The sequence below is a fragment of the Silurus aristotelis genome (assembly GCF_946808225.1).
Source record: "Silurus aristotelis genome assembly, chromosome: 4".
Classification (NCBI taxonomy): domain Eukaryota; kingdom Metazoa; phylum Chordata; class Actinopteri; order Siluriformes; family Siluridae; genus Silurus; species Silurus aristotelis.
Genome location: NC_139577.1, coordinates 2,114,057 through 2,258,235, shown reverse-complemented (window position 1 = coordinate 2,258,235; position 144,179 = coordinate 2,114,057). Strand labels below are relative to the sequence as shown.

The following is a 144,179-nucleotide window of genomic DNA, read 5'->3' as shown; positions in this document are numbered from 1 at the left end:
TATATAATTGTCATTTAGCTTATTACAGTATTACAGCTTTCATGAAAAAGAATCTTTGATGTATATTAGTTTTTCTATGGTTTAGGAAACAAATTGCTATAATGGAAAATCTATAAATTATTAAGCAATTTGCAAGACATGATCTTACATGGTTGCAGTGCCAACAGACTGGTAGCTTTACATCCATTAAGTCGGATGTTAACCTGCCAGTCTGGTGGCACTGCAACCATGAAAACTCCACCTCATCGCTCTTTCTCAAAATGAACAATTTGTTTTTCTTTTTGGAATTATTTACATTTTTATTGCTGAAATTGCACACAAGAATATCGGTGAAAACTAAATCCATTTAGAGCATTTAATTGCCATATTACACCAGAATACAAATACAGTTCAAAAAGTTCCTCTGCAGTGGCAGTGTAGAGTAGGTTATGGGAAACTATTTGCTTACTAAATCTCAATTATTTATTTATTAAATCTCGCACAGTATCTTGAAGTGGTTTTCTACACACTAAAGCTGTGTATTTATCGGCAGCTTTAAAAACGTGCTCTACTTCCTACTGTCCACTGTCTAGGGACTTTGAATGCATTACATATAAATAAAAATATAAAAATCAATTTTAAATTACTTTAAGAAAACGTTAACCGCACTGTACTGTGGTTTCTTTGTGTTTTAGTTTTAAATGATCGCAAACTTTTTGCCACACCTAACTTTAGTTTTAATCCAAATACAGATAGAAACTATAACTGATAAACACACACACAGTGTCAGATATGGATATTGGTGTTTGAAAGCGGGGGAAGATTTATCAGCATTTTTTAATGGGAAGCGATAGGAAGCGGGTTTTTAACTAAGAACTATTTGAGAATGGTACTATCATAAACATTTTATCAAAAAATAAATACATAAATAAACTAGATGTTGACTTGATTAAAACTAAGACCAAAACTAATTTCCAATTTCACTTTTCTAAGCATTATAATGCACAAGTTGCCAATTCTCCAGAACAATGCTAATGCATGCTTTTCAGTTCTCCAGAAACTCCTGATAATACCATTACAGTGCATTTTATAGACAATGCACAGATAAAGCAAAGCTTTTAGGTGCATCCTGGTTTAGCACCATAACACTGCTGTGGTTTTGGGTCACAAGACAGACAGAGTCATTTTAAGAATCTACAAATACAATGTGATTTACTGTCCTCCTTTAAAAAAAATGGGATATAAATATAAGTTAATAACAAAACAGCCGACACAATGCGCTGGAAATCTAGTTCTATATATGGAAGGAGAGACGTCACTGAGAGGTGACATGAAGGTGACTGAACAGTCGTAGGAATAACAAAGCCCCCTTCGAATGGCTTGCGGCTCAGATGTTCACGTTAAATATTCAGATAACAGTCGAGTTCACGTGCAAACGTTCACGAAAAAACTGCTTCGAATTGAATTTCCACATTGTTTCATATAAATGATTTCTGTCCTGCGGTGATGGCGCTGAAGGAAAACAAAGAGAGATTATAATGAGTAATTTATATTATTTTTTATTTGATCCTATTCAGCCGCTGTGATCCATCATGCTCACCACGCCTCATCACCGCGTGTGCTTTACGTAATCAATGCTAAATGCTAAGAGAGCTTGACATAAAGCAACTGGTTTATAAGTGCCACCCGAATGCTTTGTCACCGTGCTGGTTCACCCCAGCACTGAGGTACATTCACACCCAAACACACACACACACACACACACACACACACACACACACACACACACACACACACACACACACACACACCTCCCTATTGCTCGGTAACAAAATGCATCTCTTTAATACTGTATGTGTTTGCAGCAGGATACAGTCTAGAGTGCAGACTGCAGTCTTTGCACACTCTGAAACACACACACATTCAAATCCACACATTCTCTCTCTCTCTCTCTCTCTCTCTCTCTCTCTCTCTCTCTCTCAGCGTCTGCTGTGACGATCCACAGGACAGCCAGATCATTGACGTCAGAGACAGGCGTATGAAAAAACTGGTCCCTTGGGGCACGGCAAAGTTATGCTTGTGCTCGCAGCGCTGCTCGCAACTATTTCAGCGACGGTGTTGCCTGTTAGAAGTCAATTGCCTCGCATCTGCTTTTCAGATGGGAAATTCTACTGTTCTATCATAAAAATGAAACGACCAAAATCTTTGAATTTTTATGAACAATTCACGAAGCATGCGCATGTTCTCTTTTCAGGAGAAAGTCATTCTGTACAGTACTTGCACCATTTTGACTATTTTAACAGTTCTATTGCGTCTGTGTAACTGCACAACTGTTGTAAACGAGGCCGAATTTTTACAGTCAAGATAAAAAGTCTAATAAACAACAAAAATGGGGAGTTTTGAAATGTAATATATCCAGTGGGTAAATGAGTCTGACGTTCTGGTGATGCATATGAACATTAGAGTGACATTAGAGTCAATGTTAAAGCAATGTGTGTGTGTGTGTGTGTGTGTGTGTGTGTGTGTGTGTGTGTGTGTGTGTGTGTGTGTGTGTTATCAGAAGGTGCTATAATGGGAGAGGGGGGATACATGTTAGGTTCGGCTATTCTGTAAAAAAAAAAAAAACATGACAGAGGGAAATTTTTAAAAGATTAACAATTTTGCATGGACTTGTAGCACTGATGTTTCCTCCTCTCACCTTTTTATGTCAATATTTTAGACACAAGATCTATATATATATATATATATATATATATATATATATATATATATATATATATATATATATATATATATATATAAAACGGCATGCAGGTTAAACCCTGTTGATTTAACCCTGAGCGAGAGACGAGTACAGGGCAGACAAGAAATATTCGACCCATGCTGTAAAAAGAAATAGGGTGGCGAATATGAAGAGAAATAAACAAATGAATGGAAGAGAAAAGGAAAGGCCTAAAAATAAGAAAGAAAGAAAAAAAGTGCTCCTCTCAAGCAGAGGTGAACGTTGCAGTGGGAGGAAGTGCAGAAAGCACATGAATCAAAAACCCATCTAAGCCAGCAAGAGAAAAAAAAGAGATGAAAAAAAGGAGTGGTGGAGGAAGGGGAAGAGGGGAAGAGGGGGGCCTATCTGCGTCAGAGCTGCAGCCAATGCAGTGAGAGATGGGCCAGGCTGGAAAGGAGAGACGCTGTTACTGCCACTCACGTTGCCTTCCAGGACCTTGTGTCCCCCCAACGACAGGGAAATGGCACACATTGCTGCAGCTTCTACTGCTCAAACACACACACACACACACACACACACACACACACACACACGTAATTCATAAGTGCGTGCACACATTTTTATTTGTACCTGCTTAAGCAATTAATAATACCACAACTATCTTGGGCACAAGTCACTTTGTGTACTCAGTAAACAAAAAGGTTTCTGTTTAACTCCATAACGCAAACCAAAGTAAATCTAAATGAAAGGAAGGAAATAGTAAATCGAGACAAGAAGTTCAGGCTAACCATCATATGCGGAAGTCTCTATCTTGGCTACAATAGCTTTTTGTGTACTTCCCGATAAGGCATTTGCTCAGTCAAATGACCACCACCATCGTACTAACACGCACACAAGCCATATGCAAAACATTCTTTCTTTCCATTCGTCAGTATTCGGTTTGATCGCCGTTGAGGTATAATGCCGGCCTGTGCATCGTGAAATCAAAAGTAAAGTCTCACAAGGTTGTATTGAAGCTACACCCAAGAGGACCAACACATCATGTGATAGAGTTTACGAGCAATTCCAGATCATACGTTATTAAATGCGTAAAGTAAAACATGTTATCCAAGTCATATTGTGTATGCATATTGCAATGCTTTTCCCCACCAGAGCAAAATAAAATGCTTTCATCTACCGAAAAATAGTTCAAAGCATGAACATGAAGATGAACCAATAAATCACCAGTAACAGCTGTTAGTCTTCCGCTGTTTAATTCCACAACCCGAGTACAGTTTAAGCACAGTATGAAAGTATGTCCTGGATGTTTTTCAGTTATGCGCTTTTAGCTCTGCAGTGTCAAGCCATTATGTTGCTTTAACGCTGTTGTTTTTCTTGACCATGGCCTTTCTGTTGTAGGAGAGAGAGAGAGCCTACGGCGATGGTGACACCCGACACTATTTTTACACAATTCTTAGAAAGCGAAGTATGGTTTCAGGATGAAGTCGAATATGCAGGTCTGTGCAAGACAGGTAGCATTAACCTATGCATGAAACGCGTCTATTTTGGAAACAGAATGCTCAAATTTGAATAAACATTTTAAATCACATCACTGCATTTTATCCAATTAATTTAAAATCATTTTGATAATCTAATCTACTTTTTGTAAATAAACAATTTTATTTGGATCTGATAGCATTAAATGTATCCTTCACTTGATCTAGGAAACCCAAACCTGCTCTAGCATGACAATGTCCCTGTACACTGTACCACCACCACCACCACCACCTTCACGCTTTCATGAAAATATTCTTTACATGGGCTGGAGTGGAAGATCTCCCGCTATAGAGTTCTGACCCTCAACACTAACGAACATGAATGAATGTGAACACTGACTGCACCCCAGGCCTCCTCACATCACTTACATCAATACCTGACTTTACTAACACTCCTGTGTCGAAATGAGCATAATTCTCCACACTACAAAATCTAGTGGAACATCTTCCTGGAAGAGTGGAGCAAATGTGGGACTGAATAGAATGTTAAAAAATGTATGGTCAGGTGTCCACAAATGTTTGTCCATACAGTGTATGTTAATATACACTCACTTGGTGACTCGACCATTGTGGCTGCATGCTTTCTGAGATGCTTTTCTGCTCAGCATGTTGGAAATCAGTGGTTATTTGAGTTAATAAAGCCAATCATTCAGTGAAAAACCAACAGCCTGTTGTGTGGTACATTCCCTGGACCACCAGGAGGTTCTGAAATCCTCAAATCAGCCAAACTGCCCTTTACAATCATATCACAAAGTCACAGCGATCAAATTTTTCGCTGAGGTTTGAAGACCATTAGCGTTAACCTCTTCGTCTGTGTATTTCTATGCACTGTGATGATGATTGGCTGATTGGATAATTGCATGAATGGACAGGTGTTTGTTGTTTAAATTAGTCACTGGGGCACAGTTACCATGTGTTTTTGGGGCTTATGTTTAAAAAACGAGCTGAACGTAATTTACATAAAATCTTTTGGGGTTTTTTCGGCTTAACAAATAATTACCAAATTTCAGTACTACGCAGCCCAGGTGAGTCATTCAGGATATGACTTTGGTTTAGTGCCTCTGTGCATAAAAGTTCTGACCTGGTAAATCTACACCTGTAACACTCCTCCCTCTACTCCATATCCACAGTGAGCCATTCGTTCCTTCAGAGCTGTCACACCAACATCAGAGGCCTCGTCAGTGAAATTTCGATACGCTGCCCTGCCTGAGAGGTTACATTCTGTCATTTTGTGTACGGGGCTCATACACAACTACTCACTCACACTAGAAATACTGAGGACAGACATTCTGTCCTTAAGATGTGTTGAGTAGAACTATCAGTTTGAGCTTCAATTTAGAGAGGGGTTTCATTTGTTTAGTTTAATGATGACCTCTAATCTGCTGTGCAATGATCATTAGCATATTATATTTTATTCCAATATTTGAGGTTAATAACAAAAGAAAGAATGAATAAAACTCAAGTGTACCTCTTCGTTCATTCATGAAGCAGCAAGAATGATTTTTCCTGAGTATCCCCGATTCTCACACAAATCTTTATTTAGTCATTTTAACTAATAATTTCAAGGAATTCCATCCAGAGGGTTCAATTGTATAGCTATTTAAAATTCCATGCACCCGTAGAAGTTTAAAGAAAGTCTTAAATTAAAACAAAATCAACAATATTTCCTATTAAAGTTCTTAATAAACTGAATATGTTACAAAATATATTATATATTCATAAATTAGTTACAAGGCATATCACTGAGATCCGACTACACCTTTATGCACATTTCAAACAAGGTAGAAAATACTTTACAAGCTGCATTCGTACTTGTCTGCAGAATAAAGAGTGTTTTTTGAAGGGCATATGTGTTGTTTTCTTTGTACTCTGTGTCTGGCTTTATTTTTTTTTGAATGGCTGCTCCCCTGACCGTGTTCATAAACAGAGGGAAAATTATACATCAAGAAATCTACCGTACTTAAACCTTACTGTACATCCAACATCATAATGCAGTGCATTGAAGCACAGATAGTTTGTTATACTGTGGGAACACCTGTGATTCATAAAGAAGAAAAAAATCCTACCGCACAGTCCGTAGGAAAGTATGAGTTTGATGAGTGCACTGCGAGGGTGTTCACTGTCTCTCTCTCTCTCTCTTTTTCTCCTTCGCTCTTTTTATGCACACACACACACACACACACACACACACACACACACACACACACACACACACACACACACACAATGTCTCCGAATACAATAATGTTGTGTATTTAAAGCAGAAATGCTTATAATTCGTGGTTTCATGCTAACGGAACGAACCCACAATTTTGTTTTATATACATGAATGATTCTGCAATCTCACACCAAATTGAGGCTATTGTTAAAGAATACGGAGTGGCATTGTGCACGATGCAACATACACACACACACACACACACACACACACACACACACACACACACACACACACACACACACACACACACACACACAGTCCACAGAGACCAGTGACCTGGAATTTTTTCAGAGGCTGCTTTCAAATCTCAATCTCTGCCCTCATTAACTTGGAAAGATGATTATGATGATGTGTGTGACACACGTCAGCACCTCCCAGAGGGTAGAGAGTGTTAGATAGAGGGGAAAAAGAAAAAGCACACTAAGGAGAGAGTGCACGCAAAAGGGGGGAGCGAGAGAAAGAGAAAAAAACCCCAGCAGATTTTAAGCTTGCATGTGTTTCTCAATGCTGCCTGCTTACGTCTGTAAGGGACGTCTAAATGGACTCAGTGTGCGCCGTCACATCAAAGCCCTCGATATTAGTGCCAAGCACATGCTCGGGCCTTTACGCATGACACTTGGCTATGGATCCGTTCACGCACACACACACACACACACACACACACACACACACACACACACACACACACACACACACACACACACACACACAAAATCCCTGCCTTCATTTACACGTTTTTCTAAACCGTTCACCGGGCATGATTTATTAACTATCTCAAGCCTGTGTTCTGGTTTTACCCCACTTAGATTTAGTTTTTGGTTTAAAATGAATATACACAATTTTTGTTATTGTTTATATTGAAATCGTGAAGAGTTTTACTGTTTACACTTTTTCAACTGGTACGCTGAAAACCACAGTTAATTAGTTTGGTAATTCAAGCCACGTGTGCTTAACACTCGATTTTAGATGCAGAGTGATTTATGAATTGCGACTGAGTGCAATGTGCTGCAGTTAGTAATACAAATAAATATCTATAATGAGAATTATGTTGTTTTTTTTTTTAACAGCTCATATATATATATATATATATATATATATATATATATATATACACACAAAAATGTATATGCCAAGTCTGCCAAGTCACTGCACCTAAATCCTATTGAACTGAGTATATATATATATATATATATAAATGAAGGGCTGTCAATCGATTAAAATATTTAATCGCATGATTGTCATGAGCACAACTAATCACAGCTTAATCTTACATTTTTATCTGTTTTTTATCTACCTAAAATTAATACTTTTTCTAACACTCTAATCAATATGGGAATGAACAAATATGGATGCTTTATGCCAATGTATGTTCATTATTAGTGGAACCAAACTCAACATATAGCATAAAGACAAAATATTCCTGAAAGTGTTTTAAAGTAATTATGGTGTTTTAAATTAATTAAATCATCAGGACACCAAACGGAACTTTTGCTGTGTTTCCACACGGACGGTTTTAAATGTGCCTCATGCTTTTTTTTTTTTTTTTTGGTCTGGGGAATTGGGATATAAGTCTCTGATCCATTACCACAATAGATGGTGGTTATGCTCTACTTAAGAATGCGAAATACCAATAAAAAAGAAGAAAAGGAATCGTGGTAGTTTTGGGTGCTTGATTCGAGACTTGGCACATCAATAAAACAAATGTTTAGTGTTTAAAAATTATTTTTGAGTTTATTTATTAATTTAATAATTTTTTATTTATTATAAATGTGTGTATAAAAGGTTTTAATTTCTCCTTTTTTATATATATATATACCAGGTGCTTGAATCCAGTTGTTTTAAATCTGTACACAATCCTTGCTTTCTCTCTCTCTCTCTCTCTCTCTCTCTCTCTCTCTCTCTCTCTCTCTCTCTCTCTCTCTCTTTTTTTTTCTTTCTTTCTCTCTATCTCTCTCTCTCTCTCTCTCCCCCTCTCTCTCAGGCCTAAAATCTTCTCTTTATCTTTTCTCTGTGCCCTTTAGTCATTTTGTTTCTCGATCCCTGTGTGCTCACGTGTCTTCTCTTTGCTCACCAAGTGCATTTATATTTTATCTTGAAATGCCACACTGCGTAAACCATGCCAGTTGACATTAATCAGACGGCTCCTGTGCAGCAGATCTTTGGGAGGAGAAATCGGACTCCTCGCGGTCTGCCGGCAGCACGGTGTGTTCTGCCTCTCTGATATTTAGTTGCGATATTTACTGAGGTGTTGCATGTTGCTGCCCTCACCTACGTCTATGGCAACAGGCCCAGCTTCTGGTTTTCACCCGTGTGATGTCAGAGAGCTCTGTACAGTGATAAAGTCCTTGCCGGCTGACATTGCATTCTTTGTATGTGCAAAAAAACAAGTTATACAGGCGGTGTCTCTCTCCCACACTGTTCTTATCCGCAAGCTGTGGACAGCACATGCTATTCTTAATGTGCTGCTAGAGAACAAACAAAACGTCTTCCCTGTTAGTCTCTTATACAGGGAGATTTGGGTAAAAGGAAAGAACTCATCTTTCCTTTCCTTAAGTAAATAATATCTTCACAAGCTTTATATCTACACATGTTCATGTATGTGTACTAATGCATTATTAATAAAGGTACAACCAGGTGGCTCACTTTTTTTTCTTTCTTTCTTTCTTTCTTTCTTTCTTTCTTTCTTTCTTTCTTTCTTTCTTTCTTTCTTTCTTTCTTTCTTTCTTTCTTTCTTTCACTACCTCTTTTTTTCTTTCACTACCTCTTTTTTTCTTTCACTACCTCTTTTTTTCTTTCACTACCTCTTTCTTTCTTTCTTTCTTTCTTTCTTTCTTTCTTTCTTTCTTTCTTTCTTTCTTTCTTTCTTTCTTTCTTTCTTTCACTACCTCTTTTTTTCTTTTACTACCTCTTTCTTTCTTTCTTTCTTTCTTTCTTTCTTTCTTTCTTTCTTTCTTTCTTTCTTTCTTTCTTTCTTTCTTTCTTTCTTTCTTTCTTTCTTTCTTTCTTTCTTTCTTTCTTTCTTTCTTTCTTTAAACCCGCCACAAAAAGGTTTAAAAGTCATCGGGTTGATAGGAGGAATGAAGGAAGTCTTCCTATAGATCTAAATCTTTTGGGGAGAAATTATTTATTGATGAATATACAGCTATTCCTTCTTTCTTTCTCTTTTTTTTTTGCGCAGGGACACAGTGGTGTTTTGTTGGGATGTTAGAAAGGAGAACAAAAAAAAAATCAGAAAGAAAGAAAGAAAGAAGAAATAAAGAGACAGACAGAAAGCAAGAAAGAAAAAGCAAGAAAGGAAGAAAGCAAGCAAGAAACAAAAGGTAGAAAGCCCTTATGTTTAAGATAAAACCCATTTGGAGTTTAAATCCCAGTAAAAATACAAATGAGCATGAAACAGAGTCAAACAGTGACATTGCAGTCCATGTTTATTACAAATATCTGCTAAACATCTGGAATTATTTTCTGAATAACTTTACAAAAATGTTAATGTGAAAAACTAATACCTAAATAACAAAGAAATATTATAGATATTATAGAGAGCGAGGAAGGGAATGTAAAAGTGGCGCTTCTTCTCTCTGATATAAGAGTTATCTATGGTCTGAGCTTATTTACGAACAATACTCACACACACACGAGGTCATGCCAAAAGGGCACTTGAAGGATGCGTCATGAAAGATATATCTTTATATATATAAGAAAAATAAAATGTTCCCTAGAGTTAAAAGTTATTTATTTATTTATTTATTTGTTTGTTTGTTTGTTTGTTTAATTATTTAATTATTTATCTATTTTTTTGTTTTCATTCTGATTGTGAATAAAATTAAGCAGATATATGATGCATAAAAATTTCAAATAATCTATGAAACAACAGGGATCAGGATAATTGTAATAAAATCATTAAAACTTATTTAAAAAATTAAAACATTGTTTTCCTAAAAACAAACTCAAATGTTGAGCCTGTGCCTCATTTACATAAGAAGACTTTTAATTTCTCTAACGTTAACTGTTATATAAATTAAACACAGAGAAAAAAATATCACAGTCCAACAGTCAGTAGAGTAAAACACTCTTTAAAGGAGTAATTATGTCCTGGTGTTGGATGAGCAAAAGAGGAAAAAAAGCCCAAAAAATCTAGACCACACTATTCTACAATTTTTGCTCGAGGCCACAGTTTCTTTATCATGTTAGCATGTGGGTGAATGACCGTCAAAGGAAACTGTTTGTTTTTTGGCTTAGTCGTTGTTCTAGAAAACAAATTGTGCATGTAAACTTCATGCCTCACAAGTTTCATTTATTTTAGTCATATTTAATTATATAGTTTTTTTTCCTTCTAATTCTAGCAAGCCAAACAATTTAGGCAGAAGTGTGAAATGTGACCAAAGTTCATTATGGATGATAAAACCAGAGTAAGAAGAAGGAATTTCTGATATGCAGGCATGGCACAGAACAGAACCCACATCGAGCAAAGTGATGGTAAAGAAGAAGTAAAGCAACGTCATCTGCCTCCGACATTAGTCAGAGGAAACGTATCAACACCCCCTTGCACACGGTCATCAGATCGTCCTGATAGACAGCGAGTCCACATTTCTTTAAAATTACATTTCTTTAAAACAATTATACACATCATCATTTTTTTAGTCTTAGTGTCGTCGAGTTCTTATTGTTATTACCCGGTTTGACCATCCGTTATATGGAACAGATTAACACAGAATAACATAAACAAGCAGGCCTGTAAATAGTGTTAAATTGAACTAATAATTGTTGAATATAAATATGATCTAAAATAATAAATTAAATACATTAAAATGTAATTCGATTTATTAAGTAAAAAACAAACAATAAATAGAATAAATCAAAGAATCACTTATATTACTACTCCTCCAGACACAGCCTTCACACACACACACACACACACACACACACACACACACACACACACACACACACACACACACACACACACACACGGTCATATTGGCCAGGGTGATGGACTGTTCAAAAACACGCTTACAAAAACACGCTTACTTTGTGTGTGTATATATATATATATATATATATATATATATATATATATATATATATATATATATATATATATATATATATATATATATATATATATATGCTTACATCTATTAATCAACCTCAGTTCTGATCAAAACTACTAAATATAAAAAATAATCCAGACTTTTAATATTTTTATTGCTAATGTAATAAGTGACATCACAGATTTTGGAGAAAAAAAAAACAAAATGAATTCATTTTGATATAAAGTTTTTTTGTTTTATTTTTTATACCTTTTATCAGTCTTGGATGTGCAAAGATAAGTAACAAAACTGACTTTGATGCATTCTTTTTTTTTTTTGCAGGATCAGCTTTAATTTTTTTTCTCCCACACTTATTGTGTGTTTGTTTTTTTCCCTCATTACCTGTAATTAAAACGACATTTCTAATTGCACCGCCATGACATGACATAATCATGCATTTGTGAAAGTTAGTAGTGCCCTCATTTGGGAAGAGGTTAAATTTGTCATTTTTACTGTTGGCCACCAGATGGCGCCACTAGAACATGAAATAGCGCTGTGAATAGAAATCTTAGTTTCTATACAGTTTTCTATTGAGTATATCTTCATATTAAAGTATGTGTGTATGTGTGTGTGTGTGTGAGATAGAGAGAGAAAAGAGGAGGACATGACCTTAATGTGTGAGAAGATCTAAATATGCACCTGCTGCCTTTTGGTGGTGAGGAGAGCAGCAATCAACATGAAGAGAGCCTTCACTTTTGAGACGTTTTAGACAAAATTATGAAGCCTGACTCCATCAAGCTGCAGGACATATTATCTCCCTTTGACACCACGGACTCACAAGACTCTGAAGAGTCAGATTCAGATTTTGTTGCAGCAACCTCATCCTGAACTTTTGCGACTGAAGGTGAGGAGGATTCTGAGGATCCTGGATCAGATTGGTTCAGGAGAAATAATCATGTGTGGTTTCCCACCAATGCAGACACAACTTCATTTCTGCAGCCTGCCTAAGACTTCAGGGGGTTACACGTTATGTCATTTTGAGGGTCCAGAATGTGAACTCTGCATTTTAGCTGTTGTTTTGTGGAGGAGAAGTCTAATTTAATTGTCAGCATGACCAACCTCCATGGGTGGCACACTGAAAAAAACTGGACCAAGGTAGACTCCACGGATGTCAGAGCCTACATGGGCCTACTGATTTTGGCCGGGGTCTACAGGTCCAGAGGTGAGTCCACATGCTTCTTGTGGGACCATCGAAGTGGCTGTGCAGTTTCCCAAACAGGGGAGGAATGTGATCCTTCTAAGCACAAGGCACCATGAGGCAGCAGTGACGGAGGAACCTAAATCTTCTTCTTCTTTCGGCTGCTCCCATTAGGGGTCACCACAGCGGATCATCCGTACAGTCCTCTACATCTGCCTCTTTCAAACCATCTACCTGCATGTCTTCCTTCACCACATCCATAAACCTCCTCCTTGGTCTTCCTCTTTTCCTCCTTCGTAGCAGCTCCATCCTCAGCATTCTCCTACTGATCGACAGAGGGACCTAAATGCAAGCTTCAAATCATCACAATATTCATAAATCTAAAGTGGAGAAGACATTTTACATAAAATCACTGAAGGATTTTAAGGTAGTTTCTGGCTTTACCATTAGAAAAAGACAAACATTTCATACATAGGCCTATTTCATGTTCTAATGGCGCCACCTAGTGTAAACATACAGTACAGTAAACATTACAAATTTAACCTTTTCCCAACCTTTTTGTATAGTGTCATGCCGGTGCAAATAGAAGATGTCGTTATAATTAGGTAGTAAGGGACAAAAAATTTAAAAGCTGATGCTGCAAAAAAAAAGTAACAATGCATCAAAGTCAGTTTTGTTACTAATCTTTGGCATTTTCAAGACTGTGATAAAAAGTAAAAAAAAAAATAATAAAATCCAGTCAATAATCACTTTTTATATAAAGATTACGTCATTTTTTTCATGTTTTCCCCAAATATGTGACGTTACTTATTAAATGTGCAATTTAAAAGTTAAAATCATGGATTAAAAAAAACATTTAGTAGTTTTAAACAGAACTGAGGTTAATTAATAGGTTTAAGCAAAAAAAAAGTTGAAAAAAGAAATATTTATCTGGTATTTAGTTTAATTAAATTGTAATTTGCTGAAACTCGTGGAAAGTTAGAGGCAAAAACGAAAACTGAATACTGCCCTCTGGTGGAGGAAAAAGTCCAGAAAAGTTCACAATTAAAAATATTACTTTGTCGCCATCTAGTGGCTAGGAGTCCAGTGCTGTAATGGAAGCTGTTGTGAAGCCTAATAATTCATTTTAGAGTTAATTGGTAAATTTGCATCGATTAGTTCAATATAAAGCAGGAAACACCATATTTTGGCTTGTGAGAAGAAAGCATTAATAAATTCAGCAGTGATAAAAAAAAATTAAAAATAAACTAATTAAATAAAATAAAAAAAATCTATAAAGTATAAAGGGGGAGTGGTGGCTCCAGCGGTTAAGGCGCTGGGTTGCCGATCGAAAGGTCTGGGGTTCAAGCACCAGTATCGCCAAGCTGCCACTCTTGGGCCCTTGAGCAAGGCCCTTAACCCTCTATGCTCCGGGGGTCCTTTACGAGGGAAATATCAAGGTCCGTGACGTCAGAGTGACGTGGGGCCGCCTTCCCGTGGGCTCACCACCTGCAGGAGGGACCGTAAGGGACGGTGCTGTGAGGATTGGGCAGCAGTCGAAGGCAGGGGCCTGCTTAGACTGCTGCCCCTGCGACCCGAATTAGGGATTAGCGAGAGAAAATGAATGTATGAATGATATAAATAAAAGCATAAAGCATGAAATATAATGATCTATATCTCAAGGGTCCAAAACTGGCAGCTTGGTGGTGCTTAAACCCCTGAGCTTCTGATCAGGATCCCCGAGACATAACCACTGATCTACAACTACAAAAGCTCAGAATCAACTTTTGATTAAATCAACTACAATATTCTTCTTATACTCTTCTTTACATATTATACATCTGATTGCTATATGTAAAGCTCGGTGTTCCACAAGTCTTGGTTTTAGGCCCATTAATACTGTCCCCTATAAATGGTTCCTTTTATACAATTGGGTGTTTAACACTGGACAAGGATTAACATTCTGATAATGAATCTAAGAAGATTAAAAAGCTTAGTGTATGGCCCAGGTGTGAATGACATCATCACAATGTTTTTTTATTTTAGAAATAAAGAAACATTAACTGATCGGACTTCAGGTGAATAGATTTAAACCGAATAAAATTAATAAAGTGACCTGTAGTGAACTGAATTTGCACCACCCATGCTTTTTATAACCATTATCTCCTTAAACAATCAAACAACGACTTTTTTTTTTTTTTTTTTACGATTAATACAATTGAAGATAACCTTTGTCTTTTAAAAGTTTTATAACTGTATGCCAAAATTTGTGGGTCTTGTAAACAGAATAATAAGTGAGAAGATAAACATGGGGGGATCTGGTGGTTCAAGTCAACATAATTAATCCGCTGTTATTAAGGTTTATGACATCATACAAATGTATCGAACAATAGCGGTATAGAATGCAGGATTAGCCATAGCCCTGTAACACTATACTCCTGCTATACTGGTTTTCGTTTAATCCAAAAAGGGTAGCCTTTTGAACACTGTCTCTCGAAATTAAGCACCATAATAACGCAAAGTCTTGTTAAATAGATGCTGCCATTTATTTAGTTCATTTAAACTGCTTTTGCACCAAATAAATATGCAGGCAGAATTCAATATTAGAGCTGAAGAGTTAATAGCCGTTTACTTGCCCAATCACAACGGCCAACTCATGATCTGTCCTGGCAAAGCATGCAGAGCTGGTAGCATTTGTGGCATTATTATTGAATGGCGTAGACTTCATCTGCCTGTAAAATAAATATTCACGAATTTCAGCATTTTCCAGCTTTCTCCTCGTTTGTAAACAAGCACTAGTGCAGTATGTTCAGTTATCTGACTAGCAATCGTTTACATTTATGGCATTTGGCAGACACTCTTATCCAGAGCGACTTACAATTAAACAGTTGAAAGTTAAGGGCCTTTCTCAAGGGCCCGCAGTGGTAGCTGGGTGGTGCTGGGATTTTAACTCATGACCTTCTGATACTTTAGTGGAGAGAGTGGAGAGTAGTAAGTTTGCTCTCTTATTTAAATCCACTGCCAAACTGATACTAATTACAAGAAAAATAAGGTTTTTCTATACGCTTTATTCAATTTGATATTTCATATGTTCATCCAATCAGCCAATCAGGTGGCAGGAGCACAATGCATACAATCTTGCAGATAAAAGTCAAGTGCGTTAGTTAACTTTCATTTCAAACATCAAATTTGGAGACTGGGAAATCCCTCTAACTTTAATCATAGCACGTTTGAGGGTTTTTCCATCCACAGCAGAATGGTGCAAAAAAACAAACATGAAATCTAAAAACACAAAATTAAACAGCTTCTAGATAAAAGGAATCCATGAAGAGTGGTTTAAACAGACAAGAAGTTTACAGTGTGGTGGAACCACATTCGCCTCCAGTTTAATGTGATTATTGATTTTGTTCATTGTGCTGCTGCAATATGATTCGTTGATTGGGTAACTGCATAAGTGAGCAGTGGTACAGGCGAACCTACGGTCCAAACATCTCTTATTCTACTCCCCTACTTCCATATCAGTGTATTTTAGCGACCACAGGTAAATAGTGTATTCAGCAAACATGGAAGGTTAATATATTTATGATTGCAAATCTTACTTCCATTAATATGGATAGTATTTGGAAGTAGTGTATTTGTATAGTAATATGGTAGCAGTGTCCTCGAGGGAGACATTTTGCGAGCATTTAAACATGTAAATAATAATTTCTTCCCAAACCAGTTGTTTAAGGTTTCACTAATACGTCTGCTGTTCTTATAGTCCATTGCTAACCATCGCAGCCAAAGGAACAAATGTTTGGAACAATAGTGCTACCAGCAAGTGAAAATAAATGCAATTTGCTTTATATAAGACATTTATGATCTGAAATCTGTAACCATCAATATCATGCAATCGTCTTTTTTAGTAAATGAGACACGTGATTTTTAGTTGCCGTGTTTACCATTTCATTTTCTTGCTTTTGATTGTAAAGTTATTTGTGCTAATGTAGAGTCAGCGATTAGACATGGCTGAAGCTTTTTAGCACTCGTGGGAAACAAGGCTGATCTGGTCTGCAACCTGGGGAGATTTACCCTCATGGACAGGTTGAGTCTTCGCCTCAGTTAGACATACAAAAAGGCTTTTGTGGCTCCTGATATGAATCTCAATGGATCTCGTTCTATGCTTCTATTTCGTCCCCTGGCCACAGAAAACATGAAGGATAAGGGTTCGAACAAAAAAAAGGAAAAGAAATGCAAGACTGCACCATTGAGCCAGTGGCCAGAATGGACATTTTTTTAAACTGCTGCTTTGTGTAAATGGTTTCACCTGGCACAAGCGATTTTGATAATAGAAAGGACAATGGACAGCCCAGTCTCAACAGTGGACATTCGTGAACTTTTGCAAAGCTGCATTTTAGTGGATTTAAAATGTACTCATTATTTTAGAGGAGGCATTTTGTACATACTGTAAGGACAGAATTTAATACAAATGCCCAGATTCAAGTGCCCATTTTGTCTTCCGTGCCAGCCAAAGGAGACACACAATATGGCTTGGCCTCTTAAAAGCATTCATGAGACGTCAGACAATATGTAGAAACAGCCAGACTTCTATTTAAAGGCCTGATAATACCAGTCTTGGCTTTGATTGTGCCAGACTTTGAAATCTGCAGTATATCCACATGTGATTAAAAAGGTCAGTGGACAGAGGGTCTGACATACCATTATTTAAAACATCTTCAGGGAGGACGTTCTACCTGGCTAGGCTTCTTGTCTCACTACATGTTAATATTTGTTTGAATTAACATCGCAGGTTGATATTTTTTTTTTCTCACCCTGTTACACTGCTACGTTGTTCATTGTAACCTGTTAAATATTTTTCACAACAAAAAAATTACTATCTTACATGGAACTGTGTGAGACAACCAGGCTGACCATTACTGCTACAAGATACATTCTACTATTGATGAAAATATGAGCAGCCATGGCCATAATATTAATGTTTATAGGCATGGCTGTGGCTTAGCTTTTTAAATCGAGCCATTTTAGAAGCGTGACAAACACTGCACTGCCTCCCGAGTGTCATTTATCCGATATCCATTCAGCCTCTCCCAGGAACACTGGGTGCAAAGTGGAATACACCTGGGATGGTTTGCCAGGGTACCACAGGGCACTATTTATACAGGAATTTACAAACAGAGGCAATTTTAGCTGGTCATTCCATCTTCCAGTAGTGGAGGAAACCAGAGAACCTGAAGGTAACCTACAAAAAAACCCAAAGCAATGCGTGCAATACTCTGCCCAGATCTCGAACATCACATGATGCGTTATTATGAAGATTTTCAGATGAATAGAGCATTGTATGGTGTTCTCCATGGAGTTATATAAAACCCTATTTCTGCTCAACCACATGTAGGAGCATGTAGGAGTCGTGCAAAGCTATGCTCAGAGTCTAGGCCTGCTCATGGTTCAATGATTACACCATCATTTCTTTTTTTCTTTCTTTTCAAGACGAAGTGCATGGATCAAAACATTCAAGAGGACACTGAGCTCATGTCCCTGTCCATAAGCAATCTTTCTCTCAAATATGCACGTGCAATTTTGTTTGCATTAACAGCCTCCCTTGGTAAGACATCACCCGTTCGAGTCATAGCACCACTGATGATTCGAGGTTTCATACCTTGGTCGGCGCAGCTTGAACGCGGGAAATCCTCTGCTCTCGCGAGCTCTCCTCCTCCTCCACCACCACCACCTCCTCCTCCGTCGTGGTCGGCGTCGGGAGTTTTGCGTTTCTTTGACATCGGGCTTTTTAGGTAGGACACAATGTTTTTGGAGATGTCCCCCGAGCTCGAGGGGGAGACGCGAGTGAAAGCGAGGCACTCCGGATCGCGCAGTTACGCACATACGTTTGGACGCGAGGCGAGAAGATGCTGGAGCGATCCCGTGCATTCAGACTCCAGTATTTTTTATTTATTCATTTTTACTGTGCAAAAGAAGGGAGAAGTTGGCACGTGCACGGGCGCTTAGAGGAACCCAAAGGGCGACTCGTGCACAAATCGAACAGCAACAACAACAAAGAAAACAGACTAGTTTTCCTTCTGCTCGTAAACAAAGGATGGAATAACTGTACACTAAGTGACACTTTTGGTCGCGTGCCCGGGATTAGACTGGAGCAGGAAGAAAGTCCACGTCCACGACCATGCACGACTGAACATCTTTCGATCTCCGATTCGTGGCGGCATGCGCATCCACGCGGATCGCTCTTTTATTCTGCTGCTCCACTCCAGCGTGTCCATAGCGCTCATGTGCATGGTCAGCTGAGAGCTGATAAGAGGTTCTCCTACGTTTTGGACTGAATGATGCTCTCAACAGCTTTCGCATGTTTGTTTTTTTTGGACCGACTTTCTCTCAGTGTCGAGAGCCAACTCATAAGTTGCCGACAGATGCAGAAACATCTGTGGCGTCAGGGAGAAGCTTTTGGAGATCCTTTGGGTGGCCGGTTTGGATGAACACCCGAGCCTAAGGTCTGTGCCTGTGCCGGAGACGACCGAGCACCTTGGGGACGTCGCACCTTTGGCTCGTCCTCATCGACTCCATCCGCCGATCCAGTTGCCAGGGAAACGCGGACGGAGCGCTCGAGCATGGTTTCCGCAAACTGGCGCCTGAAGAGCTTCAACTTTTGAGGCGCGCGGCTCTGCGCTCCCTGCTATGGAGAACTCTTGGGGACTTGTGGTGCTTAGAGTAGGGCTTTTTTTTTAAAGGGAGGGGGTGAGGGGGACTGTTTTTTTTTCTGTAAATAAAACACTGCAAGGGGGGGGGGTGCGTGCGCACGGGTATGCGTGTGTATGTGGAGAGGAGCAAGGGGGTGGTTGTTGCTTTTCTGTTCCTGAGCCAATGACGTCAGCAGCCTCCCCCACAATCATTCAATGGTTACCTCACGTAGGTCTTTACGCAAAAGCCGTTACATCTGCGTATGCGCACTGGGACGCGCCTCTGACTGGAGCGCGCATGGAAGACGAAAAAGAAGTAAAGAGGAAGAAGAAAAAGAAGGGGAAATAAAATATTTATAAAAAGGAGAAATGAAATACGTCTAATAGATGTTTTGTGGTCGAATATGTTGCATGGGTGTGGTTTTTTTTGCAAATTAGAATAGGAGCTAAAATGCAAACGCTGTTGGGTCTCTACAGCTTGGCTTTCGGTTATAAAGTTGTGAAGGCGCGCGGCACCTGTTGAACGAGATGAGATTAAGACTCAAAAAAAGGCAGGAATGAACGAGGCGCACGAGGAGCACTGCACATATTCACATTCACACACTTACCGGCATGCAGTACGGGGGAAAAGTATATTTTTTTCACATATCATCAGTAATAATCAGATTTATAATCAAATCTAGACTGTGAAGGGGGAAAAAAACACGAGTTAGTGTTGCTTGGAAATCCTGCTTTAAGCATTATCTTTAAACTCCCACCCAAGCGAGTTTTTTTATTGCCCTTCTGCATTTATCATCATCGCATGAAGCCTGTGTGCAAAAGCTTTCGAATTCCACACTAATGCCATTAACAAAACGCTTCAGTCCTACAGGCTCTGCTCTCCCCCTTTCACTGCAGCTGCTGACGTCAAGGCTGCTTGCGTCAATGCGCTCTCTCTCTTTCACAGGAGACCCCGCCCAACAAACACACACATACACACACACACACACACACAAACCTAATTAGATTAGCACAAAATAAAATCTCGAAATGCACCATTTTCCCTCTCCAGCTCATTTGATAGCTCTTCTCACGTTGCATGTAAAGTAATGCTTAGAGTCTTCAGCAGCTTAAATCCTGCAAATCCGTTTCAGGAAACCGTCACGTGCCTTTTTTTTTTTTTTTTTTTGGCAAACGCACCGATTTGTTGAGTGAACGCATTAGGAGAAGAAACACACCACCAGGCCCGTGTTTCTGCATATACACACACACACGCGCGCACGCGCGAGCGCACGCAGAAAGTGAATCAGCCTTAAGTCGCTGCGTCTCGCGCCTGTGATGACGCGCGCGCGCCGCCTCAAGCGCGTCACACGTGCGAACGCGCTGGGAAGCTAAAAAAATTTTTTTTAACCGAGTCGACCCCTATTTGCAAAGCTACCGAAAGGAAGTTGCAGAGAATGACCTTCGGTGGCCTCGTGACCTTCAAACGGCGGGTGGAATGAAAATATTTGTATATATATAAACGCGTGCATGCATTAAAAACGCAAATTTGTTTTGGTGCCACTTAACACACTTCGATTTATGTGCATGGTCTGATATGTAGGAGAACCGCACTGCTTGTGCATTCATGACGTTCATGTAGAGAAAAACAAGATCTTCACACCTGTATGCTTGTGCTGCTTCATATCTTTACATGTACAGTAATGGTGCAAAGATGATTGTCAACCTGGTCTGCTAAGGAGATACTTTGTTTATAGTAAATACGACTTCTTAAAAAACCCCAATTGGTCTTCCTTACACAGAGTTAGACTCCACGCGCTTGTTTTCTCGGAAGATCCCGTGATGGCATCATTGAATAAAAACCGGAGCTGTTTCAACTGTTCCCGTCGTGCCAAGGTGCATCTCAAATACAAAAAAAAAAAAAGAACCAACCAATGATGTTCTGCTCTGGCTACAACAACTAGGAAATTCAGAAACATTTGGCATGTGTTTTTTCTTGAGAAATAATTTAGAAGTTTTAACGTGCCATCTTTGAATGTCTGTCAAAGATGTTTTACAGAAGGTTCTTGCAGGTTCCAAATGCATTGAGGCTAAAAAACCAAAGCGACTTCAAAACAGCTTTCCAATGCCTCATTGGTGTTCAGGAAGCCAAAAGAAAAAAACACCCTAATGTTTGCAAACTTTTAAATTTCTTTCAATACTGTACATTTGCACACCAAGATCAACTATCCCAGGTTTACCGCGTTTCACGTGACATGATTTGTTATCTCATAGGCATTGCGATAGGAATCTACCGATAATAGTGGAAAGATTATAAACCCCCCCCAACCAAGATAATAATCCACCTAATGCCACTCTTGGGCCCTTGAGCAAGGCCCTTAACCCTCTGCACTCCATGGTGACTGTGTCATGGCCGACCTTGCGCGCTGACCCCATTAAAAAAGTATTTTACTGTAATGTAACGTATATGTGACGAGTAAAACGCAACTCTTTTAGCTCTTAGTCAGTTTGCTTTTATGTCACCTTTAATACTTTTTGCTGGTATGCAGTGCCACCTGGTGGCGCTTTATGAACTGCAAGCGGGGATAAATGCTTGAAGAAAACTCGTATGCTTTAGTATGATTTAAAGGATAAGTACCAGGCTGTAAAGTAAATTATTTTAATGAATTCTTAACATTTTAAGTCTGTATATACAGACTAGATCGAGCTTTTGACATGCAAATAAGGAAATTAATGAACATACAGTACAGACCAAAAGTTTGGACACACCTTCTCATTCAAAGAGCTTTCTTTATTTTCATGACTATGAAAATTGTAGATTCACACTGAAGGCATCAAAACTATGAATGAACACATGTGGAATTATATATGGAATTATATACATAACAAAAAAGTGTGAAACAACTGAAAAATGTCATATTCTAGGTTCTTCAAAGTAGCCACCTTTTGCTTTGATTACTGCTTTGCACACTCTTGGCATTCTCTTGATGAGCTTCAAGAGGTAGTCACCTGAAATGGTCTTCCAACAGTCTTGAAGGAGTTCCCCGAGAGATGCTTGGCACTTGTTGGCCCTTTTGCCTTCACTCTGCGGTCCAGCTCACCCCTAAACCATCTCGATTGGGTTCAGGTCCGGTGACTGTGGAGGCCAGGTCATCTGGTGCAGCACCCCATCACTCTCCTTCTTGGTCAAATAGCCCTTGATGCCTACAGTGTGACTCTACAATTTTCATAGTCATAAAAATAAAGAAAATTTTTTGAATGAGAAGGTGTGTCCAAACTTTTGGTCTGTACTGTGTATATATAAGAAATACGAAATGACAATAAGCACAATTAGGGCTGCATTTAAAACATTTCACTGGTTAATAAAATTGAACTTCTGCCTAAAACATCCCGTTTGCCTGTAGTTTGTCTACTACACTGCATATCTACAACTTCTTCACATTAAGATTCCTTTTACATTGACATTTGTTTATTTAACATGTCTTTTTACTTGGTAGAAAGCAGAGGTCAACCAAGATACGAAAATCACTTGATACACATTTTTATTTTATTAGATTTTTGGAATCATCAAGGTGAAGGAAATTAAAAGAACACCAGAGGTATGACTGATGCCCTTCTCATAAAGGTGTCAATTAAAATTCAGAGCTACAGTTTCATAATTCAGGGTTGGAGAACTTGGTGTTAGCTGGCAAAATCTGACTGCTGTGAGCACCTTTGGATAGATGCAATTCCTCACTTAAGTGAGTGGAATTTGCTCATAAGAGAAGAGTAAACAGAGCTGAATAGCACCAGGCAGAAGAGGCCATGAAATCGCAGAGAACAGGCAAGTGTTGTGATTTCAAACAGTCTCAGAGGTTTTTCTGAACACTTGTGTAAAGCAGAATTGCTATTAGCAATGTGATTATGGCTATGTTGAATATTATTAATATAGGATAAAAACGGGATATGGTACATGTAATTATTGTGTTTATTTTCTTGCGAGTTTAATTCTTGTCTGCCATTATTTTTTATGAAATTTATACTCTTGTTGTGATTGATAATCATAAGGTTTCCTAATCAGGTGATCCGTTAGTAGTGTAAATATGACCATAGATATACAATCTGTTCTACTCTAATAAAAGCTCAGCTAAAAGGTTTATGATAATCATTTCTGGATTTGCACAGTACCCCAGTTCTTTCCTTTTTCTGGATGTAACTGTACTTTGTTGCTATACCTACAGTATACTTAAGTATTACAAATTAATCATGTACCAGCGTTCAAGAGGGTCCCCGTTTGATCTGTAGTGATCTAATACCAGACAATTGTTAGATAACTCACAACAAATGGATAAATCACCAAATTGCAGCATGTGAGCATTGTGAGGATGAGCAAACCCGTTTAACACATCAGTTTCCGTATTTGGGAGTGAAAGAAGACTTTTCTAAAACGATGCATGTTGACTGCTTTGAAAGACATCAAAGTATGCTGAGGTAGGCTTTACTGATTAGAAAACACAAACCGTCTACTGTATTTTATAATAAGTTTGTCTGTTTTCTTTGCTAATATCATCTGAGACTAGCACTGATCTCAAAAGCTAAAATATCTGTGATAAAACAGTATCGTTCTGTTGTGCATCATTTTGGGGAAGGTGGAAGCTTAGTGGTCAAGGCATTAGGACTTCAGATCTGAAGATCGTGAGCTGCTCAGTTGTATGAATAAGATGAAAATGTAAGTCGCTCTCGATGAGGGCATTTGCCAAATGACATAAATGTATATTGCTCCAGTATTTTCCATGTGTGTGAAGTTTATGATTAGTTCCTTTTCTATTTTTAGTCTGAAAGGGCAATGATGATATCGATATAAATATGTGTGAAGAGTTTTTGCAACCAGTTCATCAATCAGTTAATAATTTTATTTATCATTTACGATTCAGTAGCTCTGTCGAGGTTGTGCAGCTCAAACCGAGTTGCACAAATGAAAAACATTATAAGAATGACTTATGACGAAAACAAAATCTTGAGGTGAAAATAAATCCATTTACACTTTGTACAACTGATTGTCTGTACAGAACACGTTCGCCAAACTATAAATAATCCCACTTGTAATATTTTAAAACGGTGTACACAATATTTAAACAACAACAAAATAAATCTAAAGGCACTGACGAAAGCAGCTGTAATATTTACACTCCGGACAAGGCCTGTCATCGCTCTGACTTTCCCGCTGCATAAAGAACTCAATTCAATGCAGTTGAACATAAGAATCCAGGCTTCCTATCATTGTGCTGTTGCATAGATTGAGTGCTAGTTCAGAAACCCGACGTCTTTACTGGGAAATCAGTGCTCTGATGTCTATAAGGACGGAGGTGTGATGGAGGTCCAGGCCGCAGCTAGCCGTACATGTGTCGCGCTATCGTACGGAGACGAGTTGTGCACCTCAGCCGCAGGAGTGCCATCATAGAGAGGAGATCCGGGATTGGGCACTGCGCCCGGGTGAGACATGCTGGCGTAATGACTGGCAGAGCCACGGAGATACTGTGAGCCCAAACTGCTCGCCATTCCGCCAGTCTGAGACACCGGAGTCAGAGGAGCATTTCCGACAGTCCACAAACTGGTGTACTGACTGCAAGAATGCACAATGTTAGATATACACAGTGTTACATAGAACAGCATGCAGAATTAAAAAAATAAATATGAGTATCGCAGAAATGTATAAGACACTAAAATAGAGCTATTCAACATTGTGTTTATCAGAAAGTTTTACTTGCAACATGAAGACATATATGAAGCTTAAGGAGCAAAGAGTAACTGCCTGGTCAGGGTTGCAGTGGTTTTAAATTATGCTAATAATTTGGTTATATTTTGGTTATATTATTAACATAATAAGTTGATTGAGTCGTGAGCATGTTATTGTTTTAGTTATTCCAGGAATACTATGATACAAATTTGGATAGTGTCAGTGTGTTGCACTATGGAAAATTATAAAAAGTATATATTGTTTGCTTAAGAAACGAGGACGTTAGGTATATTGTAGCACACTGATACCTATACATATCTACAACTACAGAAATAAAGGTTGCACAATGTGTCTGAGACTAGAAAAGACCTACCAAAGATGTCTGTTAGATATCCTGTTAATGTCGAATTTTTGCTTTCATAGGCTTTAATATTTAGCAAACATTGTAAAATTGTAATAATTACAGTATATTGAAATAATTTCGCCTGTTCTCTTTGCTAATCTCATTCACGACAAGCCCTGATCTCAATGCCCAACATATATGTGATAAAAAAAAATTGTATGATCCTGTTGTGTTGTTGTGCATCATGTTGTCCCAGTAGTTTTCATGTGTGTCACTAATACAAGTTTATGATTGGTTTCCTTCTCATTGTGGTAAGTATGCATGCAGTATGACTCTTGGGGGAAAAAAACATCTACACTGCAACAACAACTATACTGCAAAATATATTGCAAAGATGTCTCAAATATCTTGTTACAGTTTCTGATCTTCAGAGGCAAACAGGCATGAGCTATAACGAGAGCCATAATCAGTGCATCTCCGCACTATGAAAAAGCGCTGACCTGGAGTTGGAGTTTGGAGGAGAGTGTTGGTTCATAGGCACCATGCTGGAGTGAGAGGACATCTGTTGACTGGACCAGTTCTCATGGGTGGGCAGCATGGACAAGCAAGCTGATGGGTTTTCTGAGTAACCAGCTACAAAACATAATAAAATATAACAAAATTTATATATATATGTACGCTTTATCTTGGGTATAAACTTAGATATCACATACAGAGCGATAAATATCAATTGTAAAAATGTAATGCACTCCTAGGAGTATATTTATGTGGCTGAGGCCAACGAACCAAACATTTCACGACTGAGGGATTCATGTTTACGACGATGAGGTCTGTTGTGCACAAAGGCTTCAGGAATGCAGAACATTCTGCAGTCAGTGGCATTTGTTTGAGTTTCTCATTAATGGCATGGAGTCATAGGTCATGTGTGCCAGTGAGAGGAAAGTAAAAGCGTGTGTTTGTGTGTGTGTGTGTGTGTGTGTGTGTGTGTGTGTGTGTGGTCATGTGTGCCAGTGAGAGGAAAGTAAAAGCGTGTGTGTGTGTGTGTGTGTGTGTGTGTGTGTGTGTGTGTGTGTGTGTGTGTGTGTGTGTGTGTGTGGTCATGTGTGCCAGTGAGAGGAAAGTAAAAGCGTGTGTGTGTGTGTGTGTGTGTGTGTTTGTTCTTACTGGGGGAGGTTGTTCGGTGAGGGTAGGGGCTGGGATAAGGTGAGGAGCGATGACTTCTCAACGTAGAATAACGTTCACAACCGTGAGAGGACGCAACAGGTAGAGCACCACCAAACTGAGGGTGAGGGTTGGCAGAAGGACAGAGGGATCCGCTGCCTGGCAGAAACCAGCCGCTCACTACACACACAGAGGAGCGAATTAGTTTAGATAGTTTTATAGAAACAAAATCACAGGGTGGCAAAATAGCTAAATCTGGTAAACATGACATTGGACCACATACAGTGTCATTTGTGTAAATAATACACAATGAAATAAACAATGCAGTTCACACTTACGTTGCGTATATCCAGACTGCTGGTTCTCGCTGGCTTCATCCAGTATGTCCTTATGATCACTTCTACAAAGCCGAAAGCAAAACCAAAGAGAAAAGTTTGAATTCTCTTCGTTCCCAACATGCATCCTAATTGATTTCATATGAGCCGAATATCAGGGTGCATTCATCTACCTTTCTTTGGCATCTAGGAACGCTTTGGCGAAGGGATTGTATTTGATTTTGAGTGCAGTGATCTGAAAAAAGATATTCGTTTCATTAGCAATTGTACACAACCAAGACAATATGGTACAGAACCTTATAAGCGACTCACCTCCTCGTTCTGGTAGGCAGTGACTGCTATGAACTGGGTTTCAGGAAAGGAATGGCTGGTGATCATTCTGTGCGGCCCTCCGACACGTACTATGTGGATGCGTGGCTCGTATTTGTGTAAAGAGTTCAGCATGATCTGAAGAGTGAAGCGACATTTCATGTATGTAAAGAAAATCATGATTTCGTGTTAAGCGGTAGTATGCAAAATTTGTCGTTTTTATAGAAAGGGGGACGTACATTTATTGCTAATTTGTTAATTTTATTAAACCTTTTTTAAATCCATGAAAAGATTATTACATATTGAAAAATCTAATTGCAATCGCAAACTTATATAAACAGAATATTATATTATATGACAATAAATAACCAGTGTATGATCATGCAAATTTTTATATCATTATGCATTGATGGTCCTTGTGTTTAATTGATAATTCAACAAGAAATAGGACCTGATGAAGGTAGTTTTGATGCTGTGTAAGCTGTTTTTGGATGAGTGCAAGCATTTAATGGGGTGTATAAACATGTGCAGGACTAACCTGTCCTCCACCGTTGAGTTTGTTGGTGAGCTTCACTCTGCTGAATGATACCGGAGCTTTCATCCAGTGCGCTCCAAAGTTTGGGGAGTCGGGGTGCATGTACACGCAGCTGGAGGTGCGCGGCTCCGGGCGGCCCCCCGCCACCCACTCCCCATTCACGTACTTCCAGCGGTGCGAGTCTGCCGCCGAGAAGTCCAGCAAGATCGAGTACATGGCGCTCGGGTCCAAACCGGACACGCTCACTTTCAGAACCGGGAACATGCGCCTGTACAAATCCACAACAAAACCCACAGCTGCATTATACACTAATCAGCATCTAATGGTGCTGCATCTACAGACATTATACCTTTTTATTCTCAAATAAATAAATCAGAAAATATATTAGAACAATAAAAAATGTAGATTTAGTTTTCTAGCTCAGTATAATAATATATAAAGCAAGAACGACCTGAACAGTCAGAAAACTTTTGGCAACAACAGGCAAAGTATATATAAATAACATAATAATATCAAAATGTGAGATTCATCTATTATAATTTAATCTGATGTAAACATTTGTGTCATAATTTACTAACTTGAAAAAAAATGTTTCACTCATTTTTCCCAATACGAGACTCTTTTCTTATTATTATTGCTATTATTATTATTATTATTATTATTATTATTATTATTATTATTATTATTATTATTATTATTATTATTATCATCATCTTATCTCATTATATCATATTACTTGACACTTTACCACTGTTATATTAATAATTCGAGTCATATGTAAATAATTTTTTAACATTTTTGGAAAACAAACAAACAAAAATGTTCACATTTAACTCCATACCTGCCGTTCTTGGTTACAATCATCTCATTGGTGAGCTCCCGAAACTTCTGCCACAACTCGATCTCATCCAGACTCACTTTCAGCTCCCTTTCGGTCGGGTCTCCTTTCTCACTGCCGGCCTGCAGTTCGTTTTCCACAGCGCTCAGCAGATGGTCCACCCGATACTGGATGGCTTTTCCAGAGCACTCACTACTGCCATTTGAAGCCATGTTTACTTCCAAGAAAAAAAAAAGTCAAGGAACTGTCCGATCCTGAGTGTCAGATCCTCAGCCCCATGCACAGAGTTGGTTCCTGTAGGTTACTGCTGGACTAAAGGAGTTTCTGCTCCTCATAAATACCCAGAGCTTTCCACGGGAAGTTGTGAACGCATCTGATTGGCTAACCTCATCCTTTGATATGCAGCGACGAGTCTCTGATTGGTTAAAAAACGGAAGCATCCGTGGGGATGCGTGTGAATTTGATGGTGGTGGTGGTGGAGATGGAGATGGTGGTGGGGGGGTTGTATAGTATACTTGTATGGTGTCGGGACTTTAGTGAGTGAATTTAGTAATGCAAGAAATAAAGAAAGCAAGAACTAAAACAAAACAGAAGCACTTTATCTATAATAAGTTATACATAAATTAATAATTGCATAATACATTTATATGATTTACATGTATGCATGCACGTACAATTAACAACAATTTGTGAAATGTATAACAAGGATATTACAATGAAATTTAAAATCTTTATTTAAAAACATCATGAAACCTAAATGCAACATTGTCATAAAATAATTTAATAATTATTCATTACTAAGGAAAATAGAGAAAATACATTTCCACTGTTACCCATCCAAAAAATAGATATGACGCTCTGAAATTGGAAAACTACTGCCAAAATTGATTCTTATACTTGATTAAAATATAATAACTTCATATCCCAAAGGCTGAAAATATTTCACTAGGTGTAGTTGCTCCACATTTGCTTGCCAAAAGTTTTACCCTGAAATATAACAAATGCATATCGTATCAGTGAGGTATTCAACATCTGGAAAAAAGTAACAAACCAAGCAAAACATCTATATTTGATTACCAGTATAATGGTACGGGAACGAATATCCTCCATGGTCAGGGGAACCCTTTCACTTCTGACGTCTCTCCGCTCTTCAAACTGTTCAGACCTGCACAAATCTGTCATATTAAAATCACAATGGCAAAAAAAGACAATTCTGTGCATTTACAAGAACAATATTCTTAACCTGGTCATCTGGTCAGCTTGTGGATTCATTTCCTGCTTAAAACATTCAGAGGTTTCAGGTTCTGTGTGATCTTTCAGTGTCTGGGCTGGAAGTGGAGAATCACCAACAAGTCCCAGTTCTTCAGTCAAGACTAGTTTTGGGCATACGTGCTCCAACTGTATAATATGAAACGATGAATGTAAATATATCAGTAGTTCCACACAATGTTAACTAAAAAAATACATGTATGGTGCGAACTAACCATATCTTGGATGGTGGATTCTTCATCGTATTTCGGCATCAGTCCATTTTTAATGAGTAAACTGTTCATGCGATCAAAGAACAGGACAGCTTTACTTGTTTTTGGTTTTTTTGCTATGTGCGTTTTCTTTGTACACTGCTGTGGCTTGTAGTAATTTTGTGAAAGACTGACCTGTGAGACTGTGCCATGTTGTAAAGAGAAAGCCTGTGCATGAGACGTAACTTGCATTGAGTTACACTTGCAGCTTTTGATTTGAGAAGTGGCTTAAGAAATGAGAAAATACATAGCTATTATTATTCGATGTATATTTTATACTCTTTGTTCTTAACATCCTTTTAAGATCTTTCTAAAAAAAGTTAACCCGTACAACTACATTGGATTTGGAAAAAGACTACCAAGGGAACAAGGTTGGTCTTGAGTGCTTCCAAGAAACTGGGCTGCAAAGTGGAAAACTTGGGTACCTGTAACTCTTGCAAGAACACCTGTTGAGATAAAATAAAAAATTAGTTGTAAATGCTGATTTTTTTTTCACTTCATCACCTCTGCACTGCATGGAAATGCACCATAGTGAAGTGAGAGTGACACGGTAGCAGGGTATAGCATTAGCGCAGGGGTTGGAGGTGATGAGGAACACGTCATATCTCACAGTTTGGGTGTCAGCCTCAGCACCTGACTTTCTCACCCCACACAGGACACTTGCATACAGCAAAGGGTGAGAAGTTGGGGGGCTGGGGGGCATAGGAAGAGAGCTGTTGATGGAAGTGACTACTCACACACCTCTTAATCCATATACACACAAGAACTATGGTCGTTCTATATTCAGTGACGCAGCTGTGTTGTATAACATGCAGTTTGACTGGATTGAAAAGAAGAATAATAATCACACACTGTTGACTTCTAGGAATTTGTTTTTTCAGGAAGAGATTATGCTTGGAATACTGCTGGTATGCCCAACAGAATATCTTCGAGTATGTGTTTTCTATTTGCTTTTCCTCAATTGTGTTTGTCTGGAACAGGGGAACTACAACTAGGGGTAACCTAAGGTTGGGAACCTCTGCACTCTAGTGAAGATGGCAAAGGTGGGCAAGCAGGTCTGAGTAATACCCGCTTACCCTTGCCCCCCAGCTCTGTCTCCCCATTGTTTGCCTTCCCTTCTTCTGTCCTCCAGCCAAGCCTTACACTGTTTGCCCACATTCACTTTGACAGAGAGGTGTGAGAAAAATGAACCCTGAACGTCTGTCTGAGGAAGCCTCCTCCTTTTTTTTTTTTAGCCTGCCTTTACTCCACTCCTGTCCTCTATCCTGTTTCTCACCCTTCCCTTTTCGCTCTGCCTCTCAGTGTATGTGCGTGTGCTGTTGCTCTGATCTCAGTGGATCTGAGAAACGAAAGACAATTTCAAGACACTAATAAGAAATTTATACACATCAAGAAATCAGAATGTACCAGAAAACTTTTGAGTGTAACTCCTGCAAATGAACATGGATGTAGAAAAGTATTGGGGTCAGAAAACTCTCAGGGATCAATGATGATGCATAGCTAAGGTCAAACTTTTTATTTATTTATTTATTTTTTGATCTACAGTGGTGGAAATCATGATTATTAAACCTAGAATTATGAGTATATGGTTGAGTGAAAGGGGATTATTCTGCTCTTTATTAACTCACAAGTAAGTGAGGCAATAAAGAGTGACCTCTTTGATCTGATCTATACAGTTGGAACAGATCTAAAGCTCTCTGGCTACATTAAATAGAAGAAAAGAGAGAAGAAGAACTCAAAGGGGATTTGAAAATTGACTTACTGAGAACCTCTCCAAAGGCTTGAGAACTTCTGCTTGAAAACTATGAGATATCTACACTTTTGCTCAGTTTTATCACCTACTTATAATCAGTTTAAATAACATTTCTTTTGCGTTCTATAGTTCTCATTGATCAAATTCCATTTCATTTTCATAGGATCAACATTTTCTTGTTATCAGACCTGACTACTTTCACAAAGTGAATGATCCCTGCTGTAAAAAGAATAAAAAAGATCAGGGGACACTGAATTCTCTGTATGACTACCTAAATGCTAATTAACACGTGTAGTCATGTGGTAGGTAAAAAAATAATGGGAGACTTTAAGGAGTATGTATGTGTATGTGTATGTGTATGTGTATGTGTATGTGTATGTGTATGTGTATGTGTATGTGTATGTGGGAGATCGGAGTGAAGTTTGACCACGGCAGGTGTGTTTGTCTGCCTGCGCCCCCACTCGGCATGATTACATCTCCCGTGGTTTGACACATACACTGGGAATCCTTAGCTCAGATTCATCCTGTTCCTGGACTTGTTTGCCCTGGTGAAGTGCAGCGCTGACCTGTTCTCCTCCTCCACTCTCTATGAATACTTCATGCTGGAAGACACAGAGCAAACAAAACTTTTTTTCTGATATATCCTTATGTGTGAGCTATTTGTTCTACAATATCTATAATATTTAAATTATTTTGTCATAAACATACTATTTTGTAATTAGTATTAGAAATACTAATTACTACTTTCTTATAAGTAGTAATTAGTATTTCTGTTGTTTAATTCCTCATTGAATTACCAAACTGGAGCTGTGTGTGTGTGTGTGTGTGTGTGTGTGTGTGTGTGTGTGTGTGTGTGTGTCCGTGTGTGTGTCCGTGTGTGTGTGTGTGGGCGCTGGAAGGAGCGTTGAGTTGCTAATATATTCCTAATGATGTGCTACTTCTCAAGAGTAGCCTCTGCACAGCCCGACTCACGCCCGATAACACTGCACACCCGGGTGAGGACACACTTTGTCTACTGGGTGCAAACTACCCTTCAGAGCACACTGGACCAGGGCACAGTTTACTCACATCAACATGTAGCAACTAGCGGCCCTGTATCAAGCCCATTCACAGAGATACAGATATACTGAGATTCCTAGAATGTCCAATGCCTATAGTGTCCTAAACTGAATGGATGTCATTGAACAGGTTAATGCCAGTGCAATTGAGTTTGTATGACTCCGAACACAGAATCCGAATGATTAAAACTGCGTCTTATTATTTTTCCAGTCATCCCAGCAACAGACTGAGCAATGCTATGAGCCGCCATATTTGCCCAATGATCCTGAAAATAAATCTGTGTGAAATTCAACATGCTGAGGAGACCTGATGACTCAGTGCCTTTCATGGAAACTAAGCACAGCATAAATAAATACAAATAAACAGAGACAAATTCGGGACATTCGTTCATAGATATAACTTATGGTTCCTTGTAGATCCCAGTCTGCGTTCAGGTTGAATGGGCCGAGGAGCATTTTATTTTGCAGTGCGATGCGGAATGTTATAGAGACGAGGCCGAAGCAAAGGGCAAGTGGTTGGCTATGTTTGTCCAAGCTGTGGTGAGAATTCACACAGACAGTCAAGTTGTCATGTCTGTCTCATGAGGCTGAAGAGTTGAAGCATTTAAAACTGTCAAAAAATAATAATATACAGTAACGGCTTCTCACAAACATCACTGGTCACCATTTTGGCAAATTGTTTTAACTGCTTAGCGGCCGTAGGGATGAGTGTGCGCTTCGCGTCTACATGCCGCTGTAGACGACACGCCACAAATCAGCCCAGACCAGTCAGCACACAGGAGAGATCTGCTCATACTTTGGGAGTATATCAAAGAGAAAAATTCCACATTTTTGTCTAGGGTTGATGCAACATGCCTTGTGACTGGCAGAGAAATAAAAAGATTTGCACAATGTGATATGAAGACTGGATTCTATTAATATATCAAAATGTAAAGTGTTTTAATTGATTCAACTACAAAACTTCCCAACTCTGAGTTTTGCATAAAATTCTCCAGACCAGAAAGCAGACACAGGCTTTCTGAATATTATTTCATGTTATGTGTCTAATTCCTATTATAAACCCATTTTCCAGTGCAAGAAATACTATCATTTTACTAACAGTTTGTATTCTTAACGCCTCAATAACGTTCAAAGGCCTAAGATCCATGTCAAACACCTCTCTAAACAAATCCTACAAAAGCCCTGAGCTCTGGCCTGATGTGACATCTTTGGCCAAATTGGTCCATCTCCTTTGTATGTGAAATGAATTAGACATTCACCCCTGGGTGATGTTTGCCTGTGCTGTGGTGAACACAGAGATACCTCTCAGCAAAAGGGGGGGCATCTGTTTGTTCATCTCACTGCTGTGTGACTGGTTGACCATCACTTCCCATAATGTCCAGGCTAAACAAGCTTTCATCAGCATGTGTGTTTGTGTATAGTACGTCCAAACAGACATAAGCTAGATCAGGCGTATCCTAAAATTCGGAAGGAAATCTAGCATTTTAATCAAGCAGTCGACCAATTACAGACATATTACTGTGACATAACATCAGTTGTAATCAGTGGTGTAAAGTAATTGAGTAATTGTACTTCGTTACTGTACTCAAGCAAACTTTTGTCTACTTTCTAGTTTTACTAAGTTTCAAAAATTTAACAGCTTTTACTCTCGACTCAACTACATTTATGATTCAATAAATGTACGCCACTATATTTTAATCGACAATGACCATTACCAGTTACATTTTGCACAACAGCTGCCATGGATTATTTATTCTGCAAATTTTACTTGTCTATTGAATACTAATCGTTCTTGTACTTTGTGACATGATGCTTTAATTTAATTTGTTAATTGAAGATCCCGTTTTTGAAAGATTGATTTAATACTTTGTCCTTTTTTTGACCGACTTGTTGGTTTTATTCTGGCATGTTGAAAAGGCTGTTGTGTTGCTGGTTAATGCATGTGTATGTACGTGTATGATTTGATTTGTATTTTAGGAAATGAAACCTCACAAATTGACTGCTTTTGGCTTTTCAATAACATTTGTCTAGGTGTTAAGGACTAGTGCACCTTTGAGGCTCCATGAGTCAAATACACAAAAACAGCACAAATAAGACACTTTTATTTAAGTCCTATTGGAATTGGTGACTTTTAATTTGTAATGGAGTAAGTTTTGACAGTACAGTATCTATACTCTTACTCAAGTATGATTTTCAGGTGCTCTTTACATCACTGGCTGTAGTACAAAAAGACTGACTGCTTTTAATGAATGAGCGAGACTGAGATTCAGAGTAAAATAAACTCACATGTTCCTCCTGATCGTCACTTCCATCACAGGAAATCTGTATCTTTGGAAGGACTTCTACTTTCTTCTTTAGCAAATCCTCTAACTTTAGTTCTGGAACAGACTTGCTGGAAAGCACTAAAAACAGGAGATATGAGTGTAGTTTCATGTATATATCTAAAATCTTTGTTTCTTTAGAGCTTTATAAAATACAGTCTAATTAAATTTAGATAAACACAGTAGAAAAGTAGATTATATTGCTAATTCATACCAGAGCAAATATAATCTTTTTTTGAGTTTCTTCTCACCCAGTTTCTGTAATTGTTGCTCTAGTTGCATGGTATTGCTCTGATTCACCCAGGACCTGAATACCTCCTGCTCCCTGCTTTCCTTAACACAATCACGCTGGGCCAGTTGCCTCTGGAGTGCCAGAATCTTTCAAAGAAGAACCATCACATGGCAATGACATTGACGGTGTAGAATATAAAGCCATCCATATAATTCATATACATAATTGTAACTGTCCATTTCATTATTTAAAACTTTATTACATGAAGTCTTGTCTCTGACAACTAGTGTTTACCAGGTAGTAACGTGTCTTAGGTAAAGACTTGAGGAACGCAGCATTATCTTTACGGGTTGAACCAACAAGCTCCTCGAAGGGCCGACCTCTTGAGCTCTATGAGAAAAAAGAAGGACAGAAGCGGGGATGTAATGATGAAGAGGGTATCAAAAGAGAAAATAAAAGAGCAGAGTGAGGTGAGAACAGCGAAGCCTTGACGAGGAGCCATGTCTTGCAGCAGGGCTGGGAATCCCAGCACCCAAAGCAAATGAGAAGTAAACACACAGCCACAGGAAGCCATTAACTGCAGCAGGGACCAATTAGGCCCCAGCAGGTGGCCTCAACTCTGCCTGCTTTGGTCCTGCCCCGTTGTGGTGTCCCAACCGGGGGGGCTCTCGGTCTGGCCCGAGGAAACAACGGGGCAGTTTCATTTGCTCAGCAGTTACTTTTTTTCACCAAAGGTTTCCTACCAGTGGGCTCATAAAGCCCTTTATAGCACTGCCTTTGTCCTCCTCTCCAGTGCAGGTCATTAGAGGAGACAATTACAGCCCACTGAAGAAGGCCTGCTTTTATAGGAGGAGATTGATAAGACAGGATCCGTCTAAGGCTGCCAACCCCCGACAGTTTACCTTAAACACCCTCCACCACCACTCTCTCTCTCACTCTCATTGTCCTCGGGCCAGACGGCCAAAATCAAAGTCAATCACAAGTCTGCACCAATAGCCCCCGGTTCCCATATTAAAATGAGAAGCTTCCTCAATCCTCTCAGCCTAAACACCATTATACCTGCACTTCAAAGATGAACGTAGGTGCAGGTTTGCATTGTTTTTTTGTCCCCTGTAGACTGTGATCTGTACTGATTTACAGTAAACATTTTACAGTAATACACAGAAGGTTCTTTATATCAGATTTACTGTAACTGTAAGTAGATTTAAAAAAAGGTCAAATCTGTGCAATATCATGGTAATCACATTTTATGCATAAAGATTTGGATTCTCAAAAATGACCAAAAAGATTAAAGCAGCAGTCTTTAAATAATGAAATGAAATTAGAAGCCTTAAACGTAACTTATTGTATTTTGAAGCCTTACTTCAAGCCTTAGGTGGTTCATTAGAACTATACATGAATCTGTACAACTCACCTGCTGTACACTTTTAGTTCTTCATGAATCATTTTGGCAGATTTGTTTTACATCCAGAACTTATAATTACCGTATATTATTAAGAAGATTTAAAGAGATTTTAATATCATCAAAAGATGCAGAATTTTCCAGCCACACGTTTGTGTGGAAAAGTGTTTACTTTGAATGGAAATTCACTGGATACCTGAGATGCCGTGTGTATTTGCGTGTATTGTTTGGGAGTGTAGGTATTGTGTGTGTGTCTATGTGTTGTGGTGGTGGTGGTGGTGGTGGTGGTGGTGGGGGGGGGGGGTGTAGATGTGTGAGAGGCTTTGATTCTAACAGTTGTGTATTAGAGGACAGACTCTGAGGAGGCGGAGGAATCAATCACGTGAGAATATCATTACCATACACAACAGTGAACTCAGGTTCCCAAAGATACATTCGATTTTAGATTGATGGATAAAATCATTGCATTAAGGCAGATATAATATATAATATCAGGCTTGATCATTTAACATGACCTACATCACCATAACTCCAATGTCTGAGTGTAATCAGTCAAAGACTAACTTTGATTCCATCTTGTTTTTTTTTAATCAAGGAAGACATCTTGACGTTATATTCAAATTATAGCAGGTAATAAACAAACAAACTAACGAAAACATATTAAGACATTCGCAAAACAGCATACAGGACAGAAGTGTAGAGAAATACTTCTATTCTTAAACACATTAAATATGCTCCTATTGAAGGATTTGTTTTGTGCTTGGAGATTCTGGTGCTTATTTGTTGGTTAGTTCTCTATTTTACAACGGAGAAACAAATTTCAGTGATCTTAAACACAAGGAATGACCAAGAGATTTCGTTTCATGTAATAATAATGCAAAATCCAATGAAGAAACCATGAAGACAGCAAACACTGGACCCAAAAGAGAAGTTTAGGCGATGAGCTCAGATGATTAGCAGGTGATGTTTAGTTTTTGTGATGCTTTGGAATTGTGTTTAAAGGCATTAAAACTGTAAAATAGAACATGATTCAATAAATGAAATAATATTTGTTCACACCAAGATATTGTGAACATTCATGTACAGTCTGGTGGAACAGTTTATTAGTTTATTAAACACGTTTACTGTTCAAGTGTTCTGACGGGGGTATCCACTGCCACCTGGTGGTGATAAACTGTAACTGCATAGTGAGAATGAATAAACCTGTTTATGTCTATTAAGACGCACCTGTCCATTGTGTTTTCCTGCGTTTTTTAAAGGAGCCGAGTTGTGCTGTTTCATCTCTAGTCGCTGTTTCTGAACCTTCTCCGTGAGCAGCTCGGCGTATCTGTTGGACAATTTGTCCTTCACGCGGTGAAGCCGGCGGTAGGCCGCGAGATGGCGCTGGAGGACACATAAAACACAGGTATCTATGTCGAGTTTTAGACTGAAGAAAATCAGATTGTGTGCGCAAAATAATGTATATTTCTTCTACCATACCCTTTTGTTTGGGTGTTTAACAAAAAAACTCTTCAGATTACAAGACTGACGTTGGTCATATTTCTTTTAAGTCTTGAAGACCAGTTACACCAAAGCGCCACTAGATGGCAGTAACACACTGCATGCGTTGTTGTAAATAAATATTAAAGTGCAATAATAAACGTAATAATAATAAAAAAAATGTCTGCCTAGTTTCTTTTGCTGGCCATAAACAATAAAAAAATCTATCTATCTATCTATCTATCTATCTATCTATCTATCTATCTATCTATCTATCTATCTATCTATCTATCTATCTATCTATCTATCTATCTATCTATCTATCTGTCTGTCTGTCTGTCTGTCTGTCTGTCTGTCTGTCTGTCTGTCTGTCTGTCTGTCTGTCTGTCTGTCTATCTATCTATCTATCTATCTATCTATCTATCTATCTATCTATCTATCTATCTATCTACACACAAACCTGACAAACACCAATTTACCCATAATTCATTATAAACCTTGTTTCTAAATCAGCTTGCATCACAAGGGCTGTGCTTTAAATGCTCCATGTCCTTAGATGTTCACAGATCTAGTTATTTTCTCAAACTCCATTAAATCCTTAAAAAGACATAATTCACCATCTGAAAATCAGTTCACAGTAATGAGTCAGTCACACTGTGCGTACCTTCCGAATATGGATATTTTAATAATATCTCAATATCACACTTAAATCGCCTGGACATTGTGTATTTGATGTATATTTTTATTTGTGTAGAAAAGAAGCCTATCAGATTATCAGAGTTACAATTATACTGCAGTTTAACCTCAGTCTTTTTGACATCCAGAAGAAAAGATCATTGACTTGAGGTATCAAATTCATGAAAACTAGAATATTTTGTGTCTTTAAAGCCTTGATTTAGAAAATGGTGTTTGCTATGTGAGATTTTATGATTACTGCTCATTTTAGATGACATAGTTGTGATGGCTATTTATAGATACTGTACCTGTTTAAGAACAGCTGCCTTTTTTTGCAGCTCGGCAGCAGACACAGGGCGCTGAACTCTTCTCTCGCTCAGCTTTTTCATCTGCGTCACAACTTTGTCCATGGAGGCTGCCTTCAGGTGAAGAAAACATGCTTGTTAAAACTGCTAAATCGGACTTCCTGCAATCCGACCATTTAAACTATTCTAATGATTTAGAAATTTGCTCTATTATTGTAATGACAGTAATGACCCATGAATCGCCTGGACATTGTGTGTTCTCGTACACGTTTAACACTCATGCAACCCTCGAAGAAAAGCACAGGATAGACAGAGACTTGTTACATGCCTGATATTTCTCTTCAGCTTCCAAAAAAATGTATCCTTCACTTCATGCTATTTGTTAAGGACAAATACAGAGGACCATTTTACTAATTGTTTGTTTAGTGTGGAGGAATTTAGTGGTTCTCATAGCAACTTTCTTTTGTTGCCTTTTTTTTTTTACTTTCCAATTCATCCCATTACACTCTTCTGAATAGCGAATCAAATTTGGCAACGCCAGTTGGCTACAGGTTCGTACCAACTGCTGGGATGCTGCACAAAGAAACTTTAATGCCATTCAGACATCCTAAGATCCTGTCTAAGGTTTCATGATACGTCTTTGCCAGAATTCGCAGTATTAGTCTGTTCAAAGACAAATTTGCAATGACAAATCTGGGTTGAATCTTATGACCCACACTATGGCTTCTAAATCCTTCTGCTTTGTTACTTAAATTAAAATATGCTCAATTTCATCAGCCATACAGCACATTGCAGTAAAGTGGCATTTTCTTGATCCAACCCTATCAATGAGTAAGAATGGAGACAAAATACATGTTCAGAAGCAGTAAATTAAACACAGAGACGTCATCAGACCATTCTCGATTCCGCTCGGAAAAAAAAAAGGCCAGAAGGTTGTTTGGCAGCCTGTTAATACCGAGCCTCCCACATTTTACAGAGTCTGTCTGTTTCGGAAGTCTAGCCTTTACAAAGGACATTACCGGGAAGAGGAATTTATCAGTTCAGTTGCCATAGCAATGCTCAGAAGAAAAAGGGTAAAGGGGGCATGCAGTTATCAGACCAGATAAAGAAGAGAAACTGTAAGGAATTGTAAAAACTGAAAACAGTGTCATGGTATCATGGATCCACCTGGACATGTCTACCATTAATCTACTCCAAGCTTTCTTTCTGAACCCATTGAACGTGAACACATCCCAGTTAACGCAACAAACTGTACACAAACAGAATATGAGCACCAGAAAAAAAGAGTTTGGAAAGAAAACATTAAAGGATTTGCACCATAAAAGCATTTAACAATGCAAAGCGTGAAAAGATGGAGGTCAGGGAGTTCGAAGGCCAGAAGAGGACGCAGTGTTGACAGAAGTAACCTTGGTGACAACCGTCACAGTTTTGTTTTTGTACTTTCTATTTTCTGGCACAAAAGGATCTGAGTTTGGAAAGCTCAGTGATGATGAACAGCAGGCTGAATGGACGGACCCTTTACTCTCTGCAGCCACCAGCGTACACAGAGAAGCACTGTGGAAGGCTGGCGTGTACAATGGGTTGCTGCAGCAGGGAAAAATGTGTGGACTCATAGTGCAGACAAAGTCAGGAACAATACATCAACTGCAAGCAGCGGGAGAAGTTTGGTAATGACATGCCTCCTCAATTATACCGTGAGATTAGATTCCATTAGATCACTCATCTACGTATGGCTCAACAGTAACTAGACTGAACAAGCATAAGGATAGAACACTACAGAACTCATCTGGAAAAGAAAAAAGAGAGAGAGGGGCTAGGGGAGAAGTCTGGTTCAAGCTGATAGGAAGTATACATTAACTCTAATAAACACTCTTTCCATGCATGGTACGCTGAAAAACATCACAGAATGCACAGAGCAAACCTTGTAATAGATACTATAAGAAGACCACATTGGGTTCGACGTCTGTCAGCCAAGAACTGGCCAATGTAGGCTATTCACAATAATAGCTAAAATGGTGAGTAAAAGGATTGCTTTTGTTTATCCAGTTTTCTGGAACCACATGATGGAATAACTGGATAAATTAGACACACAAGCAATGCTACTAAAGTAAACGGAGGGTGAATGGTATATGCTGTGCTTTTAAGCATGATTTTTTTCAGATCTAGTTCTTGAACTGAAACATCTCAACGGAACAAAACGTTGTTCTTATTCTTCTTCAGGGTCTAAGAGACACTTTGAAGTATCTAATCAAGTTAAGGTGGTAATTTAAAGTTCTAATCTATAATCATTTTTGCAGTCATTTAACTGTAATGCAAGCTCTGAAATGTTTTTTTATGCATTATGTCCATTATGTATATATATATATATATATATATATATATATATATATATATATATATATATATATATATATATATATATATATATATATATATATGTTTTAGTTTGTTTATTTGCATACTGCCAGATGCTGTTTAGGGGGACCTGATACTCATTCTGTTATCTTCCGTGACTGCTTAATCCTGATTAGGGATCTGGAACCTATCCTGGAAACACTGAGGACAAGGCAGAAATACATTCAGGACAGGAAGTCAGTCTGTCACAGAGTGTTGCACGTGCAAACACACACTTCTTGAACTGACTTGACACACAGGCAGAAAGAGGACAGTTATAGGAAGATGGACGAAATGAATGGACATATAAACCCCAGACACCAGGTCAATCAATCCTCAGTGTTTGTGGTTTGATTTCTAGAAATTTTCCATTCACTCGACTGACACAATAAACAGTGAACATACACAAGTAAGAGAGGGTAAAGTGATAACTCACACCTGGGACACTGTTCATCTCATATGCTTAAAGGTGGTGATTATAAAAGCATTCAAACTTGCTCCTGAACAACTTACAGACTGATCTTACTGACTGACTGCCTTTTTTGACCATATTCTTATATTATTTGATAGAAAACTGTACAAAAACAACAATGGATTTGTGCTACAAGACAAATGAAGAAAACTGTTTTCATTACACTCAATTACATGAAAATGACTCTGGTGTGGATTATAAAAATGTATGCTTTATAATAAGTATTTACGCAGAACTCCACATACCTTTCCCATGCCTTCAGAATACAGATAGGAATCCAGAATAGATGGAAAAGAGCTATTGTGATATATATCCTCGGTCTTCAGAGTCATCCTGTGGATGTCAGCGAATAAAAAGTGCTGTAAATGTAAAATGCTTTTATCTCAACATCACGTCATCACGTAAAAATCATTCTCCATCAAAAGAAAGTGGATGCTTCATTATATACCTTATAATACACCCAAATTTTAAACAATACACGGTAATAAAATGTAATAAATATATAGGACACTGTTTGAATGCATATGAATGGGTTGATATATAATATATAATATATAATCATACCTTTGTCTCTGTGATGGAAAAGCCTGAACTTGCTATTATGTTTTACCGTAACTTTGTGTGTGTGTGTGTTTGTGTGTGTGTGTGTGTGTGTGTGTGTGTGTGTGTGTGTGTTTGAGAACGTGTTGCTATAGAGAGCCCGATCACAAATGGAAGGCTTAGTAAGTCAAACCCACAAAAAACGTAAAGCTAATTTTGAATTCAGTGTTCGTTATTAATCCTCTATGGTTCTAGCACTGGCTTCAGCTTAAGTATCGAGTGCAGCTGTGTTTTTCGTTCTTAGAAAAAAAATGACAAAATTTCATCAACTTATTTTTGTATTGCAAAACTCAAAAAAAGTCAAAATCAATAGACAAGGTAACAGTGGGAACATTTAAATGTTATTCATGATATAAACCAGCGATGTCTGAATAACAACAAACAAATACAAAGTCTTAATATCAGAGAGATATATTAATAAATAATAATCAAATAAATGAATGATCAATACACTCATTATAGATAAGACATTGCTTATTAAGCAGCAGGAATGAGACTAATCATCAGAAGAAATGGCACTTAATTATCATCATAAATCAATGTCATACCTTGTATACATACAATGTAATATAATACTAATAATAACAATATTAATAAAGCTGTTGTGAGATCTTTTTGAAGATGCACTCAAGCTAAATAAATAGATGTCATTCTAATATATTGTGCATGTCAATTTCCCTTATAACATTAATAAAAACTAACGAAAAACATTGAAAAATCTAATTGTCTGGTGGACAGTTTGACCTTAAAATGTGTATAGAATGCTTCCTTGATTAGATAGATAGATATATAAATAGATAGATAGATAAATAGACAGACAGACAGACAGACAGACAGACAGACAGACAGACAGACAGACAGACAGACAGACAGACAGAATGATATTTGCTGATTATTCGTGCTCACTGTTTCCAGGAATTTGTAGCTAATTGAAATGATTAAAATGAACAGAAAGTTTATGAGCTTCTGCAATTCATGTCAAACAACCAGAAACATGAGCTCTGGAATTGCTGTAATAACAGGCTTGGTGATTAGAAGGGAACAAACACAATAGAAATGTTCTTTCTCGCCCAGTCTCTGAGAAAGCACATAGGATGGCATGCTATTGTTTTACGCGTGTTCATGGTAGTTAATGCTAATGAAGAATTTTTTTAAAACGAAAAAAAAAAAAAAAAAAAAAACGAGCAGCCTGGAAAATTTCCAAAGGGAACAATGAAAAAAGGTTTCGAATGAACTTAATGTCAAAGTACAACTGTTACAAATGAATAAATACTGTAATACTTATTACATTGAAATGACAAGACTGTAAAATGTAGATGTCTGGTATTCAGTGAAGACCACTGGTATATAGCAATGCATGAAGTCCAGAACTTGTATCGTGACATTATGGTTGTCATTGACCAATGCTTAACTAGAACTATAAAATTTAAAAATAAAAGTGCTGATCATTCAAATAAACAAATCAATGTAGATACAGAACTGGATATAATACACTTTATTTCATGAAAACCATAAAAACGACAAAGATCTAGTCTAGATCACAAACAGCAGAAGATTTTAAAATAAATACTGTACAAAGCTGGTTTTGCCAAACCCATTTACACACACTCACACACACACACACACACACACACACACACACACACACACACACACACACACACACACAGACGTGAATTTTGCATTGTAAAGTTAGTAACATTGCCTTTGATTTCTGGCACAAAGGAAACCGTCGCGCCAGAAGAAAGAAGCCTCTGTCTTGGGTTGCGTCCCAACCCGCAACACATCCGCACCACAGGCCTGTCCATGTGGAGGACACCTGTGGCTTTGACTATGCATAGTGAGCGCAGAGACCCAGGCTTCATTGGAGGACATTCGTTTTATCCGAGTTAAATTGAATGGCGCTACATTTAGACGCAACCTGAGTGGGGAAAAAGGGGGCCGAAGCCCCGCATGCGCGCATCGCTGTCCGTGTGAAAGAAAACTAGAAAGTCACCGGAGAGACAAAAACGCAAAGCGCCATATCAACAGGCTACAGCAAATGGGGGGATTTTGGAGGATTCATTCCTGCGTGGGGGTTTTATTTTCCCCTTCACAGTGGCTTCCATCAGCAGCTCTTGAGGTGCGGGAGCGCGGAGAGTTTGTCCACTTTGCTGAAGGCGGCTGCGCTCTCGACGCCTTTCAGCCACTCTTTGCATTTACGCATCACCGTCTCGTCCACGTCACCGTCCTCCTCCTCGTACTCGACGTCGTCGTACTTGTGCTGGTCGTTGAGCAGGGAGATCTTCACAATCGCGCTTATATCGTTCGAGCTGTCCGCTTTGGCCACAAGGCCTGTGCTCTTCGGTGCGCCCTGCGTTCTTTTGGACGCCACGGCGGCACGTCGGTGTTTGGCATCCGTCGAGCCGCAGCACTTCTGTTGCTTAGCCAGCATTTGTTTTTCGAGGTTTCGCTTCTGAATGACCAGAATGGCCTCGGGGGTGAGGCTGAGCGAGAACTGCACCTCCTGCTCGAGCTCCTCCTTGGCGTATCCGGCGCGTCTGGCCGCCGATTCCCCGGAGCTGGAGCGCGTCACGCTCTCGCACGAACCATCCAGTGGCTTGCTCGCGTTCAGCCACGAGTTTTTCAAGTCCATGACGTCCAGGTTCGGGATCGAACAGTCTGTAGGAAATTTACTGGAATGCTGTTGCTCCTGCTGATGTTGTTGTTGATGATGATGGTGGTGGTGCTGCTGTTGCGGTTTGCGTCCCAGCTGTCTCAGATTGGCGCTAGGCCACGACGTGGACAGTTTGTCCTTCTCCGGTTCCTTCTCCTCGCGAGGTTTAGGATTGAGCAAAGACTGCGGAGGGACAAGGCTCGTCACGGGTTTCTTCTTCCTGAACAGGTCTTTTCCCGGTGATGAAATCCGCGAATGAAGGTTTATGGGGGGAAAAGGCATCGTATCACCTGCGTTATGGCGTTAAGATTCGTGGAGAAATCAAAACCGTGGTGTTCAGATTATGACCAAGCAGGAGCCGTCCATGCGCTGTATCCGCTTACACGCGCCGCGTCCACCGGTTTGCGCTTTGCTGCCGGGGAAATGAGGTTTCCTCGGGCTTTTATAGATTTAGGAACAGGAGAGGTGTGGCCACAGACACGTGCCTAGAAGTGGGCGATGAGATTCCATCATTTGGTCAAGCTAGATTTTCAGCCTACCAAGCATTGAGCACCTTGTGATAATCTGGAGAAAATAGGCTGAATGTTTAAACACCATTTTTGCGATTTATGAACACAAACTCCAGACTCCAGACTGAAGGTGTGTCCATGAAGCAATTTGCCTCCATCAGTGACCTTGAGTAGACATGCTTCATCCTACACTAATGTAGGCCTATTGATTTAATGTGCTCATCTTTTATTGCTTTTCTTCCCTATGGACAGACAGTCTCCAAGTCCCCAATGCCACCATAAACTAAGTAATAATCAATATGCTTTTATACGCATAGAAATAACACTCACTGCATACCCATGAGGACTTAATATCGTCCATCCATCCGTCCACAAACCACTGTTTACACTCCCTAATCATTATCTCTAGCTGTAAAGGACTTTGTCTCGTCAATAAACAACTGCAAACGGCGTTAAAGCCTAAAACGTGTATAAAACATATCAGGACAGTCATGAAGATATGGATAGGGTTCCAATGCATGGGGCTTTTTTTTGGGTTATTTATGAATATTGAATAAAATTTGTCCATCATTTGTTTTTGTGTTTAAAATCTGTAAATTTCAATATAAATGTCCTAATACAGTGGTCTTCACCTCTATTTTTGCACCATGAATCATTTGTCATGCACATAACATGTTATTATTCATATAATAAGGCTTAATTATTAGTTACATATGTATTAAAAATGTAACTCGACTCATGATAAAATAAGTTTGCACTCATTCTCTATTATCAAAGGCAGAAGTGGTCATCTTTCAAAATGTAAAAATAGAAATAAAATTAATTTTTCCTTTTTTTTTGTGCAGCCCAGAACAAAATGATAAACGACTCGGTACCGGTCCATGCCGCCGGTTGGTTCTGAACCCCTGTGCTCAAACATATTGATGAGATTGAGAGCAAAAGAAGGTATTAGACTGCTGTGTTTAATAAAACCTACACAAATAAGCAATTGTGTATTGTGTAATTAACAACCTATGAATGCATTTTGCACAAAATTTGGATAGAAATCGAAATCTCACTAACAGTTGAATGCTGCATCGCATCTTCGTATTACGTTGTGCAGGATGTGCTGGAGGAGGAGGGTTGCTTAATACGGAGCCCGCTACACATTGTCACCTTGGCAACCACAGCTGTGCAGTTTTAGCGCTTCAGCTTGATCAAACCCGAAAACAGAAACCATAGCAAGCAGCGTTGGGTTATTGGGTCACATTCAGACAAATATAGTGGAGGGCAATCAAGTCGGATATAAAGATATGAAAAACAAGCATGAAGCTAATCTCCTGTGTGTATGGAATAACGGTGCAGAGTGAGCGGAAGCTGATGTAGTGCGCATGAGCATCTGGAATCACATATACATGAGATATCTACCTCGTTTACATTCATCTCTGATCTGTACAGTCATGGACATTTGTTAACCAATACATCATGGGACATCATCATGCTTTCATTTGCACACACACACACACCAAGATTAAAAAAACACACAGCAGGAAGGAAAGAAGATTTCTGACTAAACCCTTACAGACATTTACCAGAGGAACCAGTATGAAGTAGATGTGAATAGAAAACAAATGACAGACAAACAGGATCAATAATATTTGTGTTTATTACAAGAAGTGCAGTTTTAGACAGTAGTAATGCTTAATGGTTTTTGGTGTGAAAAATACAAATTGCTGCATTTAATGCAAAAATTTGAATTGGAATAAGTTGAATTTTGGTGCAGCAGTCGCTCATTACAACACAAATATTTGTTCATTTAGGGTTTCGTTTAAATCACAGTTTACAGACAGACAAGAAAAATCTTTCATATATGTTAATGAAAATAGTGAATAGTTAAATGTGAAATCCCCCAGGATACATTTCAAAATATAAAATATGCTGTCTTATATTAGGACAAAATGAAATGAAAATCTTTGCAATAAAATATCTTACATATTTACTATGTATAATCTGAGCACAGAATTTGGGTGTTTATAGCTGGACATGGCTTGTGGAGAGAAACAGCTTTAGCCCAAACAGGAAGTGAAGCACTTAATGACTGCGTCCCTGCAAAACAAACAAACACATGAACACCACAGCGTTAGTGTTGGAGCCCGTGTTTGAATTTTTAACTAGTGGATTGCTCAAAAACCCATTTTTAAACTAGACCTATTCTAATTGTACAATTCATCATTGCGTGATTAAGAGGATAATTAAAATCCGCTTGTCTAACTTGCTTATTCACCAGAGTCTTTGATCACAGAGCTGTTTGTGTTGGCCTAACCTTATTCCTGGTCACAAAGGGGTGGATTTGTTGCTCATTTAATTCTGTTTTGGCGCGATCAGACCGACACGCCTCCCCTGACATCAGGTATGTGGTTAAGCGATGATGTAACTCACATGGTCACCATGGCAACTGCAGAACGAGGTCATGGCGCCTCCTTATCCTCATCTTCCCCATCTCCTCGTTCAGTCTCCTTCTCTCTCTCTCTCTCTCCTCACTATTAACGTGTTGCTATGCAGACTATATCACAGTTCTACATCCGGGAAAAGGAGGTGTGAAAAGCTGTCAAGGTTAAAAGGAATTGAGGAGAGGAAAGAGGAGGGGCTCGTGGTGACTCAGTCCTCCTCATTCTATTCAAAAGGCACGTTCAAAGACCACTCCTGCAACCCCCCACGTCAGACCTGCACGCATCTCACTACAATCCGCTGGTCGGGAAACAAATTCTCAGTACAGGAATATACCATATTAGGAAACATTAAGAAATTCATTAAGAAAACCAGTTCCGTGCAGCACTGAATCACTAAGCCATGATGCAGCTCCTGTGTCTCTTAATCCAATAACAAGCCAATGAACCAAACCAGTTTTAAATGGAAGGCTTTGTGCTGTCCGTGGGTTGTAGGTTGTGCCTTTTATTAAGAAGGGACAGAACAGGAAAATTCTGAATTATTATAAATCATCAGAATGCAAACCAGCCACTCGCTTTTCCAGACACTCATTCATATTCCGCTCCCATGTCAGATGGCACTTGGTTTCACACAGCTTATAGATGTCTGGCTCGCTCACACACACACACACACACACACACACACACACACACACACACACACACACACACACACACACACACACACACACACACACACACACACACACACACAAACACACAGAGAGAGAGAGAGCTACTGATAGACGGAGTGCATTTGCCATCTAGGCCTATGCTTCTAAGAATATTTCATAGCATGGGCATCACTCTTCAAGCGCAAGTGGCTGAAAAATAAAAAGAGGACACGGACTCTGAACCTCCACACTGATAACAATGCGTTCAAAACTTCACACAGTTGAATGAGGTTAGGTAAAACCTTTCACAACTGGTTGTAGAACAACACAAGAAACTGGAGTATAAAAATATCTTGAAAGCAGATCATTTCTGAACATATTCGATCATTTAAAAAAATCCCCATGTGCGATGTTTTGTTTTGACGTGGTCAGATATGAATCTTGCCAAACAAAGGAACACAATGATCATTAACACAGATGTGAGTGGTGCATTTACAGTAGGGACGTGCAACTTTATAACTGAGGCCAATGCAATTCGCATCTCGACGCACAGCCAACAATACGATATGTCAAAAAATACATGATAAAAATCACGATACAATACCAACTTCTTCACCCTTCAAAAATCTGTGCATTAAATTTCACGCAGATGCACCGATGCGGATCAGTGAATCTTACCAACACTAATATACAGTGTTCGTTCATTCATCCTTAGTAACTCTGTGGGCAGTGGTGCGTATTGTGTGAAACAAAACCAACTCAATATGTTAAACATGTTAGCAGGATTAACAGTGTCTAATGCAATGCCATTTCCAAGGGGGAAAAAATTTGTTTTAAGTCATTGATATAGACAATGTGCACAATAGCACCGTGTTACACCACTACTACAGGGCACAGAGAGAAAAAACCCTACAGAATCCCTTATAACACAAACCTGCTTTATAAATTCTGCTAACGATAAAAAGTCAATGACTACAAAAATGACTACAATGACTACAAAAAGCCTCATTAATTCTCCTCTGCTTTTTGATTTTTTTAGTAAGGAATGAAACAAATAGCTTTATGGGGGTCAGCTAAAGAGCAGACAGAGGACACGAGGGAAAAAAAAATAAAAATCCCAGAGCCATTTGTTTGGTACAGACACCCCATCTTGCTCCAGGAGAGGATTAGTGCCATATGGTCAGGGACAACAACATGGGCGTGCTTGTTTTTCTTCCGTTAGAGACAAAAAAACTAACCACCCAGATTGAGCAGGAGAGGTTACATGGTGACATTTGGAGGAATTCTGCAGTCCTGGTTGGAATTAAGTACTGATATCTTATCTGTCAACTGTCACAACAGACCTAAACTGGAACATGCAGAGTAAGAAGAAGGCTCAAGTGCTAAGAGGTCAGAAAGCTAATCCACTTGTCTTTACACAGATGATAAAAATGAATAAGATGTTCTTTATAAGTGTAAGTTTGTACACATATACAGTATACAGTTTGCAAGCTCTGACTACTGCGCTCTCTGACCATCCAATCAAAAGACATGAAAATGCATAATGTTACTGTACGCCTGCTAGATGGCCCCGGTGTCGCCTACTCAAAATCGGATTGGTTAAATCAACGTTTACTTTATGCTTTAGGTGCTGTTGATTCTTATTCCTTTGACCTCAACACGTAATGTGGTGGCTGAAGGGCAATTCAATGTGAAACTATATAAAATATCAGGGGAAAATTTTTTTTAAATTAACATTTAAATCCCTGTAGATCATTTTAGCATCACTTTAGGGTTGTTAATTGGAAAGAAAGAAAAAAAAGCTTGCCCTTACAGCCTGTATATATATACAGTATATAAAAATATATAATATAAAGACACACACATGCACAATATAGGAGATAATTGTTTCAGCTTACCGTGCAAAAGGAATGTACGAGATGCTGTACCTAAAAAAATAAATAAAAAAAGAGCAAATCGTTAAAACTCTGGCACAAATGAACTAAAACGGAGATATTTTATAATAAGATATTTAATTACATTCCCATTTATGAGATAACAGTGTTTAATGGTTTATGATCTATTGTGGGCTTTCAAACAAACAGGGAGTCTATAGGTAATAGGCTTCATTCATATAAACCCTATACCATATATAATTCTCAAACTGTTTACAGCCACAAACACCTTTTATAATAAAATGACTTACAAGGACGCATTGGAAAATCACAGCACATATTGTATCTTAAAAGCATACAATTTAAACTATGTGACATGTAGGCAAAAAAAACCCAAATCAATATTGGAATATGATATATATCATATTAACAGCACTTAACGGGTATACTAAAGTTGCAGTTTTCTTATAGTCAACATTAGACTTTTAGACTTATTATTGATTTTATTTTTTTAACAATTGTTTTTATTGTAATTGAAGGCTCGGTTTATATTTACAACCATGATCGAAAGGAACATTTGTAAATGAAAAATGCAAAACTTTCTAACATGGAGCCATTTAAGGAGACTAGGATTGGGTTAAATATTTACAAAGTGCTGTTCTAGTGGCATCTCGTGCACTGCATGCTAGATAGTATATTAACAGATTGTGCTATCCAGGCATGTATGGAATCTCACTGGCACACATGAGCAGGCTCGAGGCTTGTACCCGACCTCCAATGCGAAAGAATACTCGGTATTAGAAAAGGCCCATCTCTGAGTGAGTGTAAGGATCGTGTTGGCGCGCGCGTGTGTGTGTGTGTGTGTGTGTGTGTGTGTGTGTGTGTGTGTGTGTGTTTGGAACGAGCAGTTGCCAGGGGGATGGCACTTGTCTGCTATGCCTGATATGACTCAGGATGAAGAAACGCATCGTCAGTGATGATGACAATTACACTGGTAATAAAGTCTGGGCCAGTGACGTGTGTAAAAGCACCACACGCATGCCGAGAGGAAGGAATGCAAATAAAGTTAGTCATTTGTCTCTACGGCAGTCTGTGGTGTTACTGTAACCAGCTGAGAAAGTCAAGGCATGCCATACAACATAGGGCACTGATTAGTTTTATCAGATACAGGTGAAGTCTTACTGCTCGTTTCATCTGGCTCCGCCCTCTAACTTATTTATATAGCCACTACATGACTTACAATATTTAAATCCTTTCTGGCTTTTGCCAACCATGTATTGTTGCTCAAAAGTGCTTTGAGTGTCTTCATCAATGAATAAATCAACATAATTTTCACCCAGGGTGCCAATAATTCTAGTGATGATTGGGTTACTCCACTCTCTATGCTTCATTTAATAAAAGCATAATAAAGTGGGTATTTTGGTGATATTACTGTTAGCCTTAATTTCTGTAAATATATGTATGTTTTGGACTTGCTCAGCCTATACTATCCCTCACCTTCAATATTTTTAGTTCCATTTGGCTGATTTCTTTTTGTCTGTATGAACAGCATGCAGTTATAGCAACCTGCTTGGCGTAATTAAAGCTGAATCATGCACACTTAGCCACAGGAGCTTGCAGATGGCAGAGGTCCAGACAGAAAAGGGAGTCAATGCCAGGCTGATTTCGTGCTGCAGGGCACACTGTGGCAGAATGGGCCTTTACTTACTGACTGGATAATCCAGTCTCAGCTGACACACACACACGCACACACACACGCACACGCACACGCACACGCACTTTTCTTAAAGCTATAATCCCAATCTACCAATCAGGGTGGAAAATGCAATTAAACCCATTTCCCAGTACTACCAATTAGAATTACTAATAAACCTCTGCACAATTTAGTAGAAAAAGGTTCATACTTTTTAATTTTTTTTTGCTAAGGAAGTGCACAAGTTCAGCATGTTACTTACCAGGTCATAGCTAAGAACTGTAAAATGCAGAAGATGATAGCCAGCCCCTTTTTCTTCCACTAAAGGAAACAAATCAAAACAATGAACGGAGTTTTCTACAGTTGCAAAGATTTAATTATTGATTAATTATACATTTTTAATCATAACTGACTTTCAGGATGAACCTTACTGAGTCAACATAGTTGTAATGGATCATGCAAAGCTGCTTACCCAAAAGACTGCACATAAGGTCAGGGCAAGGCACAGCTGGAGAAAACAAACATAAATCGGTACTGCATCAATTTCAATACAAATCAAGTTTTAATGACTTCATTCAGAATGCTGTGCATGATCTCACGTCAGTCATGTCCGAAAGCACACAGTGACCCAGTGCATGAAAAAACGTTGACTCATAATATAGCTAGGTCCTACTGTAGCTGTTAGTAATTTATGTGCTATATTAACACTATGAGCCTCAAGACGGCTTGTGTTTTAGCGATTTCCTTTTATTCAACTTAGCTCAGACGTAAAAGAGAAATTTGCATACTTTACTACTAAATTTTCAAAAGTAGGAAGAAAAACACAAAATATTTGGCTTGATGTTCATCTTACTGAACTCAAGGTGTTGAAGAGATCACCTGATATCCTGATTTCTTATTATTTGATAATGCTGAGGAAGCGTTTTTCCAAATCATAAGCTACAACCAGTTTTCGCAAGTCCTGATCCATAGTGTTGTGTATAAAGAGCTGTGTAAATTCTCCTAATACTGTATACACCTTTGGTGTCATATTAGTTCAAGCTCCTGTAATGACTTCTCAATTCTCTTCCGGGCTCAAAGTGCAGTGGTGTGAAAATTATTCTGGGTCAAAATGCTAAAGTGCTATCCAGGCAAGACACAGCTGAATTGAGGTGTGAGAAAGAAAGACAGAAAGAAAAAGAAAGAAAAAACACTTCAGAAAAGCAGTTAGACACATATGAGATGCCTTACCAGCATGACACAAGTGGCTATGAGTCTGTTCGGCTCAAACATGCGCTTCAGCTGCTTCAATGGACCCATCAGGAAACAGGTGCTGGAGGGAAAATGAGAAATAAAAAGCTGATATCACGGTAATACAGCGAACAGACATGCGACATAGGAAAACTCATTAATATTATACTCATTATAACCTTCTTTTACCTTAGAAATATTGCTAAAGAATAAAATATGTCGTTTCAGGATTCAGAAAAAAAAAATAGTTCATGCTTTTGATACATCTAGATGCATAAATAAGCATCAACTGATGCGTTTTGTAGAATAGGACCCATTAGTTTGGGTCCTAATCTATAAAAAATACATTTATTCAGGTTCTTGAGAGTGCTGAATAATACGGCAATTCCCAAAACTCCCATTGATGGTCAACTTGTTTGAGATCTGATTAAGGTGAAGGTCATAGCAAATGATTTATTTTATTTCCACCCTCAGTGTTTGTGCTTTATGAAAGGGGGCTGTGTGTCATCCTGTGAGAGACCACCTGTAACACGTATACAAATGTCTCAACAGCTGCTTCTGTTTTTTCGTCTTTAAAATCACACTAATGCATATTTGCTTTTCCAAAACAAAATCTAAATCAAGATATAAACCGTTCAGACTGAAAAAGTTTGTGCCCCAATTCTGAACATTTTCTTAGATCTTTCCTTCTTGATTCAAAATCCAGGTCAAATGAGGCTCTTCAGGATTTTATACGTAAGGCAGGAAGTTAGTGCTTAAATGTGTCAAGGGGGATGCGAACAAACTCCACTTGATTTATACATGGTTTTCTTTTAACACCCATTTATATGAGAAAATTCAACATTCACAAATGTATTACACTTTTTAATTCCAAAACGAGGTTTCAGGCTCTCGGCTCAGTTTCCAGGGTGATGGAGGTACCAGGATTTGTAATTAAATTTGAGACCAAATCTGATTACGAGGCATCACTGAGATTTCTCCTTCTCCGTTCTCTCTCTCTCCTGACGTGACCACGGACAGTACGGTTTCGGTCCCCTGAGGCCTGGGGATCTCCAAAGTGTGTTACCCGAGTGGACTAACTGGGGTATATATTAGATTAGTGAAGGTCTAATGCATGAGCAGCAGTCATGGGACATGAATCGTGCTAAGAAGCAGACGTCTACATCAGACCGGACCTACGATATCATCCGTGACCTCTGAGAAGACTTAAAGGCGCGGCTGCTTTTGCGAGGAAAGAAAAGTGCACATGTGAAACGTAAAGAGACAGCATAGAAAAAAAAAACGCTGTGCTATTAAGCTAATGAAAGGAGCAGAGTTGTCTAGTAGGTTTTAATAATTTATGATTTTTTTCTTGAATGCTTTCCGTATTTAGCTTTCAGTGCCGGTCTCACAAACATGCGTCTGCATATCAATAAATGCAGATTTTATTAGCATGTTTAAAGCTTTACTTTAAAAGATATTTAATGCTATAATGTTTGAAATTAAGGTCAGATTTTGTCACTTAAATCATTTCAAACAAACACTATATCCACCTGTTCTGTACATAGGAGAAGGAAATGATGGATACATACGGTTTTAGTCGAATTTTTCCAGAATGTGCTGACAGCAGCCAAGGCTTGAGAGTATGGAGGGAAATTCTGGGGTGTTTTCATGCATTTTACCACCAGTTAATGATTAGGCCTCTTCCTGGTTCCTGCATAACTGATTGCAATGTGCTGTCACAACAGACAGCTTTCCAGCTTGAGCCACGTATACACCTTATGGAAACACGACCCAGAAGAGACCCACCGTTTGAACTCTTAGCACTTAAAAAAGAATGCAGATGAGCTGCGGGACTAATAAAGTCAATTTGGAATCGTATCTGTTTTAAATGCTAACTAGGAGGCAGCCTCACTTTTCTTTTTATGGCGTGACATGACGCTGAAACCAAACAGAATTTCTCAGTAAGGGAAAAATGGCGATAATAGAGGGAAGATAAGGGATGGAGTTATGTGGTGTTTGTGTAAAAAAAAAAAAGACCTGATTTTGAACAGAAATAATGACCCAGATCTCAGATGCCTCAAAAAAAAAAAAAAAAAAAAAAAAAAAAAGAAGAAACAAAAAAGTGCATGCAAGCTTTGAGCCCGTGTCTTAATTTTCACACATGCGAGAGGGCACTGTCTCGCTCTGCATACACGGGCGTGGGCGATTCTTCTTGCTGATTTTCTTGTGAAAGGACACTTTAACACTGCATGAATTTGCTGTATTGCATAACACTGTGGTGTAAAGCTGGAGCGGAAGCATATTCAGGCCACGTTGAATTATGAGAGTATTTATTTTTTTTCTTGGGTTTTTTTTGGATTTGGGCAGCCTAAATCTCATACAGAATACTGAATAGTGGCAACCAAAGAAGTGCAGATGCTGGAGGGTTGAGATCACATAAAATTTCCGTGCGTTAAACGGACCACGTTTCCATGGAGAGGAGTTCGGCATACCTTCGAACATTTGTGCGAGAGCAACAAACCAACTGGATAAACAACAGACTGTCATTGAAATGACAGAGACAAGCATGTGGGATTAGTCATGTAAGGGTTCTGCATTAATGATTAAAGCAACGATCAGTAGCTGCCGAGAGGGTCGTCTGTGGGGCAAGCTTCATGTCTAACAACAAAGTGTGTGGTGAAATCTACTAGTGTTCGGTGGCACTGTAGTGTCGTGTAGTGTAAGAACTTATGCATGAGCCCTTGTGTGAGAACTTGGCACTGAAGGACATGGTCAGTCACACAACATTTGAAGGCATCTTACCTGGATAGAGCTGCAATGTTTCCTAAGGTGTAAAAGACTGCGAACAGCCCCAGTCCATTGGGCAGGAATAGGAGCGCCGTGCCCTGTTAAATCCAAAAACAAAGTACCGATGCATAAAAATCATACAGCACAAAAGTGTAAAAATGAACAAAAAATAAAAATACAGACTGATTAATTTCTGCGATATTTCTAATCACAGTAATGAACGTAAAATAAACGCAAAAAATGACATCATTGATATTGGGTAAACACTGCCACCTAGTGGGGGTATTTTTTAACTTCCAACCAGAAGCGTACTGCTTCCCTACACTATCATGTACTGACCTTTACGAGGGGTGAAATGAGAGACTTTTTCCATTTCATTGATATTAAATGATAAATTGGTTTAAATATGGTTTATGTGCAAATGCACTTGTACAGATGTCAACCAGCTGCTACAAAAACAACATAGTAAAAAAAGATAAACGATGACATTTCAATTTACTATCATAGTTTTGGTAATCGAAATCGTCTGATTCCAGCTGCCATGTTCTTATGCACACACAGCGGGTGGGTTAACATAATTCTCTAATCTGTTATCAGCACAACCACCAAAAACAAATGTGTGTCATGTTCTGGGCGGAGGAGTGGGCTACAGCGTCGAAGGTCAAAATGAGTCTTCGGTATAAAACTTTCACAGTGTTCTCAATTTATCATCACCATTACGAATGATTTGTAAAGAACAGATACCAATATTTATGGCAATTTTTCTTTAGTTACTGGTTTATTTTTATAGTTTCTTCTTATTTCTCATTAATGCCTGTTTTTAGCTCAAATTATTCTGGTTTATTGGAGCGTTCAAAATGCTCAAAACGAAATCTATTAATCACTTCGATTGTTTATCTGAAAACAAGTCTTTTTTGGTGTATTACCTACAGCAGTGTACTCCAATCGCACCATGCATAGCTCCTACACAGAATGAGTAAAGGCTGGATTTGCGGTAGCTAGGTACCTCCTGAATGGAATATCATGGAACTGGCTGTGTTCCTGGACACAGCATCGGGATAAACTATTCCGTTTCACCTCTTGCACAGCATGAATGTCATTTAAACTTTGCTGAATGTCACCTTTTCACTATGCATGGCCTTATTAAGACGCTTCACCTAATCCCTTCCTAGAAACTAGAAAACGACTCACCAGTATGGAGCAAAGGATCCCGGAGGAGAAGCATATGATGAACCATTTGATCCTCGTGCTGTAACTGAGTGTGGAGGCATCCAGGATCTGAGGGGAACAATAGCAGGATATCACATGGTTCCTTTCATGCTGACCGAGACAAAAATCAAAGACTAATAGGTCTAACACTTTTAACGCTCTGTGACACTTGAAACCCAGAGGTTCACAGGCAGCTGCTGTATATTTTAAACAGATTAGCTGGAATTTTCCTTTTCCTAGTGACCCATGTGGGTACAATCATTATTTACACACAAATACAGGTTGTGTTGTGTGAGATGAGGCACAAGACAACACAAGATACTAACAGAATTGTGCCAGAAGATAAACTACCACCTGTTTCCTCCATAATGAATACAATGAATGCAATATTATAGCTTCATTTATCCGCAATATATAACAACATAAACTGACAAGTAACAAACAAATTAATCTTGTGTTTAGATTAAACAGCATTGAAAGCTTGCGTCCTGTGGATTTAACAAGGGCACATGCGTAAAATCTAAATGTCTAGACGTCTAGGAGTTTATAGTTTTACATGAGGAAATAGTAGTTTCTCACTATTGAGGATTAAAACCTTTTTTCGACTTTTGTCTCTCAGCGGTTTGTCGTCGAAAACATGAGCACATTATGAGAACGTTTAAGGCTAACAAACATCTAACACTGTGCTAAAGAAAGGAACCTGATCAGCAGGTGGTGCAGATTTATTTGGTGGAGTTTGGAATGATCATAATGCATTTCTACAAGATTTCAATGCGTAATTACAGACGAGTAAACAAACAAAAGGTTCCCATATTCACTTAGAAGAGGAACAAATAAACTAAACTATATAATAACAATTTTTAAGGGAAATGTTTTCATTATAATTAGCCTCGAGCCGGATGTCCAGCTGGGGTATAGGCAGGGGTTTACACGTCATGTTGAAGTCGGTATTTGACGGTATGTTGTTTGACGTGAGATTCAGAAGGCGTCTAAAATAAACGTTCATGGGATTTCATGAGATTTTTCAAACCAATTAAGCCAAAGATCATGGACTTACCTTTTAACGTGTCCTCTGAATGCATTGGTGAAACAAATACATAATGAACGTGTATATTAGTAGCAGATATCAGTGCAAAGTGAAAACAGATTAAACGTGTAGAGTCTGAAAACGGAAGCGTTTCATCAGGGTTCAGAACTAACGACTTCCTAACACTCAGTGTAACAAACAAAGCACCAAACAAAAACACAGACAAACAAACAAACACACACACACAGAGAGTATCTACAAAGGTGGAAAGTACCGAATTAAATGTACTTGCGTTACTGTAACTGAGGGATGTTTTGTGTACTTTTTAAATTATGGAGTTTGATGTTTTGTTTGAAGTTTTGTACTCGACAACAATCTAAATCATATCCGTCACGGGGGTGGGGGTGGGTAATTAATGGGGCGGAAAACAAACGCGCTAAACCCATAAGAATAAAAGATGGAGGTGGACAAGTCAAATGTTAATTAAATGTTAATAAAACAAAGCCCTGGCCATATTTAAGCGACTGCTTTGACTTCAAGTGCAAGAAAGGCAACAGCTTTATTACGCATTATAAACTGTGTTTGCCCAAAGCGACTGAACTGGCAGCTTCTAAACACAACTTGCGCAAGTATTTATAGGTAAATTAACAATATTTATATCTTTAGTTTACATAAATGTTGTATTGTTGCGTGATATTGCTAATGTTGGTTAGCACCAGAATTGGAAATGGACGGAGGAGTAAAAATGATCAATGCACAACCAAGACAGTGCCACGATTTACGTGTCGTACGAAATGCATGAAGTGTTATATTTTACAGTTGATCGGATGATGTTGCATTAGATTTGAGCGCCGCTGTACAGCCAATCACACACCTTTTGTTGAAAACGCAGTGTCCAATCATTGGATTCGGGACTGCGGAAAACGCCGGAGTTGTTCAAATTTCTCCTGCTGTAAATGTCATTTATGATCATAAATAACGTTCTAAAAAGTAGAATTTGTTAGTGCGAAAGTGCAAAGACGAATTAGACTCACATTTATTTTGGTTTTTGCACTTTAATTTCTAAAGGTGCAAATTTCAATTAGCTTCTTTTTTATTTGAGACGATTTTTGACTTGTAACTTTACTTGTACTCAAGTAAACTTTCATTGCAGTAACAGGACTTTTAATTGAATAGAATATTTTAATACTCCTTCCACATCTGATTATATTTATCTATAAACAAACACAAATATACACAACACACTTTTTATCATCCATTATTTCCTAGTTAACTAGTTTTACTTTTATTTCACTCTAGTTACACAACACACGGGTGTGTGTGTGTGTGTGTGTGTGTGTGTGTGTGTGTGTACCAGTACGTTTACAGCTCGCATTGTGTATTTGTGTGTGTGTAGCTTTACATGCTAAACTGTCACAAGTTAAGAGCTGTATCCCAAACAACCACTTGTCCCCTACTTAGGCGCACTTCTTAGGGTACAACTTAATGACATTTCTACGCAACATAGTGCAGCATTATAGTCAAGGGAAATTCATTTAGAACACGGCCATGAAGCAAGTACCGGAAATACGAATATAGTATTTTCGTCTACACAATTCTACATATTTCTGCACAAACTAGTTCAATGGACATCTCAATAGAGCCAAGTGAAAGTTTGCAGTGTGCATGCTAACAATCTTAGCACATTTATGCTCTTTATAACGAAACGCAACAAATGAAAGCTGCGATGAGGAAGACATTTTCCCACAAGTGAGCACACGGTTATTGGAGTCACCTGCGAAGTCAACCCGAGCTCCTCATTATCCTCCCGTCCGTTTAAAACCCGCCGCAGCTTGTCCATGTCTCTCCCACTTTCGCTCTAAAATAAGATCCTGCCACTTCCTCAAACTCCGAAACATACACAGAAAATTCCGGGGCGGGGCGAAGGCCGTATCTCAAATAACATGCCCTATTTCAGGGTTTCTGAGTAGAGCTGGAAATACAATCTTATGCACCCTTTCTAGTGCACTACACCAATCTATTTAGCGGTTATGGGACCGTTTGGAGTTCAGCCTTTCTGTATGACTTCCGCCTGGTTTATGAGATTCATGCAATCGTGAGGATTAAGGATGAAGTACATAGTAATATTTTAGGGTTATATAAAGTACCCACTCTTTTAGGGTTATATAGAGTACCCATTTCCATAGGGTTATATAGAGTACCCACTCCTTTAGGGTTATATAGAGTACCCATTCTCATAGGGTTACATAGAGTACCCATTCATTTAGGGTTATATAGAGTACTCATTCCCTTAGGGTTATATAGAGTACCCATTCCCATAGGTTTATATAGAGTACCCACTCCTTTAGGGTTATATAGAGTACCCATTCTCATAGGGTTACATAGAGTACCCATTCATTTAGGGTTATATAGAGTACTCATTCCCTTAGGGTTATATAGAGTACCCATTCCCATAGGTTTATATAGAGTACCCACTCCTTTAGGTTTATATAGAGTACCCATTCCCATAGGTTTATATAGAGTACCCATTCCTATAGATTTATATAGAGTACCCATTCCTTTAGGGTTATATAAAGTACCCATTCCCATAGGGTTACATAGAGTACCCACTCCTTTAGGGTTAAATAGAGTACCCATTTCCATAGGGTTATATAAAGTACCCATTCCCTAAGGGTTATATTGAGTACCTGTTCCCATGGGGTCATATATAGTACCCATTCCCATAGGGTTACATAGAGTACCCACTCCTTTAGGGTTATATAGAGAACCCATTCTCATAGGTTTATATAAAGTTCCCATTCCCTAAGGGTTATATAGCGTACCCATTCCCATGGGGTTATATAGAGTACTTGTTCCTTTAGGTTTAGGATTAAATAGGTACTCTACTTAAAAGCTGAAAAGAGAATGAAAAGACGAAGCAGTCATTGTTAAAGGAAGTGGTAATGAGGGTGTTGATGATGACTATAAGATAAACCTTTGATGAATCATAGATATCCTGCAGGTAAAAGCAGCAAAGAAAAGCTTTAGTTGTTAAACTGGTAGACAGACAACCCCACGATCTTCACATCTAAAAATGCTTTTCAAACAAGCTTTGCTGTTCCTCAATACTTTTTGACTTCTCAATAAACTGATGAACAGCCACAGTTGCTTCTCTAAATTCATAATAAGGTTGCGTCTTTTTGGTATGATGTTTATACAGCTGCGAATACTAATGTGTGTGAAATGTAGTAGTGTGATAATTTAACAAAAGAATCCTAAAACTTAACGAGAAAAGGAAAAATCAGTTCACATTTAAAGCCACCATTCAATCATTTTACAACTCAGACAGCACATTTTACGATACGATTTATTTAGAAACCGCCGGCATGCAAGCCAATACAAAGGAAAATAACAATATGAATCTGATCCACATTCTCAGAAATGAGGCTACTACAATGCACTTTTCCTTGTGCCCAGGGTGGTACCATCACTAATGCAACTTTATACCTTCTTCCTTCTATAGAATTGGACCTTAAGGACCAGAGATGTACTTTTTAAAGCTTTTTATAATAAATAATTAATTATTAATGATTATTTATGTGAATATGAAACCTTGGTGATTTACCTTCATGTTCAGGGTCAAAGTAAAAATACTTCATACATGCAGTTTTAGAATGCTGGTAAAACATTATACATTTAACACACATCCCTTCCAAAGAAAAACAAAAAAACAAGAGTAAGAAATGACTTTTGTTCACACTTCATTTTCAGTGATGTTCATAGTGGTTTAAAAAAAAGATCCCTTTGTTAACTATCTATATAAATCACTGATTTTACTCTTAGGTGCTCATGTATAAGTCTAGATTTAAGCTCAAAATCATGAACACAATCTGATTTGGTTTAAATGAAGGTTTAAGGCTTATGACTGAGGTAAACAGGTACTGTATCTGCTTTCTGCTTTTTCATATTTCATTCATGCTGAAAAACAAAAAATCGGGAAAAAACTCGAGCATTTTTCACAGGTAAGATTCGACTAAATGTGCATGTGCAATTTTTTTTTAATCACATTAAATTCCATCTTGCCAGAAATCTATCTTCGAAAACAGTCTGCGTATATTCCCTTCCTTAATGTTTTAGTAAAAAAAATAAAATAAAAATGGAGGAATGTCAGATTAGTGCAACAACGTGGGGGTACTTATTTACAAGCCTCAGTGTCAAACCGAACCATGTCACCAAGTGCACTTCGAAAACAAGGAAACGAATGAAACAGAACCAGCAGGCGAAATAAAAAATTTAATAAATAAATAAAAATTTATGATAAAAAAAAAAAAAAAAAGATATCTGACTATATAAAAAATTGCTTTCTAAATACATTTATGATAAAGAAGCAGACAAAAACTCCAAAGTATTTTTAATTAAATATAAATAAATAAATAAATAAATTTTCCACAAAAAATGTGTAATGCATACAATATATATATTTTTTAAATTGCTGTAAAACAAGCAAAACATTCAAAAACCACATCATTTCGAAGCGCTTGACTAAAAGCTTAAACAATAAGACGACGCCCAGTTTCACTCCTAAAGCCGCTCACGCTGCCTGCATGGTTGGATTTAGAGATAAAGAAATGGCAATAATGCTGCCATCTTTTATTGTCTTGTCTGTTCGCTAAGTCTCCTGCACTTAATATTGCTTTTCCTGCTGTGGTTTCTGTAAAACGTGTGTAAATGTGCTGACTGCCGAACACCTGAGCTATTCAACAAAGCGTTTATTTCCTAGCGCTCACCTTCTGTATATGTAGAATGATCAATTGGATAGGATTTAAGAAATATGTGTGTAAAGAAAGTAAAAAAAAAAAAAGTGCCTTCCTTTTTTTTCAATGTATTGTTTGAGCTTCTTGAAGAACTCAAGCATTTTGCATGATGTCAGACTGGCGGTTGTGAGCTTTCCATGTGAGTACCATGAGTTGTGTTAAGTCCAGTGCATATCTAAAGAAGTATTAGAATTTTTCAATCGCATATTGGCTAAGAGATAACTTGTGGTTGTAGATTTGTTCCCGGCTAAACTATTTCTTTAAGCTCTTCAGTGTTAGTAATTAAACATGCACTACAGTCTTACTGTCCATTACGTATATTAATTTTTGTGGACTTTACTCTACAGCCAGTGCCGGATGACAGCAATCTGGCGTAACATGACAGCAGTCATGTCCAAACATTTCTGCATGGCTCACAGCACATGATGGGCTTCACAGCTTGAGCGTGCAGGTTGTGTTATTTGTGCTCTCGGTTGGTGATGTTTTCTATTTCTGTCGCTACTCTTTCAATCCCTGGCAGGATTAGAGCAGGGAAGCTCGACGAATCTTGACGCCCTCGGCGTTAATGCGAGCAGCTCTCGGAAGCGAACTTCCCTAAAGCAGTGTACGTGGGGGGGAAATTTCGACCTTCTTCAGCGCTCACACGATCCGCTCCCCTATTGTGCATTGATGACTGCCTGGTTCTTCCTCCCAGGCTTGGAATATCTTCAGGGTCTATAGGTGGTGCTGTTGGATCGGGTGCTACAAACAAGTGGATGTCACTCTCTTCATTCCTCTTCTCTGCGCCAGACAGGATGCAAGGACAGGCTCGAGCTTTGGAGCTTGTGGAGTTCGGTTTAGAGCTAAATATGTAGCCGCCATCGCTCCCTTTAAAAGACAATAAAAAAGATCAGCACTCATTTTGTTTCTGATCTACTGTCCAACTGAAGCTCTAAGAGGCCATGCATTATAATGTTATAATGTTATTATAATGTTTCTTCCATGTTTTCTCGTGATCACGACTTTTATGTCGAAACCGTGAGGAAAATTAAGTTGTGATAAGAAACCTTTTAAAAAAATAAAAATATCATAATTCATGGCCTCAATGCAGTGTTCCAAAAAAACCAGATGGTGGCAATATTGTAACTTTTGTAAATGCATTCCAAAGTGCATCCAATACACACACACACACACACACCACACACACACACACACACACACACACACACACACACACACACACACACACACACACACACACACACACACACACACACACACACGCTCGTCTACACACAGATTTCAAGAAATATATCCCAAAAAACGATTATTTTCTGTACCTTGACTAAGTGCACGTCATGTCGTGTAAGCTGACTCATCGATAACTGCTCTTGGTTTACGATCCAGGGGTGACGAAGGACCAGAGGGGCGGTGAGACGCTGGTGAGGGTCCACATGCAGCATTTTAGTCACGATGTCCTACCAAACACAGGGCCACTTATTACACACAAGGAATAAGATCCCATCTGTAGAATGCTGACAGTTTAAATGTTGTGTTCTTAAAAAAAAAAAAATTTAATAAAATAAAATAGCCCAGGTTTTTTTTTTTATTCATTTTAAAAATGATATATCTATTTACACTAGCCTGATTGGATTTAAACTGAAATGAGAAAATTTTATAAAGCAAAGCGGTACTACACTACGCTACACTAAAACTGTACTTTTAGTACTTAACCACCAATTCTGTAAGGTATTTACCAAACAGCAATAACTGTTAGCGACTGTTCTAACCTTAGCATCATCAGACACCATGTCCCAGTTGCCCCCAGAGAGGGTGTATTTGCCACTGCCAATTCGAGCCAAGATTTCCTCTGGGGTATCATCAGGTCCACTGGCAAACGGTGTGAATCTGAGAACGCAAAAAATTCACATTTGAGCACTTCGGGCAGAAAAATGACTTTTTGTTGAAGCCCAATTTCTAAGAACTATTTTTAGGTTGCCAGGTTTACTGCGTCTTTCCACCCCCACCGATGCCCTGACTGATTACTCTGAGCTTTAAAGCTCAACAAACAGACAGGAACATTAAATTGTTTCAGAATGGCCTTTCCTCTCTACAGCAGTTGCTGAATTGACCTGGGCTTATGCACTAATCCTTTCAAGCTCCTGCTCCAGAAATAAAGGTTTTTTTGTTCATGTGCACGATTTGAGCGGCGAATTGGATTCACTGGTAGTGCAAGAAAGACGGGTCAGTGCTGGACTTCGGATAAAGTGTCAGGTGTCGGGCAGACGGTGCTGAATCGCTTCAACGAGGACAAGCTGTCATCTTCTCTGAACAGATTTGAAACTAGCTGTGCTTTGCCCGTGGAAGGAGTGCAGGAGTACAGAGCGAAGTGTATACAAGTTTTCTCATCGTATTAAAACCCACCTGCTGAAATCCATGTCAGATTGTCAACTAGATAAAAAAGTTCGTTTTGAGAAAAGATTTCGGAAACCCCAACAGGTTTATCGGAGGCTTTGCTAAAACAAACAGCTCCTACAATGTCCTAACTTGGTAGAAAATATGAATTTGTGTCTTTTATTTTATTTAGTTGATGCATCTTGATATCTAACGTTTGATACGATCGCGTGAATGCAGGAGAGTATAACGATGTAGGCCTGGATTTTTGGAACGGCGGCACAAGTTCTTTATTTCTCTATTTACTACTAGGGAGGACTCTGTGTCTGATATCAGTCCAAATCATGACCCGAAAAAAAAAAAAAAAACCATTATGTAAACCATAATCCAGTGAAAATTCCATGTCGGTAGCTGTAGTTACTATAGCAACAAATGTGGATATGCAAGCACATGCAACCATAGGCTGATGAAATAAATCAGATTTGATCCAAACACAGAATAAAATCTAAATTATTGGACCCGGTTTGTTAATTAAGCTTTGTAGTCATGTTAAAGGTCTTGTGTTGTACTGTGGCTTAATTTATATACATATAACATCAATAAATACTTTCATTTCTATTGCTGGATGTAGTCTAGACATTAGTGTGTGTGTGTATTGGAGAAATCATTTACTCACCCTGCAAGCATGGTGTACAGTAAAATTCCCAGACTCCAGATGTCACACGCAGCGTCGTATCCTTGCTTCTTCAGAACCTGCCACACAGAGCGATCGTCTCTGTCATCTCACAGCATGGTGTTAGCATAACGACTTTATATGTTCATTACCATAACGTCTCGAGCCGACTGAACCGAATCAAGAGACAGCAAGAAATATTTTACAGTTTACAATCTGCCTGACAGCTTTTCGGATTTTTAGATATATTTCTGTTTTATACACAACTAAATTCTTTTCATGATTCAAACAGTGTACATGTTGTAAGCAGATACAAATACAGACACCAGATACAAATACAGACACAAGTTGGAGGCACACTTCTCGGAAGGAAGCTTGAGAGATGGATTCACAGAGCGTCTGGTGGAGACTTGAGGTGTGCATCAGACTCAGAAAGAAAGGAGGGACAAGTGGAGGAAAGGAAAGGCAATAAAAAAGCTAAATTCAAATCCATTTGGAAAGTTTATAACACCTGACTGTATTTATATCAATTCAGTATTATTTGTGTGGTGCTTTTAGACAGTTTGTTTAAAAAATAGCTTTGCAGAGAATTTATAAATTTTGTGCCTATAAGTTTTCCCTAATAAGCGAGCCAGTGATGACGGTAGCAAGGAAAAAACCCCTGAGATGGTAAGAGGAAGAAACCTTAAAAGGAACCAGACTCAAAAGAGAACCCATCCTCATCTGCACCATCCATGACCATTGTATTTATTGCCTATAATCATCTTTCCGTGTACTGTTTATTTATATTCATATTATCCATATAATATTATTAATTCATTATTTTTATTTACTCATATATATCATATAACCTTACCAACATGTACACATGTAAATATTTTACACTGCTACCACTGCACTTCTGGGTAGATGCTAACTGTATTTTGTTGCCTTGTACTGTTACATGTGTAATGACAAAACAGTTGAATTTTATCTAATAAAATATTAATAAAATACATTTTGTTGATATTAATTACAGATAAAATACATTCTCATGCATCAGAAATTAAATGTCCATCTAGTGGCAGTGTGCAGTACTGCAGTCTGCACGCAAAAGTGCTCTGTTGTTTTAAAAAAATGTTCAGTGAACCCTGATTGCTATCCTTTTGTTTAATATTTCTTCTTATGATAAATTTGTTTTATAAGAATTAATACAAGGGTTTAGCTAATTGACGGGTTAGGATGCACTTTCTAACATTTAAAGTAAGCTATTATAGCAAGTGTTCTGCTGCAAAAGAAGAATGGCTTTTTACTTGTCACATGTACATTACAGCACAGTGAAATTCTTTCTTAGTATATCTCAGTGTTCAGGGTCATACAGCAAACCTGGAGCAGAGAGCATTAAGAGCCATGCTCAAGGGCCCAAGAGTGAAAGCTTGTTGATACTTGGGCTTAAACCTCCAACCTTTCAATCAGTAATCCAGAGCCTTTGCCCCTGAGGTACCACATCCCTGGTTTTTGCATATCCCAGCTTGCTAGGAAGCTCAGGGTCTAGGGGTCTATAGGTGATTTCACTACCTCTGGAGCCACGAAGTTGGCAGTGTAGCACGGGGTCATAAGGAGGCCGTTCTCAGCCCGGAGTTGTTTGGCAAAGCCGAAGTCACAGATCCGTATCGACTCTGGGTCGCCCATCTCATCCACATACAAGATATTGCTAGGCTTTAGGTCTCGATGTACAACCTGGACAAAAAAACAGAAAGATAAATCAATAGTGTAAATATGAAACACAGCAGATCATGCTGATTTGCAGGACAACATCTATGAAACGAGGCACGTTTATTCCGATTAATACAGGCCATGCAGCTTATTATAGCAACAATTTTCTTTCACACAGGAATAATTGCACAAAATATGAAGTCTTGAGTCCTGTATGTGTGTGTGTGTGTGTGTGTGTGTGTGTGTGTGTGTGTGTGTGTGTGTGAACTAAAGTGGACGGACCCCCTGTGAGTGTAGATACTCCACAGTCTTGGTAATGGTGCAGAGCACAGCAGAAGCCTCTCGCTCTGAGAAACCTTTGTGATGCAGGATGCGGTCGAGCAGCTCGCCGCCACGCATCAGTTCCATAACCAGATAGACGAACTTGCCATCATCATAGACCTGCACGCAGCAACACACACACACACACACACACACACACACACACACACACACACACACACACATACCACACACACACACACACACACACACACACACACACACACACACACACACACACACACACACACACACACACACATATATCTTATTGCTTATTTTAATGTCCTTTTCTACTACATGAGACGCATAAATGATGCTTTTATTTTATTTTCATTCTCAACTGAACCATTTTTTTCTCTAGCTAATTTTTGCCTGAGAAACCATGGTTCATAAAACACATTTATACTGCTTGTAACTCGGACATGCTGACTCACGTCTTTCAGGGTGATGATGTTTGGGTGTTGTCCATATCGCAGCAGGATCTCGATCTCCTCCGACGGGTCCTTCTTCGCTCTGTCTATGATCTGAAATAAAAATGACTGTGTGTGTGAACAGAAAACAGTGTTTGTGTGTGTGTGTGTGTGTGTGTTTGTGTGTGTGTACAGCTTTTATTTTCGTAAGTAACACAGCAGTAAAAAGGAACTAGAGATAGAAATTAAATACACAATACACATTTTATATACACCTACAGTGTCAAATATTATGGGTAATAATATGAACCAGTTGAAGAGAAAAAATAAATACATTTGCCTTACTTTAACAGCATATTCCACACTGGTGATTCTGTGCACACAGCGTTTGCATACTGAATACGATCCCACGCCGATGTCCTCTTTTATTTCATAGCCATCGGTGAAATGGATGTTGTTGCTATGAAGTTGCTTGAATGCAAAACGGAAACACTGTGTGAACATTATACTAATTTTACATGTAAAAAAAAACTCCCTTACAAATAGAAAAAGGGAAGCGTTCTTCAAAATGTTGCATTCAATACTTTCTTTAATTAAATATAGCTTAAATTGCACTGCATTTCAAAAAATGCATTCTATAGTATAATAAAAACTCATTCCTCACAACCCTGAGCAGAATCTTTTTTTTTTTTATCTACATCCCCATGCTGTGGAAAGTACAGTATAGACAGATATTTCTTGGCCTATTATGAGCCCCAGCAGGGACACTTGCAATCATAAAACCCCTCAAAACCATTCAAAGGCTCTGCTGCCTTCACAGATAAACCCATAAAATAGTCTGGTGAGTCTGAAAAATCAATCTGTTCACGGAAAAGGTTCGGACAAATGCTCACACTCTGCAGGTTCAATGTAAGTAAGGAATGGTCTTGTTGTGTGACGTCAGTGCTGTAGTCAGTAGAGCTCACTCACGTGGATGCAAATGAATCCCTCTTCCCAAACATTTTGAACCAAAAATGCTTTGCATGTAGAGCCAAAAAAGACTCAATCATGGTGTTATCTGACCAGGACTTCTCGCCATAGATTCTTCAATTAAGCTTCCATCACTGAAACCCTCAACAATGTAGGAAAGATAATGAATAGATATTCAGTGTTGAGGATGAGGATGGGTTCCTTTCATGGTTTCTTCCTCATGTCATCTCAGTCGCCACTGGCTCACTCATTAAAAATAAACTTAGAATTATAAGAAAAAAAACGTTTAGGCACTAAAGTTATAAATTTTTTAATACAACTTTAAAATTGCTTCATCTCTATAAAGCTGCTTTGAGACAATGTCCATTGTCTCAGATTATATTCCAAATTATTTCATTTATAGAAATGTGCAGTCGAGGGATAAGAGCCTTGATTAAGGACCCACCATTGGTAGCATGGTGGTGCTGGGATTTGAACTCGCAACCTTTTGACCAGTCCATCATTTTAACCACGGAGCTAACAATACAATGCAACAATAAAATAAACATTAAAGGTTCAAAATATTTAAAGCTATACAAAAAATGCATTCTAATATATAATCATAGTGTTTTAGGTAAGAATTGTATATAGTCACATACTCTACTGTATAATACAATATTTACTCCTAAGGGGTGTCAATTATTTTGGACTGCATTAGGGCAGTTGATGTGGGTGGGCCGAAATAAAAAAAAAAATGTATAAAAAGCATTGTATCATTTGCAGATACCGCTAAAAGATTAACGGTGAAATATGAACAAGTGCAGTTCTCTTTAGACTAAATACACTGTTTTTTACCTGCACTATAGGATTAATGGAGTTTGGTCTGGTCTCTGCTTTACACTGCTCCTGTCCCAGATTGGTGGCCACAAAGCTGAATCCACGGAAAAGCTGATGTGCATTAGCACTGGGAGGGACACCAGGCGAGTCTGAACACACACACACACACACACACACACACACACACACACACACACACACACACACACACACACACACACACACAATTACAAACCGGGACACGGATTCTGCATGAACAGAAATTCACAATTGATCAGATGTGTATGGTATGAAGCGACTTTCACAAGGTCCTAACAGATCTGCAAGTTCATGCTCTCAGTGTCACGTTGGCTGAAAGCAGATGGTTACATCACGCCAAATCCTGACATGCTAGGAAACGTGTGACTGATAGTTGTGTTGAAATGGAATAGAAAGCTGAGCGCCATGGTAACTGGTATATGATAGCCATCAAAATTGTGTCCGAAAATAATGTGTAACCACTTTCATTTTTTTCTTTGGCTTTGAGCAAAAGAAAAAAAGAAGAGAAAAATGAAAACCAATGACGCATCCAATCAGGAAAGAGCGGAATCGATTTGCACCTGTTGGAGTGCGGGACGTGAATTCAGGGTCGAAATGGAAAGTGTCCTCTGGTCTGCCGACTGCTGGTTTGAATGGAGGTTTGATTTCCTTCCTGTATAATTTCTGTCGGGTAAAAAGACACAATCAGCTGTTTTGTAATTGTATTTTAAATGGATCAAAATGCTAAGCTTCAATTCCCAGACGATTGTCTACAGCCTATTATCTTACACACTCACAACCTGAGCTGAGAGATTAACATTTTGGCGGGGACCAAAATGTTGTCACAATGATTGGAATATATGACAGTTTTGCAGATATTTTTTTTTTTAATTTAAAAAAAAGATTAAATAATTATTTTGTTTGCTGAAGTTATAAGGTTAGAGATGTGTAGGCAGAGCATTAGTTAACTACATTAATAATTAAGTCAAAACCCTTGTGTGTGTGTGTGTGTGTGTGTGTGTGTGTGTGTGTGTGTGTGTGTGTGTGTATTTGAAAAAGATTTCCAGAAAGAGATCTTCAGTTCTAAATGCCCACACTTGTAAAAATCTTGCACAATCCCTTCCCTGCTTTTATTTTCTCTCTGATTTCATCTCTTTGCCAACACCCACCCACCAGCCAGATCTCTTGTATCATACAAAAGCTGCAAAATGGGAAGAACGAAAGCTAACACGTGCTTCCACTGAGACACGTGAAGCCAGCCACCCACATCATTTTTTAACCTGCTGCTCAAGCTGCATCATGGGTCAGCGTTACACTCTTTAAGGAAAGTGCTTTCTGCCCTCTTTTGCATACAAGAGCTCCAAGATGGCTGCCTGCAATTAGCTAGAGACAGTGTGATTGATATTGGAGAAAAAAAGTGCAGTGTTTGTGCAAACACCTAGTGCAAACCGTGCAGGACAAAAGATAAATACACAAAATACACAAAATAGCATTGACTATTATACAGTCTGTATATGTTATACAGTACAATGGGGAAAACTTATACACAAAAAGATTTCAGTCCTTTGTTCTGTTATGTAGTTCAATGCTGTGTGATGTTTTATGTAGCATCAGGGTTCTGGAAAAACATTGTCTCATTTCAGTGTGTACTGTGACTTGAAAGTGTATAAACAGGGGTCACAAACATGGTGCCCGCAAGGACCACATGAGTCGCCTGCAGGCCTTTTCTAAAAATAGCCCACCATACCGCCACTTACCAGTTAGCTGCTTACCAGTTAGCTGCATCTAATTTTTTTTATAAGTTATATAAGTTTATATAGTTATATAAATAAAGTTTTGCATATTGATATTGATCGGTTCCCTATTTTTTATTTAAATTATCTTTTTTATTTTACTTTATCTTATTCTGGTTTTCTTTATTACATTCAAACCAGCAGGTTGTCAAGAGAGCCGACTTACATTCCAGTCAATGTTTGTGAAGAAGTGGTGCCTTTTGATTTCTTCCACTCCATCAGGTCCAGCTCCTAAAGAGAAGTCCGAGAGGCAAAGATCAAACCATCATACCATAATTTGCCATATTATCTATAAAATGAATTAGACCTAGAATTGAGTAGACCTTTTCATTTGTTTCTTGTATGCACAATAAATATACTGAAAGTCAATACTCTGGGTTAAAGTCATCCAGCTAACCGATTACATTAAATCATTAACAGGCCAAATTATAAATTTTTGCATTCACTATCCGGTTGGCTCTTCTCAGCTCCTTTCTAGAAGAACATTTTGAATGACGCATCAGTTTTCCAGATTTTTCTTTATAACCTTGTTTCTGGTGGGTATATGTATAAGCTAAGAAGTTGCCTGTTTTAATAGTTAATACAAGACTTCGACCTGTCTAATTGTGCTCAGCATGCTACCACTACTGATTTTCATTCTGCTTCATGAATAATACAGCGTGTGATTCTCAGAGTCACATTCAATCACTGCTCACACAAACGGTCTGCACCCGAGCCTCGGCGTGAATCTCCTCAGGCTTAAATAAGGTCTATTTCTAGCACTGTAGTGGAGCACTTTGACATGAGAAACCGGGTGTTCTACAGGACTGACATATAAAACTTTAACACGTATTAACTCAAGCCTGATTAGAAGACGCAATTGCAAGCTAAAATTATCAGGGCCATCTAGAGGGCGTCCAGTAACGTCGCGATTTTCACGTACTTTGATTGGATGGTCTGAGCGCACTCTGCATCCGTAGCAAACTGCACAAAAATATATTAGTGTGAATTTAATAGCTTTTTAAAAAAACTTTTACTCTACACTTGTGCAAAGCAACCAACTCTCACGAAAATCATGTTCATTTTCAGAGCAGAAGCATGAGCTCATGTTCAGTCAGAACCCTGTACTCGTTGGGGACCATCATCCATTATAAGAGACAACATAAGGGATTCTGGCGAGTGCCAAATATTATAAAAAAACAATTCGATGACACAAGAAGGAAATCAGAATCAGCTTATGGTCTCAGCGTACTTCATGCAGAGACCCCGGTTCGGCTTTTTCCACAAACAATATGATGTAATTGCGGAGCAAACTGACACCGTGTGGAGGCTTAGCTTGTTGTCATGCACATGGCAGCTGTGCCAACTCTGCGGATGAACACTATCTAATCTGGGCTTTCCTCATGCATTGGTATGCCTAGAAGAAGACCTGGAATGCTTATAATCTAACACATTATGAAAATTAATCTGAAGCTAAAAGGTGTACCTTGTTCACATAATTCAAATAATGAGTTTGGAAATTATTTTGCAGGCAATATTAATGAGGAGGTGGTAGCTTAGTGGTTAAAGCATTTGACTGTGGATCTGAAGGTCAAATAAAAAAAAAAAAGGAATTCGGTCTAGGTAAGAGCGTCTTTCAAATGCCGTAAATGTAATGGTGTTTTGCTAGCCGTCTGGCTGTGTCATGGTCAGAATTGTTTGAGCATTTGTACACAGACTGCACATTTATGCCATGCACCAGATTTCTGTCAAATATCTTCACTAGGTAGGAAAAAACAAAAACATTATGACTAGTAAATGTGGACAAATCTTCAGGCCTAAGAACAGTCAGTGAATGAGTTACATACGAATACGAGATACAGTATATGTTCAATATGATATTCAATGAATCTTAGTTCACCAGTTTAAATAGTTAGCTTCGTTTAATGATTTTCAACCTCAGGCCTTCAGTTCCAAAAAAACGCCATTGGTTTTTGCAAAACTTGTTTAGACCCTAAAGGCATCATGCTGCTGAGAGTAATATTGAAGTTCTATCCTGGTGTACAACCAAGGTTCCCTGGTGGTCTAGTGGTTAGGATTCAGCGCTCTCGCCGCGGCCTGGGTTCAATTCCCGGTCGGGGAACCAAACCCAGCCATTAGGGCTGCACAAGCCAGTGTACTCTTAGTGCCGGTCCCAAGCCCAAGTAAAGGAGGAGGGTTGCGTTAGGAAGGGCATCCAGTGTAAAACATGTGCCAAATCAAACATGCGGATCACAAATTATCTGCTGTGTCGAACCCTAATGGGGGAAGCCGAAAGAAAGTTTTTATCCTGGTGTACATTTATGTGATTAGAGGTGTGGTGCAAAATTCATATATATTACCCAATCTGTTGGTTGGATTCCTTTTAAAAAGGGCTCGCAGCAAGCTCTGCACCTCTGGGCTTAAGAATTGAGGCATGCCAAGCTTTGCCCTAAAAAAACAAAACAAATGCCATATTAACCATACGTCTCCCCAGATAAAAAAATAAACATTTACAAGATACATTTCTAGAGCAGTCATGTTGGGTCGAGTAAAATTAAAGATGACCCAATTGAAATATAAATGTGAAATGGTTCAAGTAAATATTGTGAACCCTTCCTTGAAGCCCTGCTCCCTTCCCTTCATCTCTTTCTGTCACAGCATTCGGAGAAAACTGTGGGTTAATTACTGTGAAATGAGGTCTATCAGCTGATAAGAGTAAATCACCCTGCCATGCTCACTTAAAAACTTTTAATAGTAAATCATACCCAGCGAAAAAAAACATGCAATTCATTCACCAGTTCATCCACAAGAAATTAATTCACTAGATGTTACTAAACACTTAAGTCAAACCTTACTTGAGAATAAGTGCCATGGTCTCCTTGCGGTCTTTGCCTTGAAATGGCAGCGATCCAGTCAACATTTCAAACTGGAGGACAGAAAAAAACACCAGTTATCCTTTGGTAAAGATAACAGCATATACATACAGAGAATCGGTTCACCCAGGTAGTGCCTTCTGCCTGTATTCGAGGTTGCGTAACCAAAATTTCCCTGAGATATTAGGACACGAGCCAGCGCTCAGTCTGCTGGAGATGTTGCTAAATTTATACATTTGCTAGTCGATGCCCACTACAAAAAGAAGGCCAACGAATAGCATAAGCTGAGATGTGCAGCATACTTGATATATAAAAAAAGAAAAGTGTTATCTAATAAAAATAGGGTCTAAAGGATCATAAAAATGACTGCATTTATTTTTTATTTAAACTGAAAAGCATGAAAAGGGTATTTGTTTTCAGTTGGAGCATCAAATCATCATCTTTTCCCTCACTAAAATTGCATTTAATTTAAAACGCTGTTGTCATTGCTTCTGAGAGAAATCTTTTGCTATATTTGGAGGAGGTTCCAGGGTTGAGAACAGCACCAAATATCACGTAACTCACCTATGCATCATCAAGTTGTTTAACCTTGGGAAAATAAAAAAGACTGAAGCAGAGTCTGAACTCTGAGGTCGAGTCAACCTGAGCCATGCTTCCTGCAAAGGCTGTCACCTTTACTTCATTGCATTTGTAGAGCTGCAAATAACTACAGCTCTGATGATGTGCTAGTGTCTTAAAAATAAATCTGCTGACTCGTATGCTTGAATCTGCCCAGAGTGGCAACACTTTGTTTCTGCTAACAGGCGTCATGAAACGTCTCTGCTAAAAGTGTGTCATTAATAATTAATCGAGCATGCTGGCTTGTAAAACATATTCTGAGCATTTCACTACTGTCTTTTATCAAGCTGTCTATTAGTGTAGGAATTTGGTTGTCAGTATTAACAAGAATACAACATTTTTTGGTGGTACACAAATATCTATGGTACTTTTCACTTCACCTACAGTTCTTGAGGCAGAATAGAAGAAATAGCCCCTATGTTATTCTAACTTTTTAGTTAGTAAGTTAGTTTCGTTTTAATAAGTTGTATAGTGTGAGCAATCCTTTCACATGACAAATAGTCAGTGCCTCCGAAAGTGTCTACTTTCCTTTACTCTTCGCTATGGTTGTGTCATTCATAGGTAAGGAACGCTGTTTTCTATAGTTAATAACTTCCTATAAAACAATATGAATATTTTCTTCTGTTTACTGATGATAAAGGCTTCCGTAATTTGATAGTCTTGCATCCAACTAACTCATCCTTTAATACTTACCATCAGAACGCCAAACGACCACCAGTCAGCACTTTGTGTGTGTCCTCTTCTATTGACTACTTCTGGAGCCATATACTCGATGGTCCCACAGAACGAGTACGCTCTCTTGTCGTGATCTATTGCTTCCTTACTCAGACCAAAATCTGAAATGAAACAAGGCAGACGTCTCTCTTTAACTGATTCTGGTAGATATAAACTGCATTTGGTTGCTGTGTACCTGTACAATGCAATGACAATAAAGTTCTATCTACCAACCAACCAACCAACCAACCAACCAACCAACCAACCAACCAAGTAGTGGAAAAGAATATCTCTTACCAGTGATCTTTATATGACCCTCCTCATCGAGAAGAATGCTGTAAAAAAAAGTGTAAAAAACACATTTACTCCATTCTTCTAAAGAAAAAAATCGGTCGGATGAGCTCAGCAGAACAAGTGTTTCTTCTGAGGTGTGTGCAAGCTGATTAAAGATGTGTTTGTCCTCATGAATCGAAGTTCAATGTTCTACAGTTTGTCTCTAGCTACACGCCATTAATCATTTGCGCTGAGAAGAGCATGCGCACGCTGCCGTTCTCCAAGGAACCCTATGTTCCATATACCTCCTCATACCCTTGTCCCCTTGAGGAAAAATGAACATGAGGAGTATTATTGCTCTGTTTATCCTCTATGGAGAACCGGTTCAGAGTACATAGTGTTCAAAACTCAGCAAAATGTGAAACTTGAAAGGAAAAAAAAGTGTTGCTGTTTGCACAAGCAGAACCCTGGTGTAGATTTCAGACGTCTATGAGGAGAAAAAAAAAGCTTCTACTTTGCCTCTAAATCTGGCCCGAACACAGCTTCTGTGTTAATCACACCTGAGCACCTGGGCGGATTTCTTTTTCATCAAAGCAAAGTGGTTATATCACCTCAGCTGAACTGCAGGATTGCCAGTGGAATGATGCTAAGGTTTTTATATGAGGGGCATTTAATCCAAACGCTGCTTCTGCAGCCTATAACTGGTGTAAAAACTGTAAACCAGACAGACAGAATTACATATTAAAATAATGCCTTTGTTATTCATTTGCTTAATGCCATACTGTGATTATTAAAAAGAACCCTTATTAATTATTATAATCTCTATAACACCTAATAAGATCTGAGGATACAAAGCAAGAAATCTGAGATCCACAGTCCTACACTCTCTCCTTACAGGTATTCGGTTGTGGCTAAACGTGTTGTTGTGAAGCTCATGTCCAAAACTTGATTTTCCGCTCACAAACCATTTTAAGATGGACTTGGATATAAGATTTTGTTTGTGTCTTGCCATGATAGAGTTCTAACTTCTTGGCAGGTCTAGTCAGATTTTTATTTCATTTCATTTTAATCTCCTGGTTCTTCAAGGAGTCCATGATGTGACATATTCTAATAAGGTTCCCGAGAGCATTTAGACAACACACAGGTCCACAACATGGCAGATCCAACAGGTAACATAACAATGTGGATTAGGTTCTTTCCTGTATTCACAAGAAGGTGGTAGCTCAGTGGGTATGATGTTGGGCTTCTGATCAGAAGGTCATGAGTTCAATCGCCACTGCTGGGCCCTTAAACACGGCCCTTAACTCTCAACTGCTCAGTTGTATGAATGAGATAATTGTATGTCTCTCTGGATAAGGCCAATGTAAATTATTTTTATACCAAATCCACTTAATTTTCTTTGGCTGAAAAGTCTATTCTGAACATTGAAATCCAAATGTTTAGTGAATTTCAGGTGCTTGTGTTGAAAGATTTATGTTCAAACTCTTGATGTCACCCAAATGAGGATGGGTTCCCCTTTTGAGTCTGGTTCCTCTCAAGGTTTCTTCCTCATAACATCTAAGTGAGTTTTTCCTTGCCACAGTCGCCACGGCTGCTCATCATGGATAAATGCACACCATTCACCTTAACTGTTGATTTTTGTAAAGCTGCTTTGAGACAATGTCTGTTGTGAAAAGCGCTATAGAAATAAACTTAACTTGACTTGACTTGACTTGACTTGTAATACGAGAAAAAAATGCTTTCTTATATATCTCCAAGTAATATGTTGGCATAGAGTCGCCGTCTAATTGTAGATTTAAAAAACTTGGCGATCTTAAAAAGATGCCACCTTCCACAAATCTCCATGGAGATGATTAGAATAAAATAGGGAACACGATATTTTCCCACTTTTCCAAACAGTTCAGTATGAGTTTAAGCTAATTAACCACCCAGACGTTGTTAGAATCTTTTTTTTTCGTTTGTATCCAAGAACAAAAATAATTGGATGTATTAGGTGGGTCACATTCTAGCATTGCTGTAGGATATGCACTATGAGGTTTACAGCCGAGTATGCTTTTTCTTTTTGTGCTTACTTTTCCGGCTTGAGGTCACGGTAGATAATTCCCAGGCTGTGAAGATGGTCCAGTGCTAAAGCCAGCTCAGCCAGATAGAACTTTACATCCTCCTCTGTAAACATGACCTGGAGGGGAAAAGCAGAAGCAGATCGCAAAAGATCGGTATTTAACATGCAGCACTAGAACAGGAGAAAAACTAATCCACCATGACACAAGAAACAAGCAAGGGGGTTGTGTAGTCTCTGTTTATTTACGCAGAAAACTTCACATTGGTGCGAAGCTTAATGTTAATTACTGAGAAGATTCATCTGGGTTCTGGACAGGATGTGTTGGGAGGAAGACTATGGCGTTCTAAGGAGAAGAAAATTGGCTCGTGTCGATTGTAATAAGTTCCAGGCAGGAGTGCGGCAGCTGCTGCTGGCAGATTCCAGCAATGGCGATAATTAATTCATATCTTTGTTTTTTCTCTCAAGCCTCTGCGCTGAGAATAGTGATTAAATCAAGCTTCACGCATGGCGTCACCTAGAGTGCTAAGACTCTGCCCGATCGCACAGTGCTTCTTTAAACAGAAACAGAGATATCGCTAAAAAGGAAAGTCTTGCGCTTCTGAGGTGTGCTGCTTCTTACGCCGAATAGAAAATCATTTAATCAGTCTGTTTTAGTTCAATACATGATCTATACAATAATCATAGAAGGTAGAAGGACAAAAAGTACTGCAATTAATAATGAGCATCAACCTCCATATGCTCAAGTGTTATTTGTTTGCATGGAGGCTGTCCAGGAAGATTGGATGCTTAGCAGAATGACTTTCATGAATCACAGTCTGTAGAACAGCCATGAAATACTTAACACTCTCAAACTCCAATGTTTTCTCTGGGGTCAGTTAAAACATTACAAATTTAGACCTAATATACAGTCCACGACAGAGATGCGCTCTGATGACTCCATCATAACTTAAATATCGTAAGTCGAGACATGGCCCAGCCTACAAAGGAATCTTAAATTATTAATAAATTACAGTGCACGACCCCATACCTATCACCATTCTTTAAGACATTACAATCAAGCAAAGCATTTTTCACTACTGTGATGTATAAACTATACAGTATCTACACTATACGGATTAAATTATTGGGATATCTGATTTTCACAGCAATATGTGGTTCTTTCCCAAAGCCAAAGGCACACAATGGTATAGGACGTCGCTTGAACTAGGAGATGAAACCTGTTCTAGCATGACAGTGCCAGTCTGCACTGGTAAACTCCAGTGCTTTGCATGGGCTGGAGTGGAAGATCTCTTGCTATAGAGCTCTAAACTCAACCCTGTTGAACAACTTTGGGATGAATATGAACGCTGACTGCACCCCAGGCCTGCTCACCTTAACTACATCAATACCTGACCTTGGAGCATAAATCTCCACAAGCAAACTACAAAATCTAGTGGAACATTTTCTAAAAGAGTGGCAGGAATTATAAGAGATCAAATTGTGACTTGTAATGCAATGCTCTTAAAGCACATACCATACTTATGACCAGGTGTACAAACTTTTGGCAATATAGTGCATGTATGCGAGTGAGTGGAGGGCAGAGCATACGCTGCTAGGTTTAAAATAATTTCACCATTTTCTCTTATCGCTATTGTCAGTGTAAGATCGAAAGTTTTTTAAGAACCATCGTAACATGGAGACCATCTGTATATCCAATGCATGTGCATGATGTTTTTACATTTCAATAATTAAGATTTTATTTCCTTTTTTTAGTCACCAGGGACCCATTTTGATAGCACAATCCTTGTTTTTCTTATGCCACGTCGCCTTTGCAATGCCCCTTCATGTGAATGCAAATTCGCAGCAACTGGGTCACATGACTCCCTATCCCAGTCATAATGAGGCTTATTTAGAGCACTCTGTTTTACATTAAAGCTCCATATCAATGAACCTCTGCAAACAAAGAACTGGTCCTGTGCTGTAAATAAAGAAGCTTTTGCCCCGTTTGCTGACCGCCTACCATTAAAAATGTTTGAGAAAGCACAAAGCACAGGCCGGGTTCTGGATAAGAATAGGAGTGTTGCTTTATAAGGTGTGCAACTCTTATTGTGTTAGAAAGTTCTTAACATTGTATAGATCTCGAAAAATAACTTGTGGCATCTTCTGTCCTATCACCAAGGCAACAAGTTATTCTTGGAAATCTCAATCTATGCACATAGATCAGATTAAGCATCCTCGGTAATCGTAAAGTTTTTCACTCGTACAGCTGCCGTTTCACCATGGTGTTGAAAAAAGAAAACGCAAGAAAAACATTGTAGAAACAAGAGTCAGAGGGACATTTCTGTGAGGGGACAGACATTCCTACAGGATTTGTTTACAGCTAACTGCACAAAGTGCAGCCATTTAAAATCAACTACACTGAGTACACAGAGAAAACAATGATATAAAAGGATCGTCAGTAATATCAGAACTGATCACAAGCCTCTGAGCATATAGTGGTCTAAACAGCAACCACACATAGATCAATAATCTGCATTATTTTAAACTGAGATTTAAAAGACATTTCAGAAGGGTTTGTGTGATTTTTTTTTTTCAGGAGATATAACAGATAAGTAATGCAATCTGAAGAATCAAAGAGTCCATTAGGGAGAATTACAGCAAAGCACTGGTGATGCTAATTACACCATGGTGGACCAATTCATTGGAGAAAATCTGGCAGACATGCCTCTCATTACCCAGCACTGACTGAATAAATCTCCATTAGGGAAGTATCTTTATTTAGCTACGGTGCTAATATGGCTACTAAAAAGATCGAAGATCAAACTGGAATTTAAACATTTATACCATGGCACTGTAGCGTTCATGATGCACAGTAAATGTGTGAATTATTAGAACAACACAATTTTAATGCTATGTGGCAAATTGCTGTTGTATAAAAGGAAAACAATCTGTGTATCATGGATCACACCACTTCGGCATAGGCATTTCCATATTACTCAAATATTATTCCTCTATAGCGAATTCAAAGACTGTGGTATAATTAATGGCATCAAATCATGTTTTGTAAACAGACATATGGATGTATTGTATCGCAGTCATTTTTACAAGCGATCTTTGACCACTGTCAATAATTCAATAATCATGGTTGCATTTTGATTCAGATACTCCAGCTACTAATGTTTTTTTTTTTTTTTTTTTATCCAGATAACATGTTTAGCTGCATTCTAAGAAATATTAACCCCAACCCCAAGTCTAATCTTAAATGTCCTAATTTCTTACACAAAAATGGCTTGACCAAAACCATTTAACCAACCAAACAACCAACCAAATAAACAAACAACGATCCAACCAACCAGCCATTCAACCAACCAACCATCCAACCAACCAAACAACCAACCATCTATACAACCAACCAACCAACCAACCAACCAACCAACCAACCAACCAACCATCCAACCAACCATCCATACAAACAAACAAACAACCAACCAACCAACCAACCAACCAACCAACCAACCAACCAACCATCCATACAAACAACCAACCAACCAACCAACCGTCCATACAAACAAACAACCATTCAACCATCCATCCAACCATCCAAACAAACAAACAAACAAACAAACAAACAAACATCCAAACAGACAACCATCCAACCAAACAACTATTCAATCAACATGTGTGGAAATTTTTCTGTATATAATTCTTGACTTTTAACAGAAACCAAATGATTTTTTAAGCAGTATGTGTACTTTCACATTATTAGCAAAGTGAAAAAAGAGTGCAGGCAGGATGTAGTGAGTGGGAAAGAATGATAGCAGGAGTGATTTGTGAATCCGCAAGAGTTAAAGGGAAAACGGTGGTGAGACCTGCTATGTTAAGAGACAGTGGCATTGACAAAAAGACAGAAGGCGGCAGAGTTAAAGAAGCTGCCATTTTCATTGGGAGGGATAAAGATGGACAGGATTAGAAATGAGTTTTTTAGCGGGGGCATGCAGGAATTATGTTTTGGAGACAATTTGAGAGAGGCATGATTAAAACATTGAGGTCATGTTCAGAGGAGTGACATGGGGTATATTGGTAGGCGAATGCTAAAGATGGAGACCAGGAAGGAGGAAAAAAGGAAGACCAAGGAGGTTTATGGATCTGGTGAGGGAAGACATGCAGGTAGTTGAATGAAAAAGGCAGATGTAAAGGACAGGGTGGTTTGGAGAAGGAGTTCTTTCTCATATTTGACATAGACATGATTAGATATAGAACTAACCTCTTTGGAGAGACGGGTGAAGAGATCGCCTCCTCTGAGGAAGTCCAGGATGAGATACAGTTTTCCCTCAGTCTGAAAGGCTGCAGGAAACCGCACATTACATTAGTACTGCAATCTTCCTGGCCACACAGTTGGCTGGAAGGCTATACATATTTCATGCTGCACTGATAAACTATTTCAGACCAATACTCACATTGTCTCTAATGTCAATATAGCTACTATATTTTATATTTATATTAATTAGTGTATCTGAGTTTTTAGCAGGGAAGCAGCGACGGCTCACCGTAGTGAAGTTTCACAATAAAGGGATGATTCACTTCAGCAAGAATGTCCCTCTCCATTTTGGATCGCACTCTGTCACGCACTTGATAGACAGCAGGAGAAGAAAAGGTCATTTGCAAAAAATTCAACATGCACTGCAGCTAAATATTCTCCAAAATTCCTTTTTTCCAGCCTTTTGACTGGGATACTTTACACTTGTGCATAAGAAATGCTGCTGTAATTATTATAGAATAACAGTATCATGTATATGATGATATGTGGTTTATAATTGCACACAGTAAAAAGATGGATTCCATTTTGATCGTGTCTGAATTTCAGTGAAATCCATAGTGGATTGCAATTACGAACAACCTTCTAATGGGTTCTGTGAAAGCTGCTCCTATTTTGCAAAATCTGTCCTGGTAGAAAATTTGCCAACCAAATGACAGAAACCCCCCTTCCATTCAAAGCCATCTAGCTTCAAGACCACTACCAAGTAAAGAGAAGAGTAGAGAAATGTAGAAGAAACGGAGAGAAGAGAACAGAAATGTCGATGAGTGGAAAGAAACAAAGAGAAGAGAAATGAAGAGAAGAGAATTAAAAGAGAAGAGAAAAACTATAGAAAAAGAAGAGAAATGAAGAGAAGAATGGTAGCTATGGGAAGAGAAAGAAGAGAAGGTATAAGGAACAGTAGATCTGCTTTGTGTAGATAAAGAAGAGTTGGTTGGTGCTATGGAGTCGCTCATGGTGTTATTTTTCACCCATAAGCACTTGAAGAACTCGAAGAAGCACAGACGACTTTGTAAAAGCTGTGAAAAAACTCCAATGTTTAAAAAATAAATAAGAGTCCAGGAAGTAACCATGGTTACGCAAAAGGAGTTACGTGGGTTGTGCACACTTGGGAAAAGGATGCCTCTGAAAAGGGACACCAAGAACTACCATAATGATAAACTGATTATTGCAATTATGGTGCGACTCAAGAAAGGAATATAAAAGGAAAAGATTTCTTATTTTAGATGGAATTTTGTTCTTAACAGAGCAATAAGCAGTTATGTGGAAAAAACGGACGACACTAAGACGAATCCTGGACTGTCCTGCTTCTCCGAGTCTGTGATTCAAAATCTTGTTCTTGTCTGACAGAAGTGGAACACAATGTGAAATTCAGCTGCTCTTTTTGGATTTTGAGATGCTTCTTTGCTCCCCTTGGGTGTAAAGAGTGGTTATTTAAGTTACTGTGTCAATTTCCTGTCTGTTACCGGACCTATTTTGTTTTTTGCACCATTCTGAGTAAACAATAAAAAGGTTGTGCATGAACTTCACAGGAAGTTTTTAACACCAACAAAATCACTGAGATCTTCATATCATGTACCATTTACATTTTTGGAATTTGGCAGACACCCTTATCCAGAGCGACTTACATTTAGCTCATTCATTCATACAACTGAGCAGTTATGGGGTTAAGGGCCTTGCTCAGGGGCCAAAAGGTGGCAGATTTGGTGTGGCTGGGATTTGAACTCACAACCTTTGGGATCAAAGTCCAATCCCTTAACCACTAAGGTACCTCCTTCACATGATTTGTGTATCGTGTTTCATCATTTCATGCATTCGATTTGAGTTGCTGCCACCCGACGAATGATTACGAGCGCGCAGATGTGCAGATGTTCCAAAAAACCTGCTTGTTTTTTAAACAACTGGCAAGCAAATTACCAAATGCTCCTTTGCATCCGTTGGAAGCATCCTCCCCACATGATTTACATTGGGGATCGCGTAAGCACTTGAGCTGCCACTCCACGGTCCGAAATCAAAAGCGCTTTAAAAAGCTTCCCCTGAACATTTTTAGCTCCTTCATCACATCATATAATTACGAGTTACATGAAAACACACACTTCACTGAAAATTGCTGAAGGGTGATTTATTACAGGAAAGATTGACTAACGCTGTGTTCCTCGTTCTTCATCTTCGACACGCATAATATTTGCTTTATTGGTAATATTTGTAAATGTTCTACTCGAAGCAAAGGCATTACCTTTCAGTGTGGCCTTTTTTAACACCTTCATGGCATAGAGTTGGCCTGTGTCTGAGCCTTTAATTTTTCTCACCAGAAATACCTGTAAATAAATAACAAAAATACATGTTTCTTTTTACACATTCATTAATTCATATTACATAGTCATAAAAACACTACGTGTATATATATATATATATATATATATATATATATATATATATATATATATATATATATATATATATATATATATATATTCAATATGGTCCAGATAGTTCACTTTTGTTTCTTTGGTTCATCAAATTAAATTTTATTAAAATTTTATCAAACCAGACGTTTTCTTTTCTGTTGTGTCTGCAGGAAGACGCAGCTCTACCTCTGCCATGTTAATCTGTATTCTATGTGACTCTCAGGACATGCCTCGATCTCTGTAGCGTTGTGATACTTTATATTCACGTAGCAGCAGCGGTGCTGAGAGAACTCGCTCGAGAAACAGTTTATTAAAAAAAAATTAATCTGCATATAAAATATTGTTTACAAATTATTGGTCACTTCCTATATAATAAAAGTATAGCGAATCTACTCCTAATTATATATATAAATAAATCGTTTTTTATCGATGCAAATGCGTTTAAAGCCATGCATCACGATACAAACGCCAACTTGTATCCGATGCACACTGATGCGTCACATCATATTACATTTATTTCAATTCGCCACACGTCTGTAAAGCTGCCAGTTTTGGAGCAACCTTAGACATGCATCTGGGTGCACAGTGTATTTCAGGAACCATATAGATACAAATCGATGGTCATATCATCCACCCAGACCACCACAAAATGTCTAAAAGTCTCAAAAAAACAAATCCACTACTGGCAGCTGGCAGATGTTTGTTCACAGAAAAGCGAATTTGCATCTCGTTGACTAAGGGATGTGACGAGCTCACCTTGCCGTAGGATCCCTGTCCCAACACTTTAAGCAGCTCGAACTGGGAGGGGTCAGCTTTCTCGAAGCCTTCTTTCACATGGTTGCTTATATCAATCTCTTTCAGGATGCTGTCGTCCTGCAAAGGAAGCAGATGGCACAGAGGGACACCATGTGACTGGAGGGAAACAAGCATTCTTGCCATTAACCTGCATGTGTATGAGGGAGAGGTTTCACCAGCCTTCTTTGCCACTAATAGAGCTGTTGTAAACATACTTTGTGTGAATCACAGCTGAATCATAGTTATAAAAGCACCTCGTGTAATGGGATAAATATTATCTCTATGTAGTAACGGTACACGCCAGACATCTTTTCTCCACAGCAAACAGTAAACATTCGTCTAAAACCACATTTGTCATAGATAAGCTTTTATATTGAGATCCTACACTCATTCTAAATGATGAACAAAGGAACTGCAAAATCTGTTAAACAAAACTGAACAGTGTAAGTGTATTAGTGACTAAAAGTGATCCATTTAAGGTTTTATAATTACATTTAATCAGTGGTGATCCATGCATTTCATACCCAGACCTTCGCTGGTGTCCTGCCTGAATCAATCCATCTCTTAATACTGCACCGCCCACATACAGCATCTCTAGCAGACGCATCGATATCAACCTCATAAAAAGACCCAGGGGTTTCAATGCATTTTTGTGCATGTTTTCCGAGCATTAAGGTTTTCCTGGGGATTTGAAATGAAGGCAAATTCTGTGTTTTTGTGCAAATATTACAGGAAAGAAAACGCAAAACGGTTTTGAACTGTTTTGGCTGACCTTAGCTCAATGTCCAGCTTTTTTTTTTAATGAAAAGTCCGACTTATAAATGGCTTTATAAGTTTATCTGTAACCAAGTCAATTCCTGCTCCTCTGTCAGCCATTGTAAAATAAAAAAAATAATAAAAAAACGTCTATTAAATCCACATGAACATATTTAAGCTTGTGCAGTTTGCTACAGATGTGGTTTGCGAGCTCTGACCATCCAATTTCAGAGTGGCCAATTCACAGTCTGACTGGTTAAAGCAACAATCACACAAAACACACACATCCTGTTGGAGTACAAATTCATCTGTCCTGAAGATTTGATCATATCAAGAATGCTTTGTCTGTTTCTATTTCCGAATCAACATATTTCACATAAATCAATTAATTGTTAGCCTTAGATTATGTAACACCTTATAAAAGCCATTGTAATGATTTAATTATGCCACATCAGTATATGTTTCCATTATGTGTGTTGTTATTTTAACACGATTTATGATCATCAGTCTTCATTCATTTATACATTCATACATGTTCAGTGCTTTTTCCTGGTTGGGGTCATGGTCACACCAGATGAAGAATTCTCTCTCTCCAACCATAGATCCCAGCTCTCCCTGAACGCAGTCCAGATGTTCCCAAGCCGACTGTGAGATAATGTGGCGTTTCACATTTGGAGTGAATACTGGAATGGCTCATTTCAATCGCAGGTTTGCAAAATAGTATGCAATCCTTTTTTCTTGTTCGTTTAGTACCAACGTTCTTTACCTCTTGACTGTACCAACATTCAAGAGGTGAAGCAGAATGCTTTTTGTATATATATACATATCTTTGTATATATATATATATCTTTCATGAATGCTACAAAACTTAGAACAGGAAATAGCACACCACTATAGTGCGGTAAAAGCTTTTTCACCTGATCTGGACCACAGCATTGTTTGGTGAAACTGAGCCCCTGACCCCTATCATGAACATGAGCAGGGATCAGTTCTCTGTAGGGTTCCTGAGGTTAAAAAAAACCCTGCTCATTTTACAAAACAGGCTTTCAGGGCAAACGACAGGTGTGACAATTAACCCAGTGTATTTGGTCTGCCCCGGGGTCACCATCCAGTCACTGTGACTCTACCTCCAGGCTCTTCCAGACTGTCATCTTATGCAAAGAAAAAAAAAAACATAAGGTGTAAAACTATGTTGTTTGGATACAGCCTGGCAGCTGAAAACCCAACACTCTGGTCGAGAAACTTGTGCTTAAACATTGATGTGTCCTGGGTTGCACCATCTGTTGTTCTTAAAAAGCACAAGTTCAGCTCCTCGTCTCTTTTCATTACGCTTTGGATTTTTGTCGGCACAAATCAAACAAAAATCCGCCCACTTCTCATATACGTTTTTCTTTGACTGTCTTAGACCTACACCATTAGACATTCATTTTGTTCCATACCTGGGACAAAGACACTGTAGCACAACAAGGGGACAAAGCTCAAATGCTGTAGTGCAATTCTGACGTGACCAACTGGCTTCCAGCATCACACACTGTAGGATTTAAGCCAAATTAATAAGCAGAAGTGACCATCAGTCTCATTCCATTTATATTTCAATTAAACTGAACAGTCGAGGTTTCCAAATGTGAAGATTCGAATCAAACTTATTTTTTTCAATTTCCATAACCGCTTTCTAGATACATTTCCTTCAAAATCGCATCTGTTCACTTTGCACACGATACAGGCACCTCTTGAATTCAATATTGGTTTGAATATTAGATATATCATTAGGTTAAAGCAGTGTTTTTACTGTCATCTGATTATTAATTCACAATGTAATTCCCCCAACCTTATACATGCTTCACACCACTTCATGCAACTTCTGCAAAATCAAACATGATCGAATCCTGCAAATAAATTGTCATTTTTAATTGCTAAAACATTGTGCTTTATGTAAATAAAATGGCTGTTATTGAAGCTCTGTGATGAATAAAACTGAGCTATGAGGAAGGAAGAGTTACCATTGATAAAATAAATTACTAGGAGGCAGCAGAAACATTGAGAAATGCATCCATGCAAGACGTTCGTTTACTTTTGCTGTAGGAAAGTAAGTGCATAAATATTCCTAACTGAGTATATTATTAAATGTGCTCACATTGTGGTGTTTTTAGGCACTGGGATCTGAAGCTATTTCACAAAATCAATCTATCTATCTATCTATCTATCTATCTATCTATCTATCTATCTATCTATCTATCTATCTATCTATCTATCTATCTATCTATCTATCTATCTATCTATCTATCTATCTAGCTAGCTATCTAGCTAGCTATCTAGCTAGCTAAAAACAAAGCTGTCATACATGCAAACAGAATTGTAGTTAATAACATAATGCTCTTATTCAAACCGTCAATAATGAGCAAATTGATTCTTTCCTTTTTTTTTTCAATTATACACAAAACCCCTCTTTCAAAATCCTACATTGTTCTCTACTCCGTAAATATCATTAGATCTTCACATATTAACCTGATTACATCATATCCGTTCTGCCTCTGTATGGAAAGAAGCAATACAGATGAGGGACAGTGCTGCATCTGAAGGACAGACTTGATCCAATTTTCCTCACAGCAAAACACATTATTCAAGTGCTCTGCATTTAATATCTGGGAGACTGATCGCTCAATCAGACAGTAAGTGTAATGTTTATATATGGGCTTTTTCGAAACTTTTAAACATTGTGAATCATCATGCATTTTCCAGTTGTGTTATTTTTGACAAAGGGGTCATTCTGAATAGGAAAGAAAGCAAGAATAATTCAAATTATAATCCAAGTACACATTTTGTGTTTGGTTTAATCTTTAGAAGGTTGTGAGTTTCAATTCTAGCACTTCCACCACCACTGTCGTGTCCTTAAGCAAGGCCCTTAACCTCATCTCCTGTTGCACCAGATAAAAGCATCATGCAAATGAACACGTAAAATAAAGGAGCTTACACGCTTCTACAAAAACAAGTAAGAAAGAAAGCATTTAGTTAAAGGGAAAACGTGCAACACCGGGACGTTTTTTATTTCAGTCCACAGTTTAGACAAATGAGTTCATCCCACTCCAAATATTTTTTGTTCCACACTAGATATTTTAGTTTTCTTATTTTGCTGCGTAATATAAATGTCACATTTTACGTCTCACCAAAGAAATATATTAATTACCGGTACACAGACTCTTAAATGACTTAACTTCTAATACTACCAGGCAGCCTTGTCAAGGCTGATCATGTCGTAAAGCGTTTTTGCATGTTTGGGTTGGTGGGGGTGGAGGGGAGCTGGGATGGAGAAAAGCAGCTGAAAGCAGATCAAAGGAATTTCGCTTAAAAGAAAATTTGCATGGAATTCAATGGGACTGAAGCCCAGTGCAAAAATTGTGTATATCTATATATATGGTGGTGATGTAGGTGAACATGCCTGGGTTGTAGTCAGCATTTCAATTCATCGCAAAGCTGTTCAGTAGCGTTAGAGCCATGAGGGAGGGAACACTTTACCAGTGACATGCTTTCTCATCTGGTTGGCACCTTGTTTTCCATCAGGACAACGACCACAAATACACCTCTGGGTTATGTTTGTTATCTAAAAAGCTATCAGATGACCTGGCCTACACAATCACAAGGTCTAAATCTAGTCTTGATGGTTTGGGATGAGTTGAAAGGAGATTGAAGGAAAAGCTGCCAACAAGAACTCAAAGCAAGATTTTTGGAAACCCGTTCCAGGTGACTATCTCTGTGAGGTTGACTGAGAGAATGCAAGAGTGTGCAAAGCTGTCAGCAAAGCATAAGGAGGCTACTTTAAAGAATTATAAATATAAAACATATTCTGGGTTGTTTAATATATTTTTGTTTACTACATAATTCGGGTTCACGTTCTGTCAGTTTGGATGTCTCAAGAATTCATGTACATTGTAGAACATAATACAAATAAAGGAAAAATCACTGAAGGAGAAGGTGTGTCCCAATGGTACCACTAGTACCAATAGTACAATTTAAAAGTTTTCCTTCTGTATTTTTCTTTTGTTATTATTTTATTTTATTTATTTAAATTAAATGTAAATATTTATTAGTTGTATTTTATTTATTAAATAGCTTCATTATAATTATTAGTGGGTTCTTGTAACTATTTACACACCTACACTGGATTGGTTTTACAATAAACCGGAATAATACAAGTAGGATAAAAAAGAATATAAACTTAGGTCTAATTTATTTGAGTGGACAGAAAACCTTAAGACGTAACATTCAGTGATGATGAGGATGAGCTAAAATATTATTTCGATTAGAATATTCAAATGATCTTTCTATAGTTACAAAACTGTTCTCATGGTGCCTGCAGAGTTTTTGATGCAGGCTACAATATGTTTATATCCATCTCTCTTATCCGGTTTACTGTATTCTCATCTTTCGCTTTGCGTCCACTTGTCGAACAGGTTATGTTTATAACCTTTGGTGAGAAAGCATGAAGAAGATGCTCGACGATGCCTTGACTTGTGGTAGATGGGTGTCACGATCAATTCTGTAACTATAATATTAATAATATACATGATACAGCTGTGTTTTATATAGAAGCATCTCCATGCATGCATCTTTCTTGATTTATTTTTGCATGCTGTCATAGTCACTTTGTATTCTGTTGTAGTAGTAATCATAGCTGAGGAGGTTGGAGTTTGCTGTGTGCCAGTGTGGATAGAGGTGATGACCACTTTTGGCTCATTTTCAGGTTAAAGCACACGCAATGCGCTTGGGCAAGGCAGAGTCCACCCTGCCGACATCTGCGCCAGGACAACCTCCACATAGCAACAGAGCAAGAGAGAAGCCAGTGATTACAGCAAACTCATAAAGAGAGAAAGAGAGGGGGGGGGGATTGTGATGGAGAGAGAGAGAGATAAATAGAGAAGACAAGCTCACCTCGAGTTTGCACAAACTGGAGCTTTTAGAGCGCGACTTCTTGCGCAGGTAAATCGAGAACCACCTCCGGACTGTGAATTTGCGCATGTTCGCATCCATATCAGGTTGCTTGCAAGGTGCAATTGAAGCCTTTATCCTGCGCTCTAAATCCGGATCACACACCGTGAGGATTTGCGCTGCCTTCTTCCTCCTTCCTTCTTCCCGACCTGCTTTCTGTCTAATCCATATCACAGAGGACAGTGAGAGAAAAACACTGAACCGTATCCGTGCGTCGGTTTTACTGCATGGCGATGTGACCCGGCTCCGTGCCTTTCAGCATCCTTTTCCTCTCCTGCGTGGCGTCAGCGCGACCTGTTCAGCTCTACCTTCAGCTCCCTTCTTACAGCCAATCCCGGCGCGCTGCCTCCTGGCGGTCCCGGGCCGCTTAACTACTGTGCAAGGCGGCATTAGTTCGACCGACAAAACCCGCCTCCGCGGAGCGTTTACGCGCAGCCAACGGTGCGTAATTGGCTTACTATTCCCTTTAGATGAACTACTGACCAATCAGAGCGCAGGACGCACTGGAAAGCTGGGCTGGAGGAACCTGCATCTCACCTTGCGATGGAAACAGCTGCTAGGGGATGAGGAGAGCTACGGGTGGTGCATGAGAGATGGAGGGAAAATGTATATTTGTATTTACTAATATCTGTGGTATTTGTTTTCCTCCTACCTGAGATTTGAACGTTAAGGTCAAGGTGGTGGAGTCAGATCTACTTGAGCTCCTCCTACCTGGAAGTTGATCCTAAAGGCCAGGAGGGTGGAGTCAGATTGATTTGCCTTTCTCCGAGACTTGAACCTAAAAGCCAAGAATGTGGAGTTGGATCTGTATAAACTTTATTGATGAATTGATGTTACTAATATTTGTATTATGAAATGAACTGCATGGATTTTTCTAAAGTTTAGATGGTGGAGCCAGATCTGATCCAGATATTCCCACCTTGGTGGACTTGAACCAAAAGTCAAGGGGTGGAGTCAGATCTATTTGACCTGAGCAGACTCAAACCACTCAAACCACAATGTCTTAACATGTAAGAATCTAAGTACAATGTATGCACAAACAATACTGTAAAACAACATGGAAACTAACCGAGGCAATATTTTATGTAATGGAATAATGGTATAAACAAACAAACAAAAAAAAGATCAGAACACACAGCTACAAGACAATAAACTCTGTGCTGATAATAAACTATTGGCTATTTATCTGTAATGCATGGAAAAAATGGAAGAGGCAACTTTTGTTTGCTGTGTCTGGTATTTGGAGGAAACATGAAAACGCATTGTGAACTTAAAGACAAAAATTTTTTTTTAAGTGTGTCTACATATAATGTGATGATTTGACACAAATCATTTGTATTATATCATCAAAAAGACCTTATAGAATGCATCAATCAGAACAAATTTTTTTTTAATGTTGTGATATGTACACATATATACAAACATCAGCACCAGTTATCACCGAAAGTGACATAGGGATCACTTCTGTTTTTATCCACTTACCCCACAATAAACAATTATACTGATTATTGATGCCTCGGGCTTAGAGACTGGACTCATCTGTCTATTGATCTGATTCATCAATCAGATGTGTACTCAGTACGCATGACAAAATATAGCCTTCTAAAAATAACAACGAGAACAGAGAACACCGTGGCATTAAATAATGGTGTAATCTTTGGGATTATCCAGTGACCCCGATCATACAACCAGTGACATCGAGTGCATCTGATTTAATGCAACATTGGGACCATTGGGAGAAATAACCTTCCAGTAATTACATACTTTTTGTGCGAGTTGCTTTATCAAATAATGATGACCTGATTGAACGATTTTGAACACGATTAGAAAACATAGTATGATGAAAATCAAGAAATTAAAATATATATATCCACATATGCTTTTTAATGGTTTGCAGTGACATTGCCAAAAAGCATTCAGGGCAATTATGATCAAATCTCTTCAATGGAATCTGTAATATTAATGTAAAAATCTTTTACAATAAAGAAGATTATATTGGGATGAAGCGTCAAACCTGTGCAGCGTCCACAGAGTCAAACTACACCAGCTATAAGAGAAATATAGTCTTCTTCTTCTTCTTCTTTCGGCTGCTCCCATTAGGGGGCGCCACAGCGGATCATCTGTCTCCATACCACCCTGTCCTCTACATCTGCCTCTTTTACACCAACTACCTGCATGTCTTCCCTCACCACATCCATGAACCTCCTCCTTGGCCTTCCCTTTTTTCCTCCTACCTGGTGGCTCCATCCTCAGCATTCTTCCACCAATATAATTCATGTCCCTCCTCTGCACATGTCCAAACCATCTCAATCTCACCTCGCTCACCTTGTCACCAAAACATCCTACATGCGCTGTCCCTCTAATAAACTATTTTCTGATCTTATCCATCCTCGTCACTCCCAACGAAAACCTCAACATCTTCAGCTCTGCTACCTTTAGCTCCACCTCCTGTCTTTTACTCAATGCCACTGTCTCTAATCTATAAGAGGAATATAGTATTGCCTGGTATAATGGATTCACGGGCCAGGAGTGGTCCGGAGGCCTGGAGTTCGACGTGTCTATTCTAGAACAATCTCTGAATCTGCCTTTTAATAAATGCCCCCCAACCATACATTTGCTTATAATTTCTTCAATAAGACTGTTTGTTTGTGTCCCATAATAACGTTAGGAAGTATGAGGTGGCAGATGTTTGAGAACTTTATTCCCACAGACTAATCACTGAAAGCTCAAATAAATTTTAAGGTTAAATCAAAGGTAATTGTCGTCACCATTATCAACTGGTCAATTTTTTATAAATTTTTTGATTGTTGGTAGACGCACTTAAATCCTTGGTGCTGGATTACCTTCCTGTCCCATTCGGGTGAGCTGAGATTACTGATTAACTATCGCGGGAAGGTTTTGTATACTCTCTAGTAATTTGCATGGATTGACCTTGATTGTAGAAACTACACATCTAGAGCTACTACTTTTATCCAGGTCTAACACTCTCTAATAAAAAGAAAAACACATGAAAAGCATGTAATAAAACCTTAAGTGTTGCATTACAGTTTACCCCAATAATGACAACACTTAAACTCCAGGTGTTTTGCATGAATGTTTTACTGCTTACATAGAAACTTTTACTATTAAGAATTATTTCATGCTATTTATGAACTATACTTTGACACAGTTGTATTAGTTGTAGACATTTCAGACAACTTCTAGCTCTGAAGAACTTCTGAATGAAGTAGAAGATAGAAAAATACCATGTTGTTGGCATTTAAAACGAAGGAAACTGCTTACTTCTGTTTTTCTAAGAGTCATGACATTTGTCAAAGAGCTTTAAGGAGAATGAAACACACCACACAGCCATGTGACAGTGTACAAAATGTGACTGAAATGAAACACTGATTCTGATGACAAAGTGTGACCAGCAGGTGTAAGGTCATGACTGGTGCGCGCTTCGCTTTTAACAGCAAAGAGTGCAGATAAACTGATGATGAAGTGCCGTGTGAAGCTCGACAACTTCTTCCGACGTGTCAATGGGAGTTATTATTAGAGAGATATTCAACATTTATGTTTATGTGTATGGATGACTGTTGAAATAATAACTACTGATAGCTGTACAATGCATTTTTTGTTTTCTTTAAAGCACTGAAAAAACTAAATATGAGTGATGAATTGAGGTGGGAATACTCCTCTGTCTCTACTGTCTCAGACATTGCTGCTGCTGAGTAAGCTTTTAACACGTATGTAGATGCATTTACTTGTCACCTGTACAAACAGCACAGTGAAAGTCTTCACATATACCAGCAATGTTAGGAAGCTGAGGCCAGAGCATTGTGTCAGCTATGATACAGTGCCCCAGGAATACAGAGTGCTAAGAGCCTTGCTCCAGTGCCCAATAGTTTCAGCTTGGCGATACTATCATTTGCAGGACTCACACACATTGGAGCTGCCCTTCCTAACTGCGATGGAGTTGGATAGGATTCTTTCAATGATGCAGCTGTAAAAGCTCTTTTAAATCCCAGGGGACAGATGAACTTTTAACCGTTTAAAAGATGCTGTTGTGCCTTTCTAACCAGAGTTCTGGAGTCAGGGAAGGTCTTTAATGATTTGGACTTTTAGGAACTTAAAAGCTGGAGACCTGCAATACTTTAAAATATATACAATCTATTGATGTAGACAGGGGAGTGTCTCCTGCTGTTAGATTTTCCACAACGTTGCCAAGCTTTGGATCTTCTCTCTGTAGGCCGGTGACATGCTATTGTAAGTCGAATCCATGTTTAATACTTGCGTTCTATATTGTGTTCATGCAAATTATGGAGCTCCTGAGCACCTTCCAGGGTCTCTTCATGGTCGTTATCTCCCTCACTGAGATCATTTCGCAGCCTGAAGGTGGTAGACAGGAATACAGCCGAGCACGACCCTCTTCAGTCATGGATCACATGCTGGTTTTAAGAATTGGATGGTAAAATTTTGGATAAAGGAAATGAAAGTAAAGAGTGTTAAAATGAGTTTTGTGAGATTATTACACCCTGTGACTAACAGTGGACTAAATCACTTCTATAATTATAAAAAAGTGTGATAACTGCCACAATGACTTGAAGTGTCAGTATGGTAAGAGCTTGTGAACGGAGCTTCTGCGCTATTTCATGCAAAATGTATTTATGAAACTATTTTCTGTGCAGGTTTTTGAAGGCCATTTGGTCACTTTCTTCTTCCACAGTAACACTTATCAAGATTCCGCCATGTGATCAATGATCATATTTGTGCACTGATAATAATTACATTACATTTGCTTATACATTAGGGGTGATAAGATTCAGGGATTATGATGTAATGCATCGATTTAAAAGTGTTCGTCATGTACAAGTTGGCATTTTTAAACATATTTGCATCGGTAAACAAATATTTATTTAGATATAATTATTAGTATACATGCTATTCTTTTATGATTTAGAAAATGAGCAATAATTTGTGAATTACATTTGATATGTAGTTTGATTTCACCTCACTAAACAGTTTAGCGAGTACGTTCTCTCAGCACCGCTGCTGCTACGTGAATATAACGTATCACGACACCTACGGAGATCGAGGCGTGTCCTGAGAGTCACATAGAATACAGATTAACATGGCAGAGGTAGAGCTGTAACTTTCTGGAGACACAACAGGAAAAGAAGGTCAGGTCTGTCTGACTGTCTGTCTTAACTAAAGAAATGTGATACTAGTGAACTATCAGTAACATATTGAATTGCATAGAATCAGATTTTTCCATTGTATCATTGTATTGCATCACATTAAATTATTAGCTGCTTCCTGTTGGCTTAATATTCAACTTCTTGTCCTTTCAAAGATGCTTTTCTTCTCAACATGGTCATTAACCAGTCGTGTTTACAGCAGCCTTATTTCATAGCCTGGCCTAACACATTTTAAACAAAGGTACAGTTTTGCAAAATGATTATTAATAATAATAATAATAATAATAATAATAATAATAATAATAATAATCCACCAAAAATGAACAAAGTCATCTTTTTATTCTCAGTCAAATATATGTGACCAAAATGTGAACAGACATATATATGTATATTAAAAAACATATTTTAAACCATAATTTTTAATAAAAAAAAAATCTGAAAAAAATTACATAAATTACAGCATCTGATATACTGCATGATCAAAAGTTTATGGACACCTGACCATTCCACATATGGGAAAAATTAATCCCATATGTGCTTAACAGGGTTGAGGTCAGAGCTTTATAGCAGGAGATCTTCCACTACAAACCATTGAAATCATATCTTATTGCCATGCTGGAAGTTTTGAGTCTCTTAGTTAATTGAAGTTAGGGGTCACAATACTTTAGCATTTTGTAATTTCAGGCTACTTGTACCTCAGATTCAGGTTTTTCCATATAGTGTGAGCTTGAATACCAAATAAGTACATCGTAAGAACGTGATCATTATTTGTCATCATCAATTTTCCGCCCGTTTGAGTTATTCGCAATGCAAGTGGCGACCTCCAGTGGTCAAAATGTGAATGTACATAATTATTTTCCTGGTGCAGATTTGCCCAAATTAGGGCTTGTGTTGATGACCGTTTGATTTGGTTTATTATACCATATATAAGAAGAGAAAAAAAAAAGGGGAAGAAATGCCATTTGAAAAACTTTAGAAAAAAAAAAAAAGAACTAGCTTCCTGTTTCTCATTGTTGGTCAATAAATAGCTGAATCAGACTTTGACCTCTTTTGTACAATAAATTGTGTTCTCATTGTACTATAAGATTCAGTAAACTAGATCTTTGGGGGAAAAACTTCATTAGCTAAGCAGATTACAGAGTCATGTTTTCTATTCATTTAATTATTAAATAGTATCAAATCATAAATGAGAGAAACCATTGAATACTTTCATTTGAATATTATCTTAAAATACAATGCTAATTATTTTTGGCTCAAGGTTGATTTTTGGCCCTACATAGGAAGACTTTGTAGGCACCTCTGGCATATACCTACGAGATCAGTGGGTTGTCCAAACGATTTCAGTTCAGACGTCCTGTTCTCTGGACAAGCATGGATTATTGGTTCATCATATCTGATTGCTCCAAGTTTTAAACCCCTTCAAGAAACAGCTTATGGAAAGCGCAGTGTCTGCAGTGGAGGGTAGTAAACTGGCACTGAGGCGTCACACACATGAAATCCTGATCTGGCATTGAAGGCGAATGGCAGAATATCGTTGTCGCTCTTCTGAAGCTCCTCCGCGCTGTTTTCGCAGTCGACAAGCTGAAACTGCTTGTCAAAACAGATCTCGATCTGGCCCAAGATCTGGAACTCGCTCATCTAAAAGAAATCGGACCGTACAGCCGTATAAGGATCAATCCAGTATATATAGTTAATCTGATTTACGAATGTGTGTCGTTGCGATTTCTACCTTATCGTGCGAAACACACTGAATTTTTGGATCCACACCGTAAGAACCGCTGATGCTTCCTTCCACGTCGGTTAGCTAAGAGAAAGATCAGCAGTGATATCGCATGACGCCTTATAAAACAGCTGAGTGTTTAAAAAAAACCCACGATCGTCTGACCAACAAGAACTGAGTCAGTTTCCTTACACTTTTTTTTCAGGTCAAAACATAAAATGCTGATTGTGCAAAAACCAAATACCCGGATGAGAAACCAAATAAATACAGCAATCCTGCGTAAATCTCACTGTGAGCTCGACTATTAAACAATAAACTGAAATTTAGATTACTATGCAAACACCTTAGTAGTACATCAATCACTGCAACGTACCTTGTAGTAGTTTTCAGAGGGAACGATATTGTTCTTCTTCAAAACTCTAAAAACATAAATGAAAGAATTACGAAATCATATGAGCACCGAATGACTTTTCCCTCTGTTTACGTCTGGATCAGGGGTGGAAACGATGCAAACAGGAACCGCAGAGAGCCGACAGCGAAAACAGGATCCATCCGTAAAATGTTATAATATAATATAAATGTCTGCTTGCAGGAAAAAAAACCTGGTCATAAATCCCTGTATTCAAATACAAATCCTCACCCACCCATCGAGATCCAGCTTGTGGTAAAGTTCCAGGGTTTTTCCGAAATATTTGTGCTGAGAGTTCAACGTCTCCGCTTTAGCAGCGCATGTCCCGTGCTTTGTCCATTCATGCTTCCTAAATTCACACAGAATCTCCATTAGAGTTTATAAAGTTTTAAAACAGCAAATATCAAAAAAAGTTCAGATCCTACCAGAATTCTGTAGACGTAGGTTTCAGAAGGTTTGGCCAAAATTCTTTCATTTCTGGAAGCAGGTCCTGCAAAGCAAAGCAAGTTAAGGTAAATGGTGATCTGAGTCATGGCTCAGTTTCTAGATGTATTAATCGTGGCACAAATATCAGTGAAATAAAAGTGCAAAGGAAACCCTGTACCCAAACCCTGGCACACACCCGTACACATACATACCTCGATCAAACTCGCATTGAAATGCCAGGACATGTTACACTCAGCACCGCTGTTAGGCCTGGGCACAAACACATTTTATTACTCCATGCTGAAAAGTTCAGGGATTTAAAAAAAATAAAAATAAAAAAAATCAAGTAAGTACGTACCATAATCCATGCAGGGTCCAGTAACTAAAATTTGCAGTGCATTTTTCCATCTATGAACACAATGTTAGAGAAGTGTATAACCCAGTGCAGTTCATTTCAATCACAATAGAGGGCGCTAACTTGCTTTGCAGACTTTTTATATTACGAAAAAAAAATACAAATACACAAAGCAGGGCATGTCACAACAGGACACACAAGAACAGGATTATTCACATGACACAACCTGGTCAGACTTCAATTATTATTATTATCTCAGTGAAACTACAGAATTATAAATAATATAGAGAATGAATAAGTATCCATATATTATATATAAAAAGCGTTCAGTTTCTTACACTGCAAAACGTTTGTGGCCAGTGATGAGTCAGGATCAGTTTGGTCCATTCTTTCCTTCCATAAACAAAACACTAATCAGTACAGAGCCACTGACTTTCACATCATGTCGAGTAATAAAAAAAATGACACAAGTTAATAATTAATAAGGAAATATAATGTAGGCGTACTTAGAAACGATAAGGGTGGACGTCAGGAGGACATATCCGAGACACAGGATGAGGACATGTGACTTCATTCTTCATCAACTGGTTGGTCTGAGACTTAGACACAGGGACCTGGTGATTAATGTTAAACAAACAAACAATAGAATAAGAAATCTAATCTGTTCAAAATGTTTTTTTTTTCGGATTTTAGAAACATTTCATAGGGAGTGGATGTGGGTCTAAGAAACAGCCTTTACATGATCGGATGCACCAAATGGTCTCGGACCCATGAAAAAACAAAACAATGCAATTGATAAATATATAAATAAATAAGCAAACAAATAAATAAAACAAAAATGAAAGATGATTTTTTTTAGGGCAGTTGGAAGACATAATCAGAGTCTGGTGTAGAAGCAGTGTTGCTATCCGTTTCCTTTTTTCAATTTAACTCCAGTGTTGCTGAATTATCAAATTTAATCGGTCTTAACATCGATTTTTTCAGTATAACTGCACGACTTTTCACTTTGACAGCTTTCTGGTTAAAGATTCATATTAATGATATTCATAAAAAATTCTTCTGAAAATGAAATTAATATTTCAGGATCAGAAGAATGTTTGCAGGTTCACACATTAATACTAAAAGCTGAATGATTATGAAAATTGCTATACAATTTTTATTATATTGGTTGAAAACGTATTTCAGTAAAACTGCAGTCTAAAGCAGCAGAAAAAGCACAGACACAGAATGGAAGCTTTTTTTTAAATTATATTTATACATATCATTTAATACAGAGATGCTTCACTATGGAGTTTTAATGTAATCAAAAGAAAGGAGTCTCCAGTTCCAGAGTTGCTTTTTAACAGAAAGATAGTATCCTATCCAAAGATAGTAAAACATTGCATTTCTTTCATATTAAATTAAAGAGGATGGATGGAGGAATAAAAGGAAAGATTGGGTGCATTTAATTATGATATGATCATTTATAATATAACTGATAATAAAAAACAATTATAATTTGTAGGTATACAAATGATAAAGGTAGGTATAGGAAGGTGCTGGAAAAAGGACCCCCTGCTCACTCCTGTTTGTTGATTCACTGTAAATGATCATGGAGAGAAAAATAAACTGGAATATGCTTAGAATAATGAAGATAATAGTAAATGAAGATCTAAACGAAGACAGAAGAAAGACAAACCAACCTGATTCTCCCAGTAGAGCTGATTACACTGGTGTGTGTCCGGTGCTGTGTACAAGCACTTCCTCAACTCTGAGTCGGAGTTTAATAATGAATAAAGATTAAGCCTAAAGAACCGGAAAACCACAAAATAATACAAGCGGAAGAGGAAATAAACACCGAGTAAGCACTATTTAACTTCTCCAAACGCGCTCATGTGATCTTAAGATCACAGTGTCCAATTTTAGGATTGTTTACGTTGAGTGAGGTGTGCTACAGGTTGCCAGATGCATCAATAATACCCAGTTTTTAACTTACGAGTTGAATAAAACCGTGCTATAATCATGTCACATGATTTTTTTAAACACATGTCCTTAAAATACGTGTCGAAATTATATTTAAAATATGCATTTAATATGAGTAGGAATGTGATCTTTATAACAGCGTATGGTAATGCAGCACGAATTTTCTTAAAAATGGATGATTTATGTGCAAACTGGCAACATTTCTCTGTTTTTTCCGGTCACGTGATCTGAGCGACCGGTGCCGGAACTAAGGCTCGTCAATACCGCCGCCATATAAGCGGGGGTAAGAGTATTAAACAAATATATTATTTTACATTTTTTGTTGCTTATATATAAAAAGAAAACATGTATCACATGTAATGGTTCTCCCAGACATATTTTATATATAACTGTACTTTGTAACTCAAGTTCCCCCCTCTAGTGAAACGCGAGCCTCATTGGTGACGTCATGTTTCACCAGGGTATAAATAGGAGGTAACACAACACAAAAGCAGACGTTAATTACCGGAAGTTTGGTTAATTGTTGTGACTTTGTATGCTGTTCATCAAAATAACGGAATCTTCTTTTTGTCATTTAGTTTATTATGTTTCTCTGATCAATAATAAAATAAAATGTACATTTTTTATTAAGTAGATTCCAAACACGTCTACATACACAAACCTTGATTATAATTCCAATAATGAAAATATGACAATGCAGCTAAGGACACATGATAATAAACAAAATAAGTAGCTTTACCTCTCATATCTTCTAGTCTGTATCTTTAATTTTTTTTGTTTAATGACTCCTATAATTATTGTAACAATAATGTCAACATTTGCACAGAAAAACACTGATCTATTGCATTGCACATATTTATCACTTTATCACTTGCTGTAAATATGCCACATATTTATCTGCACTTTTGCACAATAGCTACATTTTGCACTTCTGGTAGATGACAAACTGCATTTCGCTGCTGTGTACCTGTACAATGCAATGACAATAAAGTTCTATCTATCTATCTATCTATCTATCTATCTATCTATCTATCTATCTATCTATCTATCTATCTATCTATCTATCTATCTATCTATCTATCTATCGTGTAGAGTATATGAGAGTCATGTAATAAACGAACAAACGACTCGGAGTCAAAGACTCATGAGATGAACCGCTCGGTTCTGTTTCCTGTACATTTTGCGATGGTTTGCTCATGCACGTCCAGTAGAAAATGAACAAATCACTCTTTGAGACTGAGCCATCACTGAAAAAATCACCCAAACATGGCAAATAAATATAAGGCAGAAAAAATCTATCTATGTTTTTAATGATATTTTCCCCTTGTAATCTTCATCTGTCCAGTGCGTGTCCATGATCAGCTCATGTTCATGTTTTTGACTGACCTAAATGTAACCCTGTGTGGTTTCCAGTCTGTGCATGCTGAGATGCTTTTCAGCTCATCATGGTTGTAAAGAGTTACTATATCAATCCTAGTAGCTGTATAGTTCATATCTTTCTGCGTATATCTTTTTGTCCGGGTCTCCTGGTTGAGTTTCTTCAGTAACCCATGTGTGAAGTTTGAGTTGCTTTTCTGTTGCTTATAATAAAATAAATTTCATGTTTAATATTTCAGGCTCAGACTCATGCTTATGCTTATATATATTTCTTATACTTTTATAAGCGGGCCATATTGAATATGGTGTAAAAATAATAAACTCCTTTTTTTTATACTATCTTTATCTATTTGATATAGATTAAAATTATCATTATTTAGTGCTTGTCACATTATAGTGACATTTTATATGCTGACAGGCATCTAAGATTATGAGTCTGATACCTAGGATATCATATTGGCATATGCTGAGATGCTTTTCTGCTCAGCATGGTTGTTAAAGATTATCTATACCCTTCCTGGCAGCTCGAACCAACCTGGCCAGAGAATGTGAAAAATCCCGGGAGATCAGCAGGTTCTGAAATACTCAACCCAACCTTTGGGCCACTAATATCAATGCCATGGCAAGTGTATACTATCATGGTTATGTGGGTGTTTCTGGGAGCGTTTGACTTTAGGGCTGTCATCCTCACTGTAAACTGTCATCTTGACTGTAAACTTAATCCGGTGTTAAAAATAGAGCTCTGCAGTATTACAGTCTTTACAAGGCTGTCTCGAAAGGCCTCGGAAACCAGTGGGAGAATGCACAGCAACCTTGTGTCAAGGAATTGATAAAAAATTAAGCAGGATGTAAAAAGAAGCAGTTAAAAGCATAAGAAATATCAAACGAGTTTTATAGCTTGCCGTATTCTTTAGTGCAAATCTTAAATCTATCAGAGCGAGCGTTACTGATCGCTAAGCAGCAACTTGCTGGAGTCAGACACAACCATCTTTTAACATCATGAAACACTTGTCTGAGCCATTACAATGCAGTGTGCTTTAAGACATAAGCCTGTCTCTGTAAGAAGTGATGGCGGGACAAGAGTTTAAATGCTATATATAATCTTGTTGCGTGTCCATAAATGGTGCACAGGGAGGTGGCGAGCTCCGTGAGGGGGTAAGAAGAGTTTTGTTTTCATCAGCCACGGACTCCCAGGCGAGTTGAGTCAGATGTGTGTGTGTATGTGTGTAAAGCACTGCTCTCTACTCCGCCTGGGTAAGTGTGTAACGTGTGCCCTTCGTTTTATTAGTCTACACCGAATGCCTTGAATTTACACTGGATTGCTGCACAAGGTTGTGTTCTGCATCTTGGCAATGATTTCTGTGCTTAGATGCCTAAATGAATGTTAATGGCAATGATGATCGTTGTGATAATGATGATTATTATCATGATGATGATGGAATATGATAGCTCGATTGGACCTATTAAGCTATTATGTATTTTTGGCGATGCTGCTGAGGGATTATGCCTTTTATTAGTTACACTTGGCATGCAAAAGTGAAATTAGTGCATGGAGTGCAGGAAGTTGGGTATCAATAGGAAACTGCAAAATTGTATATTTTCCATATCATTTTGTGTAGATCTCTTTGTGTATTATGGGCAGCCTTTGTTAACAATTTAGTTCCTGGAGTGGGTTAGTAGCCAAAGTGTGAAGGATCTGACATTTTGGGTGTGCCAAGTCAAGCAATGCTTTGCTGTTGCATATTTTGTAAGATATTCTGCAAAATAAAAGCATATTTAATATCTTATGCTTAGATGTTTTATAATTTCGCACTCAGGCTTGATAATTAATACAACTGGTACAACACCAGTGTATAATAGAATTTCACATCTATTGCAAATTTCCACACTTGTACATGTACTTAAGACCAAAATCTAACCGTAGTCATTTAGTGAGGGCCAAATTGTTTAATTAATTTACCCTCTGACAGGCATCTAAATCTCATTTGATCCTCATACCCAAGATGTCATCTGTACAAAATGGTGGAAGCTGTTCGGCAGATACGTGATACTGTGAAACATTAGCACGAATAATACCATGAGCAATTAAATAACCTCTGTTAATCATGTAAAATTCGAACGGATCACTGGATTTGTTGAACACATCAAACTTAATTATGTGTATTCCTCCGTCGTACCACGCAGCATTTGTGCCTGTGGGCTGACGCACTAATAACGGTGGCTGTAATAAAGCCTTTAATGAACATGACTACATTCCAACTACATCCCATAATTTAGTTCCTTCTGTTGTGGCCAAACATACAAACTCTTTTCTTTTTAGAGCATGCTGTAAGATCTCACCTACAATAAATCACATTAAACATCTTGGAATAGGCTTGCAATTAGCTCACGGTTGTATTTCAGTAGAATGGACCCAATTCGTTGTATTTGTGTAATAGTGTAAGGCTTTATTGCTTTTTTCACTTTTTCGCAGGCTCTTTTCCGGTACACGAACATGGCTGCAGCTGTTGCCAAACACAAGCATTTCACTCACGACTATCATATTAAGCAGTCGAGATACGCGGTTAAGGAATACTCCAGGTAAGATACTGTGCACAGTGGATTTGTGTATTTTCCACAAATTGATCATGAACCCTCTTTTCAGATGGATGTATGATTTTGGAGTCATTTTTTCTGTGAACAGGATTTAATAAAAAAAATCTTTTAGGAAATAATATTATGGTATTCAGGTTTTCCTTTTATGATTATTTTATCCAAGTGAACAACCGGTTCATGGCGAAAAAACAGCCCTGAGCTATTAGATACAGAGTTAATATTGCATTAATATAGCAGGTAGTAAATTATTCGAATCGGTGTGAAATAAGAGTCTTACTGATTATTTTTCTTTCCGTATTCATCACATGATGGATGCAAGCGTTTGCATTTTGATGTACACGTTGTGTAGGCGTCCGGTCGACTGTATCATATGTAATTGATGTAAATGGCTGTGTTTTCAGCTCTGCAGTCGAAGAAGTGAGATATGAATACCGAACAGAGAAGAACATCCGGAATGTGGTAAGGTTCCTTTACAACCTGACTGCACAGAAAATGTATTTAAAACTCTTAAAATCGTCTCTTATTTCCTGTCGTAGTAACCCGAATAATCATATGCTTTCAGCTGAGAGTTAAAGGGTTAAACTCTGGTGCTGAAATAAATACAGGCCTTATTTGGGTTTAAACATATACTTTGTGTTGCGTAATTACATGCTTAAAATTGTGTGTGTGTGTGTGTGTGTGTGTATATACTGTATACTGTATATCCCCACACTGAGCTCATCGCAAGGTCGTTCCTTTCTCTTTCTGACAGGTGCAGAAGAAGATTCCAGAGAAGTACATCCGTGAATCATCTATGATTAGAGGCCCCAGGTTCCTGGTGAGGCTCAGGTCACATACGGTGTTTGAAAACACTTCTGTGAAGCTGTGCTGCACCGTGGAAGGCTACCCGAGCCCACAAGTCAAATGGTTAGTCCCTGTTAAGGATACAAAAGGACACGATTCGTTATTGTGTGTCCCGGTGACCCACGCCATCTCGTTTTATTTAGAATCCTCAGCTATTAGCAAAAGAAATCATATTCCTGTAAATAATGCACACAACACCCCTTCACATGCCTGTCAATATTGAGTACCGCATTTCAGGTATGTGTGCACAGGTGGGAGTGAATCCATGGTAGTCACCTCGTTTGGTGCAAAAAATGTGCCACGATTCTTCTTGCGTTTGGGGGGTTTAGTTGATCACTTGCAATAATAATAATTTTAAAGGAACAAGTACTCCTTATAGTATACACTATATTTAAATAAGTCTTTTAACCTGGAAGGGATACAAGGATTTCTGGCAAGATGGTGCCATCATCTGTCAAGTCTCTGTCAGTGTGCAATTTATTCCTGAGTACTCAAAACACAAGACGTTCACCTGACATGGTGATTCAAACTCACTGTGCACATTAGGACCCTAGAATGACCAAATGTTTGAGAAAAAGCGTATCGGAATTAAATGCGGAAATTCAGTCCACACCTTCGAGTCAGCCTGACGGGAGCACGAGGCAGTGTGGGCTGAAATTTGCATGAAGGTGTCTAAAACCCCCTTATTAACAGGCATTAATCATCTTTTTTTTTTTTTTATCAGGTTCAAGGATGATGTCCTGATTGATAGTTCTTCTGGAAAATACTTTGTGGAGAGCAATGCTGGGATCCACTGCCTGAACATCATCAAGTAATTACAGCATTAGTATGGACGTAATCATAAATCATCCTGAAATTTGTCGTAATGTGTCTATTGATACCGTATAATAACCAGCATTTAATAGAATTCTGTAACTCATTATAATTCCTTAATTAGAGTCTCACAGATCAGGGGATAGCACAGGGATCATTTTTCATTGGTTCTTATCTGTAGATTTTACATTTGAGCATGACTCACGTTCCTCACACACTACACCCATTTCCTTTCTACAGTGGATCATAATCCTGTAATTAAATGTATGTTGATTATGATTAGCTTCAGCTCGAGATCAGATCCTTACCGAGTTCTTTAGCAGCAGAAGAAGCCGTCGACGTAGATATTTTGGACGAATATTTAGTGAATATGAGGCGTTTTGTTTGCACACTGGTTCTTACTTGTCCCCAAAAGGATGTGTGTGTGTCTGTGTTTGAGTGTGTGTGTGTGTGTCTGGGTGAGCTTTTATCCCAATTTAGTCCAAGCCCTAACATGTCTTGAGCACCCCTCAGCTGTTCATACCCAAGTGCTGAGCTCAGCGTCATGCGACCTTCCAGCGTCTTAAAGTGTCCAGGATCACGTTCTCCCTCTCTACAACGTTCTCACTATAATGTCCTCAGAGATCCTGACACGGATCCAAAATTTGATGTATTTATACACTTTTTTGAGGCTTTTTATTTCTGCAAATGGTCCACTTTAATTTGTGAAATCACAAACATTCAGGACAAGGTGGACGCAGCCTGACTCTTACACAGGTGGACATATGAGAAACATTTTGTAAAGACGATACCGGTGGTATGCTAATCCGAATGCTAATCCAAACATTTTTCAGCTTTTCAGCAAAACCAAGCGAAGCCCACATATTAGTGCAGCGAGGGAGATGAGAACGCTTTAAAATAGCAGCGTTTGAGGTGAAGGTCACGTTACAGCGACTCTTTCCTGGCACCTCAGTCCCTATTTCCATTCACACCTCTCTGCTGACCGCCGGCCGCGGCGTTCAGATAATTAGCTTATTTTGGTTTTTAGTCACAACTGATCGTATCTAGGAAACTTCAGGGACACAAGCAGTGTGTGAAAAATGTTATCTGTTCCCAATCTGGCTTAGTTTAACACACTCACTTCCATCACAGCACTAATTCAAAGCCGGCTTATGTATTTTACGCTAGAATTTCTGCGCTCTGTCCGGTTGTCAATTAGGAAATTAGCGCGCTGTATATCCGATCCAAGCAGACATTGTGCAACGCTGGCAGCTTTATCATTTGATTAACAAGTCGAACGAGATTGAAGTCGTTATTGATTCTGTATATTGATCCGAGTTTGGGGTGATTCCCGGGAGAAGATGGACAGAATTCAACTGTGTGTGTGTGTGTGTGTGTGTGTGTGTGTGTGTGTGTATGGGAATTGCTTGTGCAGGTGTGGGATTGATGACACTGCTCAGTATACGGCCGTTGCCGTTAATACTCACGGCCAGGCCTCCTCTCAGGCTGCAGTGATTGTCAAGAGTGAGTATTGCATTAAGCATTAATTATTTTCTTTTCTTTTCTATCTTTCTTTCTTTGCAGAACAACATACATTAGCATAAAACTGTCACATCAGCACTTCTGCTTTTACCTCACCACAAAAAGTTTGAGGGGTTTTGAGCTTCTAGGTAGTTTAGAAATCAGGGGTATGAAGAAGATGAAAAGTGAAGAAGTATGAAACTTAGGATTTGGTTGAGGGGGACCTCTGCTGGTGGGGATGTGTAGTGTCCTATCTGAAGCTGTTTGTGTTGTAGTTTTTCGAGATTTTTTTGTTTAACGCAAGTATTGATCAAATTTGAATGGCATTCGAAATACTTATTGATGAATCAGTGAATGTTCCTTAAACAGAATGATTCAGTAAAAAATCATTCCTCAAAAACCGGCAAGAAATTGCCAAAATATACCATATATTTATACACCAAAATACACCAAAAGAAATGCTTTTAGTATTTTTTTGGATGGTGCCCCCTAGTGGTCTGGAGTGGGAAACGTCGGCAGAGGGATGCAAATGAACTAATTCATTAATGAAAAAAAAATTCATTTAAAGTCATTAAAATAATGAAAACAAATAGTTCAGTGTAAATATAAAATTTCTTGGTAAGCAACTCAGACTAATGGACTCCACATATCCTCTTCATAAGGCGTTTATTTTTAATCATTTCTACTTATATAGTGTTACACACTTTTTTAGTAATTGGAAAAACTTTGCTGTGTTTCCTGTTTAGGGGCCAAAGATGAAGAGAAAGTCATCCCCTTTTCTTGGATGCCTTATGAATGTAAGTCTTACAAACATTTTATCACTTCCTTAATATACACCATAAGCATTTATTGTTTACGTGCATTTAATTCACTTTGTATATTTTCACCACAGCCCTTCAAATTTAGATTAATCCTTAACTACAGCACACACAGCTCTGAAAGAAGTTCTGGCTGTAGCATACATTTAAATATAAGGTTTATATTCGAGTTTTTTGTTAAAGGTCAGTAAGATTTCTCCCGTGCCACTTTTTGTGGACTGAGCATTTTTCTTTTGCAACAATGCTGACAGACTGCGTTTTTTTTTTTTGGTGTGTTATTAACTTTTAGAGGATGGAAGAAGAGTCCTAGAGACTGTTTATAGCTATAATAAAACTCATAACAGGACCTAACTTGCCTTAGGGATGTTCCCAAATATTTAAATGTAACTGGAACTACAACTTGTCATTTATTAATATGCAAACGTTTGACAAATTGCTGTGGTAAACGAGGAATATTGTTCTGGCTTGGTTTAATTTCCTATCACAGTATCCTGTGTTGTATTTCCTACATATGCTTTATTTGATTTGTTTTGAGCCTTAATATTGTGTGTATTGTATACGGAAATATTGCCAATATCTTTATTAATATCTTAAATAGAAAATTTTTTATTTTTGCATTTTTTCAGACTCAATTTTGCCAGAGATTAAATATACAAAGATCAACATCACTTTTCTGGAGACGTTCGATGTGGTATTCGGTAAAGAGGAGGAGTGTGTGACTCTCTCCTGTAAGATGACTATCAGCCCCAATCTTGCCAATCTGCAGCCCGAAGCCCGTTGGTACAGAGACGGTACAAAGCAGGCTACACACTTTTCCTACATTTAGAAATAGATCCTGAAATGCATTCTATTTACGTAGATGAGCGAATGATTATTACTATGATGTAAATGGTTTTATAACCTGTATTGTACATTCAGACACTTAAAACCTTGTATTTTATTCGTGTTTTTTTTTTTTTTTTTCGTGACACATCTGTGACAGACTTTTGGAATATCTTTCTATTCTCTGACTCACAGTATCACCTCCTCACCTGCTGTTCTCCAAATCATGATTCAGTTACACCTCAGATGCACATCTCAGGCATATTCTAAAGGAAGCCTTGTTTTTCATTTACACTGGGGGAATAAAACAGGAGAAAAAAACGAGATGCCATGCTGAGTTACGTCTTTTAAATCTTATAGAGCACCTTTTGAAGGAGTCGAAGTGGGTGAAAATGGAGTCTGGTGGAGGTGTCGCTAAGCTCACACTGACTCACCTCGCCAAGGATGATGAGGGCCTTTATACCCTGCGCATGGTGACCAAAGGAGGAGATGCAGTGCACAAGGCTTACGTCTATGTGGAAGGTAAACATCTCTGAGCTTAACCAAGGAGGACAACGAATTCCTTTGAACTAAGAGGAAACCAAACAAATTTAACCTGAAAGCTGAAAGTTCTTCGCTATGGTTCTCATACATAATACTTTGTAAAGGATTTAGTCGACATGAAATTCTTTGAAGCCAAGAGGGATTTTAAAACGAAGGAAAAAAAGGAACTAAGCATTTCTTCGTATCAGAGTAATCACTTTTTCTAGGAGGAAGCGTAATGAAATATTTCTGAGTATTGAAGTGATTCTGATGACGAACAGTAAACAGTAAAAACAAAAATACAGTCAATCCAGACTTTGCCTCTGGGTTTAAAACTCTGTATTTTTAATCTCAGAGGCTGTCGGATTGCTACATACTGTATTGGTCAAACTGTACTTTCGTTTGCTTTCTACCTTTTGTAGACATCATGCATTTTTAGAATAGTAATCTGTAACGTCCAGTTATGTTTTTAAAAATATTTTAATGGTTCCCAGGAAAACTATTACATAAAATGGTTTCACAGAAATTTCTACTCTTCTTGTGCATTTAAACATGGCATCTTAGCCATTAAGCAAATATATCCGGCTTATTATTTAGTGCTCCTATTTTTTTATCTTGCAAGAAAAAATATATACATATGTGATAAAATCCCTGGCTATTTTTACTTGCTTGAAATCAGCTCGCTTTATCGGCAGATCTGGAAAATATTTCTTGAAATGATTTGCCAATAGAATATGGAAAATGCTGCAGCACGGAACGAGTAAAAGCTAAAATGTTGCAGCATCTTTGATTTAATTTATAATAACTTTGCGATAAAAAAAAAAGTCAGATGAATTTGCCCATGTTTAATAGTCACTTGGATTATATATACGTTTTTGCAGACGACCTTGATAGGAGGTTCTTATTTTATTTTTAAAACGCTTGAAATTTTTTTTTTTGCCAGGGGTCAAAATGTTTTTTTTTATACGATTATTTGAGGTTTGTCTCAAATAATTAAGTCAATTTGCTCATTATATTAATGTTAACAAAACCCCTGATTTTATTACAGATGGTCCCCCTCCAGTTCCTTTGGCCCCTGGAGCCCCCATGGACATTAAGATCCATGATGCCAACAGGGATTATGTCATTATTTCCTGGAAGCCACCCAACACGACCACCGAGGGCCCCATCATTGGATACTTTGTTGATAGGTGACTGAGAAGAATGACATGTCTCATTCCTCCAAAAACCGCATTTAAAAGATCCCTCCATTCATACACACACATAATTAAATCAGATGATAGGGGATTCCTAATGTTTAGCCAAGCAGGTACTATTTGGCACCGAAATATATATCTTCAATCTCGTAAAGCAGAATATGATTGAAATTCATTTATGGCATCAAAGTTTAGCAGTAAAAAAAATATTTTTGTTCTATCAATAGATGTTTGAGGCTCAGGTTGTTATAGAAAGCAGGCCTGGTCTTCAAATAAGACCTTCTGAGCAGTCATATGAGAGTTCGGTCAGTCCCTGCACCAATCATAATTCATTCAGGAACAGCGTTTGTTTGAGTCGTCAACTTTTGAAAATGTTATTAAACCTAACAAACAGGCGTAGAGCTCTGAAGACTAACGTTCAAAGAGTTTTCCAAAAGTTCTGTTTGTCTAGAAATGTTGTAAAAACGTCCTGGTTTTTTTTTTTTGTTCAAGACATTAAAAAAGAACGCATTCAGGTCCATTATGAATAAGCACGATTTGTCTTAGAGTAAAATAATCGGCTGTAATTTTCGCTGTCTTTTTAATTGTATGGAAAGATAATTGATGCTTTTAGACAAATAATTTCATGTCCGTTTTTATCGTCTCTCTGCTTGAACTCCGTGACAGATGCGAGGTCGGAACCGAAGACTGGGTACAGTGTAATGAGTCTCCCATTAAGATCTGTAAATACCCCGTGTCTGGCCTGTTCGAGAGTCACTCCTATTATTTCCGTGTGCGTGCTGTTAACGCTCGTGGCATCAGCAGACCTTCCAGAATGTCTGAACCTGTCGCTGCCGTGGATCCTACTGAGTTCGCCAGACTTCAGGGTAAAAACATCGGCAAATTCCTAAATTACTGGTAACGTTATTCGGCTTTGTGTGTCAGATTTTTCGTTAATTTTTGTTTTTTTGTTTTAACAGCTACAAGACTTGGGGGAAAACTTGATGTTGTTACGTATCACGATGAACTTGAAGGTAGTCTGGATTCACACATTCTTTAATATACAGTATTTCTCTACACTCAATTACCTCTTTATCAGGAACACCTGTACGCTGGTTCTAAAATGATCCAATCAGCGGCTTCAGCATTACACATAGAAACATGCAGATACAAGTGGAGACCTTGAGTTAATGAGAAATGGTTGTTAGTGCCAGATGGGCTGGTAAACTGATGATATTCTCTCTAGGTTACGAATGTAACTCTATTTCCCTGAGGGAACGAGACGCTGCGTCGTAACGCTTCGGGGGTTCCCGAAGGGGAACCTGGTATATTCACACGACATTTTCTAGAGTTTATAGAGAATCCTGCAGGAAAAACTAATCACCTTGTGGGTAAGAGAGATCAGGGGAGAATAGCAGGTTTGAGCTAATAGGTAGGATTATGGTTCCTCAAACAACCAAACTTTGCAAACCAGAGAAACATCTCAGAATGATGGGTTCCTTGGAGCAGATGGGCTACAACAGGAGAAGATGGCATTGGCATGGCACAAGAACAGGACTCAACAATGGACCTTTTTATCCAATCTTGCTTGAATGAGCAGCCGTACAGGTGTTCTTAATAAAGTGATTTTCACACATCTGAATAATAATAATTTTTTCATTCCATCTGTTTGAATTAGATAAGATAATAACTTTTTAGTAGTAATTGAGTCAGTTAATTGAGTTATTACCTAATTAGTAGTTGGTAATTAACAGTTAATTTAGTGGTAAATTATTAATTCTAATAAAAACTATTTAGAGTAAGAATCATTTCTAATATTATTTTGACAAGGATTTTAGTAGTAGTTAAAGTAATAATAATAAAAGAATTAATATGTTCTACATATAAATGTTTAGACCTAAAAATGAGGGAGTCAGGAAAAATCATATTGATCTTCTGATCAGCTCTTTTTTTTTTTGTATTTCTGCTATTTCTTTTACGTTCAAATAAACCGTGGTGCCCTTTTTGTGTCATTTCCCTCTTCCTTTCATGATTTCATCTTTTCTGTTATTGCAAAAAAGAAAGAAAACAATAATTATACAGGCCATAATTAGCTCGCATTCTGGAGGTGCTGATTACTTTTTGATGAGAATTCCATCAGGAAAGGAGTGTCTGACCATCTGTGGTGCTTTTTTTCAAACTGGAATTAAAACATCAGCTGGTGTCAGGAGCGTGTGCGTTCGGCGTGGCGTTTAAACCAAAACTGCAGATTTCAATGGTGCTGTCATTTGAGGTGTCTTTGAGATGTTTCTCCAAGGCGTGTTTGTGCGTATGTGTTTGTGTGTGAGAAGAGCATTGAACGTGAAACACGCTGTATGGTGCATGTGGTAATTGTGTTTAATGTGATTTGGCTGTAGCTGAGGGAACAGCTCCTGGAGCTCCATCCAATGTCTGCGCTTCTGAGACTGATCGAACATATGTTGTGCTCAGCTGGAAGGCCCCGGTGTACCACGATAGAGCCCCCATGTGGTACTACATCGAGAAGGTTGGTACGATGTCAGAAGTGTGACCTATTAAATTCCAAATTAAATCCATATCACTTTTTCCATCATTTCTTTTTTTACTCAAATGTATGAAGAGGTCCAGGTTAGTGTTAGCATGCTACTCCACCGCTAGCTGGCATTGCTGTGGAAAGTAATGGAGTTGTTTTTTGATGGATTGGTTTAATCTCTGAATGGATGCCGATGCTGGCAAAGAATGATAAAAAACACAGGCACAGGCTTAATCTCACTCTCGACTCACTACAAACTCCCCCATCCAATCACTTTCACTGCTGATGTTAACGCTTTATGGACAGTTTGTAATTAAGCATCCGTTTAAATCTGTGAATCGAGAGACAGGAATTACTGTAAGAGTTTCTTGATTGTCAGTTGACACGCCTGGGTGAACTAATGAAGTATTTTTTATTGTCTTAGACTCTGGTTGGCAGTAACTCCTGGCAGAGGGTGAACACTCAAGTGCCAGTGCGTTCGCCGCGCTACGCCGTCTTCAACCTGGCCGAAGGGAAGGAGTACCTGTTCCGCGTGCTCTCGGCCAACATGTACGGCATCAGTAAGCCTTCCGAGCCCACGGGGCCCATCAAGACTCAAGAGCTGCGTGGTGAGACCAAATGATTCAAAGCATTTTATTTATTCACCAATATAACTGTAGTTTTTCTCTTGATGTATGTTTTGATATTAGGTTCGATATGTTCAGTGCTGTAGCCAGGGATAAATCTCAAGGAAATAAAACCACCATGAGATCTACAAAAATAATGATACATGTGACATGTATCACCATGCCACATATTTTTCTTATTCAAACAGATCTTGTGATATTTATAACGCTGTAAAAAGGTATACATTTCCCGTCTTACAGTCTTACAATTGGAAATTATAAATGAATAATTACGTTTTTTAAAATTTTTTCTTTCATGCAAGTATTTAATCTGCTCGATATCTCTATGCTCTTGATTAATCCTGTTTCCAATGACATCAACTATATATCAAATATTTTGCGAATGCCAATCACCCACAAATAAGCGTTAGGATCTACGCTAAAATCCCCCCCCAGCTTTACCACTGCCTGAAGTGTGAGCCAAAATCGGAGGTTGATTCAAGGCTAGATCAGGAAAGCAGTAATTAAATTGCCGTTGGTGCTCCAAGCCGTAACAAATGTACCGCTCTGAAAGTCATCTGGAAGTTTAATTAGCAGAGGATGATCGTCGTAATGAGGTTTTCTCTTTCTCCAGGTGTTCCTTCGGCTCCTGGTCAGGTTGTGGCCACAAGAGAAACCAATACATCTGTTCTGATCCAGTGGGCCCCTCCAAAGGAGCCTAATAACCTCATCGGCTATTATATTGACTTGTGTGTTAAAGGATCAAAGAACTGGGTTTCTGCCAACCACAAGCCGCACAACAAGACAGAGTATGTCCTCTATTTCGAAGTCCTTTTTTTTTTTTTTTTTTTACTTTTTTTTGTGTGAATGAGAATGTATGCGATTATACTTTCTGTAAAATGTATAAGAAATATGGTTAAAATATAGAAAATACAATTTAATGCCTCCTAAATGATGATATTTTTCACTTAGATTAAAACATAAAGTATACGATCCTAAATTTATAAAAAAAAATAAAGTGAAATTTAAAGTAGAGGAAAAATTCACAAAAAAACCCCAGGAAAAAATGTCTCCTTGAGTTTCCTCACTGATGCCTATGTTGCATTTTTCACCAAAAAAACCTTACTAACAAAATTAGCAAGATAATAACTTACTTATAGCAAGATATATAATGTATATAAATTGTAAGTAGAAACATTACAGTGATGGTCATTAGGTATCGATTTGCTGTTCCTGTTAATCTGAAATATTATTTCCTCATTTTACAATTTATTGATTGAAATTACAAATAAATACTTGAAATGTTTTAAGTGTACTGTAAAATAAAAAAGTGTTTCGGATGTAAAACTAAACAGCACTGCTTGTGTTTCAGGTTTGTCGTTCACGGCCTTAAAACCGGTGAGTCGTACGTGTTCCGCGTGCAGGCCATTAACGAGCTGGGTCTCAGCGAGGAGTCTCAGGAATCGGCGCCGCTGACTGTCAAAGCCGCTCTCAGTACGTATATGTTCATACAAAGCAAATGACTGAGCCCGATACTTAATATAGAGCTGGAACACAAAGTGCATTCGCCTTCAAGTTTCTTAGGAGACTCTCCTTCTTTGCCAGTACAAAAAAAAAACAGGGTTAAAATACTGCTCTGACTTTATGTATACATCAGCCTGTCAAACTACTAATAACAGAGTGCAGCAGAGGTGAGTCCATGCAGAATTAATGAAAAAAGGGTCGAATTAATGCACCCACTTTACAATTCCACTGACACAAAGACAGAAAGGGACGAAAAAGCATTGTGGCAAGCACCAGAAAATAAATACCCCCTGAGCCAAAGGGCTATATTCAGGGTTGAGTAAAGCGTGTATAGTAAAGTGTTAACGCTGAAATTGTACATAATCATATTCAGCTGTTCCACCTGGACTGTTTTTCCACCAATATGATCTTAAAACAGTAACATTTCCATGCTGATAACCAACCACTGAATGCTGAAAAAAAGGAGTAGTTTTATCTCAATGGGTAAGATGTTGGACTTCTGTATAGAAGGTTGTAAGATCAAATCCCAGGAACCATTAAGCTGCCACTGCTGTGCTTTTGAGGATGGCCCTTAACCCTCAACTGCTCAGTGGTATGAACTGATCTGATCAGTGGCTCAGGACCACAGATTAGAAGAACAGTTTTGCATTTTAAAACACCAATCACTGGACAGCTCATCAAGGATAGAACTGTAATGAATGGACATTAGTTGTTGAGGATGAGGACGGGTTCCCTTTGGAGTCTGGTTCCTCTCAAGGTTTCTTCCTTATGCCATCTCAGCGAGTTTTTCCTCACCACTGGTGCCACTGGATTGCTAATTAGTGATAAACCTACACTTATATGGAACAAATTTATATGTATTATACATTCTATCATACAACTTTATAACCACTCTATCTCTGCTTTGAGACAATGTCTACTGTTAAAAGTGCTCTACACATAAACCTTTATTTGATTGAAATGAATTGAATTATAATTTCAGTCATGATTTCTGGGGCTGCCGGGTGTAAAAGATAGCACCCTGACAGCATATATCCATTCTATAAAAGTTCAAGAGAATTCAAAGATGGTGCTAATCTAATCTCACACATAATCAACACTGTGGAACACTGTGACCTGATCTGAGTTCTAGTCCTAAACTAATGTGAAGCTTTCGAATACAAATTTTAAGAGCAAAACAATCAGGACAGAGTAAGAAAATGAGCGAGACAGTGAATATACGTTATATACTTACAGTGTTCTTATAAATTACTTTCATTTCAGACCAAATATACTGAACATCGTGTATTTTTCTTGGCCACATTCATATACGCTGCATCCAGCCTAATGTTGAAAATAAAATTGCTTCATAAATCAGTGTGTGGTTTTTAATACTGCAGGAGTTTTCTGACAGCAGGCTGCTTTGTGTCACAGCATAGAAAACTTTCTGTATGTTGATTTAAACAACCACTTTCAGGTCAGACTCATATTCATAATTCGCAACAAACACCAGTCGTAATGCATCGCATCCGCCATAAATCATTCCCGCGTTATAAGTCACGTCAGACAATAAATGGCAACGAATTGACTTTATTAAAAGCCAGAGATAGCCAGAGTGGAGCATGCTGCCGCAAACATTGAGTAATAGGCACGTAATGCACGAGTCATCCATCTTGTGCGCAGAGCTTCCCTCGATTCCCTACGACATCGCGCTCCTCCACTGCGATGGCCAGTCCATGGTACTCAACTGGAAGCGTCCTGTCCGCTGCGGGGGTGCCGAGGTCAACTCCTATTACATCGACAAATGCAATGTAGCCAAGAAAGTGTGGCATGAGGTCAACGTCCCACCCATTAAGGAGAGACTATACAAGGTTTCTATAAATGTACCTTCTACACCCAGTTACAGTTTGAGATATGAAGACTTTGGACTGATGTGTGGATTTCTGAATGTCTGCAGGTTCCAAACTTGACTTCTGGTGCAGTTTATCAGTTCAGAGTTTATGGTGCTAATGTAGTTGGCTTGGGTGATGCATCTGCTCCATCTGCTCCATTCAAATGTGAGGCGTGGAACATGCCTGAGCCAGGTAACAAACACCACACACACACACACACACACACACACACACACACACACACACACACACACACACACCACACACACACACACAAACATTTGTGTGTTAATTTGTTACCTGAAGTCTTAAATAAATGCACGTGGGGCAGAGGTGGTAGCTTAGAGGTTCGGACATTGGACTTTGGATCCGAAGGTCATGAGCTCAAATCCCAGCCACACCAAGCTGCCATTCCTGGGCCCCTAAGCAAAGCCCTTAACCCCATTACTGCTCAGTTGTATGAATAAGATAAATGTAAGTTGCTCTTGATGAGGGTATCTGTCAAAACGCTATAAATATTAATGCAAGAAAAAACACTTTTGCATTAATATTTTTTTCCCCTATGAATTGACATTAAAGTAATAGTTTGGTCAAAAATCTTTATAATCGGTACATGTTCTTATCCAACACAGTTTATTTTTAGTGTTCAATATTTGCTTTTTTTGTTGAATAATAAAAGTATTAAATTTTGGAGTTATATATAATAAAGTTCAATCATGAAACCAGAAAACTTTGACATGATGCTGATTATAAGAAAGCAAAGGCTTTTGTCCTCCATATAACACACTCATGAAATCAAAATGAGAATTCACATTACAGCCTCACATACAGTGTCATATATTAATGACCCATAGTTCTTTTATTAGTTTCTTTTTTAACTATAATATTTTGTATGACAAAGGTAAATGTCAAACACCAATATAAGGTGAAAAGGCACTAAATGTACTAAGTATTAATGATTAGCACTAATTGGAATACGTTTCAAATCAAACCTTAATTCCATGCAAATATAAGGTATTAATTATTGCTGTAAAGGACACTGTTATACAGTAACAACTGAAGAGCATTGCTTTTAATTAGAGACCCTTTTGAGTCTGGTTACTCTTAAGGTTTCTTCTCATGCCATCTCTGGGAGTTTTTCTGGCTCGTTCATTAGTCACAAACTTAGAGAACTTATACATTCTTTTATAACCACTTTATTTAAGCTGCTTTGAGAAAATGTCCATTGTTAGAAGCGCTATACATATAAACATTTATTGAAATTGAATAGCAACATTTATATTTTTATATATGTATCAGCTTAGGATACATTTAAGCTCCAATCTAACTTCCATATTGAATTTAGATTTTTAAATTTTTATTTTTTTATAAATAAGGACTTCAGGGAACAATATAAAACACCGGAAAAGACTGAGATTTGATATGGATTTGACTGCATGTATCAAAAGTAATGTGTTGGAAATGTAGATTTATTCAGCTATTAATCTGTAGTAAGCGTTTTTTTATCCTAAGCCGGATTGTAATAGATCTAGGGTCTATCGCAGGATTAGTGGACTCAGATTAGAGGAAACTTTCTGCGCAGGTCCAGTCTATGACCTGAGCATCACTGAGATCAGAGATGACTCTCTGGTTGTGGAGTGGAAGCCTCCTGTTTACAGCGGTGCCAGCTCCATCAATGGGTACTATGTGGACAAATGCAAGGCAGGTACTGACACCTGGACCACTACTAACGCCAGCGCTGTGAACCACTGCTACCTAAAGGTAATATCTCCAGTAATTTAAAAGTAAATGTACTTTTATTAGACATGTAGAAAAAATGGGAATATATATACTGCAGAAAATACACGATATATATTTAATAAAAATAAAGAAAAGCCTAATGTGTAATGCTTAGGTAAATGACTTGGAGATGGGATCAACGTACGTTTTCCGTGTGCGTGCTGAGAACGCCCAGGGCATTGGAAAAGCTTCAGTGTCCTCTGACCCAGTGTGTGCCAAGGCACTTCCAGGTAACACACACACACATGAACACACAGATATAAGCATCCCACACACCCAGTACTACCAATAGACTGCCAACCATCTTAGCGGTATCACGAGGCATCAGGCTGAAGAAGCGGGAACAAGGTAAACAGCTTGCAGTGTGAGAGGTCATGTTAAAGAAAGGGAAAGAAATAGAAAAGAGAGGGGGAAGCAGAGCGGGAGGCAGATGTCTGCCCGGCTGCAGATAAGAAAAAAAAAAAAAGCAGACGAGATGATTCATCTTGAATTGGTTTAAAACATTCATAGACGAGCAAAGAAAAGGCATGAGCTTCCACCAGCAGAGTGCACTGTGGATACACTGTGTGTGTGTGTGTGTGTGTGCGTGTGTGTGTGTGTGTGTGTGTGTGTGTGTGTGTGTGTGTGTGTGGATAGAACACCCCAATACAATACAGGACAGATGAGTTAGAGGCTAGTGTGCCCCATAATCCCACTGTATCCATGCCATAAATCGAACACGTCTACCCTCGTCTTCCTCACCCAGTCCTGAATTCATGTGTGTACACTGGTTCTCATATGTGTTCTCTTAAAGGTGCTCAGGAAATCAAGTGCGGAGTGAACAAGGAGACTGGGGATATTTATCTGTCTTTCGAGAGCTGTCAAATCTCAGAGAAATCCCAGTTTGTGTGGAAGAAGTCCTATGAAGAAATCACCGATTTCTCCCAAGAAATTGCAGTTAAAACCACAGACAGTTGGTAAGCAGACACATACGTCTACGTATCAAAGCACAGAGTAGTATTAAAACAGTTTGTATATGTTTAAGCCTCATTGGTATGCTGACCCAGTGTGTCGTTCGCTTCTCTGTGCTTGTCAAAGCTCGACTCTGTTGTTCAAGAACCCAGACAAAGAAGATGTGGGCGTTTACTCCGTTTCTGTCACCCACACCGATGGAGCTTCAGCCAGTTATAAAATCTCATCAGAAGGTGGGAGATACTAATAATGGAGGAAGTATGATGCATTATGCATGTTTTTTTTATTATTATTATTATTATTATTCAGATCTCCTGCATTATGACTTTAATATATTATTATCTCCGAAACCATGTTGAGAAGCAATCAGAATGATATGTGGTTACTGATATTCTTAACACGTCTCAGTGTTTCGATATTCAGCCACAAATTATCACATCAGTGGCCAAAGATCTTGCAAACCGCAGTCATTTCATTTCCTGGTGCTTTAGTTATGTGATTTGCGTTATTGGGGAGTTATTGGGGATCTCTGGCTTTGCTGCACAACATAAATGTGCCAAGAGGCAAAAGATTATTCAGCTGAATTCAGAAGAGAATAAACTGTACTTCAACAATGCTTCTAAAACTGAAATCTTTAATAGGATCATATTAACGTCTTCTCGTTCATGGAATTTTTATTTGGCAGCATCAAAATGCTTACAATCATGTCGATATGGATCAAATGTTTTTGTTCACATCAAAAACCCGAATAAGAAAAATAGGATCTCGCTGAATTTGACCGGGTGGTTTGAGTAGTTCTGAAACTGCTGATCTCCTGAAATTCACACACGAGTCTCTGGAGTTTAGACAGAATGCTGTGAAATAACAAAAGTTCAGCAAGCAGTTGTTCTGCAGACAGAAACACTTTGCTGATGAGAGGTCAGAGGAGAATGACCGCAGAGCTTTAAACTACCAGGAAGTCAAAGAACTGCAGAAGACCACATAGAGTTTCACTTCTGCCAGCCATGACCAGGAATTTAGGGCTACAACGGACACCAGCAGATTGCAGAAATGTTGTCCTTTTCCAATCTTTAATTGCTTCGTTTCAGCAAGTCTGTGGGTGGATCCGGTGTACTGCTGCTCGTTGAAGATGTATTGCACACACTCGTGTGTATTAGGGAAGTCGATTCTCAGTATAAATGAAAATGAATCTTCATGATGAAACACTGGCAGTAACCCCGATGCAGCCGATCTCTTATTCCCTTCTCAAAATAACTGTTTATGCCAATGACGTGTCGTGAAATGCACCAAAAAACCCCATATTTTTGGATTAAAGACCTTTTCCATCGTTCACCTTTCCACTGGAACCGAATCATGTCTCAAAATCGCTTTCATTCTCAGGTTGTCAAAAGCCTCTGCACCATGGGGCACCATATGCATCATTTCATATGAGGATTTTTCTTGCCCAGTGCTCAAAGTTATTTGATTGGTATTTGATGTATTTCTTGTTTTTATTTCAGAGCTCACGAAAATGCTGGCGCTCAGCCACGAGATCCGCCATCCGAGTAAGTAAACCGAGTAACTATTTCTGTCTTGCTATTTTTATGCTGACTCATTTCATGACCGTCTAAGAAGCTGAGTTAGGAGATGCTGAGAATAATTTCATGAGCTTTAACAAATGTTTTCTTAACCAAAGTTTTTCCCACCAGAGCCTTCGAGGGTTTGTGTATCTGTGCCATTTTCAAGGTCATATTTAAGAAGCATGAGAGTGCGTAAAATTCAACACTGCAACCACTGTGTTTTCACCTCAGTTATTCCTCTGAAGACCGAGCTGGCATACAAAATTTTGGAGAGGGGTCGTGTGCGCTTATGGCTGCAAGCTGAGAACATCTCCTCTGCTGTGACCTACAAATTTTTTGCCAATAACAAGGAGCTCGTCAACTGCGAGGTAAGCAGAGTGCGTCACACAAAGAGACACGGACAGCTCGTGACATTGGTGTAAATCTCCGAGCGCTTGGTGAGAACTGCTTCAGGTTTAATATTAAGTTGACCCCAGTTTGCACTGCACCATGTGCAGTCTCATCCCGAACGCTTTCAAGAAAACATAATAATAGATCTGATCAAATTGAAGATTTCCAATAAAAAGCGAGCTGAAGCACCAATGAGGACAATTTACTTCATTCTTTGTTCCTTTTCATTCTTGTTTTTGCTCCAGCAAACTAAAATGAAACACGATGTAACCACGGGCATTATTGAGATGGTGCTCGATCACTTCACCCAGGACAATGAGGGGACGTTCACCGTGCAGATTCAGGATGGAAAAGGAAAAGGCCAGTCCTCTTTAGTGCTAATTGGAGATGGTGAGGCCACCTACACTTTTGTGATCTTGCTATATATATATATATATATATATATATATATATATATATATATATATATATATATATATATATATATATATATATATATATATATATATATATATACCCATTATGATTTGGCTTTCAGACCCTTAACCCTAGCTTCATTTTTCACTCCAGCTTTCAAGGCAGCTCTGGCTGAGGCGGAATATCAGAGGAGGGAGTACATCCGTGTGAAAGAGGGTATAAATCACAGAGAAGCACTATAAAAATTATTGTGTGGTTTATTAATACACAATCATTTATTTTTTATGTACCAAACCTATAACCTATACCTATAAAGGGGTGGGTGTGATGACACTACAGAATATACTCTTGTATCGGTTTAGTGTTCCAGCAAAACATCTCTAGCAATATTCACTCCTGCTTGTGGTTCTCTATATGGACAAAAGTACCGAGACACCGGAGCCATATGTGGTTCTTTCTCTAAATGTTACCACAATGTTGGAGGCACGCAATTGTATAGGACGTCTAGGAGTATAGGAACTAGGAGACCCAAACTTGTTCCAGTATGGCAAGTGCATGAAGATACTTTACATGGGTTGGAGTGGAAGATCTCGCTCTATGGAAGGAGATCTTCCACTCCAACCCATGTAAAGTATCTTCATGCACATGCCATACTGGAACAAGTTTGGGTACATACAAAAATTCAGATACTTGGGTGAAATCCACTCTTCTGGGAAGATGTTCCACTAGATTTATCTTCCCAGAAGAGTGGAGGTTATTATAAGAGGAAGTGGACTAAATCTAGAATGGGGTGTTCAAAAAGCGCATACCAATTTTACGCTCACAAACATTTGGCCATTTAGTGTATTTTCGAACAGATTTAGCAGGTTCGGTTTCCAAGTATAAAAGATTTCACCCAAGTATCTGAATTTTGTATGTATTTCAAACGCAAGTCTGTTCATTTCGAATAACGGGGAAGTAGAAGCTCGAAGCTCATAAATAGTAAAGAAAATGGGGTGCAAATAGAAAGAAAAAAAAATTATGTAGATTTATATCTGAATTATAGTTTTTATAGTTATAGTTCTCAATTACAGGATGTTTTATAGTCATGGGTTGAGGGAGTTATTCCACTCATATGAATGTAATACAGCTCAAAATGCAAATTTTTGAAAAGCCTGGTGGATGAATTGATCATCCTTCCAATTTAAATCTGCTCATTTTTTTATTATTTCTGTGATTGCTGCCAATAATTTCCCTTTTTCTTTTGCTAGGACCTCATTTCAGCCAGTTCCTGTCTGTTCAGGTTGGCGAGGATGCCAGTGTCAGCATCATCTGTAAGGCAAGTAAAGCCATATTTGTGCCTCAACTCACATCGAACGAACACCCTGCGATTTTGTCAGTGCCACTCTGAATGACTAATGTCAATGTCAGGCTTTATTTGGTTCGGTCATAAAGATATCATTGCAGTGGCTCGGTGTACACAGGCGCACCGGACGGCCATATTTCAGGCTGCCTCGTTCGACGCTGCACACCGGCTTGATGTGTGTCCTCGTCTCTCTCCAGGTGGCTAATCTAAAGAAAGAGTCTGCATTCCACTGGTTTAAGAACGACGTGGAGGTGATACCTGACGTGCCCGCTGACCTGAGCTCCGGAGCCTGTAAACTCCCCCTGTCTCTGGTGAGATCTTCAGACAAAATAGAAATGCAGTGACAGAACTTAGGCAATAAAACCACACATATTTGAGGAACGGCTACAATAACAGAGCAGTAACAGCTGTCGGTAAAGTGCACAACACGGTGTACATTGTGATCTGGATAGAATAATTGCATGATTCATTTAAACCCGCTGAATTGATAAGGCTTTTAGGGTCTTTCATAAGTTTTATGCTCCCATTGTTTGCAGACGCTAATCACATTTTTTATTTTTTTGCTTTTATAATAACGAACACGTCGATTTATGTTTCTCAGCAGACCGCGTTCAGAGCTCTGATGTCGGCTAATGGGAATGACGTTACAGATGCTCATAGTAATAACTAAGACGCTCTGTGTAATAGAATGATTAAAAGTTTTTGTTACTCTTAGGAGGAAATAAGAAGAACAGGAGAAAATAAATTGAACATGAAAACAAGATTGTTGAGGCAAGCAAATTAGAATGAATATTCAGTTAAGATACGCTTCTGTATCTCTTTAATTCTCCAAATACTGATTTCTGTATTCCAGTGGCGGTCGAGTGGGCCTGCAAGGCCTTCAGAATCACTGACTTATGTTTCAATTCTTCCCAATAGTCTATTCTCTTCATTTCATAAAGTTTCTAATGGGTGCACTGCTAAAAGGAGTGTCTGTTTACATTGCAGTTTCTATTATTCAGATTTTAGCCGTCACATCACATGTTGCCGGGGTCAAAAACCGAGGACTTGCAGTGTTGCGGTTCATGCTGCTTGAAACTGTTGCTTTAACCGATCAAATTTCGAGTTTGGTGACACCAATGCCATCTAGCAGGCATCCAGTCACGTTTGCATTTTTACGTCCTGTGATTGGATTGTCAGAGAGCGCACTAGTCACCACATCTGTAGCAAACTACACAAGCTCAAATATATACGTGCGGATTTTCATCCCACAACGGCTGACAGAGGAGAAGAAATCGATTTGGTCGCACAGATACACTTACATTTACAAGATGGACTTTAAAAAAAAAAGCTGGACATTGTGAGTAAAGGTCGGGCGAAACAGTTCAAAACAAAGCTTTTTCATGAACTGTTTATATACTGAACAAAATTATAAATGCAACACTTTTGTTTTTGCCCCATTTTTCTTGAGCTAAACTCGAATATCTAAGACATTTTCTATGTACACAAAAGGCCTGTTTCTCTCAAATATCGTTCACAAATCTGTCTAAATCTGTGTTAGCGAGCACTTCTCCTTTGCCGGAAGAATCCATCCACCTCACAGGTGTGGCAGATCAAGATGCTGATTAGACAGCATGATTATTGCACAGGTGTGCTTTAGGCTGGACACAATAAAAAGCCACTCTAAAATGTGCAGTTTTATCACACAGCATGATGCCACAGATGGCTCAAGTTTTGAGGGAGCATACGATCGGGATGCTGACCGCAGGAATGTCCACCAGAGCTGTTGCCCGTGAATTGAATGTTCATTTCTCTACTATAAGCCAAAGGGGTTTCAGAGATTTTGGCAGAACATCCAACCGTCCTCACAACCGCAGCCCACGTGTAACCACACCAGCCCAGGACCTCCACCTCCAGCATCTTCACCTCCAAGATATCACATTTAGAAAATTACTTGCTTGACTCCAGCAACTAGGATGTAGTATACACCTACTTGCACAGACAGACATCAAGGATCAAGGAGTCCTTACTATATATAATGTAAAATACAGCCAAATGCGAAGTGAGCAAGTTAACGAGTAGTCAAACAGAAATGTCCTTATTGGGATGCACAGGAGATTGTAGATGCTGTGGTCAATTACATAATTATATAACTTCAAGGACACAGTTCCAGAGTTAATTAGAATTGCTTCCTTTCCAAAAAATAAAAAAATTGGACATTGAAAGGAGGCTTGTGCTTTAGCACTAATCAGAACACTTTGGTAGTTCACAGCAGTGGGTGTGTTGAATCCTCGCTCTCCCAATCACCGCTGCCTAACACTTCATTCTGAATAGGGAAATGACCATATAACTCTACAAAAGCGAAGTGTTTCGGTTGAGCAGCTCAAAGAAAAGCATACTCGAGTGGCCGGTTTCAGCAAACATTGTGTTATGAATTTCTTCCCACAGTTCTCCAAGAAGGATGTGGGTGTGTACAAAGCAACTATCAGTGATGACCGAGGAAAAGATGAGTCTCATGTTGATATTTCTGGAAAAGGTAAAACATACAACATATTTAAAAGCAAATATTTATTCAACGAAAAAATACCCCATAAAGATTAATTTGACTTGTTTTTTCTCACCTGCAGTCTTTGACAACATCATTAGCGAGCTCTCGCGTATCGCTGGTACGTATAATCACGTTCGCATTTCAGAACGTCTGCGCTAGTCAACATTCAGGATGCATTTGAACGTCAGATTTATTAAGTAGATACAAAAACTGGTGTTATTTAAACACAAGCGCTACATTTTGAGCTTTTTTATAATTTCACATCTTTAGTTTGGATTCAGGACGGCTGCTTACTCATGATGAACAGCATAAAAGTGCATAGAATTTAAATCGAAACTTTTGCAGCTTTTCTGGTTCAACTAAATGTCAACCCTCTTAACAGGAGGACGTCTATAAAAGAAAATTCATTCAGTCTGTACGCAATGGCTGGAATTGAAAGCATACCTAATTGACACTCTGTTTCCAACCAAATTTTTTTTTTGGTCAAAAATGAAAGGGTAAAACATTATTTAGTTTGAGGAGGAAAAAAAAACATTTCAATGTTCCTGGGTTTCCGTGAGTCATTCTCATTGTCCTGTGATAGTAATTGACACTCAAAAATTTTGTGAATGGTCTCGGGTCAGAATTAGACGAAAATGCGTACGAATGCATTATGTTCTGGCTCAGACGCATCAAATGCCTTCATGGCCCGATGTCAAGTACAAAAAAGGAATCAAAAAATCAATCTGCGGAGAGAAAAACGGGTATTAACTTGTCTATTTTGGCACAAATCTATGTAAGAAATATATCATCAGATGTTTTTAGCTTCCCCTCACAGCCTGACAGTGCATTAGTGTCCATATTTTTTGTATTGCAGTCTGGGTGTGTGCGTCATGTGCGGTATTTTAACTAGGTAGTTAGTAGGCTAGCATTTTGGCCGACTCACCATGAGCCACTCATTAGGCGTATTTCAGCCTAGTGAGAGTTGTGCATGTCTTCCAACATCTAAAAACTAATCCCCTTTTCCCAAACCAATCACCAATTCCTTTCCCCCTAAAACCCCACGGAGCACCTCATCTCAGAGCTCATGTATTCTGTAATAGATAGAAAAAAAAAAAAACACGGTATGAGTTGAGTTTGAGGTCATGTGTCTCCTTTCTTTTTTGACTCGAACAGGGTCCAGCGCGTCCGAGTTGGTGATCCAGTCCACTGCCGAGGGCATCATGCTGCAGTGCCATATGAAATATTACACAGAGGAAATGAAGATCAACTGGTTGCACAAGTACGCTCGTTCTTCCCTCCCTTTCCTCGCACAAAAAAGAAGTTCCTGTATAGAGCGTCGGAAATAGGCATTGAAATGAGATTAGGCATGCCCGCTCACACATAAACACGGTTTGGAGATTTTTGTGTTGCATTGGAAAGCGAACAGCACGGCGCAGTGACGAGACTCGCATGACTATCAGTAGTCAAATTGTTCAGATTTACAGTTGCCCAATGCTTCGTTGCAAACTGTGCACATGCCAGAACGAGGTGAAGCTTCTTCCTTTGCACATCTAGTAAACTCAGCCATTGTACCATTATGAACAATTATGTGCGATTCTACGATGACTGTTCCTTATTATTTCGACCTGAGAGGCTACCGAGGGCATTTCTTACAGTTACCTAATGATTTTCCTTCCTATAGAATATATGAGATAAAAATATAAGTCAGGAAATGATTGGAAAAGCAATACTCTCCTCTGTGTATAATGTACTGTATTATGACTATCTACGAAGGTAATCGTAAAAGTAGCAGCAGAAATGCATCGCATCACTTTTTATATTTGTGGGTTTTTTTTTTTATTGATACTGTATATTTAACAGGGAGAAGAAAATCACTTCATCTGAAAGGACGCGTGTTGGTGGTATGCCAGCTATGGCTAATCTGGAGATAGTCGAACCTACTGAAAAGGATAAAGGAGTATATTCCTTTGTGATGACAGACACAGAGAAGACGTACACTCGCACCCTTGAACTGTCTGGGCAAGGTAGGAAAAGCTGCCATCTGATTGCCTTTTCTTAATCCTTATAATTAAAGATTTTGTTTGATTTTTATATAGACTATGAATAAACGTTTTGAGTAGGATTCCAGATGTTGTGTCTGGAATCCTACTCAATACGTTTATTCATAGTTGAAATATGGTGGCAGTTAAACAAGTTTGCTTTCAAATGACAACTTTGCCTTCAAGAGCATGACAAATGGGCCAGCTCTGAGCTCCAAGCTCCTTGTGGAATGGTGTTTGGGAGTAGTGTTGCCATAGGATCTGGCAGGTCTTTAAATCCCAGGAACCATTTTTTTTAAAATATATTTGCCCTGGGATCAATTTCGTCTCCCCAAAATGTCATCAATAAAAGTTGCTCCACAGAGCAGTACAGGTTTTCAGTTAAAAGAAAAGACCAGTACCGTAGCCCTAAACACCAGCTTTCTAATTGGGTAATTCCAGCAGTGAGAAACTGGTTTTAATATATCAAAGTTGCAGATCCTGGCTTTGGCAGCACTTAGTCCTCAGTCTGTCGCATGTGCTGCCCGGGAGCACCTGCACTCAGTAGAGCAAAGACAGTAATTAATAAAAGAAAAAAAAAGCAGTGCTACATCGCAATGCAGCAAAACATAGCTATTAAAATAATGAGCTATTTTTTTTCTTTCTCTTCGCTGTCCCTTTGAGGTTTCAGATGTTAAATAGTTTTTCTCTTTTCCGTGTCTCATTTGGCCTGTGCTTAAAATTTGTCTCCTTTCCGCCTTTTATCCTCCCTCCAGTCTACGACAATGCCTACGCAGAGTTCCAGAGACTCAAGTAAGATAATCATCTGCTCGCCCCTCTTGTCTTCCTTTTTCGAAAATGTTTAGAAATGCAGAGCGTGTGTGGCGCATGTCAGTGTGCGGATAAAATATTAGCGTGTGCACTAATGAGCCTACTAACAATGTCATTCTTCTGTTGCCTTTCAGAGCGGAAGCATATGCTGAAAAGAGTGAGTACGCTCATTCAAGTCCTCGCCCGCTTGTCACAGCTTCTTTTATTGATATAATTACAACCTTCAGACTGACTGGGGTGCGACGTTTCTGTTTTCAGATCGCGGCAAAGTCATTGGCGGGCTTCCTGATGTTGCAACCATCATGGAAAAGAAGGTTTAGCATCGCCTCAGTTTTGGTCTAACGTAACCGAAACACTATAGACACTGGCGGCTCATAAGCATAGGTTTTTGTAGGGGCAGGACTTTATTAATAATAACGTAGTCTCAAATAGAGGCTAAGTTGAGGTTATCACACATGCTGCTCTTTAATGAAATTTAATAGGCAGTTGAGAGTTGAAAAACTGTCCAGCAGGTGTAAAAATGGCCCATCATCATTGTCAGCACAAACGCACTAACCAGGGTCATTAACCAGGGGCGCCACTTTAGAGCGAAAATCTAAAAAAAGAAATAGAGGGACATATTTTGCTTCATTTTCTTCAACCTTGTGTTGAAAACAAGGTTGCCACGATGTATTTCTGATGTATAGAACACACTGCACGCTGGATATTCCCTCTGTTTTTAACAGAAATTGACAGTCCTGGAAATAAATAACATTTATTTATTTTTTTATTTATTCTACAAGATCCAGTTGGATCCAGAATATTTAAAAACTGGCTCTAATAGATATAATATCACTATAACTCATTTTTTCTGTCCTTGTACATGAGGTAGTGGGATTCCTTTAGGCATATTTTCCATTCTGACCACTGGAAAATATTTCCAAATAGCACAGTCAGAGCAGTTCCTCATCAATACACAACATCTAGAGAGACCAGGAATTCAGCAAAAAGTTACATTTCTGTTGGCCACTTTAAAGATGTTAAATATTTTGCCCTGATTTATTTCCTTGTGAACTTTATAAAGATGAATGTTTATATACACATACACATATGAGGTGGTGTCAAACACTGTTTACAAGAAAGTACTTTATTTTTCTGCACCAAAATTCCACCAAAAATATCACCCTTGAATAGAAATACAGCGCCCCCAGCGTTCTTCTGGAATGTGTCCTTTTTTAAACGCGTCAAGCACCTTCTGCTATCGGCTCTGAATCTCCAAAGTGGTGTCAAAACGGCGACATTTGAGCTGCAACTTCATCTTCTGGAAGAGAGAGAAGTTAAAATATGGCGAGTAGGGTGAGTGCCGAAGTGAGATCATGTGGTGTGAGATCAGGTCTTCTGAGCTCTGGTCTTCTTCCAGTGACTCTTGAAACGCGTGTGTCGCTTGAAACACCTCGAATGACTCGTTGCAGTGCCGCCGTTTGTCAAGCGTACCCCATGTGAAACGTCTCTGGAGCAGATTTACACAGATTCGCTCAGAATTTCTGGTTTGCCCTTTGTTCTAACTTGCTGTCCCAGATGAAATCGCAGATGTGGTAGCGCACGTGGTCAGAACAGCACCAGTTGGTACTATTGCTCTCGAAACCTTTTGATACCCCCTTGTGTACGTGGTGGATTGGGAGGTGGTAGCTCAGTGGTGAAACCGTTGGACTTTGGAAGGTCACATGTTAAAATCCCAGCACCACTAAAGCTGCCACTGCTGCTTAACCCTCAGCTGCTTAGTTGTGAGTCCCTCTGAATAAGGGGCTCTGGAAATGAAATAAATGTAAACGTATAAATGGCGCCCCACCTGCGCCTATGTTCGAGCCATCACTGAAAGCCCTCCACCCTCGTCATTTGGGGAATTTAAGATTCGGAGTAGAAATCAGCAGTGTGAGAATCGGCACAGCTTGTACTGGGTAGCTTGTGAATTTTGTTCTGCATTTTTGCAGACCATTAATTTGGCCCCTGTGAGAATGATGCGATTGCATTAGTGATCCTAGACACCACAGGGCAGTTTTGTAGTGATCCCGAATGGTGTGTAGTGGTGTGTGAACGAGCCAGAGGATCATCTCCTCTCTTCATTACGGACAGCGTGTGCTTGGGGGAGGTGGTGGATGATACGCCTTCATTGTCTGAGGCCTTGTAATCCACTGTCGAGGAAGCTGCGAGAAATGTTGTCTATTCGGTGAATCTGTCTGAATAGACAACAGTGGAAATGTCAAGTCTGTCTGTCTGTCTGTCTGTCTGTCTGTCTGTCTGTCACTTGCAGAAAGTCCATAGCTGCTAGGTCTGTCTGTCTGTCCGTCCGTCCGTCCGTCCGTCCGTCTATCTATCTATCTATCTATCTATCTATCTATCTATCTATCTATCTATCTATCTATCTATCTATCTGTCTATCTGTCTGTCTGTCTGTCTATCTGTCTATCTGTCTGTCTGTCTGTCTGTCTGTCTGTCTGTCTGTCTGTCTGTCTGTCTCTTGCAGAAAGTCCATAGCTGCTAGGTCCCATTAAAAGGCAAACAGCTACCACGTGGGACATTAGCAGGGCTCTTACTATGGACAGTGCACTAATGAGAGCTCCCTTAAAGCTAGTGGGTGGGTAAGATGCTCATTGTTAAAGAGATCGCAAGGTTTTGCTGTTGCAGGTCCATTATTATAGCCTCAAGAGCATTATGAGTCCAAATGAGCATTCCTGTTTATACCTGCGAGAGAGCAGAAGTTGCAGCAGAATGTTTGCTGGAACTTTCTTATGGAAAATATTCTGATAGTACCAGTTTTAGTACCAGTTTTACAGTGTAAACGTGCTGTTTTTGCCTTTGAAAACCTGGATGATGGTTGTAATTAATACAGTAATACACAGAATTAATACACAGAATGGCATCTACTAGTCAAGACTGAAGATTCAAGCAGCCTCCCAGTTCCTGATTACACAGATTACCCCTAGTTTTTATTTTTAATGTACATTGGGTCTAATATATTTCTACAAATCCTCTCATTCCTTCAAGACGAATGGTGCAATAAGCGCAGTTTAAATGGAATATTTAGAATATCGACGCTTTTCGAACAAAATGTTGCATCTAATGGTTTCTATCTTTGGACATTTGAGAAGTAGGATGGACATGTTGCAGCAAGACTCAAAGCGTATATTAAATGGAGATTATTATTGGAAAAAGCCATTAGCCATGGACTATGGCAATGTGTTGCTGGCTGGCTGCCCTGCTGGTTCTTTAATCAAATTGTAGCTACTTCAGAATGCAGACTGTGACCTTACCTATAATAGAGAGATTATCCCAGGATTATTTAAGCAAGTTCTACATTTGAGTAAAAATTTCTGATTTAAGATAAGTAAAATGATAAATAATGTTAATTCTACATTTGCTGATCTCTTGAAGCCGTAGGGATTGGTCTGAAAAATAATTGTAATTATATATTTCTTTACAAATAAAATGAAATTATACACTATAAAGACAGTGTGTAAAGTGTAAAGTGTGTAAAATTGTAAAGTTAAATTGTAAAAAAAAAAATTTATATTGGTGAATTATGTGCATTTATCCCTGATGAGCAGCCTGGGGTGAATGTGACAAGGAAAAACTCCCTTTAATGGTATGAAGAAGAAACCTTGAGAGGAACCAGACTCCAAAGGGAACCTCATCCTGATTTGTATAATAAAGTTAGACATAGATGGTTTAAAATGTTCCTCTTTAGGATGTGAAGTTCCCCTGACTACCCCCTGAGAAAATGCTTTTCCATGCACGCTACATGTTTTCATATTAAAGCTTTTTTTGTATAACTATTTTTTATTACACCGTTTTACATCTGGTTCTCTGCAGACCCTGAGCCTGACCTGCACAGTGTGTGGTGAACCGAAACCACAGATCACCTGGTTCAAGAATGACCAGGAGGTGGAACCAGGCGACCAATACTCGATCTCGCTGGACTCGGGCAAGTTCGCCAGTCTCACTATCAAGGGCGTGAGTTTAGACGACTCAGGCAAGTTTACCATGTGCGTGCAGAACAGATACGGTGGCGAGTCAGTGGATGTCATTGTCAGTGTCTACAAGCACGGCGACAGGATGCCTGACATCAAGCCTTCACCTGCACCTAAGAAAATATTACCCCCAACTCTGCCGATTGTTCTCCCTACCCCCAAGGCGACTAGCCCCACCCCTGCACCTGCCCCCACCAAGACCACATCCTTAGGTGCCAAATCAGCTGGCATAAGGTCCCCAGCTCCTTCCAGGAGGAAGTAAACTGTCCTATTCGGGACAAAAAGAAGCAGCAGGAAACAAAATACTGGTACATTGAAAGTTACATTAAAAAAAGATGCCATTTTTCATCATTGAAGTTGTTTGGATTTATAGGATCTAAAAAGTAAAGTTAAATAAATAAAAGTGAAAATTTAGAAGATGGGGGACAGGGTATATTAGATTCCTTTCCCACTGCCCACAAAATGAAGTGCTCAACTGTTTGGCATCTGGCTTACTTAAGCTGTGTGGGTTTCTAATGGATTTGGCCGTCTCTGCCTGGAGGTCCTTTGGTGAAAAATGGCCAGTGTTTTGATGTTTATTCTATTTATCTCTATTTTTTCAAAAGCTTGCACTTTCAGTCAGGTGGTGGAATCTCGAGGCATCTGGATGGATGGCCCACAGAGTGCTGGGTTTCTGCTACAGCACTTCAGATAATCCTCTTCTCCTCCTATGTTCTCTCCTTTCCTCACCTTCATGACCTTCTGCCTGCATTTGTGTTATTAAAAAAAGGTGTAGTAATCATTTTCATTGAGTTGTGCTTGTGTTGCTTATATGACATGCACACACACACACACACACACACACACACACACACACACAGAGAAAAGCGCAAACACACACTCTACGAATGCACTAAAGTGATAACAGCAGTCAGGCCTTTTTGCAAATTGCATCAGCATCTTTCTCACGTCTGTGTAGCCACTCACAAGAAGCTCCTTGCACTTCACGTGTATGAAACGTGAGGACTGGACCCTCGTTCAAGGTTCAGTTCTTGAAGTTTATTCGTATTGTATACAGTTAGGAGCGTTGAATGCGTCAAGTCGATTCTTACTGTCAAACATCTCTTTAGCAGGAAGCACATTCATTTTCACATTTATTTTGCTTTTCATTCATTCATTCTTCTTCTTCTTCTTCCTTTTCTTCTTCTCCGCCTTCCCGAGATGATTAACCATTTCAGATTTAATATGAGTTTCAACCTTCTTATTTTGTTGATGAAACTGCTCTAGCAGTCATTGCACTTCAATAGGAATTTGATTAAAATAATTAAAATGTACTGAAAATGGAGGTTGTTTAGATTTCAAATTCGACTTTTAATTAAATCGTGCATATTTAATCACTGGAAATGATTTGCTTAGAAGTCATGTTTCTATGGAAACCCAGGCAATCCATAAATCCTCCACTCTCTCAACCCCCCCCCCCCCCCACTTTCCCAGCATGTTTACAAGATGTCACCTCATGATGTATCATTTCACCCTATGGAAAAATATTGATTGTGTTTGCACACTTACTTGGGCGAGATCCCGCGGTCTGTAACAGATTGCGGCACTCAAAACTATTGTTGCTCATAGGACAGTGTGGAACAGAGTAGAATTCTGTAGAAATGACAACCACATGGTGGCACTGGTGCATCGATGGGATTCACGCTTCAATGATGGGAGAAACCACTCTGACATCAAATTATGGAGCTCGATTTTTACACATTGATTTGCTGTGGGATGGTGAATCAAAGAACTGGGAGATGCAGGAAAAAATACCACACCAAATACACCAAGTCACTGGATGAGTCCAAAAAAACGCCTCATAGAAACCATGGTCTGTCCGCTGTGGCAAAGCATGACAGCATGAAATATAATTCAGCGCTAAAATGGGCCACAAAATTGTGTAGACGGAAGGGGCTTCAACACCGAATGGGAATTTTTTTTGTTTGTGAGAGGCACAAAAATATTTTTTTGCTACCTTTTCACATAAATGTCTGTATAGTACCAGTCTTAAAATTTAGAGACACTCAATCAAGTATAACCAGGATGAAAAAAAGCTTTCTAATGATAACAAAACAATATATATATATATTTGCTTTCCACTTGTAATTCCATCATTCATTTTTTTTTTACTAACAGCTTTCTCCTGGTTGAAAAAGTGGTTGTTCTGTAGTCTATTCTGAGAACAACTTTGTTTGATGAAATAAGCACCATGTACACACACTAATTCTAATTATGACTGCCTACTGGTGTTGTTCTACTTAGAAACCCAAGAAGACCTGTTGAGAATAAAAAGAAATTATTGCCCAGACAGTAACAAGAATTCATGGTCAAATGAGGGACATTCATTAGAGCGTTAGAGCAGACCTGAAAGAAAGAACGGAGTGATTGGTTGGCATTCGATGGGTTGGGCTGAATTGTCCGCTAATGGTCCCAATGCTGAGTGCACCCGACATTTACACTCACAGCTAATCCTTCAATGGATTTAAGTGCTTTGAGGATCTGCCAGTTTTCACCACAAAGAACAGAAGAGAAACATTCAGATGCACAAAAATGAATTACGGTACTTGTGTATACTGTAGTCAAGAGCAGTTTAACAATTATTTCTTGTCCTGTCTTCTTGTTCAGACAGCCTGAGCAATTTGTCCCTCAGAAACCATGTTGGGTTTGAATGAACCATGCAGATTTAGCTGATGCCAATGTATTGCCTGCTGTCTTCTAAAAACTTCGATCTATTATCTTATGTTTGAGTTACAAATATTTTCAGGAGTTTTTTTTTCTTAAATTTACATTCATAACATATTTTTTAAAAAGTAATACAAAATAACGTTCGCCATTATTTTCATCAACAATGGTTGAATTCTCCAATCAGAAGGTTTCGTTTTCTATATTGCGCACATTCGAATATATTATTGTTTCTATAGTAACAGTTCGTGCACAGGGAATTCAGTGATAGATATCCTACATAATAATACTAATGAAAAATAAAGCATGCTATTAATAAAGAAGAATATATAACTGGTGATTACAGTGAGATTCACTGTCAGGAGAACATTTACAGAAGGAGTCTCCAGTCTAAGAATTTTGTGGAAATCCTTTAGGACTTTAATTTTTCTTTTGCCTTCAGGAACCAACCTGTGGACGTTTCTTAACATTTAATGTAACTGTAATGTTCAGTAATAATCGCTGTAGTATAAGTGAAATAAAATTTTCCAATACGTTCTTCACCATTCCCATCTCGTATATATTGCATAGAAAATAGAAATTTTTAATGCACATAAATAAAAAATTAAAAAACACCTTTGGTCAGCAGTGTGTCAAGTTCATATCACTTTTTGCTCATTTTTTAACGCTTTTTTTTTTTTTTTCTTTTTTTTTTTTTTTACGATTTGAGCCCAAGGACTTGGCATCTGCGAGATAATTCATCAGTGTGTATTCTGTAATGAGCTTGCATGAGTTGAGATCCTCTCAATGGGGTGAAAACTGGCAGGTTTTTTTTTCTTTCATTTTTTTCTTTTTTTTAACCTACCCCTGAGAAAAGAGTTTAAGGTAAGCAGGCTCATAACTTTTTCATTGATGGGAAGGGAACATTTTATTTCTGAAACATCACAGTTTTGTTTTTTAGTCTCTACAGGCACAGATTTCAAATGGCAAACTTTATTAAATCACTCCATCAGCAGTGAGTTCTTCATGTACGCAGATGTTAAAAAGAATCTTTGAATCAACTGTTCAACCAGATGTGTGAGTTACACAACAAAGACTTGCAGAAAGTGATTCATCATGGTCTGGGGGGTTATGTGGAGCCTATAGGGGAAACACTGGGAACAAAGAAAGAGAATGTACCCTGAACTGGATGGTAGTAAATCGCAGGGTGAGGGGGATACATTAGCATAGCCGATCTGCCTATCTATCGTTTTTTTGTGATGTAAACAGAAACCAAGGATCTAGGAGCAACGAGGCTGGAACGTTATCTGCTGCACTAAAACGCCATGGTGCTATTTTTCACAACACCCAATATTTGGCAAAATGATCTAATTGTGCTGAAATTATTTCGGCACTGCGGGTTTACTTCCCCAAATCTACAAAGAGCTCTAGAACTTTGAAAGTGCATCAAGATCTTTCGTGTCAGTGCCGGATAGAGAGCTGCAATACAGCCATCATCAAAGTTAGTGAGTCTGAGAAGCTGTAAGATGAAAACCCTTCACACATCAAGGAGAAAATATTTGGTCATAGTGAGGCTCTTGCGAAGCACTCACTCGTTTTTTTTTTTTTTTTTGTACGGCTTAAGTTTAGAAAATTGCCATGTTTGATAAAACCAAAAACAAGCACAAATGTGCAATCAATGGCAGCATGGTGTAATGCTTAAAATCCACACGAAACACCTGTGCGCTATACACCTGTGCGCTATAGATACAAAATGATATATAGCTGTATGAGCCAATGCACCAATCAGATTCCAGAATTTATAATTAAAACCATATTTTCCAGGATAAACATGTTACAGTCACATCATTCATTTTGACTCTCATAATATGCTTATTGTTGTGAATTCTGTCTCGAATCCCCCGAATTACAGGCCGTCTCTTCTGAACTGTGTAAAGAGGAGCGCTCTCAAAAGCCAACCTTGCTCCAAGCTATTTCTGCCATTAAAGAAAATTAGGAAATGAGGAGAACATGATTAGAATATAGAAGCGTGGATAATGTAGAAATATTTTCATCAATACAATTTGGCAGACTGAAAGTACTCTGGCCCTATGGGTATGTTAAGCTAATCTACAGACTTCATAGACAATCAGAATATAGAGACTGGCAAACTCGGTGTTGCGAAGACACAAACTCGGTCTGATTTTGTGGTGGATCACAACGGAAAAATCGCACCTAAAATAATGCTTTCTTGAGTAGACTCTGTGTTTTTAACTGCAAATCTCGTTCACCAGGGGTGTAAAATAACACACGACTGGTATTCTCATTACAGTAACTGAGTACATTTTACTATAATGGCACCTTTTCCATTTTCAAGTTCATTCCCCTAGCTATACTGTATGAACAAACATTTCTGACTATAGAATGTGTATATGCTTTCTGAACATCCCATTCCACATCGAATCCTCATTGGCTGTTATAATAACCTTCTCTGTTCTGGGAAGGTGTTCCACTAGATTTTGTGGAGATTTGTGCTCATTTACTCATTTAGTCAGATACTGATGTAGGTGAGAAGGTGAGGACACCTGGGGTGCAGCCAGCGTTCACATTCATCCCAAAGTTGTTTAATAGGGTTGGAGCTCACTTTAGCAGGAGATCTTCCACTCCAAATCATGTAAAGCATATCTTCATTGAGCTCACTTTGTGCACTGGGGCATTGTCCATGCATCCAATCAAAAAGGTCCAATTCTTCTATCAATTTAGTGTAAATTACTTTTATAAACCAAAATAATAATGCATTTAACTCTGGAGAAATATTGCAAGCTAATTACAGAGGTTCCATTTTAAATAATTCTGAACCTGACCAAGATCTATACTTCAGGTGTCAAAGAATTAGCTGTGATGTCTGAGGCAGTGGAGGCATCGCTATCTTCTGGTTTACAGGGTTCAAAAGAAGAAGCAGCATGATAGTGCTCTGCAAATGATGCACATAGAAAAGTCAGCACAGCTTAATACCCATCCTGCTGAAACATGTACAGGTGAGGCATTAGCTAGCTGAGTGAGTGAGACTAGCTAGCCAAATCCTTTGCTATTTTACAGTACGAAAGCTTTGTGTTCAATATAGAATTGTCTGGTTGCTATTGTGTAGCTTGTTTGGTAAATCGCTGCTATAATTACCGCTCAGGAAATCTGAAAGGTAGCTCACGTTCAAGTTCAACATAGCTCGGTTAGATAAGTTGAGAAAGACAGAGAAAACAGCATTTTTGGATGAGTCGTAGCGATTCTAGCTATCTGAAAAACTCATTTGAAATGTGAAAACAGTAAAGAGGTGTAACTCTTGATCATTTGCACTAATTAACAGCATGCTCTGCACTTACCTGGCGTCACAACTTCTGTGCAATAACCTTTCCGGGGGCCACGGTAGAGTCTTTTACATTTAACACGTTTTCTGTGCACAGTTTAAGCCATGCCTATGAATTTATTTTGTGCTGCAGCGCAAGTAGTTTGCAAACCAATTGAAATGAATTTTGAACCAATTTATATAAATCAACAGTGGCCAAGTGACACCACATACACACACACACACACACACACACACACACACACACACACACACACACACACACACACACTTCTGATGCATTCCAACAGATTTCATCCCTAAATGGAACTGAAAATATGCCAGAACTCAAGTGCCAGTGGCGCGGCTTTGACCGTCCTGAAAGCTATGGCACAAATTGAATTGCTATTTCAGAGAACGTTTTCAGCTGGAATAACAATGGATGGACATTATGGTAACACACACCAGTTACCAGATACCGTTTTCTTTTCCACCTTCTGATATTTTATTGTGTTGAACTGCAGTTGTCTGATATATAATGTCAGCTGCACTACAGACTGAAAGTATTTACCATTATCCAGACAAGATAGAAACTGTATAAATGTATGTGAGGCTTTTTGCGCGCACACACACACACACACACACACACACACACACACTTCTGACGCATGGCCCCGCCCAGGGTTTAGAAACGAGAAATCAAACTACGTATAAAATATTGGTCACAAATGTTTGGTCACTTTCTAAATAATAAAAGTGTAGCTCATCTACTAGTAATTTTCTTTTATAAATAGATCAGTTTTTAACGCAAATATGTTAAATGTGCATCGTGATACAAATGCACACTTAAATCCGATACACACTTTTGACGTGTGTATCGATGTAATGCATCGATGTAAAAAAATGTGTATTGGATTTAAGTGTGCATGTGTATCACGATGCACACTTAAATCCGATACACACTTTTTTACATCGATGCATGACATCGTTAAGTTTTATGGCGATGCACCGATGGTTGCATATAGGTTGCATTACATATAAAGCAATTTTATAAAGAAAAAAAAATGTAAATCAATCATGATTCATAAGTTTTTTTTTTATTAAAGATGAAACTTGGAATGTCCAGAACATGATTAAAATAAGCACAGGAACCCTGCTGTGAAAGAATAAATATAAGATTTATCATTTTATTTATTGGAAATGTAAAATTGTGTTTCAGGTTCAGTGCGTTTGAGATTCAGAGCCCTGTTCACAGTTACATATTTCATTTTGTCTTGGGTAATTGGCAATTTGCTTGAAATAATAGTAAAAAAAACTCCACTCAGTACACCATAAACAAAAGCATTTTCAATCGCTAAATGCCAACATGGAGGGTTTAAATAAGTAAGAAAACTATAAACTGCCTTCCTTCATGCATCTGTGGCGGAAATGTATTTTTAACGAGGTAGCAATTGACCTTGTGTACATGTGAATCCTAATACGTCTTCAATTATTAAATAGATATTTATGTATACAGGATATGATGCTGCTATGCATAAAACATGACCGTAAAACCATTCCATGCTTTAAGTGGTAAAGTTGCTACTCCTTCGGTTTCGTGACGCACTTAGAATAAAAGACGCTGTCGTTTTAAATGAAGCCGTAACCTCGCGCTTCATACATAAAACACGCATCTCTTCATGAAAACAGATGGGTTTTTCTTATTTCGGTGACATGCTGGTTAACACTTAAGCTTGGGAACATTTCAGAGCCCTGCAGCTACACAGTGTCTGTTGCAGGGTTCAACATTACAGCATTGTGTGCACTATATTCTTTCCTTCTGCTCTGTTGTAGTGTAGCGTACTGTTGTTTTAATCTTGGCTCTGTCACAAAATCTGATGCCTAATTGTTTTTTTAATGGCCTCTATCACTTTATTATATGTATTTATATTTCTATAGAACTTTGTAGGTGTGGATTTATTTCCTTTGACAGCAGCAATGACAGTAGTTCCTGCTGTAAATTAAATAATAGATTTATATCAATGAACTTGTTGAAGTGAATCCTTTATAATGACAACTCTTTCCAGGGTATGTGAACAGCAGATGCTACATGTAATCACAGTCGAATAAAAAGGTGTAGCTGATTTAAGATGATTTACTCACAGCGTCAGTGATATGCATTTCATTGGCTCTGTACATGCACCTTGCGCAATGACAATAAAGTTGAATCTAATCTAATCTAATCTAATCTAATCTATGCAAAATGAATATATCTATTTATTATTTTTTGCATGGAAAAAGCTTCAGGACAGACTCACTTTCTGAGTTTTTAATCTTTAATCCAATTTAAACGGATTATTTGGCCTTGAATCGGCCCGTATCACATGACGTGTTGTGGATAAGAGAACAGCACAAAATGTTTTATTCCTGTTAATCCACAACTAATTTTTCTACATTTGCATTCTTTGATCTTTTTTATTTAATGAATCACGTTTCATGCTTTTTTTTTTTTTTTTTTTTTTACTGTTTAAAGAATATGCTAATGCTTCACAAGTGATGAAAATTCTTGTTTTATATATATATATATATATATATATATATATATATATATATATATATATATATATATATATATATATATATATTTTTTTTTTTTTATTATTTTATATAATAATTAAATATAATTGAATACATTAAGGGGGAGTGGTGGCTCCAGCAGTTAAGGCGCTGGGTTACCGATCGGAAGGTCGGGGGTTCAAGCCCCGGTATCGCCAAGCTGCCACTCTTGGGCCCTTGAGCAAGGCCCTTAACCCTCTATGCTCCAGGGGACCCTTACGAGAAAAATAAATCAAGGACCGTGACGTGGGGCCGCCTTCCCGTGGGCTCACCACCTGCAGGAGGGACCGT

General features: G+C 38.5%; 8 protein-coding genes across 15 annotated transcripts in view; 1 reads left to right on the top strand and 7 right to left on the bottom strand.

Annotated features, from left to right (window-relative positions):
• The window catches only part of pde10a (phosphodiesterase 10A), an 82,549-nt gene extending 62,837 nt beyond the window's left edge, over nt 1–19,712 (bottom strand). Inside the window, exon 1 of one of the 2 annotated variants that reach the window (XM_083539192.1) lies at nt 18,318–19,712. In XM_083539192.1, the coding sequence (XP_083395318.1) occupies nt 18,318–18,438 (121 nt within the window). In that variant the 5' untranslated portion in view covers nt 18,439–19,712. The remainder of the gene's footprint in view (nt 1–18,317) is intronic. The other variant, XM_083539189.1, reaches the window with a different exon arrangement.
• Nucleotides 19,713–24,196: 4,484 nt separating this feature from the next.
• tbxtb (T-box transcription factor Tb) lies at nt 24,197–29,039 on the bottom strand. Of its 2 annotated transcripts, none has more exons than XM_083539203.1 (8): nt 28,567–29,039; nt 27,729–27,993; nt 27,194–27,328; nt 27,055–27,116; nt 26,885–26,946; nt 26,550–26,726; nt 25,886–26,018; nt 24,197–24,928 (listed from the first exon to the last, which is right to left on the bottom strand). In XM_083539203.1, the coding sequence occupies exons 1-8, from the start codon at nt 28,773–28,775 to the stop codon at nt 24,658–24,660; spliced, it is 1,314 nt and encodes a 437-aa protein (XP_083395329.1). In that variant the 5' UTR covers nt 28,776–29,039; the 3' UTR covers nt 24,197–24,657. The 2 variants fall into 2 exon arrangements, with proteins under 2 accessions (XP_083395329.1, XP_083395330.1); XM_083539204.1 differs by having other exon boundaries at nt 24,750–24,924.
• A 240-nt stretch (nt 29,040–29,279) lies between these two features.
• On the bottom strand, nt 29,280–42,987 carry LOC310724832 (uncharacterized protein). 2 transcript variants are annotated; one of them, XM_083539201.1, is made up of 14 exons: nt 42,739–42,987; nt 42,420–42,533; nt 39,312–39,422; nt 38,077–38,232; nt 35,742–35,837; nt 35,467–35,593; nt 35,181–35,296; nt 32,334–32,438; nt 30,443–30,529; nt 30,219–30,310; nt 30,048–30,108; nt 29,807–29,961; nt 29,641–29,728; nt 29,280–29,550 (listed from the first exon to the last, which is right to left on the bottom strand). In XM_083539201.1, exons 2-14 carry the CDS (start codon nt 42,504–42,506, stop codon nt 29,509–29,511), a joined length of 1,323 nt encoding a protein of 440 aa, XP_083395327.1. In that variant the 5' UTR covers nt 42,507–42,533; nt 42,739–42,987; the 3' UTR covers nt 29,280–29,508. The 2 variants fall into 2 exon arrangements, with proteins under 2 accessions (XP_083395327.1, XP_083395328.1); XM_083539202.1 differs by having other exon boundaries at nt 42,420–42,507.
• Nucleotides 42,988–43,034: 47 nt separating this feature from the next.
• prr18 (proline rich 18) lies at nt 43,035–45,919 on the bottom strand. The gene is made up of 2 exons (XM_083539017.1): nt 44,415–45,919; nt 43,035–44,381 (listed from the first exon to the last, which is right to left on the bottom strand). Exon 1 carries the CDS (start codon nt 45,710–45,712, stop codon nt 44,882–44,884), a length of 831 nt encoding a protein of 276 aa, XP_083395143.1. The 5' UTR covers nt 45,713–45,919; the 3' UTR covers nt 43,035–44,381; nt 44,415–44,881.
• A 1,647-nt stretch (nt 45,920–47,566) lies between these two features.
• sft2d1 (SFT2 domain containing 1) lies at nt 47,567–60,745 on the bottom strand. Its single transcript, XM_083539218.1, has 8 exons — nt 60,595–60,745; nt 57,776–57,862; nt 56,600–56,682; nt 53,816–53,897; nt 53,058–53,093; nt 52,848–52,906; nt 50,917–50,946; nt 47,567–48,024 (listed from the first exon to the last, which is right to left on the bottom strand). The coding sequence occupies exons 1-8, from the start codon at nt 60,658–60,660 to the stop codon at nt 47,985–47,987; spliced, it is 483 nt and encodes a 160-aa protein (XP_083395344.1). The 5' UTR covers nt 60,661–60,745; the 3' UTR covers nt 47,567–47,984.
• A 2,534-nt stretch (nt 60,746–63,279) lies between these two features.
• rps6ka2 (ribosomal protein S6 kinase, polypeptide 2) lies at nt 63,280–92,849 on the bottom strand. Its single transcript, XM_083540374.1, has 21 exons — nt 92,383–92,849; nt 86,662–86,778; nt 85,734–85,815; nt 83,730–83,810; nt 83,447–83,526; nt 79,214–79,320; nt 77,166–77,203; nt 76,848–76,990; nt 75,519–75,589; nt 75,024–75,112; nt 72,851–72,915; nt 71,473–71,575; nt 70,892–71,022; nt 69,434–69,559; nt 69,113–69,202; nt 68,637–68,795; nt 68,217–68,378; nt 66,663–66,739; nt 65,383–65,500; nt 64,933–65,070; nt 63,280–64,480 (listed from the first exon to the last, which is right to left on the bottom strand). Exons 1-21 carry the CDS (start codon nt 92,479–92,481, stop codon nt 64,355–64,357), a joined length of 2,202 nt encoding a protein of 733 aa, XP_083396500.1. The 5' UTR covers nt 92,482–92,849; the 3' UTR covers nt 63,280–64,354.
• Nucleotides 92,850–97,939: 5,090 nt separating this feature from the next.
• Nucleotides 97,940–102,469, bottom strand: rnaset2 (ribonuclease T2). 4 transcript variants are annotated; one of them, XM_083540633.1, is made up of 11 exons: nt 102,212–102,469; nt 102,040–102,108; nt 101,036–101,122; nt 100,868–100,922; nt 100,533–100,582; nt 100,387–100,444; nt 100,174–100,238; nt 99,984–100,097; nt 99,713–99,758; nt 99,349–99,423; nt 97,940–99,257 (listed from the first exon to the last, which is right to left on the bottom strand). In XM_083540633.1, exons 3-11 carry the CDS (start codon nt 101,101–101,103, stop codon nt 99,051–99,053), a joined length of 738 nt encoding a protein of 245 aa, XP_083396759.1. In that variant the 5' UTR covers nt 101,104–101,122; nt 102,040–102,108; nt 102,212–102,469; the 3' UTR covers nt 97,940–99,050. The 4 variants fall into 4 exon arrangements, with proteins under 4 accessions (XP_083396759.1, XP_083396758.1, XP_083396760.1 ...); XM_083540632.1 differs by lacking the exon at nt 102,040–102,108 and having other exon boundaries at nt 101,036–101,128; XM_083540634.1 differs by lacking the exon at nt 102,040–102,108.
• A 2,522-nt stretch (nt 102,470–104,991) lies between these two features.
• On the top strand, nt 104,992–136,073 carry myom2b (myomesin 2b). 2 transcript variants are annotated; one of them, XM_083539188.1, is made up of 37 exons: nt 104,992–105,122; nt 106,342–106,448; nt 106,865–106,922; nt 107,215–107,369; nt 108,031–108,117; nt 109,534–109,622; nt 110,366–110,416; nt 111,064–111,228; nt 111,620–111,781; nt 112,830–112,971; nt 113,644–113,843; nt 113,937–113,990; nt 115,353–115,480; nt 115,911–116,094; nt 116,726–116,900; nt 117,464–117,585; nt 119,278–119,465; nt 119,552–119,678; nt 121,069–121,247; nt 121,381–121,495; nt 122,059–122,221; nt 122,343–122,449; nt 123,716–123,760; nt 124,007–124,143; nt 124,411–124,555; nt 124,736–124,798; nt 125,833–125,900; nt 126,125–126,238; nt 128,355–128,442; nt 128,534–128,572; nt 129,610–129,715; nt 130,297–130,460; nt 131,231–131,267; nt 131,420–131,442; nt 131,544–131,599; nt 135,135–135,600; nt 135,911–136,073. In XM_083539188.1, the coding sequence occupies exons 2-36, from the start codon at nt 106,363–106,365 to the stop codon at nt 135,552–135,554; spliced, it is 4,242 nt and encodes a 1,413-aa protein (XP_083395314.1). In that variant the 5' UTR covers nt 104,992–105,122; nt 106,342–106,362; the 3' UTR covers nt 135,555–135,600; nt 135,911–136,073. The 2 variants fall into 2 exon arrangements, with proteins under 2 accessions (XP_083395314.1, XP_083395313.1); XM_083539187.1 differs by having other exon boundaries at nt 135,135–136,073.
• Nucleotides 136,074–144,179: the final 8,106 nt, after the last annotated feature.

Bases quoted from the DNA above. Each gene is read 5' to 3' on its own strand.
- tbxtb (XM_083539203.1), bottom strand. From the start codon at position 28,775: ATGGCTTCAAATGGCAGTAGTGAGTGCTCTGGAAAAGCCATCCAGTAT. The intron at 26,019-26,549 runs GTAAGAACAAAC...TATGTTTTGTAG, and splicing joins TCACCGAACAACCTCCCCCA to CTGGTTACTCAGAAAACCCA. The intron at 24,929-25,885 runs GTCAGCGCTTTT...GCATTCTTGCAG, and splicing joins CCTCCAAACTCCAACTCCAG to TCAGTACACCAGTTTGTGGA.
- LOC310724832 (XM_083539201.1), bottom strand. From the start codon at position 42,506: ATGACTCTGAAGACCGAGGATATATATCACAATAGCTCTTTTCCATCT. The intron at 38,233-39,311 runs GTACAGTATCTA...TGTGTCCTCCAG, and splicing joins AGGCAGCTGTTCTTAAACAG to CGCCATCTCGCGGCCTACCG. The intron at 32,439-35,180 runs GTGAGTTTATTT...TGTGTCTTCCAG, and splicing joins GTGACGATCAGGAGGAACAT to CATGAAGTATTCATAGAGAG.
- prr18 (XM_083539017.1), bottom strand. From the start codon at position 45,712: ATGCCTTTTCCCCCCATAAACCTTCATTCGCGGATTTCATCACCGGGA.
- sft2d1 (XM_083539218.1), bottom strand. From the start codon at position 60,660: ATGGACAAGCTGCGGCGGGTTTTAAACGGACGGGAGGATAATGAGGAG. The intron at 57,863-60,594 runs GTGACTCCAATA...TGTTCCCCTCAG, and splicing joins AGCTCGGGTTGACTTCGCAG to ATCCTGGATGCCTCCACACT. The intron at 50,947-52,847 runs GTAAGTAACATG...TTATTTTTTTAG, and splicing joins CAGTTCTTAGCTATGACCTG to GTACAGCATCTCGTACATTC.
- rps6ka2 (XM_083540374.1), bottom strand. From the start codon at position 92,481: ATGGATGCGAACATGCGCAAATTCACAGTCCGGAGGTGGTTCTCGATT. The intron at 83,811-85,733 runs GTAATGCCTTTG...CTGTCTATCAAG, and splicing joins AAAAAAGGCCACACTGAAAG to TGCGTGACAGAGTGCGATCC. The intron at 68,796-69,112 runs GTGAGTCAGCAT...TGCTGCGTGCAG, and splicing joins ACATCATCACCCTGAAAGAC to GTCTATGATGATGGCAAGTT.
- rnaset2 (XM_083540633.1), bottom strand. From the start codon at position 101,103: ATGAAGTCACATGTCCTCATCCTGTGTCTCGGATATGTCCTCCTGACG. The intron at 100,923-101,035 runs GTACGCCTACAT...TGTTTATGGAAG, and splicing joins TCCACCCTTATCGTTTCTAA to GAAAGAATGGACCAAACTGA. The intron at 100,098-100,173 runs GTAGGATCTGAA...GTGTGAATTTAG, and splicing joins CCTACGTCTACAGAATTCTG to GAAGCATGAATGGACAAAGC.
- myom2b (XM_083539188.1), top strand. From the start codon at position 106,363: ATGGCTGCAGCTGTTGCCAAACACAAGCATTTCACTCACGACTATCAT. The intron at 107,370-108,030 runs GTTAGTCCCTGT...TTTTTTTATCAG, and splicing joins CCGAGCCCACAAGTCAAATG to GTTCAAGGATGATGTCCTGA. The intron at 121,496-122,058 runs GTAACACACACA...GTTCTCTTAAAG, and splicing joins GTGTGCCAAGGCACTTCCAG to GTGCTCAGGAAATCAAGTGC.